The sequence below is a fragment of the Culex pipiens genome, chromosome 1 (genome assembly GCF_016801865.2).
Source record: "Culex pipiens pallens isolate TS chromosome 1, TS_CPP_V2, whole genome shotgun sequence".
Taxonomy (NCBI): domain Eukaryota; kingdom Metazoa; phylum Arthropoda; class Insecta; order Diptera; family Culicidae; genus Culex; species Culex pipiens.
This window is the reverse complement of record NC_068937.1, coordinates 22,381,536-22,500,995: the sequence shown is the minus strand read 5'-3', so window position 1 is coordinate 22,500,995 and position 119,460 is coordinate 22,381,536. Positions and strand designations below refer to the sequence as shown.

The 119,460-nt window shown below is 36.7% G+C and overlaps 10 protein-coding genes across 18 annotated transcripts; 6 read left to right on the top strand and 4 right to left on the bottom strand.

The window, feature by feature from the left end:
- The first annotated feature begins 5,135 nt into the window (after window positions 1-5,135).
- Window positions 5,136-26,332, top strand: LOC120420202 (3-hydroxyacyl-CoA dehydrogenase type-2-like). 2 transcript variants are annotated; one of them, XM_039583190.2, is made up of 3 exons: window positions 5,136-5,277; window positions 25,373-25,537; window positions 25,604-26,330. In XM_039583190.2, exons 1-3 carry the CDS (start codon window positions 5,269-5,271, stop codon window positions 26,195-26,197), a joined length of 768 nt encoding a protein of 255 aa, XP_039439124.1. In that variant the 5' UTR covers window positions 5,136-5,268; the 3' UTR covers window positions 26,198-26,330. The 2 variants fall into 2 exon arrangements, with proteins under 2 accessions (XP_039439124.1, XP_039439123.1); XM_039583189.2 differs by lacking the exon at window positions 5,136-5,277 and adding an exon at window positions 24,183-24,920 and having other exon boundaries at window positions 25,604-26,332.
- On the top strand, window positions 5,271-25,389 carry LOC120420201 (TAR DNA-binding protein 43-like). Of its 2 annotated transcripts, none has more exons than XM_039583188.2 (4): window positions 5,271-5,908; window positions 12,462-14,086; window positions 19,971-20,138; window positions 25,373-25,389. In XM_039583188.2, coding segments are annotated over exons 2-4 (1,734 nt in total). In that variant the 5' UTR covers window positions 5,271-5,908; window positions 12,462-12,522; the 3' UTR covers window positions 25,375-25,389. The 2 variants fall into 2 exon arrangements, with proteins under 2 accessions (XP_039439122.1, XP_039439120.1); XM_039583186.2 differs by lacking the exon at window positions 25,373-25,389 and adding an exon at window positions 20,235-21,529.
- A 2,072-nt stretch (window positions 26,333-28,404) lies between the features above and the next one.
- On the top strand, window positions 28,405-29,451 carry LOC120420167 (3-hydroxyacyl-CoA dehydrogenase type-2-like). The gene is made up of 2 exons (XM_039583133.2): window positions 28,405-28,570; window positions 28,627-29,451. The coding sequence occupies exons 1-2, from the start codon at window positions 28,562-28,564 to the stop codon at window positions 29,386-29,388; spliced, it is 771 nt and encodes a 256-aa protein (XP_039439067.1). The 5' UTR covers window positions 28,405-28,561; the 3' UTR covers window positions 29,389-29,451.
- Window positions 29,452-31,062, bottom strand: LOC120420166 (uncharacterized). The gene is made up of 3 exons (XM_039583132.2): window positions 30,624-31,062; window positions 30,429-30,562; window positions 29,452-30,373 (listed from the first exon to the last, which is right to left on the bottom strand). Exons 1-3 carry the CDS (start codon window positions 30,774-30,776, stop codon window positions 29,452-29,454), a joined length of 1,209 nt encoding a protein of 402 aa, XP_039439066.1. The 5' UTR covers window positions 30,777-31,062.
- A 2,285-nt stretch (window positions 31,063-33,347) lies between these two features.
- Window positions 33,348-40,725, bottom strand: LOC120420165 (heat shock 70 kDa protein cognate 2). Its single transcript, XM_039583131.2, has 4 exons — window positions 40,577-40,725; window positions 39,854-40,032; window positions 34,896-35,291; window positions 33,348-34,833 (listed from the first exon to the last, which is right to left on the bottom strand). The coding sequence occupies exons 2-4, from the start codon at window positions 40,025-40,027 to the stop codon at window positions 33,481-33,483; spliced, it is 1,923 nt and encodes a 640-aa protein (XP_039439065.1). The 5' UTR covers window positions 40,028-40,032; window positions 40,577-40,725; the 3' UTR covers window positions 33,348-33,480.
- A 6,981-nt stretch (window positions 40,726-47,706) lies between these two features.
- On the top strand, window positions 47,707-49,350 carry LOC120420168 (uncharacterized). The gene has a single exon (XM_039583134.1). It carries the CDS (start codon window positions 47,707-47,709, stop codon window positions 49,348-49,350), a length of 1,644 nt encoding a protein of 547 aa, XP_039439068.1.
- A 592-nt stretch (window positions 49,351-49,942) lies between these two features.
- LOC120420203 (small lysine-rich protein 1) lies at window positions 49,943-50,600 on the bottom strand. Its single transcript, XM_039583191.2, has 2 exons — window positions 50,266-50,600; window positions 49,943-50,209 (listed from the first exon to the last, which is right to left on the bottom strand). Exons 1-2 carry the CDS (start codon window positions 50,515-50,517, stop codon window positions 50,141-50,143), a joined length of 321 nt encoding a protein of 106 aa, XP_039439125.1. The 5' UTR covers window positions 50,518-50,600; the 3' UTR covers window positions 49,943-50,140.
- A 4,601-nt stretch (window positions 50,601-55,201) lies between these two features.
- On the top strand, window positions 55,202-56,548 carry LOC120420175 (carbonic anhydrase 4-like). Its single transcript, XM_039583141.2, has 2 exons — window positions 55,202-55,754; window positions 55,807-56,548. The coding sequence occupies exons 1-2, from the start codon at window positions 55,496-55,498 to the stop codon at window positions 56,454-56,456; spliced, it is 909 nt and encodes a 302-aa protein (XP_039439075.1). The 5' UTR covers window positions 55,202-55,495; the 3' UTR covers window positions 56,457-56,548.
- Window positions 56,549-57,563: 1,015 nt separating this feature from the next.
- LOC120420182 (putative carbonic anhydrase 3) lies at window positions 57,564-68,790 on the bottom strand. The gene is made up of 4 exons (XM_039583157.2): window positions 68,633-68,790; window positions 60,819-60,896; window positions 58,666-58,824; window positions 57,564-58,575 (listed from the first exon to the last, which is right to left on the bottom strand). Exons 1-4 carry the CDS (start codon window positions 68,661-68,663, stop codon window positions 57,923-57,925), a joined length of 921 nt encoding a protein of 306 aa, XP_039439091.1. The 5' UTR covers window positions 68,664-68,790; the 3' UTR covers window positions 57,564-57,922.
- Window positions 68,791-87,270: 18,480 nt separating this feature from the next.
- On the top strand, window positions 87,271-110,037 carry LOC120420176 (fragile X messenger ribonucleoprotein 1 homolog). Of its 7 annotated transcripts, none has more exons than XM_052706840.1 (14): window positions 87,271-87,565; window positions 94,360-94,412; window positions 94,486-94,633; window positions 94,698-94,861; window positions 94,923-95,103; window positions 99,367-99,437; window positions 99,804-99,860; window positions 100,304-100,451; window positions 100,518-100,661; window positions 100,750-100,881; window positions 100,938-101,178; window positions 105,495-105,911; window positions 109,257-109,346; window positions 109,401-110,037. In XM_052706840.1, exons 1-14 carry the CDS (start codon window positions 87,515-87,517, stop codon window positions 109,775-109,777), a joined length of 2,274 nt encoding a protein of 757 aa, XP_052562800.1. In that variant the 5' UTR covers window positions 87,271-87,514; the 3' UTR covers window positions 109,778-110,037. The 7 variants fall into 7 exon arrangements, with proteins under 7 accessions (XP_052562800.1, XP_039439082.1, XP_052562802.1 ...); XM_039583148.2 differs by having other exon boundaries at window positions 87,272-87,565; window positions 100,518-100,667; window positions 109,404-110,037; XM_039583149.2 differs by having other exon boundaries at window positions 87,273-87,565; window positions 100,518-100,667; window positions 109,257-109,343; window positions 109,404-110,037.
- Window positions 110,038-119,460: the final 9,423 nt, after the last annotated feature.

The following is a 119,460-nucleotide window of genomic DNA, read 5'->3' as shown; positions in this document are numbered from 1 at the left end:
TTTTTCTGCATAAATAATCATATTTAGCATGTTTGGGCTGGTTTAAAATTGTTTTGAATTTTTATGAAATTTCTATGTACAGCTCCGCAAAAATGTTATTTTTCGCAAAAAAAAATAAAATGTTCGTCAATACTTGGATTTTTATGGAAACTAATGATGGCAAAACAACTGGATATATAATGCATTTTAAAACACTTTTTCATTGAAAATGTTAAAACCATGGCTCGTAATTTATATTTTTATGCTTTTTTATTTTTATGCCCCCCCCCCCCCCCCCATAAACTTCAAAAAATATTTGCAACGGCCTTATTGAACTTTGTTGATACGACCCTTAGTTGCTGATTTATTGCCATCACGATTGCCATGCAAAGGTTAAAAAACAGGAAAATTGATGTTTTCTAAGTCTCACCCAACTACCAGCAACTAATGCTCCGATTTTCAATGTCAAAATATGAAACATTCGTGAAATTTTCCGATCTTTTTGAAAAAATATTTTCTAAAATTTAAAATCAAGACTAACATTTTAAAAGGGCGTTATATTGAATGTGAGGCCGGCCCGTTGGAAATGTTGAGCAATTTTTGCATTTTTGCATTTTTAGCAATTTTTGCAATTTATGCATTTTTTTTTGCATTTTTTGCAATTTTTGCATTTTTTTTGCAATTTTTGCAATTTTTGAATTTTAGCAATTTTTGCAATTTTTGCAATTTTTGCAATTTTTGCAATTTATTTAAATCAAATTTATTTAAAAAAAAAAACATAGTTACTGGATTTATAAGATTCTTCGAAAAATCTAAGTTTATTTAAAATCATTTTGCAATTTTAATTAAATTTATTTCTAACAATAGTTACTGGACTTAACAGAGCATGAGCATGAGCATGAGCATGGTTGACTGCCAATGAGCTGCTACTCCTTCCAGCATCACGTGATTATTTTTTTTTTGGGTTAGTAGGATAAGGTATTGCCCAGTCACGACGTTCTAGCAGGATTCTAGCAGAGTTCTCACAGAGCTGGATATTCTAACAGCATTCTAGCAAAAATGTTCAACCGTTCTAGCAGGATTCTGGCAGAACCAGCTCTGCTAGAATATTTCGTGACTGGGTGGTTTTTCGATGCCTCCCGAGCTATGACGCTATGGGGAGGACTTTCGGCGAGCCTTCCGAGCAACGGGAAGGTCTTTTTGGTTAGCACACAAAATCACTCACACACACTTAATTTGCTCCACTATTCACTCGACTATCCAAATTGTCAGTGCGTCTTTCGTTCATTATATAGAAATGGTTTTTTCACCGCAAAACCTCGAAAAATTTAAACACAATCCACCCGACGCCGTGCCTTCCGATCAACGATGATATGGAAAGGGCTGAATAATCACGACTTCACGTCCCCACTTCCAGCGCACCAATGATGCTATTATTCGATTACCACAATCACTCACCCCATACAAACAGCGACACAAAAGCACACAAAAAAATAACCTGAATAATCACGACTTCGCGTCCCCACTTCCAGCGCACTAATGATGCTATTATTCAATTACCATAATCACTCATGATGGATCATCATGGATCATGAAACCAGTTGAAACTTGACATTTAAATTAAATTTATTTTAAAAAAAATACTGGATTTATAAGATTCCTGTTAAAATAACAGAATTTATTTAAAATTATATTGACATTTAAGTTAAATTTATTTAAAAACATAGTTGCTTGATTTATAAAAGACCCTGAAAAATTCAGACTTCACTTTAAATTATTTTGACAAATTAATCCAATTTATTTTAAAAAAACATGGTTTCTGGATTTATAAGATTCTTCGAAAAATCTGAATTTATTTAAAATCATTTTGAAATTTTAATTAAATATATTTCTAAAAATAGTTACTGGACTTAACAGATTCCTGGAAAAAATCAGAATTTATTCAAAATCAGAATCTGATGTGTGGCCAAATGGCCAATTGGGACCTGTAATTTTTGCATTTTTTGCGTTTTTTGCAATTTTTTGCAATTTTTGCAATTTTTGCATTTTTTGCAATTTTTGCAATTTTTGCAATTTTTGCAATTTTTGCAATTTTTGCAATTTTTGCATTTTTTGCATTTTTTGCATTTTTTGCATTTTTTGCATTTTTTGCAATTTTTGCAATTTTTTGCATTTTTTGCAATTTTTGCAATTTTTGCAATTTTTGCAATTTTTGCAATTTTTGCAATTTTTGCAATTTTTGCTATTTTTGCAATTTTTGCAATTTTTGCAATTTTTGCAATTTTTGCAATTTTTGCAATTTTTGCAATTTTTGCAATTTTTGCAATTTTTGCAATTTTTGCAATTTTTGCAATTTTTGCAATTTTTTGCAATTTTTGCAATTTTTGCAATTTTTGCAATTTTTGCATTTTTTGCATTTTTTGCATTTTTTGCAATTTTTGCAATTTTTGCAATTTTTGCAATTTTTGCAATTTTTGCAATTTTTTTTTGCAATTTAGCAATTTTTGCAATTTTTACAATTTTTGCAATTTTTGCAATTTTTGCAATTTTTGCATTTTTTGCAATTTTTGCAATTTTTGCAATTTTGCAATTTTAGCAATTTTTGCAATTTTTGCAATTTTTGCAATTTTTGCAATTTTTGCATTTTTTGCATTTTTTTGCATTTTTTGCAATTTTTGCAATTGGGTCCTAAAATGAAGCTTAGATTGCTGATATTATTGTTTACAGCGATAAAGCTCATTTTTCTGAGTACAATGGCCCTTTTTACGACCACAAAGAGTTTAAATGGTTTTTTAAATCAATTTTGAAAAATTAACCTCGCGGTCCTTCTTGACAGAAAAGTTTTTACTTCACAGCTCGTTCCAAGGGGACCATAGTTGATCCATCGAAAAAATGTTGTCTTGTCAAAATTTGTTATTACATTAAAATGAAAAAAAAGCGATCAGAAATGGATTTTAATTGTGTTTTTTTACCGTTGTACGTAAAAATTTACATGGGGCTTTAGCACCCAATTTTTGCAATTTTAACAATTTTTACAAATTTTGGAATTTAAGAATTTAGAAGTAGAATTTTAGAATTTTAGAATTTTAGAATTTTAGAATTTTAGAATTTTAGAGTTTTAGAATTTTAGAATTTTAGAATTTAAGAATTTTAGAATTTTAGAATTTTAGAATTTCAGAATTTTAGAATTTTAGAATTTTAGAATTTGAGAATTTGAGAATTTGAGAATTTGAGAATTTGAGAATTTTAGAATTTTAGAATTTTAGAATTTGAGAATTTGAGACTTTGAGAATTTGAGAATTTTAGAATTCAGTAACAACTTTTCAAAAGGGCGAATCCCTCAGATGTAAACAAACTGAGTTTTTGTCAGAATCATATAAAGCGAACAAAACTGATTCTAAAACACCCTCCATCATCTCAAAATTCCGAAAATACGTAGTTTTACAAGCAAAAAACAAAAGGGCTAATCAACGACATCAATCAAAACAAACCAAATTGAGTTTTCGCCCTTGTGTTTTCACCCAATCACGAGGGGCGAATGTAGTGTTTTCTGCAAGTTCCGACGTATATTTAGAAACACTAGATTTTCATTATAATTTAGTGAATTTTAACCTGACAATCCTCAAAATGGATCAAAATGTATGTTTCTGATGTCTCTGAACACAATTCCACAACAAACACAGATTTGTATGATCCTAAATACATAACTTATTAATTTCAATTATTGTAGTATCGGATCTGGTCTGGTTTCACAATCTAAATATGAAGGTCCATAATTTACCGGTTCTTGGAACATCCGGGGATTCTGGGTCGAGCAGTTGCAGGACAAAAAGTTAGTTTAGGAGGAATGCCGTACAAAATCATCGCCTCCGTAACCATTGAAGCTATGCAAAGATTGAGAAGGCAGGATGGTGTCGCGGGGTGGCCTAGTCGTCAGGTGCCATGTCTCCCACTTCCGGCGGGGACACCCCAAGGAACGTCACTTCAATATAGACCACATCGTCAAACCAACTTGCTACTTACGGTGTATCCTGGCTCAACGAGTCTTGGCCTGAATCGTTCTCCTTATGAAGGCTTTCTAGACCAATTTTTTATCACTGAGGTTGCAAATATCACTGTATTATCACTGAATTTAATGTTTCACAATGATAAAATAGTTGTTTCACCACTTTTTTCTTTAAAAACCCGAAAAATGAACAAAAAACAAAAGGGCGAATCTGTTGTTTACTTCTGCATTGTGGCGTAACCTGACGGGCTAATCCGTTGTTTTGGTTGAGTGGGTGGCGAATACGGTGGGGCGAAAATGTAGGCACGCTCTTTAAAAAGGCGTAATTTCTTTTTCTCAATTTTTAATAGCAAAAACACCTTAATTAATTTCAAATTGCTCTCTATGATGAAATTATTGTTATTTTCTATTACGTTTTGACAAAATTGATGGCTTTCATGCTTTTTTGTGGAAATAGGAATTGATCGAAATTGCAAAAATTTGAATGTTGATTTTCCCGAAACGGCAGGATCGTAGGTTTCGCCCTTTTGAAATGTTGTTACTGAATTTTAGAATTTTTTGAAAAGGTCCAATAAACCAAATTTCCAGTTTTTGCTTTGTCTATGTTTTTGAAACCGCCTTGAGTCAAGGGTATCAAAAAACACCCAAAAAGCAAAAACTGAAAATTTGGTTTATTGGACCTTTTCAAAAAAACTCCAGAGATTTGTTTTATGATGTATTTTAACGTAGCCCCACGTCATCATTACCTGCGTCGCTCTAGTACCTCTTTTCGCCAACCTTCCTACCCCCGCTCCAACTCACAACTGTCAAACTCGACAACATTTTCAGAGCGATTTTCTCACCGCATTTTCATTCATCGTTGAGCAGTCGTCGAGTTCGGTCGTGGTTTGCGCGAGTCGTGTTTGCGAGTTTGTTGAATCGTGGTCGTGGTGTGCGCGCGCGCGTGAGAGAATCCAGTGTTGGAGTGAGAACGAGAGCGAACGCGTGTGTGTGGTGCGCCGTGTGAACGAGAGTGAGAGCACAACAGCCCTTACGTAACGCGCGTCAGAACGAGAGGGACGGAGTTGGTCGTCGGTGGAGGAGCGCTAGTGTTCTTTTTATAAAACACACATCAAAAAACGGTGTTTTAAAAATAGCGCAAGAAAAGTCGAACGAAAACGTTTTTTCGGCCGGAAAAGCCCCGCGTGTTTATTTTTGGGAGCTGCAGCGTCAAGTCGCGGGAGAAAAGTGCACTTTTACTCGAAAGGAAATTTTTCCGAGTGTGACACACACACACGCGCGAGATGCTGAAGGTATTTGCCCCGTGAAAATCACCAGAATTTTGTGAGCGGTTTCTTGAGTGGAAAAGTGCGTGCGTGCGTGCGTGAGCGAGTTGAAAAAGAGTTGTTTTTTTTGGGTAAAATCCAGCAAAAAAAGAAAGATCTGCCTGACCCCCCCTCGAGAGTGCGATAATTTGTTCCTCCATCTTGGTTTTTTCACACTCCGGAAAAAAAGGAGAGCAACCTAAAGAAGAGAAAGAGAGCGATTCCCTCTGTCCCGTTTCTTCGTTCTGCCCAGTCCGTGTCTTCTTCCCCATCTTCTTCACCTTTGGAGTGTGCGAGCGAAAAGGAGAGAGAGAGCGACCGTCGAAAAAAATAAAGTTTGAAAAGAGGTCACACGGCCTACTCTGCCAAATTTTTGTCTCCTGAACAAAACGAAAAAGTATTCCCTTTTTTGGCAAGTGTCACCCAACTGTCATACCAAACTGCGTTGGTAAACAAACACTGTAAACACGATTGTGACAGCAGAAATCCCGTTGGAACGCACACACACACCAAACCTCGCAAAATCGGCAGCTGATAAGGGTGTGTGCGTGAGCACTCGTTGGAGGTAGAAGCGGCGGCCAGGAGCAGATTTTCGGGGCCCGGCAGGAACGAGTTTCGAGTGAGTTGAACCAAAACAGGCTTGCTTTGCTTTATTTTTCTTTTCAGTCTTCTTCAGAATCGAAAAAGTAGTTTGAACGTCGTTCTAAAATTACGAGAAAGCAAACAACAACGAAAAATGGTGGCAAACCCTGCGAAGCGACGAATCCGGACGATAAATTTATATTTATATATTTTGAAGCGTCCCGTCCAACTTGCAGGCGGTGGTGTCGTGACCTGCAACCTAAAAAAGGAATGCAGCGCGCAACGCGAGTTGGTGAATTTGAAGCAAAATAATCGACCGAAAAATTCTTCAAACCAAAACACTGATCGCGAGAACGAAAAATCTAAGGCTTTTAGTAAAGTTGAAGTTAAGGAGAAGTTGCAGAAAAGAAGCCTACAGCAAGTAGAACATAACATAACAAACGAACCTGCTGCGCAATGTGGGACCAAACATTCTTTAAACCCGAATTGTGTAATCACTTATTTGGCGCTGCGAGTGTTCTGCTAAACGAAAATCAGGCAAGCTAGAACGTTTTCCGTAACTTCTGAATATTTGGAGAAGCATCCAAAACCAATCGCCGACAGAGGCAAGGCAATCAGAATCAACGACAGTTTCATTCAGAGGATCTTGCATACTACGTCCGTAATAGAGGTGGTCTAGCAATCCTGAATTAAAATCCATAAAAAGTCTAACAGTTCTGTCAGTCACAACGGGGTCTCTGTACATCCATAACCAGCCAAATAGTATGAATTTTAGGTACTTGAAGTTCACGTCCGTGTTAGGGAAGTCATTCTTGAATATCCTCATCAGGAGTGACTTTTTGGGTCTAGGAGTGAGATTGGGTCATACAAAAATTCTGAAATTTGTATGACCCAATCTCACCCCTAGGCTTTGTGTCCCCCCTTGATAGTAGAGAAGCTGGAGTTATTAGAGAACAAACGTCTCAAACCAAAAGTATCAATCGAAGCACGAGAGAACTGTCTAACGGAGGTATCAATCGAGCAAAAGCTATTACCTTTTGTTCGATTGGTACCTCCGTTTGACAGTTCTCTCGTGCTTCGATTGGTACTTTTGGTTTGAGATGTACGTACTCCAATAACTCCAACTTCTTTATTGAATAGGGCATAAATCATGCCATTCCCATTTTTCTAAACAAAGATAAAACCATCTGGAATCTGACACTTTACTTTATGGCAAGCTTTTGTTGGAGTGGTTCCCAGTATCTTTAAGACATGGAAAAGCATGTAATTCCATCGTGCATCTAATGTTGGCATATAAGCACTTTTTCCTTTAGTTTTAGCTCCCAAAAAGAGTTTTTAACTGAAATCGAGTGATAAATATCTCAGTAGGAAGTGAGCAAGCAAGTTTTTATGAATAGTTTTGTTAAATTGTTGTTCAAATAGTGAAAATCTTCAAATTGGATGCCTGATCCCTTAACCTGCCAAACATATGAAAACATCCCCTAAAACGTGTAGACAAATTTCAAGATTACAGAGCCTTATTAGGAATGTTTTACACCTTAAAATCAGATTTAAGTGGCCAACTGAAGGACATGAACAATTATTAGGAGGAAGAGAACAAGCTAATTTCTATAGACAGCTTTGCAAAATAACTTGTTTTTAATAGTTAAAATTCACAAGTTAAATGAAATTAAGACCAGAATTTTACCCAGCCAAAAAACTAAAACGAGTATTTTCCCAGTTACATTTATAATAATACTGCGCAGATCATTGATCCTTCTTGCCCATAACCCTTTCAAGCGTGATGCTCGATATATTAAGAATAATCTGAACGATTTTTTACTCTAAAATACTCTAAAACATCTGCGAAATACGAGTCTTCAAAACGTCGATTTTTAAAATCGAATGTTCGATTATAGAATCTTCGTTTTAAAATGAAAGTTCTACCCTTCGAATCTTTGAACTTCTAGTCTACGAATCTTCAAATTATTAAATCTAAGAAACTTCGAATTCTTTGAAATTGATGTGAATGAAACTCGATTCTTTGAATCTTCTAATCTTTTAATCTTTAAATCTTCTAATCTCAGAATAATCGTTGCATCTTCTAATCTTTGAATTTTCTAATCTTTGAATCTTCTAATTTTTGAACCTTCTAATCTTTGAATCATCTAATCTTTGAATCTTCTAATCATCGAATATTTGAATCTTAGAAGTTTCGAATCTTTAAATCATCGAATCTCAGAATCTTCAAATCATTAAATCTTTGGATTTTTCTTTTCCCTCCCTTAATTAATTTTGAAAAGGAGACATCAAAATTTGATAGGTAACAGTTAGATGAACTTTATCGAATTATTTTTCTATTCGGCTTTCTGAACTCCGGACCACTTAACGTAAAGACTTCCATAATTGCCATGATTTTTCGTTTTAATATATAAATTTTGCTTCGCTATTAATATTTTGCACAAATTTCTTCATCAAGTTGTTCTGAATAATACCCTACATGTGTTGATAATTTTTGGTAATGATTATCACATTCCTTTTAAAATTATGAAAATCGTCATTAATTTAAGTGATCTGAAATTTCAAACATCTGCGAACGACGATTAAAGACGAATCATCGAATTATAAAATTAAAAAAAAAAATAATCGGATCTTCAAACTTCTCAATCTTTGTATCCTCTAGTCATCGAATCTTTGAAAAATAGAATCTTGGAATGATCGAATCTGCAAATAAAATTTCGAATCTAGGAATCATCGTTTCTTTGAATCTTCGAATCATCAAATCTTCGAATCATCGATCCTCCAAATCATCGAATCTTCTAATCCACGAAACATCGAATTTTTCAGATCTTTTTATTTTAAAAGACTCAAATCTTCGAATAATAGAATTTTCTAATCATATAATTATTGATTCTGGACTTGGAACTTGGAATCTTCGATTCTTTGAATCTTCGAATCATTAAAAAAAACGATTCTTCTAATCTTTAAATCTTCTAGTCTTCGAATCCTCGAATCTTCTATTTGTCAAATCTTTTAATCTTCTAGTCTTCGAATCTTCAAATCATCGAATTTTCGAAACATCAAATCCTCAAAAATTTGAATCTCCTAATTTTTGCAGCTTTTAATCATTTTATTTTGAAATTAACGAATCTGCGAATGAAACTTTGAATCTTCAAATTATCGAATCTGAAACTTCGAATAATTGATTTTTTGAATCTTCTGCCATTATATCCAACACGCAACCTAGACTTCGGTCAAATTTACCGAAATTCTCCGTCTTTTTAACGGAAATTCTCTGATAGAGCGTCTCTATCAGAGAATGCTCCGTCAAAGCTTTATCAGACATTCTCTGATAAAGTTCATGAGGTTCACGCAGGCAGATTTGACAGATGAATTCTTTGATTGGCAAAAGCTTTGTTGCTGAATCTCACCGCTTGGGCAGCGCTAGCGTCGTTCCGGTAAAAATGCACGCACACCACTGCAACAGTGTATTTGTATTAGTAAGGCTGAAATCTTACTTTGGGAGAATGAAAACAGGTGATGAAACAGTTTTAAAGCATTTATTTTCCTAATATTTTACACTGTCAAAGTACACTTTAGTTGATCTGGATCCACCGGCTGAGGATTCGGTTCGGTTGGCCACGAAATGCTGGTTGTTCCTAATTTCCTGGTCATCGTACGGCCATAACCTGCAACAGAGGAAAAATTCAAGTAAAAATCTACCCGTACATGACAAAATACAGAATTACTTTCACTCTGCATTCAAATACACAATTAATTACACTTACTTGTTAGTAACAGCGATAGTTCACACATTTTTTTTTCTTAATTTTCATCACAGAAAATGGAAAAAAACGGCACCGCCACAGCGAACAAAACAGACGCGATATTTGATTCAATTTGTCATGGCTGACATTGGCTGCTACGATGGGGTGTTCAAATACTACGATGACAAAACAAATGATAGGGTCGTTCAAATATTACGTACATAAACAATTGAACAAGAAAATTTAATTTCCGTATGTTTGGCTAAAATGTTAAAATGTTAAAATGTTAAAATGTTAAAATGTTAAAATGTTAAAATGTTAAAATGTTAAAATGTTCAAATGTTAAAATGTTAAAATGTTGAAATGTTAAAATGTTGAAATGTTAAAATGTTAAAATGTTAAAATGTTAAAATGTTAAAATGTTAAAATGTTAAAATGTTAAAATGTTAAAATGTTAAAATGTTAAAATATTAAAATTTTAAAATGTTAAAATTTTAAAATGTTAAAATGTTAAAATGTTAAAATGTTAAAATGTTAAAATGTTAAAATGTTAAAATGTTAAAATGTTAAAATGTTAAAATGTTAAAATGTTAAAATGTTAAAATGTTAAAATGTTAAAATGTTAAAATGTTAAAATGTTAAAATGTTAAAATGTTAAAATGTTAATATGTTAATATGTTAAAATGTTAAAATGTTAATATGTTAAAATGTTAAAATGTTAAATTTTTTTGAAAAGGACCTATACGCTATTGTCTTTCATATGTTTATAGGACCTAATAAAAAAACTAAAGATTTTGACATTTTGTCATATTGTCATATTGTCATATTGTCATATTGTCATATTGTCATATTGTCATATTGTCATATTGTCATATTGTCATATTGTCATATTGTCATATTATCATATTGTCATATTGTCATATTGTCATATTGTCATATTGTCATATTGTCATATTGTCATATTGTCATATTGTCATTTTGTCATTTTGTCATTTTGACATTTTGTCATTTTGTCATTTTGACATTTTGACATTTTGTCATATTGTCATATTGTCATATTGTCATATTGTCATATTGTCATATTGTCATATTGTCATATTGTCATATTGTCATATTGTCATATTGTCATATTGTCATATTGTCATATTGTCATATTGTCATTTTGACATTTTGACATTTTGACATTTTGACATTTTGATATTTTGACATTTTGACATTTTGACATTTTGACATTTTGACATTTTGACATTTTGACATTTTGACATTTTGACATTTTGACATTTTGACATTTTGACATTTTGACATTTAAACAATTAAACAATTAAACAATTAAACAATTAAACAATTAAACAATTAAACAATTAAACAATTAAACAATTAAACAATTAAACAATTAAACAATTAAACAATTAAACAATTAAACAATTAAACAAATAAACAATTAAACAATTAAACAATTAAACAATTAAACAATTAAACAATTAAACAATTAAACAATTAAACAATTAAACAATTAAACAATTAAACAATTGTACAATTAAACATTTAAAAACCAATTTAGCAAAATTTATCAAATATTTGATTGGGTAACGTAATTTTTGAATGCCCCTTTTCACATAATCGCTGAATGCTCCCCGTCTGAGATGACGGCTTATGCCGATATCCGCCACTTGGGGCGCAACGATCTTTGGATGAATTAGGGGTGAATTCTCGTGTACGATACAATGTTGTGCTCATGTGTGCGTTAAAGTTGTTTTCTTGGATGAACTCAAACCAAAAAGTTTATCAGAGAATCTCTGATAGACGATTATCAGAGATCGGTCTGATAAGCGCCAGGTTTGCGTGAAGGGCACTACCGCATTTCTGAACTCGGGACCGCTTTTGAAGGACCAAACCAGCTCAAAAGTAGACCAAAGATGTGCGTGACTAGAACAAACTTCAATTAAACTTGTAGCACAAAACACTGCTTCGAAAAGCTCTGACCTGAAAAAGTATGACAAATAAAATGCTCATTGACTCAGCAAAAACCATCGTCACCGAAAACATGCATTTCCCAATCACAGACGTGATATTCGAGGGCCTCGAGCAATCATCCCGATGCTTCAAGTTGAATATCGTTAGCTGGCACCACCAACTTGATGGTATCGATTTCTTCGTTGATTCTGATTACCCTTGCCTTCAGTTATACATGTCGTTTGAAATTTGTTGTGCTGGCTTTTCTTGTAAAGACGTTCTTCCATCATTTTTCGGCAGAGCACTTGCCGGCAGGCTACAGTACTTCGGTATGAACGATGTGTACTGGTATTATGTACGAACATTCAAAAGCGGTAATCTATATAATCTTTAACGCGAACGCTACTGGATTTGATGTGTTTATACACTGTGGCTTGGTACTCGGTATAAGGTACACGGTTGTGATTTGGATGTATCTAAAAAAAAAACATTTAGAAGTGTGAATTGTTCAAGTTTTGCCGCAGCGCCAAAGAAGTGATTACAATGGGGATTGTAATCGAATGCCACATGGTACAATTGGTTCGTTTGTTATGTTATGTCTTATTTGATGTAGGCTGCTTTTCCACTTCTAATCTAATCATAGACTCACTCAACTTCACCTGACAATTTGTTGTAGTAAACTTAAATCACTTACCTGGTTTGTTCCCAACTCGCTACACTTTACTTACCATTGTAATCCAAATTTTTCACAGCAGTTTCGGTACGATCCACTCGGTGGTACATCAATAATTAGTTTCCCTATCACGGACTTCGCCGGGGTTTGCCACCTCAATTTTCTAAACTCACCTTCACACTTCTAACCAACCCTTTCTCCCCGGAACCCCTTTCCAGAGACACACTGTACGCGAACGATTACGACTACGGTACGGTACCGTACGGCGGCTGCGGCACCATGGACGCGGAACACGGCGTCGGAAGCGACTCGCTAGGGGGGATGCCGGGGGGCGTGCTGGTCGTGGAGGAGGAGGGCGAGGAGGCGGTGGAGCTGCCGCTGGAGGACGACGGCACGCTGTCGCTGTCGACGCTGCAGGCGCAGTTTTACGGGGCGTGCGGGTTGAAGTACCGGAACCCGGAGAACCGGGCGATCCGGGGGGTGCGGTTGAACGACAACAAGTTGCACCCGTTTGCGCCGGAGCAGGGCTGGGGGAGCCACATTTACATTTGTGTGTTTCCGAAGGAGAACAAGCGGAAGAGCGATGACAAGTTGGAGAACTCGACGCCGAAGACGAAGCGGATTGAGAATCGGAACAGGACGACGACGGATTTGATTGTGCTGGGGTTGCCGTGGAAGACGACGGAGGAGGGCTTGAGGGAGTACTTTGACGTGTTTGGCGATTTGCTGGTGGTGCAGATAAAGAAGGACGCGAAGACCGGGCAGAGCAAGGGGTACGGGTTTATCCGGTTTGCGAAGTTTGAGTCGCAGATGAAGGCGCTGTCGAAGCGGCATTTGATTGATGGGCGTTGGTGTGACGTGAAGGTGCCGTCGAGCAAGGATCAGATGCAGCACCAGATGCCGAGCAAGATCTTTTTGGGACGGGTGACGGAGGACATGACGGCGGACGATATCCGGGAGTACTTTAGCAAGTACGGCGAGGTGACGGACGTGTTTATTCCGAAACCTTTCCGGGCGTTTGCGTTTGTGACGTTTATTGACCCGCACGTGGCGCAGAGTTTGTGCGGCGAGGATCACCTGATTAAGGGGGCGTCGGTGTACGTGTCGACGGCTTCGCCGAGGCCGGAACATAACCGGAACCAGCAGAAGAACCAGATGGGTGGAAATTTTTCCAACTACGATGAACGTGGAAGGGGTGGTGGATCTTCCGGGTCGGATTACGGTGGCCAGCAGAGCCACTCGAACATGAACAGCAACTATCACCACGGTGGAGGAGGTGGTGGCGGCGGCGGAGGGTACAACAGTATGCCCCAGCAGAACCAGCCGATCTGGAACTACAACGAGTACTCGCAGCAGAGCCGGCAGAACCAGAACAGCAACATCGACAGCATGCCGAACCTGCAGGCGCTGGGTTTGAACTCGACGGGTCCTGGTCCTAACGGGGGTCAGGGAAACGCCGGGGGCCTCCACGGAGGCCACCATGGATCAGCGCCGGGCGCCGGGATGGGTGGCAATCACCTGAGTGGGGGTGGAGCGGGAGCTGGTGGTAATAGCGGCGGCGCTCCGGGAGTCATCGGAAACCACGGCGGCCCGGGTGCCGGCGGGAACATGAACCTCAACCAGATGCCCATCAATCCGGCCATCATCGCGGCCGCCCTCAGCCAGTGGAGCCTCATCGGCAACCAGATGCACAACAACCCGCAGGGTTCGGGCGGTCCCGGAGGACCGGGCGCCCCTGGCCAGGGCGGTGGCAACGCCCCGGGCGGTCCCGGCAATCCCGCCGGTGGCCCCGGCTCCGGAGGCCCGGGCGCCGGCCAGGAATATCTGCCCTGGAACGGATCAGGTAACGGAAACGCGGCCGCCGGAGGACCGGCCGGACGAGGCGAACAGAACCGACAGTAGAACCCCGTGCGCGCCTCTCCACACGCTTACACACTGAATTTGTAACGCACGCACCCCCTTACACACACACACATGCACACACTAAACACAAAAACGACGGAAAGTTGAGAATTAAGGGACTTTCTTGATTTTTCATTGGCGAAAAAAAAAACGAAAGGGGGCGGAGCTTAAAAATGACCTAAAGTGAAATAAATTGTGTGACGAAACCACGCCCCCTCTAGAAGAAATCGTGTTACTCGTGGTGATTATTGCATTCGATCGTGATATTTCGATCGTAATTTCTAGTCTTACGATCGAGATTTCTCGATTGTAATCGAAAACATCTCGATATGGGTTCGAAGCTCGTTTCCAAATCTTTCTACAAATTCATTCAATTTCAAAAATTAAAAAAAATGAAAAGATTTTAATTTTTTTTTAATTTTTTTGATTTTTTGAGGTTTTTGAAATTTCTGAAATTTTTAGTATTTTTGAAATTTTTAAAACTTTAATTTTTTTTTATTGTTGAGACTTATGAAATTTTTGTGATTTTTAAATCTTTTGAAATCTTTAATTTTTTTAAAAGTTTTAAAAATCTTGAAATTTTCTAAAATTTTGCAATTATTTAAAATTTTGAATTTTAAAATTTTTAAAAATTTTGATGTTTTTAAAAATTTGGAAGATTTTTAAATTTTTTAAACTTGTTGTAATTTTGTTTTTTTGTTTGAAATAAAAAAAAGATTTTTTTTAAATCTTTAAAAAAAATTAAATTTAAAATTTTTGAAATTTTTAATAATTTTAAATTTTTGAAATAAAAAAAAAAAAAAATTTGAAAAAATATTTTAAAATTCTGAAATTTTTGAATTTTTCAAAGAAATAAAAATAAGAAATAAATTTTTAAAATTCTAAAATCTTTGGATTTTTTACTAATTTTGAAATTTAAATTTTTGAATGTATTGAAATTTTTACATTTTTTTTGTAATTTTTTAAATTTTTGAATTTCTTGAATTTTTAAATTTTTTGAAATTTTTATTTTTTTTAAAATTTTGAGATTTCTAGAATTTTTTAAATTTTTGAAATTTTTAAAATTTTTGCAATTTTTGAAATTTTTGAATATTTTGAAATTCTTGAAATTTTTGAAATTTTTAAATTTCATGAAATTTTTAAATGTTTGAAATTTTTAAATTTTTTGAAATATTTAAATGTTTTCAACTTTATGAAATTTATGAAATTTATGAAATGTATGAAACTTGTGAAATGTATGAAATTTATGAAATGTATGAAATTTGTGAAATGTATGAAATTTATGAAATTTATGAAATTTATAAAATTTATAAAAATTTTGAAATTTATGAAATTTATGAAATTTATAAAATTTATGAAATGTATGAAATTTGTGAAATGTATAAAATTTATGAAATTTATGAAATTTATAAAATTTATGAAATTAAAAAAAAATGTTATATTTAATTTTTGATTTTTTTTTAATTTTTTTAAAATTTTTAAAATTTATAATATTATTTAAATTTTTATTTCCCTGGGCATGAGTAGAGATCTCAACGCCGTTAGCAATGTTGGCTTAAAAATAAAATTCATTGGATAATATCACCCTCCCCCCAGCCAACATTTTTGCCATGCGAAGCGGGCCTCTAACACTGTGTCTAGGTAACACCTAGCTAGGAGCGATCAGTGGACAAACACAAGAGGTGATCCCAGGGTCGATTAGGAGTTCATGAAGCAAATTAGTCGTCTCCCACCCCTTTTAAATTGAAAAATGAACTCTGAAACCAGCGTCTACTCACAACAACAGAAACCGAGGCCTCTTCTAGGCATTGTAGGGTCTAAATTACTGTTTGCCATACAATTTTGAAATCAATGTTTAGAGTATTTAGGATAATTATTTTCAACATTACAATATTTATCTGTTTGTTATCTCCACATAACTTTCTATAACAGGTTTTAAAAAAATACTTTCTGTTGTTACCTAAGCCTTTTGCTTGTTCAACAGACAATTTAGAAATGATAGGTGTTAAGCGGAATTAAGCTAGACCATTTAGAAATTTAAAAGTGCATTTAGGATTAGGCACACTTATTTTGCCCATGAGCTTCAGTTTTATTTTTATTATTATTTAGAGAAGATTTGTAGGGTTTATTTCTTCCTAATGAGTTCTTCGTTCCTTAGAAATTAGGAGAAAAAAGATACTGCCGCCACCTTTGCTTAATATTTGCAGGTACCCAGCCTCATCAGCGGAGCTGGTCAAAGGATGACCAAGTCAAACTCGTTACTGACCAATTCCGACATCAACTGGCGAAGGTGATCTAGGACATCTGACGGCGGTTGCGGGGTCGTCCTCTTAAAAGCTAAGTAACAAATCAGTAAGGTAATCGTATTACAGGCCTGCCTATTATGGTCATGTTGAATACGATTAACTACAACACTAACCATTTAAACTTTCAGCAAACAAGACTTATGACGGACGTGACAAGACGAGGGCCTGTTAAGCTGTTAAACATTGTTTTCTGTTGTTTTCTTTGCTTCTGGGAATTAATTGCATAAAAACCATTCTGATTTGTAAAAATTTCCATAGAGTCTCGATCAATCAATAGTGAAATGATATCGGACTAAATTCGTTGATCTGTTGAACTAACGGTTGTCGGATTATGATTGTATCGACCATTGTTGCGAATCGAGGATCTACTGGAATTCTGACGATCAAATGGTCGTCTCTTTTTCAATTCATGACTTGTAAAATATGAACTGTTAATCTATTTTTTTGTTTTTGTTTTTTTTTTAAAGAAGCCAGACAGGTTTTTAAAGAAACGTTCTAGATTTTTTGGCTATTAACTAAAGTTTCGGGGATTTGAGATAAGAGTAGCTTTCGGATAGGTTACTTTAAATCTTGTATTCAATTCAAGTTAGGTAGTTATCCGCAAATGAATATTTGGACTTATATGAATAATTGAACATTTTGGACTTATGAATAACACACAACTGTGCATTTATTCTAGAGTCAGATCCATACAGCGTCAGTGTTTATTTGGTCGAAGTGTACTAATTCATTGGCAGATCTGGTTCTAGTTGTAATGTACGACAAGACTACTGACGGACGTGACAGGACGAGGGCCCAGTTTAGAGGTTTCGACATCAACGATGTGCGGCTGGATCACCCTCCCAAAAAAAAAAAAAAAAAAAAAAAAAAAAAATTTAAAATTTTTAAAATTTATAATATTATTTAAATTTTTATTTTTTTTTAATTTCAGAAATTTTTCAAATTTTTGGTTTTTAATTTTTTTGAATTTTGTGAGGTTTTTTTTAATTGTTTGAAGTTAGAAAGAAATTAATTTAGATTTGTTATTTTTTTACATTAAAAATATTGGACTTAGGTTGTGGCAAATGGGCAGTATTCATGATTGCTGAGAGTCGCAGGACTCTCGCCCTTTGCTATTAGTAAGTATCCAGCAAAGCAAAGGGTATAGCATGCATTTGATACTGTCAACTCCCATTCGGCTGTGTTCTCGTCGCTGTCATGTTGTAAACTGGAGCCGAGGGAGGTCCTGTTGTGAATTCTAGTTGGAGGTGGTCCGAAGATCATTGAAGAAGGTAGAATTCGCCATCACCCAAGACACGAAGGCACGAAGGATAGACCATGTCTTGGAGGGTGAAAGGATGATAGGATTTAGTGATAATACCACAATTTAATATTTGTCTTTCTCTCTTATTTCAGACAAAATGTCTGGTCCGAGTCCAAGGTGTTGCAGAAATCTTCCACTATACAGAATGGGGTTTTCCTTCTATCATTTCCTATATTCTGAAAAAGGTGGTGCCCCGAATGTGGACATATAGTTTATCACATTTACTCCATACGGTGTGAACGTGACATGCTGTATGTTTGCTCTTGGTGCATTGGCTATTTTCAAAAACAAGCTAGATTTTTCCTATTCTTTTAAGACAAAATTTAGTAAAATCTATCCATCTATTTATTTTTCTATTTTTCTATTGCTATAACTTGTCTCTAACCCCATAAACTTTAACTACTCAATTATTCTAACTTGGAATCGCAATACATTATTGTAGAAATGTAACTGCTGAAAATAATTTGGTAAGAAATTTGGGCATAACTGTTAATATGATTAAAGGTACGTTCAAACTGTTTTATTATATATGTTAGCTATTCAAGTTTGTTTGTCTTGTCCCATATTTCACAACTTCAGTTGTTTTCTAGTAAGCTTCTCGTTACAAGTTGGTAGTTCTGAAGGTTTCTTTATTCTTTCTTTCTGTGTTAGTCTGTTATTCAATGTTCGATTTTATTTTACATTGTACTAATCCCATTTTTTCTCTTTGTCTTTTTCATGTACCTTGCGAGCATACGATGACCGAAAAAGTCATTGTATCAGCCAACGGTGTGTATTTCACAGTGAAAAAACAATCATGTCCAAAATTAAAGTAGACAAAGCCGCAAACAAGTATTTTTATAAGTGCGTGAATAACAATCGGTCGTTGAAGCTCAAAAACTGTGAGAACAATACCGCGTCGTGGTTAAGTGATAATAAGGCGAAGAAAGTAGACGACGATTCCGCATGAAGAATATAGAAATGATGTGTTAATTGCACAATGGATGAAGGTTTGAGGTTGACACTATCAAAAGGGAATGGTAAGATGCAATAGTAATATTGCTAGGTTTGATAGTGTCAAAAGGTAAGATCAAGGAATAAGGATTATATGAAACTATATTGTCATAATTATTGTATTCACTGAAATATCTCTCCGCTTTCTACCCCCAATGTGTCCTGCACTGGGGGTGCCTGGGGTAACTTCGAGTTGACCTGGGCCGCCCGAGGAATTATGTCGTAGGTGGTTCGTGTACTTCTCACTCACCTCTCCTCGCGGCAAGGTTTTCCGTAGGTCTACACTCGAACATGCAACATGGGACAGCATGAATCTTCAGCTGAAGCCGGACGAATGTATTCCGAAATTAAAAAAAAAAAAAAAGAATTACAGAATTACAGAATTAAAAATATTGGACTTAGGTTCTTTTTTATATTTCGTTAAAGGGTGCACAGAACACCAAGGTTGTTGTTGTCTTCTTATTCCAAAATTGTCGAACTTACGGACTCAATCCTGCAAAAAATTGACTGTGAAAATAGTCACACTTTATTTTAAATCATTTTGTGTACAGTACTTTAGGGGATGAATACAAAATAACATCTAAAGTTTTCGTAGTTTTCAAAATGCAAAAAAAAATAGTAACAGAAATCTCGGTGCAAAAGCCCTGGTTGATGTGTACCGTTAAATTAAAAAAATATTCAAAAAAGAGGTATTACAAATTTCGATCGTAATTTCTTGATCTATGATCGAGATTTCTCAACAGTAAAATTTCGATCGTAATTTCTCGATGATAGATCGAGATTTGTCGATGGTAAGTCGTAATCCTACCATCGAGAAATCTCGACCGTGAGTCGAGAAATTACGATCGTAATATTACGATCGAATGCAATAATCACCACGACTGACTCCGCCCCCTTTCGCGCGCCTTCAAACCAACAAAAAAAACAAACGATGCCTAGCTTTATTGTCTCCCAAAAAGAGTGGTGAGGGGGCGTGGCTTGAACGCGCAAGCTCCGCCCACCACCATTCAAACACAAACCCGCCCCAGATAATTTTAACCTTATTTTTTTTTGGTTTCGCATAAGTTTTAACCTTTTACCGAACCACAAACGAAGGGCGCGCGCGCGCGAGCGACTATTTAATCGGTATGGTAGATGGAAAGCTCGCGACGTCGGTAAAGAAGATCCCCGTTACCGACGTCGCGAGCTTTCAACTTTTCTGTGTGTGTACGTGTGCGCGCTAGGTCGACGAATGCCCTGCCCGAACGAGTGCTGCAACCCGAAGGTCGGCAAAGTAGACCCCGCAGCGATGAGGAGGCAATACAAGCGGAAGCGTGTGAGCGATGAGGAAGGTGGTGGTGGTGTGCGTGCGGTTGAAAAGCGAGCCGAGCAGGAGGACGTTGTGAGCAAGTGTGAGTGACGACGCGTGCGCGCGTCGGTAAAGTAGACGCCCTGCTTTATACTTTGTTTCTTAGTAATACTAACACTATTTTACCCGTACACAATAGGGAAAGAGAGAGAGCGCAGCCGGTTTGAGAGCGAGTTTTGTGTTTTTTGACGTGTGTTTGCGTTTTAAGTTAGTCGGTAAGGCAGAGGCGTCGGTAAGCGACGGGCAGGAACGGGCGAAGCAAACAGTAGGTGGAAAAAACACAATTAGAAACTGTAAACTAGCGTGGTTCACGTTTCTATGAAAAAGACAAAAGTTGTTATTTTGTCTTGCATCAACCGGAATTTCGTTCTTTTATGTCCCCAGAAGCACTCCTGAAAATTTGAGCCCATTTGGTAAGGTCTAGGAGCTCCAGTTTTAATTTGAAATTTATATGGGATTTTGATTTATTTTCCATGGGAAACTATCTTTTTTTACATTGTATTAGGATTTTTTTTTTATAAATCGATGAAATGACTTGATTCTAATAGTAGGAGATAGGTTTTGAACTGGGGAACAACTTTGTAGAACATACCAATATGCTAGGAAGTGACCCTTTAAAGATACAGATACTTTTAGATGGTGGCCCACACAGTAAAGCCCCTTCAAAAGCCACCATCTAAAAGTATCTGTATCTTTAAAGGGTCACTTCCTAGCATGTTGGTATGTTCTACAAAGTTGTTCCCCAGTTCAAAACCTATCTCCTACTATAAGAATCAAGTCATTTCATCGATTTATAAAAAAAAATCCTAAAACAATGTAAAAAAAGATAGTTTCCCATGGAAAATAAATCAAAATCCCATATAAATTTCAAATTAAAACTGGAGCTCCTAGACCTTACCAAATGGGCTCAAATTTTCAGGAATGCTTCTGGGGACATAAAAGAACGAAATTCCGGTTGATGCAAGACAAAATAACAACTTTTGTCTTTTTCATAGAAACGTGAACCACGCTACTGTAAACCTGTATGCTTTGTCGGATTGATGTGAGTTTCCTGTGTTGTTTTTTGGATTTGTTTGAACTCTACACTTAGTGCAACCAGTTTCCTACTAAATAAAGGTTAGACAAGCAGTAGTTGCAGAGAGCGAGAGAGAGAGAAAGGTAGTGGGTAGAATGTGAGCAGATGTAAGTCGAATTAAATTCATTATTGATTCAAACTATATACTATTATTATATATCAAAATACAAATAAAACTTGAGATGAGAGAAAACAATTACAAAACAAATATATAATACTTAAAAAACACAAAATAACAACAAAACAAAGCAAAAAGTGTGTGGTATGATGTTGTTGCAGCAAACAAATACGCAAAGTAAACAAAAACGCAAAAATATGAATGAGTTTCGCACGTTGTGTACGCAAAAAAAAAAACAAAACCAATAGCAAGATATGTCATAGATTGAGTGTGTAACCCCCCTTTAAACAAAACACATAACCTATATAAGAAAAGTGAAAAATACTACTTAGCGCGAGCGTAAATCTCCCAGTAATTAGCGCGCGAGAGAGAGCAAACAAAAAGAGAGAGAGTGAACATTTTGAGAGCGAGAGCGCAGAACACCTCTGTTAGAGTGCGTAACCTATATCTAGAATAATAATGACGCGATGGTTTGATGATCAAAATACCTATGTAAACACGGAAGATGATGATAATGGCGCGAGAGAGCAGAAAATCTTTGAAAAACATACACGCAAAACTTGTTGTGAAACAGAAATGAGCGCGGAACCGTCTTTTGCGTGCTGCCGCGTTGAGCGAAAGAAAGGGTTCCTTGCTAGTTTGAGTGGCGCGGGAAGTGGGGAAGATTCGTCGAGGTCGAGGAGCTTGGCGGGCGCCGGCAATGGTCAGAACATGATAGTTGTTGAATTCTAGCTAGATTCGCTTGACTAACGATATGATCGATCTTCCTGAAAATAAATATTGTTGATGTCGGTAAAGTAGATGTAGGAAAGGCTTCGTTAATGATCAAAAAGTTAAGTTTACTAAAAAAATAAGCTTTGTTAACAATTTCAGCTAAATTTGCTTTACCAACGATCGATGTTCCTCAAAATAAAAAAAACGGTAAAGTAGATCTGAAAAAAGTGCCGTTAATGGTCACTGATAAAATCAAGCAAAACAATGTAAATGGCCCAATGTTGAAGTATAAACTAAGAGATAGACTCCTGCTCGTTCCTTATTTAAACATCCGTGGTGATTTTTGCACTATTTTTTATTTAAACGAAATACTTAAAAAAAATACTTAGTGCAATTTTTTTTAATTTGAAAAATAACAAAATTCAAAAAAACTGAACTTTTTTGAAAATTAAAAAAAATTGAAGGTTTAAAAAAATTTATTAAATGTTTTTTAAATTAAAAAAAAAATATATTAAAAAAATAAAGAGAAAATCTAGAATTTTTTTTTCAATAAAGATTTAAAATATTTTAAATTTATAAAAAAATGTTTTTATTTTTTTTTACTAACTAGAAATTATGAAAATTGTTGATTTTTTTTATTGTTTTTTTTTTTAAATTTGACGTTTTAAAATCTTGAATTTTTTTTTTTTTAAATAGATTTTAAATATTTTAATAGATTTTAAATATTTTTAAAAATGTTTTTGAAATCAAAAAATATATATTAAAAAAATTATAATGAGAAATTCTTGTTTGTTTTTAATATTTAAGATTAAAAATATTTAGAATTAAAAAAAAATGTTGTAATTTTTTTTTCTAACTAAAAAAAAAATCAATCAAATTATTCGCTCTACAGCATTGCCTTGGCGTTCTCGATTGCGAGATTCCTACTCGAAACTAGGTGTTCAAAGGCTTGATTGTTGAGGCAATTGCAAACCTCTTTTTACACCCTAGCTTCCATCCGCCCCGGGATTCGAACTGACGACATTTGGATTGTTAGTCCAACTGCCTACCAGCGACTCCACCGAGACAGGACCCAGGGAGACGACTCCTACACCTGGACTGAGCTAACGACCTAACCATTAGGTTAGTCCGGGTCCAACATTTACTTCCCTTCCGACGGAAGGCGTGATCAGACAAATCTCGTCTCGAAAAATGCCACCGGGACCGTCTGGGTTCGAACCCAGGCCGACTGGGTGAGAGGCAATCACGCTTACCCCTACACCACGGTTCCGGCATAACTAGAAATTGCGAAAATTGCTGAAATTTTTGAAAAATCTCAACATTGAAACATTTAATGTTCATTAAAATTTAAATATCTTATAATTTTAAAATTTTTAGGAATTAAAAAAATAATTGTTTAAATCTTTTAAATTTTAATTACTTTTTAAGTTTTGGAATTTTGGTAAGTTTTTAAAATAAAGATTTTTTCATGTTTTTTTTAAATTTGACGTTTTAAAATCTTAAAAAATATTTTTTTTTCCAATTTTTAATTTTTCTTTTGATCTTTTTTGTTTTTTATTTTTTAGAAATTTCAAATTTTTCGAGTTTTAAAATTTCTGGAAATTTTTAAAAATAAGCTTCAAAACACATATCGAGATTTACTTGATCGTCAGTCGTAATTTGTCAATGGTAGATCGAGAAATTACGATCGAATGATCGTAGGATAAGGATCGAGAAATCTCGATCGTGAGTCGAAAAATTACGATCAACTGATTTTAGCTGGATAAACTCTTTGTTTACACTTCGACAATAGCCCATTTACATTGTTTTGCTTGAAATTTCGTTGTTGTTCGAACTGAAACATTTCCAGCGCTAAATTTACTCTACCAACGTTTCGATCGATCTTCCTTAAAAGAAATATTGTTGGTACACTCAAACCCCGATGGTTTGACACCAACTGTTGTCAAACGAACGGGGTCACTTTTTAGTTTGACACCCCTTTTACACGGAGTTCACACACACTATTAAACGTTGGTTTTGATAGTGTGCGTGAGCGCCGTGTAAAAAGTGACAGTTCGTCACTTTTTAGTTTGACTTTGACCAACCAGCGGGGTACAAACTAAAAAAGTGTCAAACGAAAAAGTGACCAACCACCGGGGGTTGAGTGTATCGGTAAAGTAGATATAAGAAAGGCGCCGTTATTTGTCAATGCTTAAATGTTGTTTTAATTCGGACTCAAACAATTTTAGCTGGATTTGCTTTGTTAACGACTCGATAGATCTTCCTCAAAAGAAAGATCGTTGATGTCGGTAAAGTAGATCTAAAAAAGGCGCCGTTAATGATCAGAGCTTAAATCCAGAGGTTTTTTTGAAAAGGACCAATAAACTATTGTCTTTCATATGTTTATGAGACCTTTAAAAAAAACTCTAGAAATGTTGTTTTAGTTTGAATTGAAATTATTCTAACCAAATTTGCTTCACCAGCATTCTTCAAAAGAAAGATCGTTGACATCGGTAAAGTAGACCTGACAAAGGCGCCGTTATTGATCAAATTCAACCAAATTCCAAAGCCAACGCCTCGACCAATCTTCCTCACGGGGTGATCTCTCTCCAAAAAAAAAAACGATGAGTTTTCTGTGCTGCCGAGTGAGTACTTGTTGTTGTTTGTCTGTTTTGTTGTGGCGCCGTATACTCTCTTTCGCCCCCTCCTTCCCCCCCTCTCTTTTGGCTGTCGTTGTTTGTGTCTGGTTGTGGATCCGCTCCGCTTTGCGGCGACGACGATCATCGAGCGTTGGAGGAAAGCGATCCGCGAGAGTGAAAACGATGATGACGTTTTGGACGCGAGCATGAGCGATGAGCGCTGAACAAGAGAAGAGATGAGAGCGCATGATGGGATGAGCAATGGATGTGCGTGTTTTTTGGATGGCGAGCGAGCGAGATGTAAGTAACTTGTTTTCCTTTGCGCAACAACACGCCAAAAGCGGCAAAACCAAAGATGTTTAACAAGTTGTTTTTGATTTTTGATTTTTTTTCTTTGATTTACCCTTTTCTTATGAGTTCTTTTTCCTCAAACTTTCTTCTCGTTGCACAATTTTCACCTTCTGCTTTCAAAATTTTACCCTTCTTTTTTTCTCTTTCTCTCACAAAACCTTGGCTGCGCGAACCAGTGTGAGACCCCGGAACGCGATCGCCGCGAGTGTGTGGGTTGTGTTCTGTTTCGTCGTGTTTGGTTGTGTTTGTCTCGTTGCTTGTGTGCTCTTATTTTATGATTTTGTTTGACTCTTCTTGTTTTGGAATGACCGCTTACGAAATCAACCGTTCGAAATTGAGTTCAAACCGTGCCTGGTTTCTTGAAGTATTCTAATCGGTTTCTCTTCTCATCCCTGCGGTAGAACGCGGTAGCTCTGGTGACTGGTGGCGCCTCCGGCCTGGGACGCGCAACGGTGGAGCGGTTCGCCCGGACTGGAAGTAAGGTCGTGCTTGCGGATCTGCCCACGTCCAAGGGTGCCGATGTGGCGAAGGAGCTCGGCGACAACGTCGTCTTCGTGCCGGTTGATGTAGGTTACTCAGCGTGTACGCTGTAGATCTTGTGTTCATGACTTCCCTCTTTCCCATCTCACTAGGTTCTCTCCGAGAAGGACGTAACCGGGGCGCTCGAGCTGGCCAAGTCCCAGTTTGGCCGGCTGGACGTGGCCGTCAACTGTGCCGGCATCGCCGTGGCCGTCAAGACGTACAACTTCAACAAGAAGGTCGCCCACAAGCTCGAGGACTTCCAGCGCGTGCTGCTGGTCAACACGGCCGGCTCGTTCAACGTGATCCGCCTCTCCGCTGGACTCATGGGCGAGAACGAGCCGAACGCCGACGGTCAGCGAGGCGTGATCGTCAACACGGCCTCGGTGGCGGCCTTCGACGGCCAGATTGGCCAGGCTGCGTACGCCGCATCCAAAGCCGCGGTCGTCGGAATGACGCTGCCAATCGCGCGCGACCTGAGCACCCAAGGAATTCGCATCTGCACCATCGCGCCCGGCCTGTTCAACACCCCGATGCTGCAAGCCCTGCCGGACAAGGTGCGCGCCTTCCTCGCCAAAACGGTTCCGTTCCCGCAGCGCCTCGGCGAACCGGCCGAGTACGCCCAGCTGGTGCAGTCGATCGTGGAGAACCCGATGCTCAACGGGGAGGTCATCCGGCTGGACGGAGCGCTGCGCATGATGCCCTAGAGAGAGTGTCCACAGTGTGTTGGAACCTTCCCCTTCCCGTCTGCGATACGGATGCATTTATTAGTCTTCTAAGCGGGTCGTCAAACGATCCGAGAGAGCGAGAGTTGCCAGTTGCCTTATAGAGATATAAAGAATAAAGTTTTTTGGTTTTCATAAAGGTTTGCATAATAAAAAAATGTTGAAAGTCTACAATTACTGATATCCGAAATTCCTTGTTTTACTTCAGATGACATTGCACCCCGGGATCGTTGGAAATCTTCAAGTTCAGACGGAGGAACGGTTGAGCGAAACCCGGCCGAAAGGTAGGTGACTTAAGTTTGGTGTGTGATTGGTGACAGCTTCGATGAGTGCTTTGACATCATGAACGAAGAGCTGGTAGGATTCACGGACTGGTTGAAATGGAAGAAGCTGCAGCTGAACATTGCGAAGACGAAGTGCATGGTGGTGACGACACGGCAAACCAACGACTGCAGAGCGGGTTGAGACGATGAAGTACCTCGGAGTCGTGTTGGACGAAAAGTTGAACTTCAACGAACATACTATTCGGAAGGCTACTTGACGGTAGAGATGAAAGTTCAGGTGTACAATTCGCTCATCGTTCCACACTTTGACTGTTGTTCATCGATCTTGTTTTTGGGAACACAACGACAACTGAAAAGGATGCAGGTACTACACTCAAACCCCGATGGTTTGACACCAACTGTTGTCAAACGAACGGGGTCACTTTTTAGTTTGACACCCCTTTTACACGGAGTTCACACACACTATTAAACGTTGGTTTTGATAGTGTGCGTGAGCGCCGTGTAAAAAGTGACAGTTCGTCACTTTTTAGTTTGACTTTGACCAACCAGCGGGGTACAAACTAAAAAAGTGTCAAACGAAAAAGTGACCAACCACCGGGGGTTGAGTGTACAAAGCAAAATAATGCGGCTGATACTGAAGTGTGATCGACTGACGCCTCGATGGAGCATGTTTGCAATGGATGTCGGTGAAGCAACGAATCGAGTACAATACCTTCGTGTTTGTTTATCCTCCCTTAGGCAAATTTATAAAATGCAAAGTTTCTCTTGGGCCCTTCTGAGGGCGCCAAATTGTTTAGGGAGGGCGACATTTTGTGTAAAGAACTTGTTAGTCGACGACTAACCTACAGCTCAGCCCTGGTTTATCGTATGAAAAAAGGATGGCGCCACAATACTTGACGAAAGCCATGGTATGCGGAAGGTTTATCCATGGGAGCATGGCACTGACGATCTCAGATTGCAGAACTGGCAAAAGACATGCACGCAGAACTCGCTGTTTTACAAAGGATTTCAACTTAACAGCCAGCTTAAAGAGAATGCAAAGACGACAAGCAACATCAACGAGTTTAAATGAAACTGCAAGGAGTTGGTACGGACACACACACACCGCCTTAAAGACGCAAGCAAGACAAATTGGATTGGCCATGAATACGACGAAAACAAAGTACATGAGAGGGAGGGGCTAAAAGGACGTTGATCCCCCACGTTTCACTCCTTTAGCTGTGGATGGCGATGTGCTGGAGGAGGTGAGCGAATTCGTGTACTTCACTGGTAACGGCCGACAACGACACCAGCTTAGAGATCCGGACTCGTATCCACTCTGCGAATCGCGCCTACTTTGGATTACGGAAAACCTTGACATCTGATCGAGTGCAACGCGCCACGAAGCTGACCCTGTACAAGACACTGATTAGACCGGTTGTCCTCTATGGCCATGAGACCTGGACGCTGCGGCAAGTTTTCGAACGGCAGCTGCTGCGAATGGTCTACGGTGGAGTACGTACAGCTTAGAACGAGTGGCGAAGGCGCATGAACCACGAATGGCACGCGCTGCTGGGAGAACCGACCATCGTCACCTTGGCAAGAATCGGGAGGCTCAGGTGGGCCGACCAAACCGCGCGCGACCGGATGGCGGCACAGGCCGAAGAGCAGGAGCACAGCGTGCACGATGGGGAAATCAGATCAAGGCGGCCCTAAGAAAGATCTACAACCTAGGAGACTGGCGAGCTGCAGCCCAGAACCGAGAAACATGGAACAACCTTCTTGATACAGCACGGGCACCGCGTATGGCTGATTGGTATGGTATGTTGACGAGGAAATCCAGATTCCAGCTTTCGTTTCAAGATGTCAGAACTAAAAAACGTCATTCTCAACCACACCACCAACCACCAAGGCCCTACGCCCAAACACAAGAATCTTCAAATCGTACGCAAAGTCACGCCAAGACTCACCGAATAAGCGACGCAAGCAATTTGACAATCGCGCCTCACTTATCTCTGCCTTCAAAGTGATGATAACCATATCTGGAACCGGTTAGTCGCCACCAAAACTCTGCTGACTAAAGATGCTAAAGGTTAGTCGCTTTCTCCCAAATAACAGAACACCGGTCAAAGTTCACCCACCCAACAGAACGCTGTCTGCCTCGTCACCGGAGGTGCCTCCGGCCTCGGTCGCGCCACCGTCGAGCACTTTCTACGCGCCGGCTCGAAGGTCATCCTCGCCGATCTACCCAGCTCCAGCGGCGCTGAACTCGCGAAATCCCTCGCCTCCGACAACGTCGCGTTCGCCCCGGTTGACGTCACCTCCGAGCAGGATGTCTCGCGAGCTCTGGAACAAGCGGTCGCTCGCTTCGGTCGGCTGGACGTGGCCGTCAACTGCGCCGGGATCGCGTTCCCGATGAGAACCTACGACTACCGGCAGGGTAAGGCGCACAGTTTGGGCCTCTTCGAACGAGCGCTGCTCGTCAACACGGTGGGCACGTTCAACGTGGCCCGGTTGGCGGCCGGTGTGATGGGACGTAACGAGCCGGACGGGGACGGGCAGCGCGGGGTCATCGTGAACACGGCCTCGGTGCTGGCGTTTGACGGGCAGGCTGGATTTGCGGCGTACGCCGCGTCCAAGGCGGCGATCGTCGGGATGACGCTGCCGATGGCGCGGGATTTGAGCGGAGTTGGGATTCGGGTTGTGACGGTGGCGCCCGGGTTGTTTGAAACGCAGATGACGCGGGAGCTGCCGGAGCGGGCGGTCCGGGTGATGGTGGGAACGATTCCGTTTCCGAGGAGGCAGGGGCAGCCGGAAGAGTTTGGGCAGCTGGTGGAAGCGATCGTGGCGAATCCGATGCTGAACGGGGAGGTCATCCGGTTGGATGCGGCCGCTAGGTTTAATATGTAAGGGGTTTTCGGAGCAATGAGATGTGTTTTGGGGGTTTGAGAATAAAGGTTTTATTGACCATGATCACTTGTAACCCAGCATGATTTCGGCGTAACCTCGGGCCAGCGTTTCGGAGCGACCGGTGGTGCCGATGTTCATCAGCTTGTGGCAGTAGCGGTTGGTGTAGTATGGGTAGACGACTCGCAGGTGGTACATCATGCCCAGGCTGAAGGCGTACGCTAGCAGGACTACCGGAAGTCGATCGATGATTCGTGCGATTGCAGGTTTCGGGAGGTCGGAACGCATGTAGACAAGCCAGTAAACCTCCATGAGTTCGGTTATTGGGTAGGTGAACAGGAGGTAGTTTGGGAAGAAGTAGTACGAGGTTCCGGCGAAGAAGCCAGCGATTGACGATCGGGTTATGGAGCTGACGTTGGTTGGAAGGCAGCAGTTGAAGATCTCAAACAGGGCTTTGTAGCCGGTGAAGAACCCGATCAAGCCGTAGTCGAAACGTGATGCAATGGCTCGTAGGAAGCTGACGGGACTGCTGAACAGCATGGTGATCCTCGGTAAAGCGTTCTTGATCAGACAGATCGCCAATCCGAAGTAGAACGATCGCTTGACCTGGATTAAGATGTGCTGCCAGCATGGTTTCGTTGGATGGTGAGAACAATAGCGAGTTTTGCAATCTTCTATGTTATTGTTATGAGTGACGCTCTCCTTGTAGACGTTTGCAAACCAGACGCGATCAATCTGCAAGTACTGTAACGCTCCCATCATGGCGGCACTGAAGACACCGAACACGATCGTGCCGATCAGTCGCGAAGTTCGCAACGTTTCAGCCGTTCTACCACGAACTCTTCTGATCAGGAACTCGACGTACATGTTCAGCAGTCCAACTCCCTGGGCTCGTACGATCGGTCGCGGTAGGAACATGCACGTGCAAGCGCCCAAAAACGAAGGAATGAACACGAAGAACGGGGCCGAGAAGCGTCCCAGAAGATTGCTGAAATGGTCATATCTTGAGCAACATCTAAGAATGCCTAGAACGCGCAACTCACTAGAACCCGCAGAAGAAGTGAAAGCTACCGGCGGTCATCGGCAGCCCGGCGACGATGCAACGCGCGTATTGCGCCACAAAGTTCATCCACACGCGCGGGTCGTCCCACTGGTTCATGCGGAACAGCAGCGCGGTCTGCAAGCAAAAAACAGGTCACGCTCGATGACCCTTTTGCTAGGTCGTTTCTTGCACTTACCACCGCACCGGGAAGGTAGTGTCGCATGGCGCCGATCAAGCCCTGCCAAAGGTACACCTGACCGGCCTGCCAGCAGGTGTGACCCGGGTGGAGCATGTCCCGGCAGGTTTTGTCCCGCGTGGCCGCGTAAAAGTGCTTGCTCAGGGTGCCCATCGCACAGGAACGAACTAGTTGATGGTCGGAACTGGACTGATGGTGAGGTTGCCGGTTCGCCGCGAGTTATGACCGAATTTATGACGGAATATTAATCGGCGGCACTCGGTGACGACTCGGCCCGGTTGCACTGTACTTGCAGTGGGGAAAGATCTGTTTGCAACTAGTGGGGTGGTAGCCTACTCGGAACAGGAATTCAACGGAAAGCCGGTATAAGTTTTGTCCAAACGTTAATCGTGAATTTGCACAATTTTGTTTGTTAAAAAAAAACATTCTCCTCTGTTTCTCAGTACCTAGTTACCTTTTTAACGGAATCGACTTTAACACCTTATATATAATGTGGCCCTCTTAAACCTTGTGGTTTCGTCAACGGATCCACAGGCTTGTACCGTTCTTTTTGCGTTTTAAGTTTTCACAAAAAATTACGAGGAGAACTCTTTTCCGGACTGTGCAATAAAATTTCACTAATATTTAATATGATTTTGAACGAAATAAATGTAGGGAAAAAGAAACAATTTGTTTTCTGTCAATTGCACTTCTATTTTCACTAAACATTTCATAAAATTTAGAAAAATATTGTCTTTGTCTATGAAAGCAAGATGATCTGAAAATATCAAATACCTAGAAAGCATTTATTTTTAGCTAAAAGTATCAATAAATTTTTAAAGTTACTGCTATTGTGAAAAATACAAAATATCAATAAAACTTTAAAAAATCCCAAAATGTTTCAGAAAACAAAAACATTTGATAAATTTGCATAAATCTAACTGCAATCTTACTTTCCTTATTTTGGGATCATTTGACGATTTAAGGTTTTTTTGTTGCGTTTTTTTTTCTTCAATTATGTATTCAAAGCATTCATTTCATGTTTTAACAAATTTATTTTAATAATTGAGTTCCTTTCGAATTTTAGATTTCAATTAAAAACTATTGAAATTCACACATAAAACCGTGAAAATTCACTAACCCTAATTATAATATTCAAAAATGAAACATGCTTTAGTAAAAAAATGCAATATGTTAGTAAAAAAATATATAAAACACAAATTTAAGCATTTCAAATTTTATTTAACTTTTTCACAATTCTAAAACTCTTTAATTTTAAATATTGGAATTCAGAACAAAAAAAAATGGTTCTAGGCTGCCGCCACTTTTGCCGCCATCTTTAGTTACAAAAAATTTCTTGATTGGACAAGAAGTTATGACGAGGATTTCGGACAGTAAAGTACAAGCTGTTTTAAACTGTTTTTTAAATTTTGGAGTTTTCGGTTTTATTAGATTTTTTTACATTTTTTTTTTTAAATTTAAATATCTTTGAATTTTATATTTGTAGCACCATCATTTTTTGAATTTTGGTGTCCTGAATTTAAATTTTTAAGACTTTGATTTTTTTTAATTTTTGATTTTTTTTTTAATTTTTAAATTCGTTTTGAAAATTTTGAATTAACGAATTATTTTTTTTTATATTTCATTTTGTTTAAATGTTTGGTACTTTTAGTTTTGAATTTGTAATATCAGGTTTTTTTTTTGTATATTTGTATTCATGCATTTTTTTTATTTCTCATTTTTTTCTTATTTTTTTTTTATTTTCTAAATTTCTGTGTTAAAATTTTTAAAGTTTATGATTTTTTTTTTGAGTTTAGATTTTTCTGCCAGAAAATTTAATGATGATTGTTAGGCTTTTTCCTTCAGATTGATTCATATTGATCAGTTCCTAACTGGACTCGGTCGTTAGAAACAACCGCCGGCCCAACGACCGTCAAAATAGGCGGCGGGGCAAAAAAAAATGACAAAACCTCTCCACCCTCACTTCGTCTCACCATCCAGCTGCAGCTTTGTTGACAAATATTTTTCCGACTGAATAAAAAAATGGCGAGCATGTTCAAACAATTATTCCTGATGTCGGAGATTTGAACCGTAATTTTTCTATGAATTGAATTTTTCACACCATTAATTGTAAAAAAATTGTATTTAAAATCTAGACTTAATTTTTTTAATTATTAAATTGTTAATTTCTTAAATTAATAAATTCTTAAATTTTGAAATTCCTAAATTTTTACATTCCTAAATTCTAGAGTTTTTTGTGATTAGGTCCTATAAACATATGAAAGACAATAGTTTTTTGGTCCTTTAAAAAAAAAAACTCTGGAATTGAATTAATTCTTAATTATCTTTATTTTAAATTACTGAATTTCTTTAATTCTTAATTTTTCATATTGAATCACAAAAAATAGATAATAGAGTCATAGTTTAGGTCATGGATTCAAATTCACCCTTTATCTGTCAACGCAAGGTAAACAAACCCTTTTTGAGGGTTACTTTCACCATTTTTTTCAAGTTTACCGGTGGTAACCCTTTGCAAAAGGGTAACGACGGGTAAACTTAAAAAAAGGGTGGAAGTAACCCTCAAAAAGGGTTTGTTTACCTTGCGTTGACAGATAAAGAATAGATTGCACCCTTTTTGAGGGGTACTTCTGATTTTCACTGTACTGTCAGTGACCGTTCCTTGGTAGTCAAATCTGGAAAATGAGGGTTGTCCGAGCAGTAAAAGTATAAAATCAAAACAAGAAATTTTCTTCAAAATAATTTTATTGCATCAAATGTCAACACCCAATAAACAATAGCATAAATAAACAAACACAAGCACCCCATCGTATTATGGTTTAAATCTTCACCGGCAGCAGAGGATTCACGACCCCTCTTATTAATCAACCTCCTCCACGGTCGGTCCCTTTCCTCCGGTCGCGGCTCCCCCCGCCGTCGCTCCTCCTTCCCCCGCACCTCCTCCCCCCTGGTGCATCTTGGCCATGATCGGTCCGCAAACCCGCTGGCAGTCCTTCAACCGGTGCTCGAACTCGTCCTTCTCGGCCAGCGTGTTCGTGTCGAGCCAGCTCATTTCCTGCGCGCACTTGTCCTGGACCGTCTTCTTGTCCTCGTCGGTCAGCTTGCCGGCCGCGGCGTCCTCCACTGCCTGCTTGCAGTTGAAGATGTAACTCTCGAGGGCGTTCCGCGCCGTGATGCGCTCCCGTTGGCGTTCGTCCTGCTCGCGGTACTTTTCCGCCTCCGACAGCATCCGGTCGATTTCGGCCTTCGAGAGGCGACCCTTGTCGTTCTTGATGGTGATCTTTTCCTGCTTGCCGGTGCTGTTGTCCTTGGCGGAGACGTTCAGGATGCCGTCGGCGTTCAGGTCGAAGGTCACCTCGATTTTGGGGACGCCTCGTGGGGCGGGTGGGATTCCGGTCAGGTTGAACGTTCCGAGCAGGTTGTTGTCCTTGGTCATGGCGCGTTCGCCCTCGAAGACCTGGATCGTTACGGCGTTTTGGTTGTCGCTGTAGGTGGTGAAGGTTTGCTGTTGCTTGCACGGGATGCGCGAGTTGCGTTCGATGATCTTGGTCATGACGCCGCCGGCGGTTTCGATACCGAGGGAGAGGGGGGTTACGTCCACCAGGAGGACGTCCTGGATTTGGGAGCTTCCGTCTCCGCTGAGGATCGCCGCTTGGACGGCTGCTCCGTAAGCGACGGCTTCGTCGGGGTTGATGGACAGGTTGAGGGCTTTTCCGCAGAAGAAGTCCTGCAGCATCTTCTGGATTTTGGGGATTCGGATGGAACCTCCGACGAGGACCACGTCGTGGATCGAGGCCTTGTCCAGCTTGGCATCGCCGAGGGCTCGCTCAACCGGAGCGAGCGTCGATCGGAACAGATCCATGCACAGCTCCTCGAAGCGCGCTCGCGTGATCTTGGAGTAAAAGTCAACGCCCTCGTGGAGGGCGTCAATCTCCAGCGATGCCTCCGTACTGGACGACAGCGTTCGCTTCGCGCGCTCGCAAGCCGTCCTCAAACGACGCAACGCTCGCACGTTTCCGCTCATGTCCTTCTTGTGCTTGCGCTTGAACTCCTCGGCAAAGTGGTTCACCAGACGGTTGTCAAAGTCCTCACCGCCCAGGTGGGTATCTCCGGCCGTGGACTTGACCTCGAACAGCGATCCCTCGTCGATCGTCAGGATCGAAACGTCAAACGTTCCACCGCCCAGATCGAAGATCAGCACGTTCTTCTCGCCCTGTTGAGAGAGAAAGAATTTGATTACCCTGCAGCTTCCAAAAAGATCATGAACTAATCTACCTTAAGATTCTTGTCCAACCCGTACGCGAGCGCCGCCGCCGTCGGCTCGTTGATGATGCGCAGCACGTTCAGCCCGGCGATCGCGCCCGCATCCTTCGTGGCCTGGCGCTGCGAGTCGTTAAAGTACGCCGGCACCGTGATGACGCCGTCCGTGACCTTCCCGCCCAGGTAGACCTCCGCCACCTCGCGCATCTTGGTCAGCACCATCGAGCTGACCTCCTCCGGCGCGAACCGCTTCGTTTCGCCCTGGAACTCGACCTGGATCTTGGGCTTGCCGCCGTCGTTGATCACCTGGAAGGGCCAGTGCCGCATGTCCTCCTGGATCTTCTGGTCGTCGAAGCGGCGCCCGATCAGCCGCTTCGCGTCAAACACCGTGTTCTTCGGGTTCATGGCCACCTGCGAAAAACGACGACGGGATTATTTTTGGAATTTAGGACAGCAGCAGCATGCCATGTGGAAGTCATCAATCCAAGGAACCCGGCGTATTTTTAGTGCGCGCGCGCACACTAATTGGGAACCACCTGAAAAACGAGATTTGCACGAAACTCTCTCGTGTGCGCGCGCCAGTAGGCCATTTATGGCGAGACAATTGATTTAGATAGATGTGTTTCGCTTTCGATTGCTCAAACGGACTTGTTGCTGGTTGCTGGTCGGAGTCGCACGATCCAAGTTGGCCTATTCCCATATCGGGGGAAGTTGTCCAGCTCCCCCCCGAGTGTGCGTTGAAAACAACGACTTTACATCTGTCCAGATTAGCCGTTTGAGGCACGTGATGAGATAATTCAGTTTGCGCGATCAGCTTGGTTCATGAATTGCAAATTGATCGGTTTGGCGCCCCTTTTTAGGGTTGGGAGGGTGGACCATTCAAGATCATACAGAGTGGTGTCATTCACACCCTTAATATTTTTATTAGATTTGAATTAATTCCTAATTGAATTGAGAATTGTGTGTTTGGGATTGAAGTGTTTATTTTCATTGCAATTCTCTATTTATGAGAATACAGGCATTTTTCTTCCTGTTAATTGATTTCATGACTCGTATCATGATCTTTTTGTGCAGAGCGGATTCGTTAATTCGAATTTCGCTACTTCGAATGTCCGCTAATTCGAACGTATTCGAATTAAAAAGCACTCAACCGTCAAAACCAGTTGTCAAACTGATGTTGACGTTTCAACACCATTGTTCGACAATTTCCGAACACGTGGTTTCAAGGTTTTGACAGCTGTCAGTCGTTTCAATTAGCGAATTTGGACTCGCTCATTCGAATGCAGTTCCATTCGAATTAGCGAATCCGAAAAAAAAACGTGGGCTTACCTTCAAATTTGACTTTTAAACTTAAAAATCAGGAAAAACGTCTAATTTCCTACAAGTTTGTCTGTGGACACTTTTTGATACGATGCAACGACTTCGAGATATAGCATTATTTAAATTACGAAATACAAACATATTTGAAACGTTTACGCCCTTCTCAAATGTCATTATTGAGTGAAACTGGCTCCATATACACAAAAATGGCTTATATAAGCGTAGGATAACATGTCTACAAAGTTTCATTGAAATCGGAGAGGGTCGAGAAAAAAGTACATTAACAAATTCCTGTTTTGAGCTGGAATTGCTCTTATTAGAAAGCGTTTGAAAATTACTTAATTATTTTTGAAAATTCTGAATTGCCTTACACAGAAAAAAAAGTAGAATTTTGGAATGTTGAAAATTTGGTAGGTTAAATATTACCTCTTTTTTTTGAGTAATATTACATAAAAAATGTGTAAAAATGTGAACCTGATGAATATTCATCAAAAACTGATGAAAATTCATCATTTTCTGGGGTAAAATTTATCATTTATTTTGCCACAAAATCTGTCATAATTTCCTGATGAATATTACCATCATTTTTTTTCTGTGTATCTTATTGCTGAATCTCAAAACGTAGAACCTTAATATTAAAATAACGGATTTTGTTTTTTGCCCTAAATAAAGTAAAATACAGTCTAGACTCGATTATTCGAAGTTTCGATTATTGGAGGGTTCGTATGCAGCAATTCCATTTGAAAAGAGCGTAAACCGAAAAAAATAATGGACCCGTATTTTTGTGTTTGGCCATTAGTGTGACCTAAATCGTGCTAGGGTGGTTCGAAAAAATGCAATTTTCGTCATTTTTCGCAAATACCACTTTAAAAAATCATATCTCCGCGCCGTTTTATCCGATTTGAGATGTCTCAGACGCAGAAGAAAGGTGATTAGTTCGGCTATTTGGGAAAAATAGTAAGAAGTTTCAAAAATCTAGCTAAACATTTGAAAAAGTCGTTTGAAAACTAAAAATGGCATTTTGACCGTGTCTGGACCAAAGAGCCTATGTCTGAAAATATTTTTATCGGATTCCTCGGAAAATTTCACATAACGTATCAAAAAATTGGCGATGTCGAAAGACGCAACTTTTAAAAAAAGTCAATCAAAAATATGACAAAGACATTTTTTTTTTTCGTGATTCGATTAATCGAAGAGAAATTTTACCAATGCCTTCGAATAATCACGTCTGGACTATGGTAGTAAATCTAGAAATTCTGAAAAAAAAAACAAATGTAAAAAAATAAAAACAATAACAGTAAAATATTAAAATTCTTATTTTTTTTATATTTCTATATACTCAACAATTGAAAAATTCTAAATTTAACACTCAAAAAAAGTTAAATTCGAATATTTTGAACATTGGTCAGTTCTGGACATCAAAAACGCAAATGTTCAATAATGCTACAAGTAAAAATTCTATGAAATCATAAAAAAAAAAAAATCCGATGAATCAATTTAAAAGTTCGAAAATAAAAAAAATCCAAAACTAAGGAGTTTGTTTCTTACCTAAAATATGACTCCAAAATGTCCAATGTCCAAAATGGCGGCATTCAAGAACAATTAACATTTAAAAAATGATAAAATTGAAAAATAAAAAGAAATCAAAATGAAATAATTTATTAATTCAAGAATTAGGGCATTTAAAAATTTAAGAATCTGCGAATTTAAGAATTAAAGAATTGAGGAAATTTAAGAATTCAAAAAATCATGAATTTAAGGATTTTATAACTTAAAGATTGTTGAATTTTGAGATTTAGTTATATTATAAAAAAATGACAAAATTGCGAAATAAAAAGGAATCAAAACGAAATAATTTATTAATTTAAGAATTGAGGCATTTAAAAATTTAGGAATCTGCGAATTTTAGAATTTCAGAATTGAGGAAATTTAAGAATTCTAAAATACATGAATTTAAGGATTTTATAGCTGAAAGATTGTTGAATTTTGAAATTTAAGCATTTTTTAATTTAGAATATTAGGAATTTAAGAATAAAGAAATTGAAGAATTTGAGATTATGAGAATTTGTAAATAAAAAAAGTCTTGCATTTTTTTAAGCTTAAGAGTTATTTTTTTAATTTTTATTGTCGTATTTTTTAAAATTTTGAATTTTATTTTTTCAGTTCTTACATTTTTAATTTAATCATTTTTGCACCCGTCCATGAACCATGAAAAATATATTTTCAAATGGCTGGGAGAATCCTGTCTCCATTTTTGTTTTTAAGTTTGCTAATATGAACTTTGTGTTGCTGAGATAAGGTCTCACAAAGAATGAAAATTACGAAAATAATCTTTTTTCTGTGGTTAAAAAATAAACACTATATTTTATCATATTTTTGAATCTTTTCTGAAATTCAAATCACGGCCAATATTTCAAATGCGCTTATGTTGTAATGCTTAATTTATTTCTTGTGTTTTTTTTTTTCAATGTAGTCATTTTTATTCTTTTAGAAGCTTCTTAAGGGCCATTCATAAACTACTTGACCACTTTTTTTTTGCCAAATTCAAACCAGCCTTTTTTGTATGGAGGGCGAGATGGAGGGTGGATATGAATGGACATTGGTAGGCTATTTTTAAACCCTTTCAGGCCTGATGGGTCATATATGGTCATTTTCTAAAAAAAAATACTAAAAATGAAACAAGAAAAACATAAAACAAGAGAAGTAAAGTTTTTCGTAGAACAAAAGTTGCTCAAAATGACCTCCTGAACACGAGAAAAATAAAGATTTTCGAAAAAAAAATTGGGCAGTAGAGGGTTAAACATCATCATCATCATCGTTTCATGACTCGATCATATAAAATGAAATTTTTCGAAGACTTTGGATAATTGAGTTTGGACTTTAATTATACTTTTAAATACACTACAATATCAAAAAAATGGTGTTAACCATATCGTTAGCCCACGTTGGAAAATTTCAAGATTAACTTGGATTTTTTTTCTGATGAAAAAAATTTACATCAAAAGTATCCCTTTGCGGTCGTACAAAGGATCATTTTATGTACCGTCAGTAGGGGTGAGATTGGGTCATACAAATTTCAGCATTTTTGTATGACCCAATCTCACCCCCCAGACCCAATGTCACCCCTGATGACGGTACAATGGTGAAAACACACAATGTCTGATCATTTTTTTCATTTTAATGCAATAAAATAAAATGACAAGACAACATTTTGCGATGGATCAACTATTGTCCTCTTGGAACGAGCTGTCAAGTAGGATGGTTCTGTCAAGAAGAGCCGAGAAGGTTATTTTTAAAAATTGAATTAAAAATCAATTTTAAATCCTTTGCGGTCGTTCAAAGAGTCATTGTACTCAGAAAAAAAAAAGCTTTTTTGTTGTGAACAATAATATCACTTGAATATTTTTCAGTGTGATTTTTTGTAAGTTTTGTTCCAACCTGAAAAAGATGCGTAATTAAAAAAAATGAGTTTTAAAATAGTGCTTTAGACTTTGGTTTAAAGCAATATTTGCATTGCAATTGTTGATCTAACTATCAGAATTTTAGAAAAAATATGTTTGAATTCACACTTTGAGGTGATTGAAAAATTGTGCACAAAAAAAAGTTAAATATTGATATTTTCAACTAGTTTTGTCTTTCAACTTCCAACTCACCTGATTCTTGGCGGCATCCCCGATCAGCCGTTCGGTGTCGTTGAACGCCACGTAGGACGGCGTCGTCCGGTTGCCCTGGTCGTTGGCGATGATCTCCACCTTGCCGTGCTGCCAAACCCCGACGCACGAGTACGTCGTGCCGAGGTCGATTCCGATGGCCGGCGTTTTGCCCATTTTTGCTGCAAATATGCACGAAATTCCAAACAATCACTTATTTTTCGTTCTATGGTGCCTTAATTAGAGAGGGTGAGTGAGATTTTCTAAAAATAATCTTCGCGGTTCTCCAGCTCCGAAATTCGAACGTGATAAATCTTTCCAAAATTTTCCTCCCCCTCGGGAAATATTAAGCCACCTACGCGGGCCACAATTTTGCGTCTATTTTTATTATTTCGAAAATCGTTCCAAGATGTGCGCGGCCGTTCTCGCACTTCTAAAAAGAAAACAAGATCTTTCTAGAGAGGATCGGAACCGGTGACTGACGTCGAGAGTTCCCACCGACGCTGGCTGTGACTTGTTTCGATTAGTCACCCGTTTGGGTGGTGGTACGAGCCTTAAATGGAAGAGAACCACTTATTGGCATTTAATTAGTGGTGTGAACTAAGTTGAAATCAAATTAGCAGTTTTAATGCTAAGAGTTCAATTAGACTTGTGCAAAATTGTGACACTTTAATTAATTTTGAGAAACACTTTTAAATTTTCCTTTTCTCTCTAAAATTTACTCACTTTTTAATTAAATCTCACAAAACACTAAACTGAATTGATCGTGTGGGCGTTGGCCACTTTCGGCACGGGGGTCACTCTTGATGGGTTAGGAGATTTGCACGGTGCAACGGTTGGACACGGACTGCGATCGGTCGCGCAGCGACCTGCTCGTTTTTATAGATTTTGGTCCAGGTTGAGCCAAGTTTGCTCCGTGCTCTGTGAGATGCTGCTGCGAGCACTGTGAGCGACGCTCCAAACTTTGGGATTGTGGCAAAGTGGTTGGAGATGGGTTCAAAATAGGTGCAAAATTTACGATTTTATCGAGTTAAACATTTTGGTGGAAACCAAATGTTGCATTGTTAATATGGCAATTTTTGGCAATGCAACTCAAATGTCAGGATTTGGTATTATAAAGTTGGAAAATCCTATATCAGATTTGGATCAAATTTCTGTTTGTTTTCTATCTCAGCAACCATTGGTCCAATCTTCAATGATTTTTAGGCAAATTGATTAGAATTTTCCGAACCTTTCAAAAGCTTGCTTATGACTTATACAATTAGGACAATTTTGACAATTTTGACAATTTTGACAATTTTGTCAATTTTGTCAATTTTGTCAGTTTTGTCAATTTTGACAATTTTGAAAATTTCGACAATTTTGACAATTTTGACAAATAAGACAAGTTTGTCAATTTTTACAACTTTGACAATTTTGACAATTTTGTCAATTTTGTCAATTTTGCAAATTTTGACAATTTTGACAATTTTGACAATTTTGACAATTTTGACAATTTTGACAATTTTGACAATTTTGAAAATTTTGTCAATTTTGACAATTTTGACAAATAAGACAAGTTTGTCAATTTTTACAACTTTGACAATTTTGTCAATTTTGTCAATTTTGTCAATTTTGACAATTTTGACAATTTTGACAATTTTGACAATTTTGACAATTTTGACAATTTTGACAATTTTGACAATTTTGACAATTTTGACAATTTTGACAATTTTGACAATTTTGACAATTTTGACAATTTTGACAATTTTGACAATTTTGACAATTTTGACAATTTTGACAATTTTGACAATTTTGGCAATTTTGACAATTTTGACAATTTTGACAATTTTGGCAATTTTGACAATTTTGACAATTTTGTCAATTTTGACAATTTTGAAAATTTCGACAATTTTGACAATTTTGACAAATAAGACAAGTTTGTCAATTTTTACAACTTTGACAATTTTGTCAATTTTGACAATTTTGACAATTTTGACAATTTTGACAATTTTGACAATTTTGACAATTTTGACAATTTTGACAATTTTGTCAATTTTGTCAATTTTGACAATTTTGACAATTTTGACAATTTTGACAATTTTGACAATTTTGGCAATTTTGACAATTTTGACAATTTTGTCAATTTTGACAATTTTGACAAAGTGAAATTTACCGAGGAATCTGACAAAAATATTTTCAGACATAGGCTCTGGTCCAGACACGGCCAAAACGCCATTTTTAGTTTTCATACGACATTTTAGAATGTTTGGCTGTTTTTTTTATCTCAAATTATTTTTCCTTGAAAGGCAAAGTAATCACCTTTCAATTGCGTCGAAGACAACTAAATTTGGTTGATATGGTGCGGAGTTATGATTTTTTGAAAAATGTGGTTTTTGGGAAAATTTACGAAAATGTCCGTTTTTGGGACCTACAGTTGAGGTCACCCAACGACCAAACAAACAAAATACGGGTTTATTTTTTCGGCTAAGGAACCTCTAGAAAAATTTCGGAGATCGGAGAACTTTTTTTTTTATTTAGGCTCTTTTCAAATGGAACTGCTGTATATATAAAATGTAGGAAAAAAATAAATAAATAAAAATTACTTTTTTGCCTTTTCTTTTACTGTTTTTTCTGTTGTTTGTTCGTGTTCAAAAAACTTTATGTAAGGCAATTTTTTAAATAAAATTTCATGTATTTTATAATTTTCAAAAAAATAAAAAAATATAAATATTAAAATAACAAGCCATAGTTTTGCAAAAAAAAAACTTAAACATCGAAAATTTTCAAAAATTCAGAAGTTTTTTAAATCAATCCAAACATGCTGAAAATTATACAATTCAACTGATTGTACTGAAATTTCCATTGAAATTTTCTTAAAAAATATTTTTTTGATCTCTGGGGAGAAACAAAAACTTTAAATAAAATTTGTACCAGCCTTAGTTGAAAAGAATAATATTCAAAAATTAAACTATTCAAAAATTAATAAATTAATCCAAAATTTCAAGAAAATCTAAAATTGAAAAAAAATAAAAAGAGAAGATTAAAATTAAATATGATAACATCAATTAAACAAAAATCACGAACTCTAAAATACAAAAAAAAATATAATGCACTAATTTTTAAAAAAATATTCAATTCAATTCAATTAGTTTTTATTAGTAAATAATCAATTCACAATTTCGTAATTCTTATAACCTAATAGAGTTTTGGAGTACCTTTCAACTATGATTTGTACTATAGTTCATTTTGATGTAATTGGATATTCTAACAATGGATTTTGCAAGAGAAGGAAAAATTAAAAAAAAAACCTTCTAGATTTACTAAGGAAAAGGATAGAAATAGAAAAGCTTAAAACTAGATCACAGTTTGTTTTGTCTTTTGACGTCGAAAAACTTCGCTGCACAAGGCAGCTTATCCGTTGTAGATATACTTCATCATCAGCTCACTAAGAGCTTGGAATTGTTCTGCCTTGTTCCGGCAGGCACGAAAGCGCGTGAGCATCTCTCCAGCAAGAGCGAAAAACTCGGGAAGCGTGAAGAGGTCATCTCCGGTAACGTCTGCTTGTCCCGGTGAAGTACCGCTCCCAGAAGCGGCTACTCTAGCGTACGAACCTCCCCAACCGGGAGGGAACGCTGGGTTGGTCGATGGAACCGCTCCGCCGCCAGCTGCTGCAGCGTTCGTGCTCGAAGTCTTTGGAGGTTGGCGGGACGCTGGCGCTTTCTTCTTCTTGTCCTGCTCCTCGAGGTACTTTTTCCGCGCGGCACAGCCACGGAAATTCGCCGTGTGGTTTCCACCACAGTTCGCGCACTTGACGCGCGCTTTGTGCTGCTGGGCGTTTTCCCCCAGCTGGTCTTTCCGCGGAAGATTGCACCTTTCGGTGAAGTGGGTCTCACCGCACTTTACGCACCGGGGCGGAAGATTACAGTTTCTTGAACCGTGTCCGAATTTTTGACAGCGGTGGCATTGCGCTGCGTCGGTCGGATTCTTCGTGTAGAATCGCCACGTCACGAAGAAGCCGTCCAGTGCTTTGATCCGCCGTAGGTCCTGGATTTTGACGGACCCACGATCGAAGTACAGGAGGTACAATGTGTACGTACCTGTCACCGTTGTCGATTTCGAGAGCACCTTAACCTCTCGAGGCTTAATCTTGATGCCCGACAGGTGTTCTTCCAGGTCGGAGATCGGGCGGTCCGGATATCCCTGAAGGACGATCTTCACTGGGACCTTCTCTGCAGGATCAAATGTGAAGAATTTGAAGTTTCGCAACTTCAACTTCTTCACCACCAAGTCGAAATTCAGCTTCTTGTGTGTAATCACTTGCACTGAAGTTTTACTAATTTTAAGACAATATTGGAGTCCTTCAAGCAACTCGTCAACATCGTCAGCCAACGTATCCAAAACAAAAATTGGAGGTGGTCGTCGTTCCTTCGGAGAGTTACACTTTTTCTGCTTTCCTTGCTTGCGCGCAAGTTCATCATCATCATCGTCGTCGCCAGTACTGCTGCTGTCACTGGCGGTGTTGTTTTCTTCTCCACTCAGCATCTCAAATTCGTTGCTGGTGGGAACGTTGGAAGTGGTTGTTGTCGTAGTGCTGGTGGACTGCTGCTGCTGCTGCTGCTGCTGGCCGGAAGTGCTTCCGGATGCCCGGGTCGATTGTCTCGTCCGTACTGGGGACTCACGTGGACGGTATGACACGTGTAAAAACGATGGATCGGTGACGTCACTGGGCACGCTCCCGTGCGCGATGGTGGTCGATGCGGCGTTAGTGTGTTTACCTTTCTGTTCTGCACTCTGCCGGTAGATGAACTTCGCGGGTTTTTCGAGGCCGCACTCGAACTGCCACGGCCACGGCCGGCCCTTGGCATGCTGGAGCAGCAAACTCGCGGGTAAACACGGTTAATTACGGCGAAAAAATCGAAAAGTTTGAGGAGCTCCGAACAGTTGACTGTTGCTGGCTGGTGTTGCCAGTCCCGATGTAAAAAAAAATATTCTAAAATATGTTCAATCAAATAAAATTCAATTAATCTTAATTTAAAAACAAAAACACAAAACTAAAAACAGTAAGAACAACAACAACAACAGTAAGTATTTAAATTGAATAGAGTTGAATTTTAAAAGAATTTTTGAATTTCAGAAGTTAATAATCTTAAAATTCTCGTCCTATGTACATAGGAAAAGTGACCCGAATTTATTTTTTTTAAATGTTTTGTTGAATTTATATTCTTTATTATTTTAAAATGTTTAAATTCCTAATGTGATTTTTTAATATGCAATTTTATCAATCTTCGATTTTCTGATTTTGGTATTTTTTGAATTTAGGAAAAACGAAGTTGACTTCATAGCTGTTGGCCACCATTGTTAGTACCAACCACTAGTGTCTTCCTTTTTATCTACAAGGACTTCGCCGCCCTGGGCTCCTAAGTGTATGAAAGTATGGCACGGAGCGACGGCGCCGAATACCCATATTTACATATGAATTTAGGAACTGATCTGAATTTTAAGATTTTTTTTTATTTTTTTGTAAGTTTGCATTTGAAAACAAACCATTTGACCAGCAAAGCCGTTTTCGGTCGGTTCTCGACCAATTCACGAATTATTCGCTTCAAATATGCTGAGAAACGACCGAAAACGGCTTTGTTTTCAAATGGTGCTTAGCACCTAATGCAAACGCACTCAAGAAATAAAAAAATGTTCTGAAATTTAATGTTTTCACAGGCTTTCTGGTCATAAAATTACCAATCCATTCAAAGTATGTTTACATGGCAGCTGGCCGTTTGTTTGCATCAGATTTCCTATCTCTTTCCAGCAAAAGTTTTTTTTTGTCTGGCGACTTCTAGCTGGTTTTTTTGACTGACCGCCCGATATGTCAGCCAACATACTTCGCAGGGCTGTGGCAGATACAGCTCGATCATTCCCAGTCACGAAATATTCTAGCAGAGCTGGTTCTGCCAGAATCCTGCTAGAACGGTGGAACATTTCTGCTAGAATGCTGTAAGAATATCCAACTCTGTGAGAACTCTGCTAGAATCCTGCTAGAACGTCGTGACTGGGTTGTTTTCATCCGGACACTGTGACGAAAAGTTCGTCATGTTTGGGTTGAATTATATTTTTTTTTCGCTGGGCCTAAAAAGCCTTATAATAAAGAATATTTATATATATAAACAAATTATAGAATGTTCTTCAAACGCTAACTACTAAATAACAAAATTAAAAGTTTTTTATGGTTTTGTACAGTGGGTCATAACTAGGCTTAGTGATTTTTCACGCTCGAAAATAGCAAATTTCACGGGGACCTCAATTTTTAAACACCGAATTTCACGCAAATTTCGCGGAACGTGAAAAATGTTAAAATAACTCCGAAAATCTTATGTTTAAATCACAGAAACTACTTTTTATGCTTCATTATATATTATTCTTCAATAAACTGACGTGAACGTGACAAAAAAACTCTCCTAATTATCAAAAAAAACCGTCTGGTTTACGGATGGACTCAATTTATATTTTGAAACAAAATTTAAGGCATGTATATTCTCATTTATTGAATTGCTTTTTTAATATTCAACTAAAAAAGGTTAAAAAGTTTTCGCTGATTTGCTTCTGTTTTATCAGTTTAAATTTTGTTGAATTTCATATCAAAGCAAGATTCAACAATCTTGTCCATCCAAAATATGTAAAATAGTTTAAATTTTCTTCAACTTTTAGACCATTCAAAATACTTTTTAAGGTTTTCATCTCTCTTTTTAAAAAAAACTAAATTTAAAATCCATAGGCAAAAATATTTTAAATTGTTATGAAATTGAAATTTTTATTCAAAATAAGAACAGAAAACAAAAAAAAAATTTAACTTTCAAGGGAATTATTCACACAAATAATCAAATATTTTTAAAATAAAACAGGACTCAGAAAAAATCTGAAATGTTTTAAAAAGGTGATTTCAAAGATTAAAAATACTCTTCATGTTATTTTAAATAAAACAAAGCTTGATTCTTTTAATTTATTTTAAAATCATACATTTTGAATAAAATAGCAGTAAAATTTGTACTACAGCGAATTAAAATATTACTAAATTTAGTTAGTTTCTATAGAAACTGAAAATTTTAATAATTCTTCAAATGGTTCATATCAAGCTTATCAAACGAAGACTAATAAAATTTACTTAAATAGTCTTTATGGTTGAAATATTTATTATGAAGTCATTTAAAAAAAAAGGTGATTTGAGAATATTGATAAATTTCAAGAATTTTTCACCCTTCCGCGGAATCGTCAAAATTTACTAACCCTATATAAGTAATTGAACATAAAATTTCACGGGATTTCGCGGAAAAAGTCAAATTTCGCGAATTTCACGCTGTCCGCGAAATCGTAAAATTTCACTAACTCTACTTATGGGAGAACTGTCATTTCTGTCACTCGAATTCGGTGCTCTATTAAACCAGGATATTCACTCGCTTAATTCTACAGTAGTTCATAAGATTATTTTTATTCCTTTTTGAGTTTGATTAATTATTTTGAGAAAAATCGTTACATTTTCACACAAACATAACATTTCACGGGATTTCGCGGAAAAAGCCAAATTTCGCGGATTTCACGCTGTCCGCGAAATCGTGAAATTTCACTAACCCTACCCATAAGTGTTTTTTTTTTAAATGTAGATTAAAAACAAAATAAACTATACGACAAATTGAAAACTTAAAAGCCGTACCTAAATTGAATCTAGGATTTCCGGTTTTTCAACAACTACCTATTCAAGATCTCTAACTCCGAGGTAGATCAGCAAACCTCATATTTGCCTTGCCTATCAATTACAAAAGGTAAAACCGCCGCCAAAAGTTGCATCAATCCAACGCAAAACGTCACCAAGTCAGTTCCAAACCATGAACCGATCAATGATCAGCATCAGCAGCAACCATCGGACCACGTCCCCGCGGATGTCGGACATGCTGGCCCGGATCAACCAGCTGGAGGCCGAAATGAAGTCGGAAATTGCGCAGTGCCGCCGGCAGTTGACCACCACTGTCCCACCGAAGGTGGTTCGGAGTTCATCGGCGAAGTTGACGCGGGCACGATCGCTGGACGGCGTCATCGGGGCGGTGGAGGCAAATGTCAGCGGATTTGCGGCCATTCCGGAGGAGCTGCTGTGGAAGATTTGTCGCGACTTGAACGCGTTTCAGCTGTGCCAAGCCCGGTTGATCTGCCGACGGTGGAATCGGATCATCGGGACGAGCTCGCTGATGGACAAGCTGAAGGTGCGGCTGCCTGGGGGGTGCATTCTGAAGAGTAACTGCGAGGAGCTGGGGGTTTTGGGTGGGTCGAGGTATACGCGGGTTGTGCTGGATCGGTGTATGATCTTGAAGCCGGCTGGGTGGTGGCCATTGGTTTCCGGAGGGCTTCACACGCTGAACTTGATCTACTGCAACGTTTCGACGGAGGAGCTGTTTGAAATGCTGAAGCTGACGCCGAATTTGAGGAACTTGACGATCGGCGTCCATTTTGGTTCCAACGTTCCCGAGGTGAACTTCCAGCTTGTTGCGTTGAAGAAGTTGAACATCCAGAGCATTATCGAGCCGGAGTCGTACGAGATATTCAAGAACGTGTGTCCCGGGCTTAGGACGCTAGCTCTGCCGCACGTCGATAAGGACTCCAGCTTGAAAGTGTTGGAGTTTATTCGATCGGTGGGGAAGACGCTGGAGAACCTCTCGGTGCAAGGTGGAGACGACAAGTTTTGGACGAACTTGCCGGAAGAGTTTGAGAAGGTTCGGTTGAAACGGTTCACCTGCGGGATCAAAGACTCGAAAATGCTTGAAAAGCTGCTTCAAACACAGCCTTCCATCGAAGAACTCATCCTTACCGGGGTGCACGATGCGGATCTTGAACTCGGCAAAACGTTACCAAATTTGAAGCGGCTCGAAATCTTGGTCAGAGATACGCTAGATGGCAAGCCTTTGCTGGAGAACCTGCAGCAGCTGGAACACTTGAAGTTGGAGAGCATCGAGTTCAGCAAACCCGAACTGGTCGTGAACTGGTCCAAAGATTTCCCCAACTTGAACTCCCTAAAACTAAAGTCGTTCGACGTAAAGGATTGGAAAAAGTTCTTCGAGGACTGCCCACGAATCAAGAATCTCAACAGCTTGCAGTTGATCTCGGTAGACGCTACCACCAAAATCACCGACTTCAACCTGCCCAAACAAAACCTCAAAAACTTAAAAATATCCAACTGCAAATTCCAAACTCATTTCGTCAAACAACTGCTCAACCTGTACCCGGATTTGGAAGAAGTCTCCCTCGAGCGCACCGCCGACATCACCGACGCGGTCGTCCAAAAGCTGTGCCAAAACGCGAAACGACTGCGCTCCTTCTCCGTAACGACGTGCAAGATCACGGAAAGCTCCGTCGAGCACCTCATCGACCACTGCGGCGCGCTCGAGAAGGTACGCATTTGGAACTGTGGCACCATTCCGCACAACAGCTGGCAACGGCTGCGGAAGCACCGGAACGTCCAGGTGCAGTACAAAGTCTAGCGGAAACTAGCCTGAAGATGACGTCGAAACGTCGAAGACTACAAACAAATTTGTTGACAGATTGCCACAAACAAGTTTGCGAGTTTGGCAAACTGTCAAACACAAAAAAGTGCGAGTTTGTTTGTTTGCCAAATTCTAATAGCTTCTTAACCTAATTTACTTTTAATCTAAATTGTATTACTGTGCATCTCGAAAATCGAATCGAAATAAAGTCCTCTCTCAATCTCTCGGAGAATGCAAACTTGTGTGTTTATTTGTCCACCTCGCTAGTCTGGCCAATACATTGTGATCTTTCAACGCCTTTTCGGACAGGTCACGGCTAAATGTTTGGATCTCCTCGAGGAGCGCGTGCGTTTGCACGACCACGCTGTGCAATTTTGAGAGAGAGAGTGTTCTAAATTTACGTCTCTCTGTGTGGTCATATTAGTGGTAATTTAGTGACAGTTGACAGTTATTAGCTATTGACAGAAATTGTACTTACCAAGACTGCCGTTGACAGCATCGCGCGAGCCACTTACTTTATTCATTTTTCACATTGCTTCAAACAATCTTGTAGCAGGTACCTTCACATTGAAGTCCGTAATCGAGACGAAAGAAACGTGATGACGACAAGACCTCATCAATCACGACTCAAAACAACTTTAGTTAATGTTATCTTTATTCATTCCTTCTTCACACTGTATTCTATACAAATCAAACCTCACGCTCACCAACACAAACCTGCACATCGACTTGGCCTTTCCAGCGTGAAACGCCTACAGGTATGCAGCACCGACGCGCGTTTGTCGACTTACTTCTTCCCCTTCTTTTTCTTCTTTTGCCCTTCGGGCCAGGCAAAACCGCGCGATTTCAGCACGTCCTAAAAATCATTTCACTGTAATTTTCCAAAATAAAAACACATTTCTGACTCCTCACCTGGATATTATGACAGACGTAGTAGGCGTTCTCCATCGCGGCCTCGCTGAACAGGTCGCCCTGGAACTTGGACGACTTGCCGCCCTTACCCTTGCCCTTCTTGCCCTTGCCCTTTTTGGGCTTCGCCTCGGTCTCCTCTTCGTCGACTTCGTCGCCCTCGCCGGCCGGTGCCGCCCCGGCGCCGCCTCCGTTGTCGTCGTCTTTGCCGCCCTTTCCTCCGGCCGGCTTTTTCTTCGCTTTGCCACCGGGCATTGGATTTTTAGGATTTTGAGGGAAATTTGCGAGATTTGATTGAGATGTGTGAAAATGTGATGAAATTATCGACCAAACATGGTTGGATATGAGACATCAGTTGGGAGGTGAAGTAGGCGTTGCCAAGACCTCACGTGGGTTGCTTGTTTACGGCTCTGTGTTGTGATTGGTTGCTTGGATGCTGTTTTAGGGTTTGTTCATCGGTTTGTTTTGATTCCTGAATTCGTACAAAGAAGCACGTGATTTGGACGAAAACAAAACAATGCTAACGTTTATTTGTAAACAAACCGTGCAGAGAGAATGAAGATTGTCAAATAAGTTTTTGTGGTTGATTTATGTGGAATAAGACGTGTTCTTTGTTAATTGCAAAATATTTGTGTTTTTATTATAAAAGAAAGTCCCCGATCATGACAGTATGTAGACGTGGTCAGAGGACGGTCGGAAGGTTTGGCTACTGCAGCAATCGTGTTGCGTCCGAAACATGGAAGTCCCAACAATAACCTAATTTTTAGCACCCTCGGCAAACGTCAAAACAATACAAACTTGCTGCCAGATCTTTTCCGGAACTCTTCTGAGGATCTCAGAGGAGTCAAAGGAGTTTGCACTTTTTTGAGAACATCTTGATTCGTGTTCGACGAATTATTATAAGTCAGAGTTGTCAAATTTAGTTGTATCAATTATTACAATTTTATTAATTTTAACAAATGTATCAGTCGAACCAATTTTATAAGTTTTATCAATTTTGTCAATATTTTGAATTACGAATTTACTAAATTAACCATATTTGTCAATTTTACCAGATTTGTATTTTTTTACTATCAATATCGTTAATTTAATAAATTTTATTAATTTTATTGGTTCGTATTTTTTATCAATTGTATAAATTTTATCAATTCTTTGAATTTTATCAATCGTACTAATAAATTTATTTTGTTTTTTTTTTCTATTTCATAAATTTTATCAATGTTATCAATTTTGATAATTTTATCAATTTTATAAGTTTTTTCAACAAACGAATTTAACTAATTTTTTTTTATTTTATCAGTTCTATCCATTCACCAGTTTCACTTTATTCGGACTCGGGTTCGACGAATTATTATAAGTCATAGTTTTCAAATTTTAAAATTTCATCAATTTTATCAGTTTTGACAATTGCATCATTTTTGACAATTTTATTAATTTTATCAATTTTATCAATCTAACCAATTTTAAAAGTTTTATCAATTTTGTCAATATTTGGAATCACGAATTTAACTAGTTTTTTTTCAGTTTTTACTCATTTTATAAATTAAAAAAAAATAATAACTTTATAAGCTTTATCAATTTTTCAATCTTGCAAAAGTTATCAGTTTTATAATTTTTATCACTGAAATTAATTTTACCAAATTAACCACATTTGTCAATTTTTCCAGATTTTTTTGTCTACTTCAATTTTCTTAAATTCATCAATGTCATTAATTCAATAAATTTTATTAATTTTATCGGTTTTGTATTTTTTATCAATTTTATCAATTGTGTAAATTAGGTATTTTTTTAAAATTTTCTCAATCTTACTAATTTATTAATTTCATTTTTTTCAATTTAATAAATTTTGTCAGTTTTATCAATTTTATAAATTTTATCAATTTTATAAGTTTAACTATTTTTATTTTATTTTATCAGTTTTATCCATTTATCAATTTCACAAATTTTAGAAACATTATTCTGATTCGGATTAAACGAATTATTATAAGTCAGAGTTGTCAAATTTTCAAATTTCATCAATTTTATCAGTTTTGACAATTGCATAATTTTTGACAATTTTTTTCATTTTATCAATCATACAAATTAAGTTTTATCAATTTTGTCATTATTTGGAATAAAGAATTAAGCTATTTTTTTCTCAGTTTTTGTTCATTTTACAATTTTTTACCAATTTTACCAGATTTTTATTTTTTTCTTCTTTAATTTTATATAATTCTTCAATGTCATTAATTTAATTAATATTATTAATTTTATCAGTTTTTTTTTTAATTTTTAATCAATTTTATCAATTGTATAAATTTGGTCAATTTTATAAATTTTCTCAATCTTACTAATCAATTAATTTTTTATAAATTTTATCGATTTTATCAGTTTTATCAATTATATAACATTTATCAGTTTTTTCAATAACGAATTTAACTAATTTTATATTTTTTTGATTTTATCAGTTCTATCCATTTATCAATTTCACAAATTTTATTAACTTTATTAGCTTCATCAATTTGATCAATCTTACAAATTTTATCAGTTTTATCGTTTTTGTCACTGAAGTTATTTGTACCAAATAAACCCCATTTATCAACTAAACTAGGCCTGCCCAACATCCTGCCCACGACGGCTTTTCAAAATAGTTCTATGACCGGCCCTTAAGGCTGTTCATGAAGTATTAAATAAATAAAATTATTGTCTGAATTAAAAAAAATAAGCTTGAGATCAAATTTTAACATATTATAAGAACATTCTTCATGTTTGAATTTAATTCTTATAATTTTTATATTGATATTTTTTAACTGAAAAATTGTGCAGGAAAACAAAATTATCCACTTTGTAAAATTTTGAAATTTATGAAAAAACTTGGATTGTTGTCTTTAAATTTACAAAAAATGACTAAATGTTATTTCTTTCTGTTTTAACTATTTACTTCAAATTGAAGTTTTTTTTTCTATTTTCTTTTTTTTAATAAATAAGTAAGCAAAACTAATGTATTTTTCCAGAACAACTTTTTAGTGATAAAGTTTTATTTAAAAAAAAGCTTAAAAACTCAAATTATTCATACTGAAAATAGATCGCTGCAAATATTTTAAAAATATTAAAAAATGTATCAAAAACTTCAAAAAATTGCAATTGAATTTTTTTTAAATATATCAAAGTATTTAATTGCAATCGTCAAAAACAATATCTATGCAATTTTAAACAAACAAAAATTAAAATAAGTCATATAAACACATTTTGTGAATGTTGTCTTTGATTTTCATTCTTAAAATCAAGATATATGAATCATCTTTTGAACACAAGTTCTTTTATGTATTTACTTTAAAAGAACCCAATCATAAGAAAATTGAAAAAAAAAATACTTTTTCAACTTTTATCAAATATTAGTTCCGGCCCGCAGGGCCAAAAGGTTGAGCACCCCTGAATTAAACCAATAAATTGTATACATTTAGTCAGTTCTATCAATTTTATTATAAAAATTTCATATTTTATCAAATTAAATCAATCTGTTATCACCAGTTTAATCAATTTTATCTAACTTATTCAATTTAATATATTTTATTAATTTTTCCCTTTTTACAACTTTATTATTTTTTTTTTTCATTCTAACATATTGTATCAAATCCAGAGGTTGTGAGTTCGATCGCACATCGCACCGGGATTTTTTTTATATTTATGAATTTTATCAATTTTCCCTTGTTTTAAATGAACAATTCTGGATTTTTTTTTATTAGGTCCTATACACATATGAAAGACAATAGTTTTTTGGTCCTTTTCAAAAAAACTCTAAAATTATCCTTTCATCAACCTTATGAATTTAACCAATTTTATCAATTCTGTCAGTTTTTTTGGATTTCAATTTCATCTAATTTTTTCAATTTTATCAAAAATAAAAAAATATTTTAAGCTTGATTTTCAAATTTTTAAAGCAAAATGGATTACAAATTGTTTTGAACATTATTTCAATAATGCTTCTGTAAAAAAAAAGCTCAAAATAATAAATTACTGTTTTTATTCATTTCTTCTGTTGGTGTTGTTGTTGTAGTTGAAATCGAGGTTTCAACCCCAAATCCCTGTACTGTACAGAGCGGATTCGCTAATTCAAATGAAACTGCATTCGAATGAGCGAATCCAAATTCGCTAATGGAGCATCGGATTCGGGTGGTAGAAATGACAGTTCTCCCATAGAAAAAAGCAAAAACTACTCGAATGGAAGTGCTCCTTTGGAATGACTGACAGCTGTCAATAGCTTGAAACCACGTGTTCGGAAATTGTCGACCAATGGAGTTGAAACGTCGACATCAGTTTGACAACTGGTTTTGACGGTTGAGTGCTTTTAAATTCGAATGCGTTCGCATTAGCGAGCATTCAAAGTAGCCAAATTCGAATTAACGAATCCGGTCTGTATCAGTTTTTCGCATCGAATAGAAAGGGACAAAGTAATTATCATGGTTCAGGTACTAATTTATGGAACCTTTACGTTTCGATTGCCATGTCTTTGAGTGTGTGTCATAAAACTGATAAAAAGCTGGAACGTATCCGGAACCGGCTTTTGCGTTCAATTTGCACATCCGGAGCCCACCAGCCGTAATATGCATGCAATTCCGCGTGGTTTTACAATTTGCCGAACCACTCAAAGCGATAAGCAACAACAAAAAAAAGGTGGTCTCAACATCCCGATAACCGCTGATTGACATCAATTCAACGGATCTTATCACTCCGCATTGGACGCCCATCCGATCTCGGTCCAAAGTCCAAGACCAATTTACAGTTAGTATTGTTATCTTATATCGAATTTTGGTCCACGCATCGCTGCGCTGACCAGGCTAATATTAAAACAATCCGGAATTCAATCTAGAAGGCGTTGCGCGCGACCTCTTCGATTCAGGTGTCACCGCAGAGCAGCGCAAAAGGATGCTAATCAATCACGGCCAACTTGGACCAAAACAACCCCGCAAAACAATGGGATTTTTCGCGAATTATCGACCATCTGTCAAAGTTGGCGCATGGCGCATGTGATCGCATCGGGGCTCCGCCCCGCTCGAATGTTTATCACAATACGCCCCCTTATCAGTGACATCTGTAATCCCCGAACAACCTTTTCAATTATGATGGATTACTGCAAACAAAGCTGCAACAAAAAATGGTCACGCAAGCAGAAGTCTATAAATCAGGGACCTGCGCCGGGCCCAAGTTCAATACCCATTGAACCACTCCTGGTTGAAGTTTCCGCAGATGATTGATGATGTCGGTCGCAACCGCACTGCTTCTGCTGTCAGCCGTCGGCACGCTTGCCGCGGACTGGCGCTACCCGACCCCGGGACCGGACGGCTCGGTCGGATCTCCGGAGAACTGGGGCGGTAGCTGCGACCAAGGTCGCCGTCAGTCACCCATCGACATCGCGTACGCCGCGTCCGTGCGCGGCTCCTACCCGGAGTTTATCTTTGACAGCTACGACAGCCTGCCGGACAGCGCTTACATCGTCAACAACGGACACACCGGTAAGTAGACGGAACAAGGGGTTATCCAGCGTCCTTAACCCTCGCCTTGTAGTTCAGATCAACCTGGACAGCAGCGCTTCGAGCAGCGTGTACGGTGGAGGCTTCCGTAGCAAGTACGTCCTGGAGCAGCTGCACTTCCACTGGAGCTCGGAGCACACGATCGAGGATCGTCGGTACGCGCTCGAGATGCACCTGGTCCATCGGCAGTCCCGCTACGCTTCGGTCGAGCAAGCGTCCTCGCACAAAGCCGGCATCGCCGTGCTGGCGGTACTGTTCCACGTGGACGAACACCCCAACGAAGCCATCCAGCTCATCCTGAACTCGACCAGCCCGATCAAGGCCAAGGTGGACGATAAACAGCCGCTTCGTGGCTCACTTCACCTCAAAGATCTTCTACCCAAAGATCGCACGGTGTACTTCCGGTACGAGGGAAGTCTTACCACTCCGGTGTGCGCGGAGTCCGTCGTGTGGACAGTGTTCCCGGAGTCGCTGCCCATCTCGCTGGGCCAGGTGCAGGACTTTATGACGATCCACGACGCCGACAACCGGGAGCTGGTGGTCAACTATCGACCCGTGCAGCCGCTCAATACCAGGGTGCTGGTGTTGGTTTCGGATACGGAAGTGGAGGCGAGCGGAGCTCGCAGGATCGCGTCGGGAATGTTCGCAGCGGTTCTTCTATCGCTGGCGATAAGTTTGTTTTAAAAGTAGACTGTAGATAGCGCACGGTAGCCGGTAAATGCCAAAAATAGACTGATAAAATTAAGGTTAGTAAAAATAAAGAATGTCAAGACGAAGATTACCGGAGTACTTTCGATTGGGGGCCACGCGTCTGGCTATCGGGACCGACTTTATGACCGTCGCGAGGAAAGTGCCCGTAAGTGCGGCCTGAAGATTGTCTAGTCTCGATGAGACGGTAGGCGTAAGCAATCGATTCTTCGGGACCGCGGGTTATCAGACTCTGACGTAGGTGGTGGAGTGTTTGTGGGTGTCATAAAACGTCAAAAATAAGATTTGAGTTGCAGTTGGTTGTAAATAGAGCAGCTGATAACGCTTCCATTCATTCAAGCGGTGGAAAAATACATCACAGGAATCCTTGACTTCCGGTTGAGTTGGGTTTGTTTGTTTACATCAGAATAACCTCTAATTTTGATGAAAATTGACGTTTTTAATGTAACCCCTCTCCTCACAAATGTCAAACTGTAAAAAAATGTTACCGAATCTTTGCCGGAAGAGATCCGGCAGCAATGTGTGCGGATTTGACGCATTTACGCTCAATATAAACATTTACTTGAGTCAGCGGGATAAACTTTTGTTTACATCCGAAGCCCTCGTCTTTCAAATTAAAGTAAACAATATAAATATATTGACCGGGTAATAATAACCCGAAACAGACTATTCCTTACTGAAGCGTGTACTCGGTTTTTGACAGCTAATGAAAAGAGGCGCGTGTTTATGTTTACGCTGTGGACAGTTGAGTGAGAGTGAACGTTTGGCGCGGAAGTGTGAGTGTAATTGAATTGTGCTGGAACCGGTTGGTGGAATCCGGAACAGGACACGACGGAAGCGGACATGAAGTCAGTGGGTGGTTGGGAGGTTAATAATTGGCAGGAATGTCGTGTCTCAAGGAGTCCCGGTTGCGACTCTTCACATTCATGGTTACGTCTTTTTGAAATGTTTGTTTTGATCTGTCCGATATTGATTTTTTTGGGAAATGTGATATGAATTTTTTGTTTACTTTTGTAAGCTTTTAACTTTATTCATAACTTTCCGCTTTGCTATACATTGGTTTGAGTCGACATAAAATTATAATAATATATTATAACTTTTACTATCACAACTTAAAAACTATGTTTTTGGACAGCGTCTTAACAATTATGTAAACACTCTTTTCTCTAAACTACTCGTAAATATTTCTATAAAAGCGAAATGCATCTAAATCCACAACAATGGCTTCCTGTAATGAAAATACAATCGATTTGGCTAACTACCGGCGCTAGCTTGGCTACTCCGAACAACTATCACAACACAAATTTGACAGACCCGCGCTTTGTTTACATTTGCATCCTCAACTGTCAACATTGTCGGCAAATGTAAACACAGAATCCTCTCTACAAAAACAACAATGTCAAGGCTTCGTAACGAAGATTGGTTACGAACTCAGAGAGCCTCTACCACAACCTCCCAGCGGTCACCAGCGCCACCGCGGCCAGCACGAGCGCCGTAACGGGCGCCAACGCGGCACCACTTCCGCCCATGGTCATATCGGTGGTGTAAACCAGTGCCCTCGCATTCAACGGCTGCAGCGACCGGTAGTTGTTGACCAGCTCGTGGCCCGCTCCGTCGTGGATGGTTTTGAACAGCTCGACCTGGTCCAGCGAGACGGGCAGGCTCTCGGTGAACACCGTCCAGATGACCGACTCGGCGCACGTTGGGGTCGTCAGCGATCCCTCGTACCGGAAGAAGGCGGTCCGGTTGCGGGGGAGCAGGTTGTGAGGGGAGAGGCGACCCTTGAGGGGGGCGCTCTTGCCGGCGACGTCCCGGATGTCGTCGGAAGTTTCGAGCACCACGTCCAGGTGCGCGTTGTCCTGGTTGGCGACGTGGAACAGGACGCCGAGCACGGCAACGGCGTTCTTGACGGCGGCCGCTTCCGCGAGGGTCTTGTAGCGGGCATCGTGGTGCACCATGTGCAGCTCCAGCCCGTACCGGACCCCGTTGACGGTGTGTTCCGAGCCCCAGTGGAAGTGCATCTGGTCGAGCACGAACTTGCCGGGCAGGCCGCCCCCGTACAGCGTTACCGAGGGGTCGCTGTTGTCGATTTGGACTGGAATGAGAGAAGATGAATTACTCTGGCAACACTTCTCCGGGTGACAGCTGTCAGTTTGCATAGACTGGTATTCAAGACCAAACGTACCCGAATGTCCGGTGTTGGCCAGCTGGGCGTTCCGGATCGGGTTCATGTAGTTGCTGAACAGGAACGGCGAAAAGTCACCGCGGACGGCGGCCTTGTGGGTGAGGTCGATCGGCGACTGGCGCCGGCCGGTGTCGCACTGGCCGCCCCAGTGCTCGGGATCTGTCGGGGAAAGAACAGAGATTGTGAAAAGAGATCGTATTGTACAGAACAGATTCGGTAATTCGAATCAAATTTTCTAATTAAAAAGCACTCAAACGTCAAAATTGAGTTGTAAAACTAATGTTTACATTTCAACTCCTTTGTGCGTCGCTTTTGTGATTTTGACAGCTGTCAGTCGTTCCAATTAGCGAACTCGGATTCGCTGATTCGAATGCAAATCCATTCGAATTGACGAATCCGCGCTGTAATAGATTGTTTTAAGGGGAGATTGACAGTCGTTAAAGGGATGTGGGACATCTGCGATGTCGTGTAGTTCAGAAATTTCGCAAATTCATTATCCAAACAATTCTTCAAACAATGCCCGCAGATGTCACAGGTGACGCCGGGAATGTGTCGTGCATGGTCGTCTTTCGTCCGAGTATAAATAGCTGGTCAAAACTTTGATGGACATTTCGCAAAGCAAACCAAAAGTATCATCGGTGCGTCATGGTTGACGCCGGCTTGACGACAAGTTGTAATGGTCAAGTTATGTTTGGTTTTGCAAAAAAAAGTGTGTGCAAAATGGATTATGCAATTTCGTTCTCTATTTGCGGAGCAAATCTGTCACTGACAGATGAGTTCAGAATTCAATTGTCAAACGTCATAATTTCACACGACAATAAAACATCTGTTCATCTGTGCGCTACTGTTTGTAAACAAAGCTCAATTCAGAACGTGGGAAGCCTACTGCGATCTGGAGCCGGAAAGTACCGGTAATTTGTCTCAAATTCTGCCACTATCACACACACACTCTCCAGAAGCAGTGATCCAAGTCGCGTGTTGACAAGCGGATCACGGCACGGTAAACAAAACAAACCAGCGATTGCTTGGATGACTTACTGGGCTTGTAATGTCACTCTCGCAGCTCTGTTGGGTTAGGTGGCGCTCTGGTTAGTGACTGATAAGGCCCCGAGAACTTGCACTTACTTTCTCGTCTGCCAGTGGGTTATCAATTTTATTATTTACCAATCAATTTATTATTTAATTACAAGCGCCGTTGCCGTTGATTGCGGTAATGAGGAAGTGTCTACCCCCTCGGATTGAAGGTAGCCACTTTTGGGCAAATATTGGCCGTCTACCGGAAGGTATCGGTGGTCGTTCGTTGAACCTGCAAGCTATTCTTGTTCGACAATCAATAGAGGAAACGGGCCGTTACAGAATGCCGTTCAGGCCTATCTCTCAAGAGCTGATTGCTGCAAGTACTCGACAGTTATTAGCATGTCAATTTAGCACTGTCAATAATCGTCGGGTTGCTATTTTTATCAACCTTTCCTAGGGCAAACAGTTTAGCAGGCCTTGGTCGACTTCTTTGTTTTCAACTTGGTTTCAGCGTGTACTTTTGACAGCTTGCTGTCGAGCGACGTCGGTCCGACATCCAACTGTCAAATCCCTGCTATAAATAACTCCTCTTGCAGCTGCAGAGTGGACCTATTTTGAGTGGCGCTAATCAATGGGTAATAAATGACCACGCGATAAACCAGATCGGTAATCTACGCCGAGAAGTGCGACATATTTACGACGGGTCAGCCCCAGAAAACCAGGCGCTCGTGTCAGCATTGTTTTGGGGCTTATGTTTGACGTGTATTGCTTGTTGAGCTAATTCCTTCCGAGATATCAACGGGGTGCGCGCAAGCTTTACGACTCGATTTCCGCAACAGTTTCGGTTTGATAAGCCTCACTCGACCCTCAAAGACCTCGACGCGACGCTCTCAATGACGGAGAAATGTCTTCACTCTATCTCTCACAGCATGCAATCCGTGCCGGAATGCAAATTGTGTCGTCTAGATTCAATTCTGCAACCACCCGCGTGTAGCGCAAACATATAATGACCGTGAAACTTATATATCCGCCATTTATCTCATTGCAGAACGATTTAGTAGAGTTTTGCGCGCAGTAGTTTGCCGAACGCACCGCCAGGGGCGCGCGCCACAAACGAACTGTCAAAAAAAGCTTACCTTTAATTACACCATTTGACTCGGGCGTCGGGTAGTGCCACTCGTCGGCGCTGGAGACCGCCAATAGGCCGAAAATAGCTGCAATGATAGTACAAAGAGGGTTTGGATTAGACTTCTCCAGAACATGTGACAGAAATAACTTCACCAGATTTGCCTTAATTGGATCAAATCAGCCCCGCTTCTGTCCCATTTTTGCGCAGATTTTTTTGGACGAGTTCAAGTGATTTATTGTGTGGTGTCATTCCCCTCACCCCTCAAAAAAAGGTAGCCGTGAACTTGTCAAACCGAGCACGTGGTCGTAAACATGTCAATGTTTTGGATGTTGTTTATGCTTTTTAAATGCAACCCGCAGACAACCCCTCAAATTTGGTCTGATTGTCTATGGCAGGAGGGAATCAGTGCTAACCCCTGACCTGGTCATGACCTACTAGGACCGGGCGGTGCGATGCTGAATAGATCAAAGGTTGGCAAACTAATTAGGAGAGCAAACATGGTGGTGCAGATTTGTGTCACTGCTACTGTGACGAGTTATGTTTTGAAAGGTGGGATGCAGATTCTGCACGTGTGCCACACGTGAGCGGAACGAGGTTGTTAGCACTGGCACGTTCTTCGCGGAAAGTAGACTGGGTGGGGTCTGACTAGTGAGTCAATGAAAAAAAAAAATTAAAATTTTAGAATTTTAGAATTTTAGAATTTTAGAATTTTAGAATGTTAGAATGTTAGAATTTTAGAATTTTAGAATTTTAGAATTTTAGAATTTTAGAATTTTAGAATTTTAGAATTTTAGAATTTTAGAATTTTAGAATTTTAGAATTTTAGAATTTTAGAATTTTAGAATTTTAGAATTTTAGAATTTTAGAATTTTAGAATTTTAGAATTTTAGAATTTTAGAATTTTAGAATTTTAGAATTTTAGAATTTTAGAATTTTAGAATTTTAGAATTTTAGAATTTTAGAATTTTAGAATGTTAGAATTTTAGAATTTTAGAATTTTAGAATTTTAGAATTTTAGAATTTTAGAATTTTAGAATTTTAGAATTTTAGAATTTTAGAATTTTAGAATTTTAGAATTTTAGAATTTTAGAATTTTAGAATTTTAGAATTTTAGAATTTTAGAATTTTAGAATTTTAGAATTTTAGAATTTTAGAATTTTAGAATTTTAGAATTTTAGAATTTTAGAATTTTAGAATTTTAGAATTTTAGAATTTTAGAATTTTAGAATTTTAGAATTTTAGAATTTTAGAATTTTAGAATTTTAGAATTTTAGAATTTTAGAATTTTAGAATTTTAGAATTTTAGAATTTTAGAGTTTTAGAATTTTAGAATTTTAGAATTTTAGAATTTTAGAATTTTAGAATTTTAGAATTTTGGAATTTTAGAATTTTAGAATTTTAGAATTTTAGAATTTTAGAATTTTAGAATTTTAGAATTTTAGAATTTTAGAATTTTAGAATTTTAGAATTTTAGAATTTTAGAATTTTAGAATTTTAGAATTTTAGAATTTTAGAATTTTAGAATTTTAGAATTTTAGAATTTTAGAATTTTAGAATTTTAGAATTTTAGAATTTTAGAATTTTAGAATTTTAGAATTTTAGAATTTTAGAATTTTAGAATTTTAGAATTTTAGAATTTTAGAATTTTAGAATTTTAGAATTTTAGAATTTTAGAATTTTAGAATTTTAGAATTTTAGAATTTTAGAATTTTAGGATTTTAGAATTTTTTGAATTTTAGAATTTTAGAATTTTAGAATTTTAGAATTTTAGAATTTTAGAATTTTAGAATTTTAGAATTTTAGAATTTTAGAATTTTAGAATTTTAAAATTTTAGAATTTTAGAATTTTAGAATTTTAGAATTTTAGAATTTTAGAATTTTAGAATTTTAGAATTTTAGAATTTTAGAATTTTAGAATTTTAGAATTTTAGAATTTTAGAATTTTAGAATTTTAGAATTTTAGAATTTTAGAATTTTAGAATTTTAGAATTTTAGAATTTTAGAATTTTAGAATTTTAGAATTTTAGAATTTTAGAATTTTAGAATTTTAGAATTTTAGAATTTTAGAATTTTAGAATTTTAGAATTTTAGAATTTTAGAATTTTAGAATTTTAGAATTTTAGAATTTTTGAATTTTTGAATTTTTGAATTTTTGAATTTTAGAATTTTAGAATTTTAGAATTTTAGAATTTTAGAATTTTAGAATTTTAGAATTTTAGAATTTTAGAATTTTAGAATTTTAGAATTTTAGAATTTTAGAATTTTAGAATTTTAGAATTTTAGAATTTTAGAATTTTAGAATTTTAGAATTTTAGAATTTTAGAATTTTAGAATTTTAGAATTTTAGAATTTTAGAATTTTAGAATTTTAGAATTTTAGAATTTTAGAATTTTAGAATTTTAGAATTTTAGAATTTTAGAATCTTTTAAGTTTCTGAATTATTAGGTTTAGTTAAATTAAATTATAATTTTTGCTCCAATTGAAATCTGGTTCAAACCAGTTTTGAACAGGAAGAAACCAATAAAAATACCTATTCTCCAGTTCGAGATAAGGAATCCGCATTTTTCTCACGGATTGTTTAATCTTGTGGTGGTACGATTTCATTTGTCAATCAAAAATTTGATTGGCCAAAACAATGAAATCTTCCGTAATATGATACGCAGAGATGACTTCGGATGGAAAATTCCTGAGATATTGAAAAAAGAACAACAAAAAAACAGATTTGCCAAACAATCAAACTGATATCCTTCGACGCAATTAGCAGTTATCAATTGTTTGATTTTTGAAGGATTTATGATAAGAGTCATGCGACAATAAAAAAAGCAACAAATCATGAAAACGATTGGTTTTTTCCATAACTTTTTACAACATCGACTATCGCAAGTCGCACGTCAGTTCAATAAAATCATTACTTTGCAAAATCATAACCTGCGTGCTTTTATTGATTAACTGTCTTGGTCAAGCTGATTGCGCGATTGGTACTGAATTGGAATGACCAACGAAAGAAAAAAGAACGGAAAAGACTTTTCCAGGCGCAATCCTTGACAATGAAAATAAAGGTTTAAAAAAAGTGCAGCTTGATTAGATAGTAATTGCAACTTGATGGTCATAAAAGTCGACGGTTTATCTTGCTTTAATTCCCAACAATTGGTCAACCGCTATTATTGGCGCGATTCTTCTGGACAAAAGTGACGCGTCAGGTGATTGGAGAGTGATGCAAACTCTGAGAGCACGAGGGCATTTATGGCAGGCAATTGTTTGAAACATTTTGGTTTTGTTGATATCGGAAAGGTTGTAAATTTATTTTTAAATTTGAGTTTTTAGTGGGTTTAGTGCACTTAAGGGTGCACAGCAACCAAGGTAGTTGTTTTCTTCTTCTTCCAAAATTGCCTCACTTACGGACCCAATCCCGAAACAGTCAAGCTTTGTTGTAAATAACTTTGTAAATATACTAAATTGTCTTGTACATAAACATAAACTAAGTCTTCGTGCAAAAGCTCTGATTAATGTGCACCGTTAATGAAAGCCACCTTTCATCTTTTTGATCCTCTTTTTCATTTTTTTTGACACACAAACAAACAAACTCGCAAACAATCAATTTTTTTGACAGTTTGGCAGTTTGCCTGCTTTGTTTGTTCGCCTGCCTTTGTTTGCAGAAACGTCAGCCTGCCTGAAACGTCAGACAGTTTGCCTGTTTGGCAAACTGTCAAACACAAAAAAATGCGAGATGGTTGTTTGTTTGCCATAGTCTAATACAGTCGACTCTCTGGCTGTCGATCTTCTCGATATCAATAATTCTCCAGCTGTCAATATTTTTTTCAGTCCCTTCAAGAAGCATGCTTTGATTTTTCGTTCTATAATTTGATAACTCCCGCTCTCGACGGTCCCTTCAATATTGACAACGAGAGAGTCCACTGTAGCTCCTTTTTCAATTAGCTTAAAAGCTTTAAAATTTTGTTTTTGGTCATTTAGTAATTTTAAATAACATAAAATTTTTAAGATTTATTTGTTGTAACTTTTGCTCCATTGTTTTGCTTTCAGACATAAACAATAAAAGTTTATGTCCATGTCACGTGAGCGATCTTGTAAACTTGTATTTACTAAACTTCTTCAGTATAGCTTGGTTTATTCGATAGGGCTTCAGTACTGCAAGTATCTCGAGTCAAGTACAGAGCAATAAAAAAAACGTCTAGCCACGATAGTACTGCAGCACGTTTCAGTCTTTGGGGTAGTTTTGAAACCGTTAGAAGTGTTATTTTAGTTTCATTGGGGATTTTGACATATGAATTTAAAATAAAACACATGAAAAAATATCAATGGAGTTTAACATTTATTTTAATAGAAACAATAATATAGTCAGTTGCTTTTTTTTATCTTTTCGAACAATAAAAAAATCTAGACTAACAATAAGAAATAGTCTTTAATTTAATATAAGGTTCTTTGCTAAACGTTAGTCGCTTTTAAAAATATGTTTCGTTTTTAAAGCTTATAAGTAAAGCTTATCTATAGAAAATTTCGCGGAAGTTTTATCTTACAACATTGAAAATCGTTCATGTTTCCATGCTAATTTAGCTATTTTTCAGATCGAACGATTTTGAGAAAAAATCTATTTTTTTTTAATTTTTGAATCAACTGAAAAAAATTCTGATCCATTCGAAAAAATATTTTGAAAATTATATAATCAAAAATAACAGTTTAAAAAAGCCTAGAATTCACTATAAGACCATTTTGAAATATTTATCATGATTTTAAATCGGTGATAAAAAAAAAACAAAGTCTAACTAGGCAACACTGGAAAAAATTTCCATATAAATTTAAAAAAATGTATTCTCATATGTTTGATTTTTTTTAATGGGAAAACTTAAAGTTTCTTAAAGTTAGTCTAAAAATGGCCAAAACTTGAAAACGGTACCTCTTGTTTTTGAAACATCACTATTTTTTCAATGTAATTATTACTCTTGGATAAAAGTGTTTGTCTATTCTTGAATTTTCTGAAAAGATGGCATTTTATGTCTCCTTAAGGCCAATGCAAATATTTTTCAAAGCTTTTGTCCCTCGGCACTGGCCGGGGTCGAGGGGGGGAGGCTAAAAAATAAAAAAATATAAATATTGAAATAACAAGCCATAGTTTCAACATTTGCATGGAAAAAGTGTTTTAAAATTCATTTTACACTAGTTCAGTTGTTTTGCAATCATTAGTTTTCAAAAAATGCGAATTTTAGCGAAAAAAAAAAACATCTTGCGATAATAAACATCGAAAATTTTCAAAGATTCAAAAGTTTTTAAATCAACCCAAACATTCTAAATGTGATTCTAAACGTAGAGGAATGCATTTTAAATTGATTTTAGCTGATTGCAGTTCAATTTCCATTGAAATTTTGATTTTTTTTTTTAATTTTACGAGCCTAAACATTTAAAAAAAAATTAAATGGTTTTTAATTGGAAATAAGTATTAAGTGGCAATAAGTGATTTAAAATATCAGCATTATTTATTTTTTCGTGTGGTCTACAGACCAGAATAAAGACGTAAAACATCAGATAAAAAAATATTTTTATAAATTTATTGTATGTTGCTAATTTTCGTTCTCATACCATAAAAAGAGTTCTCTAGAGCTTCGCAATATTTTTTTTAATCTTTGATTTATAATGGTCCAAAAAAAGCCATTTTGAATCAGGTTTCTCCATACAAATTTGGAAGCTATCTTTAGAACAGTTCTATGCAAATATTCGAAAATCTTTACCTTGAGAAGGGATTTTCTGATCGATTTGACGTCTTCGCTAAAGTTGTAGGTTATGGTTAGGTCTGTTTGGAATCAATAGATACACGGAAAAAAATGCCAAATTTTAAATTAACTTTTTATTTCAAATCTCGATTGTGACAAAACTAACCGCCTCCCTTTTATTTGTTTTCTGATAAGTTTTGGTGAACAAATGTGCCAAATTTTGTCTTCGTGTTAGTTTTCTTTAGTTATGATGTTTGTTTTAAATAGCGATTTTGGGAATATATCCTAAATTTAACTCATTTAAAAAAAATCGATGAGAAATTCAAGCTACTTTAAAAAAGTACTTTCAAAATGAATCCATAATTAAATTTATTAAAACAAATATTTATTTTTTTTTTCTAACAAATAGTGTCAATCCTTATCAATCTCTGAAAAATATATATTTGAAAAGCTGAGGAAATTCTCTACAATATTATTTTTAAAAAATTGTTGATTCGAACTTTGGTTGCTGAGATACGGTCTTGCAAAGAATTAAAATTACGAAAATGACTTTTCCTAAGTGCTACAAATTTTTCAGTCGATGTTATCTTGGAAACTATTGATTTTTTTTTATTAAAAAAAATTAACTCGTGTAAAATTTACCATGTTTGGGCTCTGTTTCCAGATCCACCATTGACAGTCCTTGCATTAAAAAACGAATGCACGAATGCAACACTGAGAATCAGTATTATACATATTACTATGGTTCAACGAAGTGTGTTATCCAGGTTGAACTCAAAAGTCCCATGCAAATGTGTAAAAGCAAACTGGAAAATGTGTAATGCCAATTCTCAGTGTACGGGCAGTGCGCCCAGAAAACGGGTCGACCAAAAGAAAAAAAGCAAAAAAGATAAACAGAAAAATCACTTTTTTCGATATGAATTTTTTGCCAATATTGGGATGGAATTTACAAGAATATGATAGAATTTGCCATCAGCCACACAATTCACGTGTTTATTCAGGAATTTATCGTTTAAATTGCGGAAAATTTGAAAATCAAAAACCCAAACAATGATTTGTTATGGGCTACCATTTGACAGCTAGTGCTTTTGTTGTGGACTCTCATTTGACAACCGTGCTACTGTCGACTATTGTCAGTTTGCTTTGGTCGGAATAGGGTTGCCATCCCTCCGGTGCTGATGCATAAGGCATTTTACAACCGTTGTTTCTTTGAAATGTTAGTATTTTGGCCTGTTATTTAAGTCTTCATACTTTTATTTTATTTTTTACCCCCTTAGCGATGCTTTTTGCTTAAAAAATTTAGCAATTAGGCTTGAAGTTTGAAATTTTGTTCTATTTTATATAATTTTGAATCCTGCTTTTCAGACGTGAAAAAATACCCCAAAAATAATGCTATTAATGATCTGAGGCTCAATTCAAGATCAAGCTCAAAAATAAAAAAAAATGTTTTTTTCATGATTCGATTCTTCGATATTTTTTTGTATTTACTGTACTGTACTATATTTTTTGCATTGTTATCCTAAAAATCATTTATAAAAGATAAAATAAAACTCGATAACCAGGATTATTAGGAGAAATACGATTCCAAATTTAAAAAAAAATTAAGCTTGTAGAACTATGTAAGGATATCAAAGATAAGAGACAAATAAAATAAAAGTAAAGAAAATTTCGCAACACCACAGATTAATCAGTATTCCAAATAATCAATTGAAGTGGCCATCAACGTCACACTTGAAATTTTTTACTACGATTCCAACCCAAACATCGCACTAATCGATCACAATTATTTGAAAGTTTCACAATCTCGATTCACCAATAAATCACCATCAATTATCACGAGAAACAAACACGCCTCTTCCTACTACACATTTTTCCTGCATTGTCGCGTAAATCCCCAAAATTGGCCCGATGACCAATTACGCAAAACGAGACCACATTGCCAACGGTCATTCCCGCAAAGGTATTCCACCGGGGCCTCGCGTCCCATCAATCAAAATCGACCACCGACGGTGATAAGCTTGCCCGAACATTTAATTGAACATTTGTTAACAATTAGCACACACACATTTTTGAACTTTTCGATGAAACTCAAACTCACCCACTAAGCTAACGAGCCGGTTGATGGTCATTTTCCTTGATTTTACTTAAACTTTTTTTTCTTCTAAAACTTCACAGATTCACACGCACTTCTTATCCAAATTTGTGAACAACCTCCTGCAGGATCGAGTTCCGGACGCGGACTGCCTCTGGCCCCGTTGCGACAGGTGCCTTTTTATATAGTGGAGTGGAGCAGGACGACCCGTTCGAACGCGTTCTGACGACAGTTCTGCAGCAACCGATGAGACGCCCAAAGAAAAGATAGTCCGGGAATACGCGGCGAGCGAGTGAGGGTGGCTTAGTTTGAAGAAAAACGTCAGGAATACCAGATTAGTCCGTCGCAGAGAGGGAGAATCTCAAGCTGATTATGCTCTGGCGTGCTCTTCCTTCTAGTGTGCGAAGAGGGGGAGACTCTGGCTCTTATCAGCCACTATCACATGTGTGTGGAGGTATAGGTTAGACTGTGGAGAGAGCGGATTCAGTATCTCTTTGAAGTTTGTACTTAGCTCAGAAATTGCAAGCTTCCTAGCTTCGCTCACTAGCTCTGCGGAGAATGAAGCAATATGATTGATAAGGGAGAATGCAGAAGCAAATGCACAAGAAGGGTTGCACCGAAGTGGACTTTGAAGAGATGAACGAACCGTGCGGGAGCATAATCAGGACGACAACCAGGAAGGGACAGGTGTGCACCACTTGAGAGAGGGATTACCAACTTACTAAAAGGTGAAGTGAGCACTTGAACTATATTTCCCCCCTGAGCTACCTGTGCGAATTGACTAGTAGTTGGGATGGTAAACAGAATTAAGCCAGCACAGGACAGCAAGAGTGCACTTTAACAGGGCCATCAACTTCTGTGGAGAATGATGTTTGCTGTTTCTTTCGCCTCCTTAAAGATTAGAATTTCAATCATTCTTCCTTCTCGATACTCTCTTGATTTTGAAAACTTGAAAGTGCACAAGCAACCCTTGAGCAACCTACTCAAAATAATCCACGCCACGTGTTATTCCGTTAAATGGAGACGCGTGGTTACTCCTTTTCTGTGGCAGCGCGCGCGCTTTTTTCCTTACGCGCCCTCTCTCTTTGCGTGAAACTCTCTCACTCTCACCCGTCTTCACGCATCACAAAGAGAGAGCGAGCTTTTATGCTGTCTCGAAGACAGCTCGTTGTGAAGCTTGCTTGGATGGCCTGAGGTGGTTCTGAGTGAAACGTTTTGCTTTTTAAAATCTTTTTATTTTTTTAAAACTTTTAAATTATTATTTATTATTTTATGTGAGCAATTCTCACGCAATTCTAGATATGGATTTTATTTGGCTTTTGATAAAGTGCGAGTTTCAAGATACGATCACGTAATGTTACTGATAAATTGCAGTTTTTTCTATTTTTACGACGGTTCTAATTTCTGAAATTATTTTTTTATAAAGTTCAGAAAATGTGTCGCATGTGATCTTTAGGGGTAAGTGAATTTTCACGATTTCGCAAACAGCGTGAAATTCCAAATTTTCCGTGAATTCGCGTGAAATTCAAGGAATTTAGGAAATCAGTACATAAAAATAATAAATTTAGCAAATATTTTATCCACAATCTAACATTGTGTAAATTTGATGAATTATGCGAAAAATATACATTTTCATGATTTTTTTTGTAAACATTGTATTTTGTTTATTATTCCGTTTTAAATTGTGATGGCACATTTAGGATTTTTTACATTATGAGTTTTGTAAACAAAGATTATAAAAATATAAATTTTCATGAAAAATATAAATTTTCATGAAAAAAATTAGTACAATCAGTTGTAAACATTGTATTTGGTTTATTTTCCCGTTTTAAATTGTGATGGCACATTTAGGATTTTTTACATTAAGGAAAATACACTCCGGGAATTTGTTAAGGCTTTATTGATAACATGCATTTTTTCACAGAAGCATGTTACTATTAAAATGTATTAGGCATTATTGAATACTTAAAAAAAATACTTTTTACCTAAAATAAAAAAAAAATGCTTCAAATAATCTTTTAATTTTCGAGGACAAAAACAGTATTTTTTCAAAATACTTTGAAATGTTTAGTAAAAGTGCAAATAACTGAATACTAATTTTCCCACATTTATTATTACATTTAGCACAATTGGGTTCGTTTCAAATCATTTGAATATTAGTGGAATTTCCATTTACAGTTTGGCAAAGAGTTCCACCATTTTTTGTGAAAACTCATTTTTGCTATAAACGAATGATCATGTTTAATGTGCTAGGTAAATTTCATGTAGTAACTATTAGACTAAAATTTTATTATACATTTCCCTTCAAAATGCCTATACATGATGATTACGGTGCACTTTATCAAAAAAAGGTGTACAGTGAGGTGAGCAGTCATTTTCGATTGCAATCGATTTCTGAATGTTGTTGGACAAAACTTTTGATTGTTTTCAGAAATCAATTTTTATCTTTTTTTTATTTGAAAATACTTTTTTTTTTTGAATTCCACCTTAATGGATAAAAAGTCAACAAAATTTGAAATTTCTTTTCCTTGAACATATTTTTTTTTAGAAAAGCTTCACAACTTTGCCGAAGACTCCAAATCGAGCATAAAGTCAATTTTCAAGAAATAGATTTTTGTATATTTACATGCACTTTTGAATGACCAGCCCGCAAAATTCTATGGAGCTTTGTACCGAAAAACTAATAAAGCAAAATGGCATGGTGCAGCGACCTCAAATTTAAATCATTAAATTTGTCCATTTTTCGAACCTCACCACAGTTCTGACCATGCGCGCTTACGCAAGCATAAATAATTTTACCCGTCGACTCGCGTTGCGCGACAAATAATTAAGCTTATGTACAGGTGTGGATCATGAGTCATCCTCACCTGAAAAGCCCTTTATTAAATTTCGCCAATTGTTAGGCAATCAAAATGGTTAAGCTTTCAATTATGAATGTGCGATGTTATTACACAGGGGAAATTGAGGGTGTGGCTTAACCAAATTCATTGACATGTTTGTTCAATGGAGAATTTGACCTTCTCATTATAGACCAACATTTTTGAGAATGTTTTAGGAACATAATTTTGATATTCCAATAACATAATTTAAAGTTTCACGACAATGGTTCGAACCCATGACTTCCGATTTTGAGGTGTACTTACTACACCATACGGAAAGTCATGAAGAATTGCAGAGGTCTGCATAATTTAATTCATGAGGTTCATCGATGCTTCTCATCGAAACGGACCACTTTTAGTAGAACAAAATTAAGTAGAGTTTTCGGGGACTGACTATAAAAACCCCAAAATTCTTGAGGAGGGCAATCAGTTCCAGTCAATTAGTTCCAGTTAGTTCCAGTTAGTTCCAGTTAGTTCCAGTCAGTTCCAGCCAGTTCAAGCCCAGTCCAGTTCCAGATCCTGAAGAAGCCCCAGACCAGCCGGACCCGCCAGCAGCCACCAGTAGCAGAGGCCCCAGTCCAGCCGGACTTAGCGGTGGAGGCCGCAGTCCGCCGGGACTTAGCCGCTGTGAAGAGTCCGCCGGGACTTAGCCGCCGTCAAGAGTCCACCTGGGACTTAGAAGTTCGGGTCTGGCATGGCTCGGCGAAGAGGTCTGGAGGACAAGTCTGGCTTCAACGTAGAGAATTGGCTCGACGAAGGTCTTAATGAAATTAGCAACAAAAAGTTGAGTGATGTGATCGTGCGCGTAAAAGTTGAGAGTGTTACCGCAAAAATGTAATCTTTAAAAAGTGTAATATACAAATAAGTGAAGTTTACTGATCTGTTTTGACTCTACAAGTAAATATCACAAAAATCCTGAAAGCCTAAACCGCTCGGGCCGTTCAGGTGGTGACTAGCGGAAAGCAACGCTGTGTGTGTTTGGACACGCCATTATGATTGGACAAAATCGAGAGTTGAAAATGTGACTATGTGTGAAAATTAATGAACAAAATGATTTCGCGAAGTAACAAACAGTTAAAATAGTGTAAAAAAAAAACGTTAAATTGAAGAAAATGTTATGTGAGGAGTTCTAAGATGGAAGCAAATGTGCAGCAGTACGAGATGGAACCAAAACGGGCTCGACCAATGGCAGAAGCATCGAAAATTTCGAAACCGGCCAACGATGGACAGCATTAGGGATTCAACAATGACGAGATCATCTGGACCAACTGGAGACGAAAATCAGCCACATCGGACACCCAAGAAGACGACCATGGAAATCTGGCAGTTTAGGGTGAGTAAACAAAAGTTATACCGAAATTTGATGTAAATAGTTAAAAACACGCTTAAAAGGGTGCACAGCAACCAAGGAAGTTGTTGTCTTCTTATGCCAAAATTGACAAACTTACGGACCCAATCCTGCACAAATCTGATTGTAAAAACAGGCAAATTTTGTTGTAAATCACTTAGTAGACAGTACTTTAGGGGATGAATAAAACATTATATCGATAGTTCCCGTAGTTTCGAAAATACTAAAATATCTGTAACAAAAATCTTGGTGCAAAAGCTCTTGTTGATGTGCACCGTTAAAGATGGCGACTTTGGAGATGAAGGATTTAATCCAGCTTATTCCAGAATTTAATGGGTCATTAGACTCACTGGAGCAATTTTTAATATTAATAGATTATTATGCTGATCAAATTCCTGAAGGCGAAGATCAGAGTAAATTTTTAAATATTGTTTTTATGAAACTAAAATTTAAAGCAGCAGCACGTATTAACCGAATTTATGCAAGCACTTGGGAAGAAACCAAGGCAAATTTAATAAGAGAGTTTGGTATCAAAACTACTTTTGGTAGTATAATTGAACAAATTGAAACTCTGAAACAAGGACGGGATGAATCATTTAAATCATATGCAGGAAGAGTTCTTGACATAAAATACGAAATCATAAAAATTGATCAAAGTTACAACGAAAATTCATTTACAGCTTTTAGCTTAAAAAGCCACTTTATAGTTGGAATTATAAATAATGAAATCAAAGAAATTGCCACGAATAACCGTCATATGAAGTTGGAAAATTTACTAGAATTTTTAGAAAATGAACGAATTGACAGAGAGTCTTTAAGAACTCTCGAACAAAGGTTACTTGCTAGTACTGAAAATTCAAACCTTAATTTTGACAGAAAATTTAGAAATTTCAGATACAATCAAAATACAAATTTTTATCAAAGAAATAATTATCAAGCTAACAAATTGTATGAATGTTATAAAACGAATACTGCAAAGAGCACTTTAAAACGAACTTATACAAATAGTCGACGCAATAAAAATCAAATTCCAAATAATTTTAAAATGCAATTTAACGAATACATTCCACCACATGAAACATTAAAAATCAATTTCAATAATGATTCAATATTTTATGCAAATATTGCTACCTTGGCAAGGCCAACAAAATTTCACAAATTTATAATTGACTCCGCATCATGTAACAATTTTGTAAGATGGGATGTGGTTAGTAATATGCGTTTAACTAACATTGATTTCAACGATAGAATTTCCATTAGAGGGGTTCATGGAATAGCAGAAGATACAGTAGGATCTGTAAATATGATTTTAATTATAGGAAATTCAAAATACGAGGAAAAGTTCTACATTTTGAAGCATTTTGCTGATGATGCAATTCTTGGAGCACATTTTCTAAAGAAATACACCTTATATATTAGTCAAAGTTTCGACAACATAGTTTTACGAACGCCTGACACAAATAATATGCAATATAATAATCATGAAATGACCAATTTATTTAGAATCAATGACATTGAAAATATAAACAAAGTAAATATAGCAGGTATTGAAGCAAATAGTTATGACAATTTTAATACAAATTATGATGAAAATAATAGAAATAATTATGATAATGACAATGGCTGCAATGGCAGAATCCAACCGTGCATTGAAGAGTATTATGACGATCAAATTGAAATTAATGATGATAACCAAGATTACTCAAAAGAGATGAATTTAGAAAACGATCGGGATTATGATGTGATTGAAAACATGAAGCATGAGAAACTTACAGGCAACGAAAGAATGAGAAAAATTTATGAATTGGTTAAAACAGACCACTTGAAAGGTAATATCAATCAAGAAATTAATAATATTTTGAATGATTTTAATGAAATATTTTATTTAGAGGGTGACGAGTTGACTTATACCAATTTAACCATGCACGATATAGAGACAACAACTGAAATTCCAATTAACAAAAGACAATATAGATTTCCTGAAGCCACCAAGAAACACGTAGAAGAACAAGTGGAAGAAATGCTAAAATTAGGGATAATACGCCCAAGTAAAAGTCCGTGGAATGCACCGGTATTATGCATCCCAAAGAAAGACTTAGACGCCGAAGGCAACAAACGCTACAGAATTGTAGTGGATTTTCGAGACCTAAATACAATTACTAAACCATTTGTGTATCCTATACCGCTTATTAGCGAAATTTTGGACAGTATTGGAGAAGCTCGATATTTCTCAACTATTGACTTGAAATCAGGATTTTATCAAATCCCAATCAACCCAAAGGATGCTGCGAAAACCGCTTTTTCAACATTTCTAGGACATTATGAATTTTTAAGAATGCCAATGGGACTGAAAAGTAGTCCATCAACATTTCAAAAAATTACATTCACACTTATTTATGAAATACAACCAGTTAATGCGTTTGTATATTTGGATGATATTATTGTATTCGGTAGAACTATCGAAGAACACAATGAAAATGTATATAAAGTTTTGAATGCATTACATGAACATAATTTAAAAGTTGAACCATCAAAATGTAAAATTTTACACAAAGAAGTCAGATATTTAGGTCATATTATTAGTGAAGAAGGGATTCGACCAACTAGTGAAAATATTGATACAATCAAAAACATGAAAAGGCCGCAGACGATTAAAAATGTGAGATCATTTTTGGGAACTGTTAATTTTTATGGAAAATTTATTCCAAACATTGCAGATAAACGTAAGCCACTTAATGCATTATTAAAGAAAAATGTGAAATTTATTTGGACAGAAGAATGTGAAAATGCTTTTGAAGAATTAAAGAACTATTTAATTTCAGAACCAGCTTTAGTTAGACCGAACTATAACGACAAATTTGTTTTGACAACTGATGCTAGCGATTATGCTATCGGAGCAGTTCTTACTAATGAGAAGTCAAATGATCACCCCATCGCTTACGCAAGTCGTGCGCTTATCGGGGCTGAAAGAAACTATTTTACTATTGAGAAGGAACTACTTGCTATTGTTTGGGCAGTAGACCACTTCAAACATTTTATTTATAACCAAGATTTTATCGTTTACACAGATCATAGGCCGTTGGTAGCTCTATGGCATTTGAAGGAAACTTCACCAACGTTGACAAAGCTTCGTTTGAAAATCCAAGGCATTGGATGTGAAATTCGTTACAAGCAAGGAAAGGAAAATGTGGTTGCAGATTTTCTCTCACGTTTAAATAATGATGAAGATCATGCAGATGATAAACAAGCATCAAAATTAGTAGCAATTACAACTCGTCAACAAGCAAAACAAAATAGACAAAATATTTCAGATAATCAAAACTCAACAAATACTCCAAACAGACAGAATTCATCTAGAAACAATACTAATTGGAAAAATAATATGAATGGACTTCAACAAATTGACATAAATTTAGATAATGACGATAATAGCAACGATAAAACATTTACCTACAAGGATTTCCAAGACACAGATATAGATTTTAACGTTTTAAAATTTTCTAAAAAGATTATACCATTTGAACAAGCCGAAGCTACATTTATGATATTAAACAGTGTTACGGTACACAAAGAATTGAGTAAATACATTGACCTTCCACATGGTATTAAGGATTACACCAAGGAAAATATATTTGTATTCCCGCAAAAGAAAATTTGGGGTTTAATTTTGAATGGAACATATCGTTCAGCAGTTAAGAATGAAGAATTTTTCGATGGTTTATTTAAAAGCTTTAATGATTACCCTGATTTTGCTAAAGATGCATCAGTTATACAAATTATTTCTCATAGAATATTTAAAACAGAGTTGGAACTAAACTTATTACGATTTTTTGCAATGAAACTTTCAAAGTCATTTACACTATATGCAACAGAAAATGAACGAATTTATGTAAAGCCAGAAGACAGAGATCAAGTGCTTAAAGAATTTCACGACGCACCGTTGGGTGGTCATGTCGGAGGTAAACGAATGATTAAAAGAATGAGTCCTCTATTTACATGGGAAAATATGCGAAGAGATGTTTTGAATTATGTAAAGCAATGTGATTCTTGTCAAAAGAATAAAATATGGCCAGCAAATAAGATGCCAATGAAAATTACAACAACATCGTATGAACCCTTTGATAAAATTTATATGGATGTGGTTATGTTACCAATTTCTAATAATGGAAACAATTGTGGACTTGTGATACAAGATGATTTAACAAGATTTTTGATTGTAGCTCCCATGGAAAACCAAGAAAGTGCAACAGTTGCTAGAACTTTTGTTGAAAACTTTGTTTGTAAATTTGGTGCTCCTAAAGAAGTTGTAACCGATCGAGGTACAAACTTTGTAAGCAAATTATTGCAACATACATGCAAAATATTACACATTGAAAAGATCGTTACAAGTGCATATCATCCTCAAGCTAATTTAGTAGAGAGATCAAATAGAGAGTTGAAAGTTTATTTACGAAATTTTATTGGCAAAGATCCACAATGTTGGGATGAATTAATACCATATTTTATGTTTGAATACAACACTACAGAAAATTCATCAACTGGATATTCTCCCTATGAACTTTTGTATGGAAGAAAAGCTACTATACCAAGCACAATTTATAAAATCAATGATTCAGATTTAAATTATGACGACTATATTTGTTCAATGAAAGATATATTCAAGGATGCTCATGAAACTGCTAGAAACAACTTAATATTGTCAAAAGAAAAAAGGAAGGAAATTTATGACAAAAAGACAAATGATTGGGTATCAATGTGGGGAGATAGAGTTTTGGTACAAATGGTACAAACAGGAATTGGTCAAAAGTTACAAAATAAATGGCGAGGCCCTTACGATATCGTTAAATTTAACAGCGATCAAACAACCACTATTAAAAATGGCAACAAATTTGAAGATGTACATAATAATAGACTTAGAAAATATAATGATTAACATAACACTAAATTATAGTTCAGAATATACCCGTATGAAAATATATTTGACATTTTTTTTAAACAATACATATTAAAAATACATTAAAATTAAATGCTCCAATACAAGATAAAATATTTTAAAATTACAATTACATTAAAATTAAATGGAATATAGATAAAATGACGATGAATGAAATGAATTACATAGTATCATATAAACAATTATTAACAAAAGACTGTATGAATCAAAATATATGTTATAAACACGGGATTATTTATGTATATTGAAAAAAAAAATTATATGAAAAAAAAATATATTGAATTTATATGATTGATGAATAAGTAAAAAGAACGATGATTATCAAGAGAATTTAATGAATCAAAATATGTGTTACAGAAACCGGATTTTTTAAAGATATATAGAAAAATAAACATGAAAAATATATGATTTATAGGTTGATGAACTAGTTGAAATAAATAAATAAGAAGAGATTATTATCAAAGAAATGCGCAAACAAGATAAATGTTTTGAATTGGGGATGAAAGATATTTTTATAAATGAGTGAATTGATGGGGTTTAATCAAGGAATAGATTCTGAAAAGTACGAGTACTGAGTTTAATTTTTTTCAGATGAAGCGATTATGATCAAATATAAACATAATAATGAAGCAGTGATGAAACACGTTAAAACAATTAAGAAGCTGTTGGGTTGCATTTTTTTTGGGAACATACTAAAATTGAGCTGAAATGGGTTAACAGGGTATAAAAAGAACAATGACGCATTTTTATCTGAGAAAAAAAATATATCATGACTAAACAATAATGAAATTGCAACGACAACTTAATGAAAAAAGTATGATTATTAAATGTTTCAAAAACAACATGTATGCAAGTAAGAGTGTGTGTGAGAATAATTGGACAAGGGAGGTGCACCCCAGAATGAATGTTGAGTGTAAATATGTGTTTTATAATTTACTTAACAAAGTATTAAGAATTTATTTTCAGAATGTTATATGCTTATACGAAGGATTTACAGGAAACCAATGGAAGACGATCAAGTAGACAACAAATTTCAACAAGGACGAATATGGAATTCAGCTCAAGGAAAGGTAAAATTTGTGAGTATATCGTGGGGAATCTAAAAAGATCGAAAAGGACGGTAAAAGTTCCGATCTAGGGATACATAAACTGATAAAGCAACACCAAAGGGATTAAAAAGTAGACAATTGTACTCTATGGGGAGAGCTTTCATGTCGAATTTAGCTTCAAAACAGTTGTAATCCATGGGGGGATTCAATATGTTAATAACATTTCAAAACATTTGCACTTTACGGGGATAGTCAAATGATAATTAAAGGGAATGGATAAATAATGCTTCAAGGGAAAATCAAGGGATAAAATAATGCTTCAAGGGAAAAACACCTTTAAACTGATAAAATTCAGAGGAAAAAAAAATCAGAACGATATCATTAGAATGTTAATTGAACCAACTAATTATCTTGCAAATTCAGCATTTTATTGCGAATTGCTCAAATAAACAAATTTATTAAATGGGTTTGACAAATTTGAAAACACAAAGTGACAGACAAGTTTCATAAAAAGTTAACAGAAAGGATATTCTAACATGCGCAGTATTGCAATGACAAGATGATAGGATGTATAGATCAATGAAAAACTTTATAGAGTAATTTTTTTATTCAAGTATAAAAATAATAGTCAATTAGAAATGATTTTTTTTAGTATTAAAAATAATAGAACTGATTTCATATAAAAATATCAACAAGATTTATAAGATTGTAAGTAAATTTGAATTTCAATTTTGCACAGAAATTAAATGATAGATTCCTGAAAATTATAAAATATTGTTCATGCGAAGAAAACAAGTAAGAAATTTTTGTGGGAGAAACAAAACTAAAAACTGAAGTAATATATGGCAGAGACGGGAGACGAAACACAAGGATGATCGACGCGTTCGTATGCTGAGAAGTTCTACGCGTTCGTATGCAGAAGTTTGTGATGGCAAGATGGTGAGTGGCAAAGTCAAGCGAGATGTTGGACAGGTAACGGTGTTGATGTTGTTGTAAAAGGTCATATCAATGAGGATCAAGTCGAATTAAAACGCAATTTTAGTAACGAGACATTCACGTAAAACAAATTACTAAATCGAAATGTGGAATTAAGCGAAGTAAAGATGATTGAAATGCGAAACATCAATTATGGAACAAAAATGCAAGTTGAGATCATACTGCACGTCTGAAACTATTGAAAAGGAGAAGATCATGATAAACAAATGATAACATCATCCGATGTCATTAATTTACAAAAGCTAAAGTTGCAAATTACACGAAAAGACAATTTTGGACAAACAACTTTTCCTAAACATTTGAAAAAAGAATTACATCAACCGATATCAATAATTTGAGAAAGCCAAAGATGCAAATCAACTGGAAAAGTCAATTTTGGACAAAAATACTGGATTTACGAACAATTCACAATACTCAGCAAGTGAGAAGTCAATGCACTCTCAAAATTGACCACAGTCAACTCACAGTTGAGTTATGAAGCATAATTCATGATGGAAACGACAATTGCACTAATCGACGAAATTCAACACCTTAGCCTCGAAAACTGACCAATTGACCAAGTCACTGTGGAATGAATAGCCTCACGATAAAGACGATTTTTAATGGAAGACGACAACGATAACAACCAGCCGATCAACACAGTTCTACAACAGATTTTGCTTACAGTGGGAAAAATGCAATGATTTTTTTTAGGAGAGATAATGAAAATTAATTTCAAATGCAAGTTTATTTAAATCAGTTTCAACGAAAATATTTTTACAAGCGAAGTTCGAAACTGCAATTCAAGTAATTTAACAGGACAGAAGATCAAAAGAGTAATGAAAATAATTTTACAGTAGAAAAATGAAAAGAGCAATTATAATTATAAAGCAATTTACGAGAAAGCACAAGAAGATCAAATTGTAAACCGCACGATCACTACACCCGACAATATTCTTTCCAGAGATGATCATTTCTTTCAGACGATCATCTAGCTGATAAGTGTGGGGGAGATTAACCGAACCAATTTTTTTTAAATCAGTTTTTTATAGCCAGCCATTTATATTTTTTATGATTTTTTGCAAAGTATTTTTTTCACAAATCAAATTATTAATTTTGGGAATATTCTTCCAACCTACAAATAACTTTCGATAGATGTTCTTAATGCTTTTCAAGAATACAAACATCTAGCTGGTAAGTGTGGGGGAATGCAGCGACCTCAAATTTAAATCATTAAATTTGTCCATTTTTCGAACCTCACCACAGTTCTGACCATGCGCGCTTACGCAAGCATAAATAATTTTACCCGTCGACTCGCGTTGCGCGACAAATAATTAAGCTTATGTACAGGTGTGGATCATGAGTCATCCTCACCTGAAAAGCCCTTTATTAAATTTCGCCAATTGTTAGGCAATCAAAATGGTTAAGCTTTCAATTATGAATGTGCGATGTTATTACACAGGGGAAATTGAGGGTGTGGCTTAACCAAATTCATTGACATGTTTGTTCAATGGAGAATTTGACCTTCTCATTATAGACCAACATTTTTGAGAATGTTTTAGGAACATAATTTTGATATTCCAATAACATAATTTAAAGTTTCACGACAATGGTTCGAACCCATGACTTCCGATTTTGAGGTGTACTTACTACACCATACGGAAAGTCATGAAGAATTGCAGAGGTCTGCATAATTTAATTCATGAGGTTCATCGATGCTTCTCATCGAAACGGACCACTTTTAGTAGAACAAAATTAAGTAGAGTTTTCGGGGACTGACTATAAAAACCCCAAAATTCTTGAGGAGGGCAATCAGTTCCAGTCAATTAGTTCCAGTTAGTTCCAGTTAGTTCCAGTTAGTTCCAGTCAGTTCCAGCCAGTTCAAGCCCAGTCCAGTTCCAGATCCTGAAGAAGCCCCAGACCAGCCGGACCCGCCAGCAGCCACCAGTAGCAGAGGCCCCAGTCCAGCCGGACTTAGCGGTGGAGGCCGCAGTCCGCCGGGACTTAGCCGCTGTGAAGAGTCCGCCGGGACTTAGCCGCCGTCAAGAGTCCACCTGGGACTTAGAAGTTCGGGTCTGGCATGGCTCGGCGAAGAGGTCTGGAGGACAAGTCTGGCTTCAACGTAGAGAATTGGCTCGACGAAGGTCTTAATGAAATTAGCAACAAAAAGTTGAGTGATGTGATCGTGCGCGTAAAAGTTGAGAGTGTTACCGCAAAAATGTAATCTTTAAAAAGTGTAATATACAAATAAGTGAAGTTTACTGATCTGTTTTGACTCTACAAGTAAATATCACAAAAATCCTGAAAGCCTAAACCGCTCGGGCCGTTCAATGGTATGGCAATTTTGACAAAAAAAAAAACAAAATTAAAAATCTCGAAAAAAATTGCGCAATTGTAGAGAATTACACAGTAAACCTGCAATTCGGGAGTTTTTTTTAAAGGTCCAATAAACAATGTTTTATTTTTAGGCTTTTTGATTGTTTTTTTTAGAAACCCCTAAGGCTGATTCAAAAACAATCAGAAAGCACAACATGAAAATTTTGTTTACCGGATCTTGAAAAGAAAAACTCCTGAATTTACTAATTATTCACTTCTGATAGATTGTTCATATGCACGTCCTTTAAATACTCATTATTGTAAAATCAATGAAAGTCAAAATAAAGTTTAACGTAAGGAACTTTGGTACCCAAAATGGTTCTACAGTCCTATATAAATGTAAAGATCAGTGGTCACCAAACTTGGGCCCGCTAAGGTCTTTTGTGCGGCCCGTGGGCTGATTGGGAACAACGATGCTTATATGCCGTTTATATAAGAAAAAATCCAACAATTCTTAATACCAGATTGGATTCTGTGGACCACCTTAAATCATTTTGCAAATTTTCAAATTGGGTACTAAAATGCCGTTTTACGGCGATATGATGTATACGCCATTGAGGTGATTTTGCTGTAGACACGATTTTCTGTTTTTGTTCATTTTTTCAATTTAAAATTACTAATTTAAGTTCTGCTCTGTAGAAACTGTTGAAAAGTACAATAAAAATGTGGCCCCTACAAAATTTCTTGATTTTTCCTATTCTCTACGATTTTAAACCACAAACATCATTTGGCCGAAAAAACAGCAATACAAAATCACTACTTTTCCTTCCCAGTGATGTATGTACATTGCTCGATCAAAGCAGGCAATATTTTTTGTGCCAGCTATTTTGACAGCTGAGCGGATCCCTTAATGCATTGTTAATGTGGATACTTTAGGGGGGGGGGGGGGGGGGTATTAATAGGGAGCGTTCTTTTATTACGTAACGCAGTTGGTAGGGAGGGGGAATTGGAGGTCGGGGTTCGCTCCATACATTTTTTTTTTGAAATTTGTATGGAAATTTTGTTACGAGGGGGGGGGGGTCTGAAATGCGATTTTTTTGCGTTGCGTAATAAAAGAACGCTCCCTTAGCGATAGTCTACGCTCCATAAACACATTTTTGCATGGAACAATTGTCCGCAAGGGAGGTAGGTGTGTCTAGAATTTTCAAAAAAGTGTCTACGTGGATGTGGATAAGGTGTCATCCATTAAGTACGTCACATTAAAATCAGCCAAAATTTACTCCACCCCCCTTTGTCACGATTTACCTATGCTTTCAACACGCAATGTCACGCTTGCTCAAAAACCCCTCTTCACTAAGAACGTGACGTACTTTATGGTTGACGCCTAATGGACGTCCCCTTAAAAATTAAATAGAAATAATGTAATAAAATATTGCCCAGTCTTGATTTGGTCCCAAATCAACATTCAAACATTATTGAATTTGACTGCTATCAATTCTCAATGTATACATACATCATGATGAGTAAAATTGGCGTATACATCATTGTTTGTTTGCTTAATAAAATGGGCCCCAGAGCAGTTTTTTGAAAAATTCTTTCGTCAGGAGGTAGCTTTTGAGATTCTTTATCAGACTGTACAATAAAATTGAAAATGTCCAAAATGGCGTATACATCATATCGCCGTAAAACGGCAGTAAAGCCCTATGTCAATTTTTATGTACAACGGTAAAAAACACGATTAAAAACCATTTCTGATTATTTTTTTTTCATTTTAATGCAAATTTTTTTTTACAAGACAGCATTTTTTCGATGGATCAACTATGGTCCCCTTGGAACGAGCTGTCAAGTAGGAGCTTTTCTGTCAAGAAGGACCGCGAGGTTAATTTTTCAAAATTGATTTAAAAATCCATTTTAAACTCTTTGTGGTCGTACAAAGCGTCATTGTACTCAGAAAAATAAGTTTTATCGCTGTAAACAATAATATCAGCAATCTAAGCATCATTTTAGGACCCAATTGGGTCCTAAAATTAAGCTTAAATTGCTTATATTATTGTTCACAACGATAAAGCTTATTTACAATGACCCTTTTTACGACCACAAAGGATTTAATTCAAATTCAAATTCGGTTTTATTGGTGAATAATCAGATACAATAAGTTCTTTTAAGGTACAAAACAGAGTTTTGGAGTTCCTTTCAGCTGTGTGTTACATCATAATCCATTTTGGAACAATTGTTGCTTGTAGTTAAGGGGTTACCGAAAGTAAGAAAAAGTTAAGAAAAAAAAACTTACTAAAATTGCAAGGGAAAGGGGATAGAAATAGAAAAAGCTTAAAACTAGATCACAGTTTTTTATCCTTTATAGATGTGCTTAATCATCAGCTCCCCGAGGGCCAGAAATTGCTCCGCCTTGTTACGGCAGGTCCGAAACCGCGTCATCATCTCCCCCGCGAGAGCAAAGAACTCCGGCAGGGTAAAGAGATCTTCCCCGGTGACTCCTTGCTGGGCCGCATCGCCGCTACCGGCAGCGACCACGCTTGCAAACGACCGCCCCCATCCAGGAGGGAACGCTGGGTTGTCCGCTGGAACCGTACACTGGCCAGCTGCAGGAACGGCTGCGCTCGTACTTCGTTGAGAAGGGTGGGATGCTGCTGCTTTCTTCTTCCTCTTTTCCTGCTCCTCGAGGTAGGACTTTCGCGCGACGCATCCGCGGTAATTACCGGTATGGTTACCGCCACAGTTCGCGCACTTTACGCGCGGCTTGGTTTGTTCTGCGTTTTCCCCCAAGTCCGCCTTTCGTGGCAGTGCGCACACCTCCGAGAGGTGTGACTCACCGCACTTCACGCAGCGGGGCTGGAGGTTGCAGTTCCGCGAGCCGTGGCCGAATTTCTGGCAACGGTGGCATTGCGCTGCGTCCGTCGGATTTTTGGAGTAAAACCGCCAGTTTACCCAAAAACCGTCCAACGCCTTAGTCCGCCGCAGGTCTTGAATTTTGACGGTGCCGCGGTCGAAGTACAACAGGTACAGTGTGTGTGTACCTGTGACGGTTGTCTTCCGCGAGAGGACTTTTATGTCTCGCGGCGTTATTCCGACACCCGAGAGGTGCTCCTTGAGGACGGAGATCGGGCGGTCTTGATACCCCTGCAAGACGACCTTAACAGCGGTCTTCTGCACGGGGTCGAATGTGTAGAACTTGAAGTTTTTACGCTTCAATTTCTCCACAACCAGGTCGAAGTTCTTTTGGTCAAACGTGAACACTTGCACTGACGATTTACCTATTTTGAGGCAGTACACGAGGCCTTCCAGCTGCTCGTCAACATCGTCCGCCAACGTGTCCAAAACGAAAATTGGTGGTGGTCGTCGTTCCTTCGGAGTAATTACTTTTTTTGGCGAAATCACTTTCTTCCGTGCACGATCATCGTCGTCGTCGTCGTCGGTAGTGCTACCGTCGGTGTTGTTGTTGTTGCTTTCCTCGTCACTCAGTCTCGCGAACTTGTTACTGGTGGGAATGTTGGCGGATGTTGAAGCGCCATCGGTCGACGGATTGCCGGAAGTAGCTGAACGGAGCCTTATAGGGCTGCGGCCCTGGACACGGTAATTAGGGTGTAATAACTTGGGGTCGAATCCTTTGGCGCACACACTCCCCGGCGCGATGGCGGTCGACGCGGCGTTGGTTTGTTTACCTTTTTGCACACGGCCGGTAGACGAACTTCGCGGGTTTTTCGAGGCCGCACTCGAACTGCCACGGCCACGGCCGGCCCTTGGCATGCTGTTGGAGCAAACTCGCGGCTAATCACGGTAAATTACGGCGAAAAATTTCGAAAAAACGATGGAGCACTGAGCACTTGACTGCTGCTTGCACTCGTGCGTACACGGAGGTGGAAAGGATTTAAAATGGATCTTTTAGTCAATATTTAAAAATTGACTTCGCGGCCCTTCTGGACAGAATGCATCCTACTTGACAATTCGTTCCAAGGGTTAGTTGAATGTTGTCTTGTTCAAAATAAGAATAAAAAGAGTGATCAGAAATGGTTTTTAATCACGTTTTAGTAGTGTTTTTTAACGTTGGACATACAAATTGGCATAGGGCTTTAGGACCTTATTACCAGTTCTAAATTGTAAAGTAATAAAAATGATGATTAAATTATATTTTATTCCTACTTTAATTCAATTCCTGTATTCCTTTTAAATAAGGTACAAAAAAATCTTCTATTGAAATAACTTCAGCCCGATGGTGATGATTTAGAAAAAATGTATTCCATATATCACATGTTTAACAATCAAATGCTCATTTTTCGAAGTACTAGTTCATTGTTGTTTAGCAAAAATTGAATTTATAGGATGTTATTTTTAAAAGACTTGAAAACAATGTGCTTGAGAAAGATCATATCCTGAAAGTGCTCGTTTCAAAATTAATTCAAATTAAAAAAAAAAATGGAAGATTATCAAAATGTGTCAAGCTAGAACAAAAGTTCAATCCAAGTATATTCGTGAAACTAAGCAAACATTACTTTCCAAACATTGGCTAGAGCCATTCAATTTTAGTTTTCTGATCTTTTTTTTGTATTATAAAGACAACAAAATAAATTGAAATGTCGACATTTAGCAAAATACTTTCTTTCATTTCTTGACTTTTTTTTGATAAGGTCCTATAAACAAATGTAAACATTGAGTGTATCCCGCTTACTCCGATGGACTTTGACATAAGGTGTGAAAGGGATAAACTCAATGTTTACATTTGTTTATAGGACCTTATCAAAAAAAAGTCAAGATTTAGAATCCTTTTTTTTGCAATTTTAAAAATTCTAGCAGCCTGGTAAATATTTTTATTTCATTTTCTTTCCGTGTTTGCCACTTCTTCACACTGACATTTCAGACGCCTTCAACTTTTTCGCATGCACGCAACTCCCGTTTGACAGCTCGGACGACTGGAAAATCGCATCGTTTTTTTTTCTGCACATCGCGTTCGTCAACCTGGCTGGTGCGTTGCATCGTCGCCGCGGCTCTCTCATTTCCTTTCTGAGTTTTTCTTGTGTTATTCAAAGTGCGATTTCGAGTCGAGTTCCGAGTGTCGATTTTTTTTGGCAAATTTAGTGGGTTTTTTTTTTTTTTTTTTTCATAAAAAAATTTAGTGGGTTTGAAACGGTGAAAGATTCCGCAAAAGAAAAGTCACCGGCAGAGACAAAGGAGCGGTGCAGAAAAAGTCGTCTGTCATTAGTGCACACGGCAAAGGTGTGCGTGCACACACCAACACACGCAAGAGGGGGCCGACGAACGACAGGACAAAACGTCAAACGCGCGAGAAGAACCCGAAGAGAAGGAGAACCGTCTTCGCCGCCGCAGCGCCTGGCAGAAATTCACAAATCCAAAATGGACGAACTCTTGGTGGAAGTATGCGGCGAAAACGGAGCCAACTACAAGGTGAATATCGACGAAAGTACCGCCGGTGGGTCGGTCCGCGGGTGGGCCAGCTGTTCGCGGATCCGGGCCGCGCCGAGTGTGGCCCCGGGAGTGCCTTCGGGGCCGGGGAGCGTGATTTTTCCGCGAGCTGGGTGGAGCGCGCAGAAGGAGCGAAAAAAAAGGCTGACGACTGGGAGAAAAAGAAGAAAAGTTGGAACTACTCGTTTTTTTTTTGCGAAAAAGTTTGCGTGTGAACCTGCGGGCCGCCGGCCGCACGGGCCAAGGAACACGGGGGAGAGTGTGGCGACGGCCGGAAGTGGACCTCGTGGAGTTTGAAAGCTGGAATCGAAGCAAGCTGTGACAGATTTTTGGATCTAGACTTGTTTGGGCGGTCCCGGCTCGGGGAATGGGTTCCTTGGATGGTTCCAAAAATCGGTGGAGAAGAAGCAACGAAATTGTTACGAATCGTCGCCAGGAGAAACCTCAAACCAAGTTCCTCCAAAATGTTGCAAAGTTCGAAAAACGCCTGGTCGTCAAGTGGTTGCGTGTGCTCCTTCACCCTCCAGGAAGGGTGTGGGTGGGCGACAGCGACTGTCCAATATCGTGTGTGAGGGGGAGGGAGGTCATGGAAAACTAGATCGGTGCCGTTTTTGTGGGGGTGAGAAAGAGGAACGTTCCTGCCGGAACCGGCCTTGGTTACTTTGATTTTGAAGTGGTTTGTTTTTGGGGGAAGCTATTGTCACTGAGCAATAAAAGGGTAAACAGTGATTTATTGCACTTCTGGGCAGGTGAAGGGTTCTTTCTAGGACGATCATTTCTCCAGAATTCTACGGTGATAAATGTAGTAAATGTTTTATTATTTCCTGAATTTCGCTATTATGTTAGTTGTCAATTGAAAATCGAAGAGGCAGTTATGCCGCGACATAACCGGAATGGCGTTGAATAACGTAGTTCATGTTAGTTTAGTTCATCCAGAGGTACTAGAAATTCAATGATGGGCTTTGAAAGCGCTTGACATTCTTCAACATTTCAAAACATTCTATGTACTTGAAGTTCACATCCGTGTTAGGGAAGCGCTTTTGGTGTGGTGGCCAATTTAATGCATTTAAAGGCACAAGACCATTCCTTCAGTGTTAAACACAGGGTGGCCACTCATGTCGGGAATTCGCCAAAGTCCACTAAAAATCGGGAAAAAGTCTGAAATTTGTGATTTTTTGTCAAAAAGTCGTGAATTCCAAGCATATTCGTTTTAAATTTATTTTCTAACTCTTGAATAATTTTGTCATATTTTGTACAATTTTCAAATTAAATTCACTCAATTTTTCTTCAGTAACTTACTTAAAGTTTAAGGTTCCTTTCACAATTTCAATCTATTTCAGAATGAAAAGGCCATTTAAGACATTGAAAATCCTGATAAATATTGAATGCATTTGTCACAGATTTTCATAATGTTTTTTATGAATCAACAGATTTTTTACTAATTTGTGTTTATCAAACAAAATCTATTTATAAAAAAAACAAAAAAGTCATTTCAAATATTTTTTACAAATGTTTATCTTGTACTTTTTTGTGAGTATAGGTAAATTACCATAAATTAAGCTAGATTTTCAGTTTTCTTAAAACTTAAATTTCGTATAAAATCCAATCGTTGTTCGTTCTAAATGAAAAAAAGAAAAACTTTATTGTGTTTTGTCAAAATCAAAAAACTAAATAAAAGAAATTTTGATTTAAGTTTATACAAATATGTTTAAAGAATTTGTCTCTTCGAACATTTTGCATAAAATTAGTTGTAAAACATGGAATCTTATCAATCTGAATTTTTCATTGAAAAAATATTAAAATAGTTAAATACTAACAACTGACATCAGCATTGATTAAAAAAATCAATATCAAAATTTAAAAAAATCAGATGCGAACATAATTTTTTTAAGTGATTTCCTAGATATTTTTCTGAATTTTTTAAAATCATGTTTAAAGCGCTCTTTGATTTTAAATAAATTCAAATTAAAAAAAAAAAATGTTATATTCCGTTATATTAAACTTTTTACCATTTACAGTTGAAATGAAGCATCAAAAACTATTAGTTTGCCAGTTTTATAAATTAACATTAAAGTTATAAGTATTTTTAAGTTTTCGGTTGTTTTTTAAAGACTATTATTTGTTTACGTTACTGTTCTGAAGCAAAATAATGAGTGCTACCATTTTGAAAGTATGTTTTAGGAGTTTGTTGTTGTGTGTCTTTTCTTACGAAAATTTCAAATAGCTTGATTTTTTTTTTAAAAAAAAACCTCTTTTACGCAAATGGACCGACGTTTTACTTCCCGATCCTATAGAAGGCCAGGAGGATAAGGCGGGAATCGAACCCGCGCCCCGTAGCAACTTAGGGATCGGCATCCGAAGCCGCTAACCACCGCGCCACGAGGCCCTCCTCCAACTTTTTTTTTATTTAAAATCATTATTTAGATAAAAAATGTCTATTTTTTGAGCTTATGGAAAAGTCGGAAAAAAGTCTGGAATTTGAAAATGGGATTAGAGGCGTCACCCTGACAAATAATAAAGCTGTTAAAAATCTAACGAAAAAAAAAAAATTACAAAATAGATTCAAGGCGTTTTTTAAGACGTTACAAACATTTTTCTACGAATTTCCTTCGCGTTGAATTAAGAAAGTGCCGAAAACGGGAAAAAACCCATTTTTATTAACTAAAGTAGGTATTAGACTATGGTAAACATACACACTCGCACTTTTTTGTGTGAAACAGTTTGCCAAACACAAGCCAAATGTATGCAGGCTGAAATTCCTGCAAACAAACAAAGCAGGCAAAGTGCCAAAAAAATTGTTTGTTTTTTTTCGTCATAGTCTAATACGTAATTAAAACTGAGATAAAAGAGGTAATGACAAACAAACACTAACACTTTTTGACAGTTTGACTGTCTTGTTTGTTTGCTGAAATGTCAGAGTGCACACATTTTTGCTTTATTTGCGAGTTCGCCTCAAACAAATTTGCGAGTTTGGCAAACTGTCAAACACAAAAAATGCGTCTTTCTGTTTTTTTTTTTTGTCGTAGTCTAATACCTCCTTTATCGCAGTTTTAGTGACTGGTTTTCCAGTTTTCGGCATTTTGTCGTTTCGAGAAACCCAGTTTTTATTTTCAAAAAATCATGTCTAAGAATCCTGTTTATAGTTATCCACTATTTTTGGATATGTTACGGAAAACATCCTAAAAAATCATAGAAAAGTAGTTTATGCAACAAGGCACAAAAAGACGATTTTTCAGCACGATTCGTACATGATTTAATGACAAAAAAAATGGTTCAGCTGTTCCGGAGGTATATATATTATTGAAAAATGTATTTTTTGCATAGCTCATTCAAATACGCCATTTTTTTAAACCACCCATTTTCGGATATGACCACCCTAATCGCAAAAAAAAATACTGGTCTAATTATTTTGCCAACTTCCATGCTAAATTTGAGCCAAATCAGAGCACTTTTGATCTGGATTCTGCTACAGTAGTTGTTCGGTAACTGGGCGTTGTTTAACTGGGCGCTCGATAACTGGGCTGTAGCCCAGTTAAAAAGCAGACAAACGTCAAAAAACCAAAACAAACCGAAATGACCGAGGGGATGCCAAAAGCCTGTTCAATAAAGAAAAAAAAACTTTTTTCAAACTTTTATTTAATTTCAAGTCACAATTAAAGAAATATGAAAAGTAAGCATTGTAAATAAATTTGAGTAACTTTTATTTTTATATTTCATCAGGAAAATATTATGCATCGACGGTCCCCTCATTATTTTTCGTTCAGCCCAGTTAGCGAGCAGCATTCGGTGACTGGGCTACGATCTCAGCCCAGTTATCGAACAAGTACTGTAGTTCGACGTGGAATCGCTTCTTGAAAAAATAAGAATTAAAGCTCAAGTTTAGGTATTTTTAAACTTTTTCCATTCTTTACAATAAGAATTGCGAACTTTTCCATTATTTTTCCATTCTTTACTATAATTTTATGTCTGGCATTTTTTTAAAAGAAACCATGACATAAAAATTAGCATTTTTTTTTAATGTTTGTTTTCTCTTTGAATCAAAATCATTGTGAAGTTTCTATTTTTACTTAAATTGTCAATAGCTTGTCATTCAAAAAAAAGTTAAAAATAAACCAGGAATGGTGTTTAATGATGAACACTCTGGAAGTTGGGCTTTTGATTAATCTAATATAATCTAACACTAACGCAGACAGATTAGGTTACGCCCGAAGCACTTTTTTGTCAGTATTAATAATTGCGGTACATCCGAGAACACCCAAAAATGTAACACAAAAATTAAAGCGGCCAGCCCTACTGCGTTGTGTTTACCGCAGAGAGGATTCTGTGAACGAATCATAATCAGAATTAACAGAGGAGGAAGGATTCGTGGACATACCATAATTTTTATTTTCCCCATATTCAGGAGGTCATTTTAAGCGTCTTTTGTTCTACGAAAAACTTTACCTTTCTTGTATTATGTTTTTTTTTTTCATTTTTAGTATTTTAATTTTCATTTATCTTGTTTATTATATGTTTGTTTTTGGTAGTATTTGGCCTATTTTACCACCTCCTATCATTAAATTTTGCCCATCTAATTTTTTCATGTTTTTACAGTCACTTTTCATTTTTTTGCTTGTTTTTCACATTTTCTGCTATGAAATGGCAGCATTATCAATTAAATTGTAAAAAATGCATTGAGGCATAATGTGGGACACTAGAAAAATTACTGAATACTTCTTTTTACTTAAAATATGGGAAATTTTAGTAAAAAAACACAGCCAAAGTTGACCCCTAAAAATTGGCAAAGTCACATAAAACAAGTTTAACTTCCAACCCTAAAATTTTCTAAAATGTTTATCTTTCCAATGCTTTTTAAAGATCAAAAATTGGTTGAAAATGGATTTTTGGCGATTTTTTAAATCGAAGCCCGTCTAAGGGCGGGATTGGGTCGTAGAGGGTTAATCAAAATGAGGAACATTATAAGAATAGCAAGACATTTTTAAATGCAATTGAAATATTTTCTGGAAACCGCATAGCTCAACTTTAACAATCAGCAGCAGTAGATAAAGTCAACAGCTGCTTTGCCTTGGGACAGTTTCATCACTTAATGATTATTTTGTTCAGTGGTCTTTGAAAGGGTTCGTCATGCACCCATATTGAAACTTGTTCACAAAAAAAAAACTAATTTTGACACTTTCTCCACACACAACTATTTCACAGCTCACATTTAACAAAAATTGGATTGTACAGCCCTGGGTGCTGAAAAGACAGAATGCGTAACGTGATTTTCGAAAGCTCCCCACAGCTCCCCACTAATACAACAGCACTACAGCTGTAAACATAAACAAAGTAGAAGGCTATGTTCAAGCTCAAGCGTGACATATTTTTTGCTGCTGAAGTGAATTGATTTGAAACATTTTGGATCTGTTGATGTTGATGTTTTCAATGAAAAATTAAGTGCATCCCACTTTTTTCTTCGTACACTAAACGATGGGCGGCCAAAAGAGGCATTTTTTGTTTTCCACGTGATGAAATATTGTGTCAAAAGTGGGTGGAATTTCGTGAACCAGAGAGCAACCGAATGGAAGTTACAAGATTATTTATCTTTGATGTGTAGTGATAATATCGGAGTAAGATTATCCAATATTATTTGGCAGGTACCATTCATAGTTATTGATAATTCGTTAATAATTGATAAACATAGGTTTTGCGTGAGACATAGCGATTTTGAAATGTTAGCAACGAATCATGCCAATCTCGATTTCAACCCTCTTCTTAAGATGTTTTGATTTCGAATACCTTAATAGCTCGACGCCATCGACTTTTTTAATTCCTGACAAAATAAATAATAGATCAATCACAATACTTGCCTCTTCTTGGTATTATTTTGCGAACAGTAATTTGGTTCCGCTTTGACAGTTCTAAATTGAGGCCGCTTTGCGGACAACTATTCTGCACCCAGGTACAGCCTATTCAAATATCATCAATAATTTAATTTCACTTAATTTTTGACAATTCAAACTAAAGAAAAACAATCCCTGCAGAAATTACAAGTTCTGAAAGATGGGCTTTTGATTAAAAAAAATAAAAAAAATAAATAAATAAATTTTATGCATAGGACCAAATAGCCTTTACAGTACTTGTTCGGTAACTGGGCTGAGCACGTAGCCTAGCTACCGAATTCTGCTTGCTAACTGGGATGAACGAAAATTGCCGAGGGGACCACCGATGCATAATTCTACTTAATACAATATAAGTTACTCAAATGTGTTCCCAAAGCAAAACTATTTAAGTTTCTTTTAATTGTTACTTGAAATTTCATAAAAACTGTAAAACATATTTTTTATATATTACACTAGATTTTTGCATCCACTGACCCATTGGTAAGTTTGGTTTGTTTATGTTTTTTGACGTTTGTCTGCTTTTTAAGTGGGCTACAGCCCAATTATCGAGCGCCCAGTTGAACAACGCCCAGTTACCGAAAAAGTAGTGCAGCTTATTTTTTTCAAATGATTCTTCAGTTTTTTTTTTGAATTATAAACAGGGACGGGAAGGTATAAACAAAAAAATAAAACACCTTAGGCGGTTCACACAACACTTTCTATTTTGGCTCCACGCGTCAACAGCAATCATAAATCAAACCTAACCCTAGCACGAAACGGAACACCAGCAAAATATGAGTTGCATCAATATTCGATCCCACCCAGAGCGTTTGACCCCCGACATCTAGAGACTAACCCTCTCTTTCTATCGTTCTCGTTTCTTTCCATGAAAATCTATTTCTGCCAACCTGCCAGGGAGTTGTCACTGACGTCTACGAGGACGGAGTTCGGGTCTCGTTCGAGAATGAGTAAGTAGAACCGGCCAACATTGAAGTTATTTCGAACTTTTTAACTAAAATGAGTTTTTTTTGCCGTTTGCAGCTGGCAGGAGGAGTCCAAGTTTCTGTTCAGCCAGGTGCGGCTTCCGCCGGCGGACGTCGTGACCACGTTCAGCGAGATGATGGAGGTCGAGGTGTTTTCCCGGTCGAACGAGAACGAAGCGTGCGGCTGGTGGCGGGCCGTCATCAAGGTATTGAGGTGGTCTCAGCGTGAGGTTGCCCAACTTGCTAACAAAAACCGGTAATTGCTTCCAGATGATGAAGGGCGACTTCTTCGTGGTCGAGTACCTCGGCTGGGACAACAGCTACACGGAGATCGTGTCCGCGGACCGGCTGCGCGTGAAAAACACCAACCCGCCGATCAACGAGAAGACCTTCTTCCGGTTCGAGATCGAGGTCCCGGAGGACATTCGGGAATAGTGAGTTGTTCTAAAACGAGTTTCTTCCCTCAAGTTGACATTTTTTTCTTCTTCTCTCAAGCTCCCTGCTGAACAGTGCCAAAATCGACGGCGTCCACCGGGAGTTCCAGAAGGCGATCGGGGCGGCCGAGTGCCGGTACGTGCCGGAGCGGGGCACGCTGCTGGTGATATCGCGGAGCGAGTCGACCCAGCGGCGCGCCAACATGATCCAGGAGATGTGCTTTCGCAACCTGAGCCAAAAGGTGAGTGAAGCGAAGATGAAACCCGGAATGGCAGAGAACCTGGCCGCCTAATTTCGAGATCATTGGATATTGTCCGGTCCGCCTTAATATTGAGCAAGAACCAGACGGGTTGACGACCTATCTTTAAACTTCCAATCCTATACGGCAAAACGGAGGTCGGGTCGTATTTAATTTTCAACAAAAGTTTGTAAATGTGGCAGGATCAGTTTGGTTTGATCTCACCCATTAACAAAATTTTCAAAATTAAAAATTGAAAACTTTTCCAATCATATAAAAAGTACAAAAATTATAAACAACAAACAAATTTTCAAAATTTCTAATTTTAGAATAACAAAAGTACAAAAAATATAAACTTATTAAATAAAAAAATCCAATTACAAAATTAAATGTTTTTTTTTTTTTTTTAAATAAATAACCAAACCATAATAAATAATCATAATCACCACATACCAAATAACAAAATTAATAAATTTAAAGTTTTAAGATTGCAAAATTATTTCAAATAAAGACTTAAGAAATTACAAATTTATTAAATGCCAAGATCACAATACAAAATTACAAAATATTAAAGATTACAAAAAAATAAAAATTAAAATTTGAGCAAAAAAAAAAATACAAAAATTACAAAGTGGCAAAGTTTTTAAATTACAAAGTTTTAAAACTTTTATTTTATACAATTTTACAATTTGATAAAATGACAAAACACGAGATTAAAAACCATAAAATTACAAAATAAACAAATTACCTAATCAAAAAAATCTAAATTTTGAATTTTAAAAATATAAAATATAAACATTTACAAAATTACAAAAAAAACTTGCAAAATTAAAAAAAAAAAGCAAAATTCAAAACATAGAAAATAACAAAATTCACATATTTATAAAATGATTAAATTAACAAATTACCAATTAAAAATTTCAACATTTTAAACTTTAAAATCATCAAATAACGAAAATTGTTAAGTCTCTGAAATCTGAACTTACAATATTACAAAAAATAACAAAATTACAAAAATGACAAAATAACAAAAAATATAAAATTACAAAAATTAAAAAAAAAATCTTACAAAATTACAAAAAAGCAACTGACCAATACGACAAAATTACAAAATGACTAAAATTCAAAACAAAAACCATAGAAAATTATAAAAATGTCAACATTTCAAACAAAAACTTCAAAATTGACAAAATTACAAAAAATATTAAGTTACAACATTACAAAAAAAAAAAATTAAATCTAACAAAAAAAAAATGCAAATGATCAAAACAACAAAATTACGGAATGACTAAAATTCAAAACAAAAAAGAAAATAAACAAAAATTCGAAGCGAAAAAATTTTAGAATTACAAAAAATCGAAACTTACAAAATTACAAAAAAACAAAAGCTTGCAAAATTACAAAAATTACTAAGTTCATACGCATACCATAGAAAATTATAAAAATTACAAATTTATAAAATGACTAAATTAACAAATTACAAAATAAAAAATTTCAGCGGTTCAACATTAAAATTTCCAAAAAATCAAAAAATTAAAAAAAAATCTGAAAGTTACAAAAATGATAAAAATTGCAAAAAAGGTAAAATAATAAAATTACAAAATTACAAAAACAAATCTTACAAAATTACAAAAAATACAACTGACCGAAACGACAAAATTACTAAATGACTTAAATCCAAAAAAAAAATCTAAGCTGCAGAATTTTAAAATAACAAAAATTTAAAACATACAAATTACAAAAAAAACTTGCAAAACTACAAAATAAAAAAAAAAAATTTTATTAAATGACTAAATTTACAAATTACCAATTAAAAACTTTCATCATTTTAAACATTAAAATAACCAATTAACAAAAATTGTTTAGTTTCAAAAATGACAAAATTACAAAAAATATAAAATAACAAACATGACAAAATTACAGATAAAAAAATACAAATGACCAAAACGACAACATTACGGAATGACTAAAATTCAAAACAAAAAAAAACATAAAAAAATTATAAGTTGGCAAAATTTTAAAATTACAAAACAAAAATTACAAAATAACAAAAAATATAAAAAAATTACTTACAAAATTTTCAAAAATTACAGCTTTATAAAATGACAAAATTACAATTATACGAAATTAAAAACCATAAAATAACAAAATTAACAAAATTACAAAATTAAAACAAAGTTTAAAAATTTACAAAATAAAAAAAAAATAGCTTAGAAAATAAATAAAAACCTGCAAAATTACAAAAATTGCATAATTCAATGCAAAGAAAATTACAAAAATTACAAATTTATAAAACGGCAAAATTAAAAAATTACAAATTTTTAAAATGGCAAAATTAAAAAATTACCAATTTAAAAATTTCAACTTTTCAAACTTCAATGTTACCCAATAAAAAAATTACAAATATTGTAAAATTAAAAATAAAATTATAAACTCACAAAATTATAAAATAACAAAAGTTACAAAATTAACAAAAAAAAAAAAAAAAATCAAATCTTACAAAATTTCAAAAGCAGGCGGCAACATTTTAGTCAATTTTTAATGTATAGTACCGCAAAAGGTTTGTTTTCGCTGATAAATTTTTTTTTTTTTTTTCATAAAATTATTTTTATTAGGTCCTTTTCGGTACTTGGACCTGGTTAGGACCGAGTCGGCTTTTGTAATTACATTTGACTTAATAATTACAGAGGATCTTGTGTGTAAATGTTAGTGGGAGGGGAGCCGATTACCCGCGGCCTACTCGGGGTTAGTAGGGAAGGGATTGATGTTAACGACAAGGCATGGGAAGGGAAGGGGGATTGTGTAGGGGTCTTGGTTGGCTCTGCTGGCCTTTGCGTTTTGTCCTCAGCCGCAACTCGGTGTCCAGCTGCTGGGGCGTTCTTGCTTTGCTTCCGGTGCAACCAGAAACGACGGCTTTGTGTGAAGGCGAGTTATACTAACTGAAGGAAAACTAACTGAAGGAAAACTAACTGGAAGAAAAACTAAATAGATATATTGGAATCTAAGAGGAACTGCTGATAAAAATATTGTCTTTAAATCTTCCATTTTTTTTTTTTGAAACAAATAATTGCATACCAACAATTTTTTCATTGAAATGTTAAATTTAGATTTTTTTTTGCCTCAAAAACACAAAAACTAATGACAAATATTTGCATTGGTCTTACAAAATTTAATAACTCAAAAATTTTAAGTTATTTATTTAAAGTGTTCAAAATTTCATAAATTCCTAAATTTAGAAAAAAAAACAATAAAACAAGTGTCCACGTGGGTTATGGATCGCCCGTAATCGGGGATTTGGAAAATCGTGTTCGGATCGTGTAATATTTTTTTTATAGCTCTGAATGAATTTTCTAGTTTTTAAATTTAAGAATTTTTTTTTTATATTTTTGAATGTTTTTACATAAGAATTTATGAATTGAAAAAACAATATTTTTTCAATTCTTGATTTTTTAAATTTTGAAGTTTCTCAATTTTAGGACAACTTTATAGATCTTCAGAATTTTTATATTTCAGATTTTTTTTAATTTTTAAACTCTTTGAATTTATGTGTTTCAGATGTGTTTTGATTTTTTTTTTCAATTTTTGAATTTGGATGAATTTGAATTTCTTAATAAATAATGTTTTAATCAATGAATTTAAGAATTTTTGATTTTTTCATTTGTTTGGTCACACAAAAATGCATTCGCTTCAACCGAACTTTCAATTTCGAGCTTCGTACCCTGCTGTTGTATTTTGCAAGCTGGAAGGGAGCGTTCTTTTATTACGTATCGCAACGCAGTTGTGATTTTTTACCACGCTGGGAGACGTAATAAAATTTCCGTCATGTTATTTTTTTTTAGAGAGAAACAAAAGATTGAAGATCTGACAACTCTATCAAAATTAATAAGCACTTAAGTGTTATTTATACACTTTTTTGAAACCGGGTCTCAGATATTGTGATGAAAAAAAAAAGACCTTGACCGGAGAGCTAGAAAGATTAAAAATCTGAAATCCCTATCAAAAGAAATGTGTAATGAAGCTAAAAGGAGGTATTAGACTACGGCAAACAAACAAACCAACGTGCACTTTTTCGTGTATCACACAAACAAGGAAAAATGTATGTAGGCTGACGTTTTTGCAAACAAACAAAGCAGGCAAACTGTCAAAATGTGCCAATATTGTTTGTTTGTCATAGTCTAATACCTCCTTAAGTTGTTAATCATGTGGAGGGGGAATGATGCTATTTTGACTGTGAGTAAAATGTGTTAAATTCTTTCCCTTTTTCAGGTGATGCTACTGAAACGAACTGAAGAAGCTGCCAGACAACTAGAATCGACAAAGCTACACAATTCGGGAGGGTAAGTGGGACAAGCTTTTTTTCTCTTCTTTCCCATTGTTCATCCGGTTTCTCAGGTTTTGTCACACCAACACAGATTAGTCGTAACACCAACACCAACAAAATCCATTTACCCTTTTCACCGTCATCATCCACGACCATGTTTTCTCAGTTTTTTAGTTTTCGCTTGCTAACAAACTAAATTAGCACATTCAAAGTTAGTGAGTCGAGCCCTGTTTTGTTGCACCCTGTCCCGTATAAAATTACATAACAAACAGTGTAAATTTACCAGCACACAAGATTCAAGTCTAATATCAAATCAAAATCTTTCCTTTTCTCTACCTTTTCTCTTCTCTCTATTACCACGGTCTTGTTTCGTTTCTTCCAGAAATTTTACTAACAATCAGAGAATTTCCGCTTTTATTGGACAATCACTGAATGAGAGGTAATCCATCCCTTCCAGCGTGTCACGTAAAAAAACTATTACTAGCAAAATTGTGTAACTTTCCGTTAAATTGTGACTATCTCGTCTACTAACTTTAGTTTTTTTGTCTTTCTATTTTGGTAACTAACTTTTTTGTTGTAGTTTTTTTGAAAGATATTTGAAAATTTCTTCTGATATTTTGATTAAATTTCTTTTTATTTTCATGTTTTAAAAAAATGGTTACACCTTTACATGTTCACAGTAGATTCTTCCTCCTTGGTTGTATTAGTACGTTTGCTCTAACCTCCTTCTTTCCAATTTCGAATCATTTTCATCTATTCACTTTGTGTTGAGTTGTCTTTCGTCAGTTCAAGTCTTCGAAGTCTCCTTTCATTTTTCTGCATGTTGAAAGTGAAAGTAAGCTTAAAATTAATGCAACTTTACTTTTTACTTCCAAACTTAAGGTTCACGGACGAGTTCAAGGTACGAGAGGATCTGATGGGGCTGGCGATCGGCGCGCACGGCGCCAACATCCAGACGGCCCGCAAGCTGGACGGCGTGCTGAACATCGAGCTCGAGGAGAACACCTGCACGTTCAAGATCTCCGGCGAGGTTGGCGCCCTCCAGTCTAGTTGCAAAAGTGCTTGGATTTTGACGATCTTTTTTTATGCTTCGCAGACTGACGACGCGGTCAAGAAGGCCCGGGCGATGCTCGAGTACAGCGAGGAGTCGCTGCAGGTGCCGCGGAACCTGGTCGGCAAGGTGATCGGCAAGAACGGCCGGATCATCCAGGAGATTGTCGACAAGAGTGGCGTCGTTCGTGTAAAGGTTTATCGACGTGCTCGAATCTCGCAAGGGCGGGTCGCCGTAATGCTAACGCTCTTGTTTCTTTCTTCTTCTTCTTCTGTAGATCGAAGGGGACAACGAGCCGGAACCGAGCATCCCACGGGAGGAGGGCCAGGTCCCGTTCGTGTTTGTCGGCACCGTCGAGAGCATCGCGAACGCCAAAGTGCTGCTCGAGTATCATCTAGTGCATTTAAAGGTGATCTCTGAACGAGAATCCGACTGTAACGGAATCTAACGAATACTCTCTCTCAGGAAGTGGAACAGCTGCGGCAGGAAAAGCTCGAGATTGACCAGCAGCTGCGGGCCATCCAGGGTGCGACGATGGGCTCGATGCAGAACTTTTCGATGAATCGGCGGGGCGATCACCACCGGGACCGGGCGTACAGCAGCGACGTGGAGGGGGGCGGTGGCGGCGGGTCGCGGTCCGGCCGGGGTGGTATGCGCGGAGGACGCGGAGGCCGCGGTGGACGGGGCAGCAATCCGCGGTACACGGGTAAGGAGGCGTTCGGTTTTTGGCACTAATCGACGAGAATTTCTGGCGATCAAGACCGTTTCTTCAACTATTACATCTTCAACGTACATTGCCCACACGAGAAAACATCCGATGACGGGAAGGAAGCGTTCTACGCGAAACTGGAGCAGAATTTTGACACCTAATCTTGGCTCGGTGAAGCGAAGGAGATCAGGCAGCTTAAGAACAACAGTGCCGTTGGCAAAGATCGGTTACCCGGTGGGCTCTTCAAATATGGAAGAAATCAGTTGACTAGGGAGATCCACTTGGTGATTTCCAAGATCTGGAAGGAGGAAAAACTACCGGACGAGTGAACCGATTCAAAGCAGCATACGATACAGTCGACCGCAAACAGCTATGGCAGATTATGCACGAGAACGGATACCCTGAAAAAAAAACTGTCAAACGCTCTTGTAGGCGGGACAAGAGAGCCTGGACAGATTCCCTTGGCGAAGAGTGATCGAAAGCTGCCAGAAAATGGTTACATGCGCCTCCTCTATGACATCTCATGACACTTGTGTCCTGTTTAACAGTGTTACCGAAAACACGAATTCCGGTGAAGGACATGAGTGGTTAGCTATTTACCGATCCGGCTGACAACCTGAAACGACGGTTCGAGGATTTTGAACAGTTGCTACAAATCTCGCATCCCCAGTACCAACCACCTAATATTAAGCAGATCAACCGGGTGCACTGTAGTTCCACTAAGCTAAAAGAGATTGAAGAAGCCGTGGTGTGAATGAAGTCCTAAATAAGTCCAGTGATAGATCAGATCTCCGCAGAAATGCTCAAAGCTGACGCTCAGTTGTCGGTTCGGATGCTGCATCGACTGTTCAGCTAATTCGGGACACAGCAACATTCCTAGTCGACTGGATGCAAAGTATTTTGGTGAAGGTCCCAAAGAAGGGATACTGGCGTGATATCATGCTGCTGTGCATAACTATTTGTAAGGTGATCTTGTACTGGTTCACATCAAAGATAGACGATTTTCTACAACGGCAGCAAGCAGCGTTCCGGAGTGGTCGATCGGGCGTGAATCTCATAGTAACCCTTCGTGTGATCCTCGAACAGGTCTACGAATTCCAGGATTCCCTCCTCGGCGGCGGATTTAAAAGTCAATGTCTCCAAGTCCTCCAAGTCCAATGTCATTAAATAACGACACGAAACTACGGATCTTTAGCTCACACGTAGAGTCAGTGTTTCTCTACGAGAATGAGACTAGGTTTCAAATGCGGAGTCAACAGAGGCCCATACATATCGAGATTCGGGAGCGCAAGTGGTGATGGATTGGCAATAGGCTTCGAAAGGATGCGCACAAGATCTGCCGGGAAGCACTGGACTAAAACCCACAAGTATAACGCAGCTGGGACAGACTAAGAGGCAGATGACGGGGAATCCTCCACCAAGAAACCAGTGTTGTTGACCCGACGTTAAGCTGGCGCCAATCAAGTCGGCTCTGTACTCGCACCAGACGTGGCTTTGTGCTCCGCGATAGAAACAGAAATAATAAACGCGTTGTGGAATACTCTAAAATGAGGGATGCCCGTAAAAAAAGGCTCGTAGTGGACTTCAGCGTCCTACCAGAGCACCTCAAGCTGAACATGGTGCAGCGGTTTGTGGAAAAAAGTTTGGGACCCACACAAACTAAGAAGCATCCAGCTGCACAACAACCGCCCTTGTGTACGCATTCAGATGGCGAATCAAGCAGCCGCCGTCGAAACAGCAGCGAAGCATCACCTCAAGATGACTGTTCATAGCCCGTTGTGTAGTGTGGTGTTGACTTGGGACACTGTCGAACGTAAAATCCTCCTGAAAAAGATTCCAGCCAGAGTCGAAACGTCGAGATATTTTGGAATCACGGTGTTTTATTTATCGCTGACTGTCACAGCCAACATTAAGCCACATCACCTCAAGCACGCCTTCCGGATCAACCCGACGAAGAAAATCGCGATTCCCGTCTACATCGACGACGATACCGTCGACGTTCGGGTTCATAATCTACGGCCGGACATGCCCAACATGCTGATCGCCGAAGCCATGCTGCAATCCGGCGAATTTTCGACGATTAGGGACGAGGTGTGGAGAGCCATTTTCGCCGGCGTACCTAATGGCGTGCCGGTGCTTAAAATGAAGCTTTCAAAGCTAATTCCATCTTACGTCAAAATCTGGAGCTAAACCACACCGCAGCCGTTCCAACAGTAGTTGAATCTCAAATCATTGCTCCTCACACTGAGAAAAATGGTAAAGACTGTTGTGAAGTAAAGCAAATCTTAAAGGCGATTAGAGGAAAAAACGTACCCGAAGAGAAAAGATCGTGCCTAGACGATGACGACGATGAACCATCTACACCCGATGATGACCTTTGCTACGGCAATCCATGGAACAACCGATAGTAACTCCGAAGAGAAGACTGTGGTAGCCTACAGTTTGACGTAGGACTTTTTTCAATTTAATCAAATCGTCAAAGGACAAATGAGTAATTAAGGAGGATGAAACACCTCAATCTGCAGCTGATGATGGAACCAGTGGCCCTCGGGCCCGTGCCACCACTCGTATCTACGCTGCAAACCGTGCCGTTAGATTACGGAAAACATTGCCGTCTGACCAATTGCAACGCACTCAATATGCTTGAAGTTTTTGAACGCAAGGTGCTACGCACGATCTACGGTGGAGTACGTTCAGTTCAGAACGTGAGCTATGATTGGAGAACTGACTGACCCCAGTGAGAGCCCGGTGGTAATTCGAAGTTTCTGCTGGCAGGAGGCGTGACGATCGACGGAGACGAGTTCGAGGTTGTCGAGGAGTTTGTGTAGTTGGTGACGTCGGACAACGACTGTAGCAGGGAAATTCTGAGGTGCATCATCACCGGTAGTCGTGCTTACTATGGACTCCAAAAGACCTTAAGGTTCATGTACGATACGCTGATAAGACCGATCGTTCATTACAGGCACGAGACGTGGACGATGCTCGAGGAGAACCTACAAGCGCTTTAAGTTTTCGAACGGCGAGTGCTTAAGACGATCATTGGCGGCGTACGTGAGAACAATGTATGTAGGAGAAGGATGATCCACGAGCTGGCGCAACTCTACGGCAAGCCAAGTATTCGGGAGGTTAGCAAGAATGCCGGACGCGCTTGATGCGAAGATCTGGAAAGTGTGGGAGTTCCGCAGCGGAATTGGAGAGTAGCAGCCCTGGACCGAGTCCAGTGGCAGTGCATCTGAAGACAGCTCATGACCCGGAAATTGTATGAGCAGCAAAAGTAAAAAGTAAGCAAGCGTGCGTCAAGTGCGCAAACCGTGGTGGAAACTACACGGCAAATTTCCGTGGCTGTGCTGGGTGGAAAAAGTACCTCGAGGAGCACCGCGAGGAGCGGAGCGGTTCTGTCAGCGATCCCTCCCGGCTGGAGAGGTTCGTACGCTAGAGTGGCCGCTTCTGGGAGCGGTACTCCATCGGGACAAGCAGACGTTACCGGTGATCAGTGTTGCAAATGAGTGATAGAAAAGCTATCAATTGATTATCTCTGCACCAAAAACATCCGAGAGTATAGCAGCCGTCACTATAGCTTTTGAGATCTCTTCTTGTGTCTCGTGATTCCCAGCGATGTCATTCTCTCTCTATCACTCCTCCCCTTTTCCTCGACTATGCTCTCTCACCGCCGAGTCTCTCAATCTCTACGAAAACTCCAATGAGAGAACGCGAGATGGCGATTATGAGCCGACCACGCATGACGTCCCGTTAAACTGCGTTTGCGAAATTGGTTTTGTGGCGGCTTTTGTGGTTAAACGCTGTGACGGTAGGATGATCGTGGAAGCGGGAATGAGAGAGAAAAGGAAAATGTCAATCGCGAGTGTGTAAACACGAAAACGTGTTCGGCTATGTTCGGCGCTGAGAGTTTCAATAAGGAGAGAAGAGGTGTTGTATTTGAGGCATGAATATTCAGGCGGGATAATTGTAGTTGCTGAGAGCTGATATTTTGATATTTTAACAACCCTGCCGGTGATGATCTCTTCATGCATTCCGAGTCTTTCTCTCTTGCTGGAGAGATGCTTACGCGCTTTCGTCCCTGCCGAAACAAGGCAGAACAATTCCAAGCTCTCAGTGATGATGAAGCCTTGTGTAGCGTAGTTTTTCGTCGTCAAATAACAACAAACTTTAAGTTTTGAGCTGTTTCTATTTCCTTCCTTCGAAATTCTAACCTAAATCAGCATTACGAAATTGTGAACTGATTATCTACTTATAAAATTAATTTAATTAAAATTGAATTCATTGATCAATCTCTTTTCCATCTACCCTTCCAGGTCGCCGGGAAAACAACATCGGCGAGGAAGAGTACACCCCTCGCGGAGGTGGCGGCGGCGGCGACCGGTCCGACCGCGGTGACCACTCATCATCACACCAAGCATCGCGAGGAGACAACCAGCGCAGCAGCAACAACTACTCCTCCGAGGGTGGTGGTGGCGGCGGCGGCGGAAGTGGCCGCGGAGGAAACCGACGAGGCTACAGCGAAAAGCGAGGCACGAGCAGCAGCAACAAGCGCGGTGGCGATCGGAACAAGTCGCAGGGTGGCCCGGCGGCAGCGGCGGCCGGATCCAGTCAAGGTGGTCCGGGTCAGGTGTTTGAAGATCAGTGGGCGAATAGTGTTGAGGATCCGCCGCAGCAGCCGTCGCAACAGCCGGCGAGGGAGAACAACCGCGAGTTGAACAGCGTTGATCGGGGTAAGTAAGACAGATGTCCTAAATTTGTGCTTTGGCCTTTTTTTAATGTCAGGCATAAATTTTAAATTTTGAAGTTGCACAATATTTAAAATTTTCAACATTAAAAATCGAAGCTATAAAAAAATAGTTTCGAAGCAATAAATCTAGTGATTGCCTGAAATTTAGAAAAGCTAATCGGTCAGCTTTCATCATCGATTCGATCGTTGATTGCTGATTGAGCGCACCTGTCTTGATCGTCATTAGGTACGAAGACACCGTCAGTGAACGCACACGAAGTTGAAACGAACGAAATCGGTCGCTGCACTCCAGCAATTTTGATAAATAAAATAATTGAAATAGATAGAATCACTTTCAAGTTATAAAGAAAAATATTATCAGGCATTAGGGGAATTGTTTTTCGTTGGGTGGAAGAACGTCGATTTTTAAGAGTTTTAGTTTTAGTTTTTTTCGATTTTTTTTTCGAAAATGTTTGTATGTATATTCTTGATAGGAGACATCAAAATAATATGCAAGAAGATATTTTTTTTTAAATTTGTTGTTAGCGATTTCTTAAATTAATTTATTACTACACTCAACTATTTTTTTAAATCTCCTACCGGCTCTATATTTCAAACTTTTCCCGAAGATATTAGAATGTAACAAAAAAAAAATTATTGGGGCTTGTTTCGGTGGGCATACTGTGCTCAAATCCCAAGTATGAGCTTGATTGGGCGTAACTGGAGCTGGCTCTCCGCCTTTGAATTTTAGGTGGTATTTAACCAATAGAAAGATTTTTTTTTTCTAAATTTAAACATTATTGGGGAAAAAATAAGATTAAAACATTCAATAATAAAAGCTCCAACATTCAAAATTCGATGTTTCATAAATTTAAAAAAATCAAACCTATTTTTGTTTTTTTATATTTTTTAAAGCCGAAAATAAAAAAAAACAGTTCTTGAAAGATTTAAAAATAAAAAATCGAAAATTCACCTAAAAATTTAGAATTCAAAAAAACTCCAAAAATGTTGGAATTCAAATATTAAAAAAAATAATTAAAGAGTTTGAAAATTAAAAAAAAGTCAAAATTCAAAAAAATTAAGACAATCAAGAGAACAAAAAATTTAAAATCTGAAAAGCTCAAATTCTGAAATTCTTAAATTCCATAATTCCTAAATTCCTATTGATCTTTTCAAATATGAATAAGTGCAGATGTCTTAAATTCTTAAATGCTACCATTTTTGTCACCATCTTAGATTACCGTGGAGATTATTGCATTCGATCGTAATGGGAGCATCCATAAACCACGTGGCCACCCCCCCCCCCCCCCCTTTCCCTCAAAGTGTCCACGTGGTTTATAGTGGTCCCAATATTACGATCGTAATTTCTCGATAGTAAGATTACGACTTCCATCGGCAAATCTCGATCTATCATCGAGAAATTACGATCGTAATTTTAAAACCATTGTTTGAATATTTTTTATTTCAATTTCAAAAATTTCAAAAATTTCAGAAATTTTTTAAATTAAAAAAAAATAGAAATATCAAAATTTCACAATTTTTAAAATTTTAAAAAATTCAAAAATTACAAAAAAAATCAAAGATTTCAAAAACTTTCAAAAATTTCAAAAATATAAAAAAAATGCTGTGCTGTGCATTGGAATTTCATAAAAATTCAAAATATGTTTAATCCAGCCCAAACATGCTAAATATGATTATCAATGCAGAAAAATGCATTTTAGATTGTTTTCAGTTGATTTGACTTCTATTTTCATTAAAATTTTGAAGTTTTTTGAAAAAAAAATTTGCCCCCTGATTTTTCGGACCAATTTTGAAGGGGAGGACAATTTTTACAATTTTGTCTATTTTGACAATTTTGACAATTTTTGACAACTTTAACAATTTTGACAATTTTAACAATTTTGACAATTTTGACATTTTTTGCAATTTTGAAATTTTTTGCAATTTTGACATTTTTTACAATTTTGACAATTTTGTCAATTTTGACAAATTTTGACATTTTTTACAATTTGTACAATTTTGACAATTTTAACAATTTTAACAATTTTAACAATTTTAACAATTTTAACAATTTTAACAATTTTGAAAATTTTGTCAATTTTTACAATTTTGACAATTTTACCAATTTTGACAATTTTGAAATTTTTTTACAATTTTGATAATTTTTGACAATTTTTTACAATTTTGACAATTTTTTACAATTTTGATAATTTTGCCAATTTTGCAAATTTTGCTTTTTTTTACCAATTTTGACAATTTTGCCAATTTTAACAATTTTGACAATATTGACAATTTTTGACAATTTTGACAATTTTTGTCAATTTTGACATAAATTTTGAAAAATATTTGCAGCGGCCTTGGAGTGGAGCCCTTAAACATAAAACGAGTTAAATTTTTGTTATCAAATTTTTTCGCCCTTCCTTTGTTTTTCTTTCGCGTGCGGTGCAGCGTGGTGACAACAATCGTTTGAATGCAGTCATGGGGAAGATTATAAGGAATTTCGATAGAACGTCGTCAAACGACCGTGCAGGCTCTGCGCGAATGAGAGAGGCGGTGAGAGTGTGTCAAATGACTGAGCGACTTTGCGTTGCGCTTATTCGTTCGTGTGTTTGAACAAACGAAAGCAAAATTTCAAGATCAGGTTTAAATTTTGAGTGTTTTGAAGCCGTAATTCGCAATACTTCAAATTGTACTCTTTTCTGATAATGCTATAAAATAAAATGTTTGAGATTTTAATATTTTTTTTTATCAATTATCCACTTTTGCTAGTTTCAACTGCAAACGTCAATCCATAAAAATTTGCAACGAATTTATATGGTTTGACGTTTCAGGGGAGAATTAAAAAAATGCCAGCAAATCACTTCGCTATGGCAATAGGCAATAGAAAATCAAAAATATTGTCACTGAAAACGAACGAAGTTGACTTTATAGCTGTCGGCCACCATTGCTAGTACCAACCACTAGTGTCTTCCTTTTTATCTACAAGGACTTCGCCGCCCTGGGCTCCTAAGTGTATGAAAGTATGGCACGGAGCGACGGCGCCGAATACCCATATTTACACAAAGAATTTTAGAGCGCCCGCCGCGGGATTCGAACCAGCGACCTCTGGATTGTGAGTCCAGTGCGCGGTCCGATTGATCCACACGGGCGGGACAAGTCACTGTCACTGAAAACACAATCAGAAAATACAGGTGGATTAAACAACTTTTTTTTACATCGACGTGCCAAGACCAAGTTGGAATGATGTGGGTTGTGCTAGAAAAATCTCTTAAACTTTTAAATTCAGATAGACTTTTAACAAAGAACGAAAGTTTTTTTTTTATTTATTCTCATCATCTTCCTTCCACAGACAGCCACTCATCGAACGAAGGCATCCACAACCGAAGCCGGCGAAGATCCAAGAACCCCGGCGGCGGCGGCCACTCGAACAACAAAAGTAGTAAGAGTTCAAAGAGTTCGCGAACCGCTGATTTCAAGCTTGCTTTTCCCGCAGCAGCCAACGGCAACGTCCAAACGCTAAACAACAAGCCGGCGGCCACCAACAGCAGCTCACAGCCGCAATCCGGAACGGCAGACGGCGGCCATGACAGCAGCGCGCCCCCCGTTGTCAACAACGGCACCGGCAAGTCGGCGCCGTTGGCGCAGAACAATCACAGCGCGGCCGGCAGCAACAGCTCGGGGCCACCCAAGGGCCAGCGGGACCAGAACCGGAACCGGGGAGGTCGTGGAGGTGGTGGTGGTGGCGGAGCCGGTGGCAAGCACAAGAACCAGGCCGCCGCTGGCGGCGCCCTGAACAGCAGCAACAGTGTTGTTGCGGCGCCCGGTGAGCAGCAGCAGGGCAAGGAAACGCTCGTCAATGGTTCCTCTTAGAATCTGCTGGAGGGCGGCCGCCGCCGCCGGGAGCACCGTCCCAGGGCGACGGCGGCGGGAGCATGAACTAATGATACTTGAAACTACTACTTGGAAGATTTTGAAGGAGGAGGAGGAAACAAATACACACACACAATACTACTACTTGTAGAGATACTTGAAAACAATGGTATAACTAAACATGAGAAAACAAGCAAAATACAAAAAAAGAAAAACCCACATTTAACGAGAAGTAAACTTACTGCAAAGAAAGAGAGAGAGAAAGAAAATCAAGAAACAAGCAAACCTTACTCGATTCTCGACTAATTACGAAAATTACGGAAATATTCTAATGCGTGTGAAAATAACAAAAAAAAATGCATCATAAAATTGAAAGGTAGAAAACAGAACGCTGAACGATTGAACAAATAAAAGTAGAGTAAAAAAGGCACACACTGAGAAAAAAAAGGTAGCGGATAATGAAAAGAAAAAGAAGCAAAAAAAAGCTTGTGTAAAAGTACTACATTACTACACTCTTATAAAGAATGAAACAAAAAACTACTACAACTACAACTAAAGAAGGGGGAAAAGAAAGCTAGCAGCTAACAAGCAGGCAGAAGAAAACAATAAAAAGAAACAGTCAAAATACAGCTGAAAAAAATATGTCCCCCTACAAGCAAAACTGAACAAATGAGAACATAGGAAAGAAGACGGCGTTTAAGTGAACTAGAATGCAGTATTTAAAACCAACAAAAAAAATCTTCTTTACATCTTTTGCACACCAAAAAAATACACACACAAACTTACACGAAATTCACGGAAAATTTCAAAAATTCTGCACACATCTAAAGAAACATACACAAACACATTTGTCCCATTTTCTTTCGTTCCGTGACAATTCTTTTGAAATGGTTTAGAAACATTCTCCTTCCACAGACAAGCGGGCGCGTATTTGGATGTGCGATCGTCGATCTAAATATTTAAATCGACGGTCTCCTACTTAAAATTTTCTAATAATTATAAAAATTCAAAATTCTAATTTCTTCAAATTTTTAAGTCTAAAATTCGAAAATTATTTCAACCTTTAAATCCTAAATTCTAACATACTCAAAGTCCTTAATTAATAGAAAAAAAAAATTTTAAATTCTGGAATTCTTTAATTCCAAAGTTCCATAAATCCAAAATTCTTCAATTGTAGAATTAAAAACTGTAAAAATCCGGAGGTGTTAAAATTGTCAATAAAATAAATCGAAAATGATTTTATTTTAAAATCATTAAATCTCAAAAGTTTCTAAATAACAAAAAATACTCAAATTTATACATTCTACAGTTTTTTTTTCAATTACAAGGTCCTTAAATTAAAGACGATAAATAAAAAAAAATCTATAACTGTAAAATTAAAGATTCTAAATTTTCAAAATTTAAAAGTATACATTCAAAAAATCTAAAATTCGTTAAATTATAAAATTCTAAAAATTGAAAATAATTCAATTTTAAAATATTTCATTCTAAAATTCTTAAATTCTCTGGTTCTTAGTTCTTAAATCAAAAATTAATAACTCCAAAATTCTACAATTGTAAAATTTAAAACTCCCAAATTATGAAATTATAAAATGTAAAAATGTAATTTCAAAAAGTCCGGAAGCTTAAACAAATATCAAATTCTGAAGTTCTTTTATTTTAAAACTCTAAAATTCTACAAATTTTAATTTTAAAATATCGGAATCTCTTTAATTCAAATTAATGAAATCAGAAATTGCTGAATTTCAAAATATAAAAATCCTGTGTTTTAAAAATTCAGAACTTTTTTTTATGTTCTGATTTAATAACATTCCTAATTTATTTGATTCTAAAACTCTAAAGTTCTAGATAAAAAAAACTTCAGTTCTGAAACTTATAAATTCCTGAATTGTGAAATTAAAAAAAGATCTTAATTTCCCGAATAGAATTTTTTTTTATTTTGTATATTTGAATTCCTAAAATTATTGAGTTCTTCGTACAATTTTATGAATTTTCTATAAAAATCAAATTTATGATTTATACTGTCTGACCTCTAATCTTAATATTGAAACGATGTTATTGTGTAAAACTGAGATATTTTAAAATTTAGGATTTCTGAAATTTATGAAATTCCAAAACAGTAAAATTTTTAAAGTGTAAAAATCTAAATGTTTAGAAATTAAAAAAAACAGTTTTTTCAATTCTGAAATTAAAAAAAGGTAAATTCTAACACTGAAATTTTTCAAGTGAAAGATTCTTATATTCTTGTTTTAAAATTCTTAATCAGATAATTTAAAATCTATGTTTTTTTTAATTTTTAAAACTCCAAAACTCTAAAATTGTAAAAAAAAAACATTTAAATCAATCTTAAATTCAGAAATTAAAAAAAAATCCAAGCCATTCAATTTGGAATTCCTATAAAAAAAATAATTCGGGAATTTCTAAATTCTAATTTTTTTTATTTTTTTGCATTCGCATTCGCATGGAGCTGGCGATCATAGCGGGTTGCAGGCTGGATTTAGTCATATATCTTTGATGATTGTCCAGCCCAGGTTGCTTAGTTATTGATTAATGGGAATTAAAACCAATTCTACCAGAACAGAGCAGGCAGCACCATGAAAGCCATCTATTGCTGGCCGCTTCCATCTTCACCTTCGGATTCTAACATTTTTATATTTTCTATGTAAAATTCTGAAATTCTTGTTTAAAAATTCATAATTAAAAAATCCAAAATTTTAATTTTTTGATATTCTAAATTCTTACATTTTAAAATAATTAAATTCTAAAATTGATATTTTTTTAATTCAGAATTTCTAAAATTACTAAAAAAATCTCTAATTATAAGAGTATAAAATTCAAAAAGCTATTTGGAAATTGAAAAAAATTTTTTTTTTAATATAGTAACAATAAGGAAATAAACAAATTCTTAAATTCCAAAGTTTTAGTATTGTTTAATAATTACAAATTTGCAAAATTTTCAATTTTCGAGATTTAAAATTCTCAAATTCTTAAATAATAAAAACGCAAAATTTTCAAATTTAAGATTTCTAAAAATTTTAAACTCTAACATTGTAAAAGTGTAATATTCTAAAAGTCTTATACAGGAAATCAAAAAATCCTAGATTTTTGAATTCTGAAACCCAATGAAAAAGTGGTCGGTAATTTAAAAGTTTTAACATTTTGATATTGTTTATGATAATTTCTTGTGATAAAATAAAATAAAATATTTAAATTCAAAGATTGTTGAAGTGTAAAATTATAATATCTGAATTAAAAAAAATCAAGATTCCTTAAATACTTGTGAAAGTGTAAACATTTTTAATTTGAAATTATTAAAATTGAAAAAAGAGATTCATATGGCCTAAGAATCAAAAAGATTTCGAACTAATTTTGAGAAATATTGCGTCTGCTTGTCTGTTTCATTTACTATCTAAAAGTGGTTGTGAACAACGCATCCCAAACACACACCCACACACATTCACAAAAACATCTAGAAAACTACACTGAATGAAAATAACGCTTTAAATTGGCACATTATTTTATAAACAAAAAAAAACGCAAGCAAAGAAAACACTGAGCAAAACAGGCACGCAGAGAAAAATAAACTCGATCCTAAAGTACTCAGAAATGAGTTATTTCACTCAGTCTGAGCGAATATCATTCAAATGTAAAGTGGAAATAACTCAAAAATGAGTTATGTTGGATGAGCGTGCAAAAAAAAGAAGAATTAAACAAGTTAAACCCACTAAAAAGAGTGACTCCCAAAATCTGTCGTCAGGAAACTATCCCTTTTTAATGTAATTCAAAGTGGTAGACATTTTTAAGTGCGATAATTTAATGTACTTTCCTTGAGCGAACTGACGAGAGAGATGAAGGCGAAAAAGGTTTAAGCAACACAAACAATCAAATATCACTCTACTACTCCCCCGCAAAAAAAAACTTCTTCCCGTCTCAACAATGTCAACATCAACAACAACAACGCCGCGTCATTTCCAGAGTTTTTTTTGAAAAGGTCCTATAACCTATTGTCTTTCATATGTTTATAGGACCTAATCAAAAAAAAGTCGAGATTTAATGCTTTTTTGTTTGTCCCCTAGGTTTTTTTTTTTGTAAAACTGCTCTGTGTAGGTTCTACTGATATTTTTTTTATTTATTATAATATAGTTCAACTATTTCTGTGAGAATATTGTACTTTAGTTCGAAAAATTACAATTTTGGCGTTTGATTTCTGCTGCGAACTGAAAAAGAACTTTCTTTTGTTGACTTCTCCCCCTGTTTCGTTGTGTTCATCATATGAAAGTGGTTTGATGATTTTTTTCAGTGTAACCCAAGGTTTTTTCATTGAGTTTGTCAAATCAAAATTATCCAGAAAGCAAAAACCCAATAATCTAAAATTTTACAAAATTTGAGTAATTTTGATTGTGCGTTCAATTTGACAGATACACGCTCATAAGAAATTGATAATTGTTTAGAGCAAATCTTTACACGCACATCTAAATTCACTCAGAAGTGGTAAAACCGAACCCCACTCAGAAATGAGTCGAAAGACAAATGTAAGATTTGGGCTTATTCAATCAAATTTTGGTTGAAATTCAAACAGTTTTCAGTTCAACAGACATTCTTCTCGCGTTAAACAATACAAACCTATTTTCTTTGATTTTTTTTAATTTCGAAATGCTGAAATTTTAATTTTATCCAGCGTGTGCAGATGACAGTTTTGTTCCACAGATATTTATTCAAAATTCATATAGTTAATTTTTTTTTAATCTTGATTTTTTTTATTTGTGAAGTTTTCTTTTTTAGATTTGAAGATTTTTTTTAATTAAGAAAAATAATCAAAAAAAAATATTTTTTTAATTTGTAAATTTTTTTTCTTTTAGAAATTTTTGTTTTTTAGATTTTTGATCAATTTGAAATGTATCAAACCTTCAATATTATTTTTAAATTTTTGATGTCTTGAATTTAAAATATTTAAAACCTCGAACATTTTTAATTTTGGATTTATTTTAGATTTCATCAATCTTGAATTTAAAATTTTTGAAGCCTTGATTTTTTTTTAATTTTTTGTGTTTTTTTTAGGTTTTTAAAGCCCTGATTTTTTTTTCAAATAATTAAATTTATTAATTTTTATCATGATTTTTTTTGTGGAATTTATAATTTTTGTTTTTTTTTTTGAAAGTTTCGATTTTTGATACCTTGAATTCATAATTTTTAAAGAATTGATTATTTTTAATTTTAGATTTTTTCGAGATTTGTGATGCCTTGAATTTAAATTTTCGAACCCATTTAAATAAATGAATTTCATTATTAAAAAAAAACACAAAATTCAAAGCATCAAAAAACTAAAAAAAATATAAAAAAATTCTAGGTTTCAAAAATTTAAATTCAAGGCTTAGTGCTTGAAATTTGGAATTAAAAAAAAATGTTTCAAAATTTTTTAAATTTTTGAAACTTTTAGTGTGTTTTTTTTTTGTGAAGAATTTTTGCAAATTAATTTCATTAAATTTTTGATGCCTTGAATTTAAAACCTTGATTTTTTTTATTTTAGATTTTTGATGCCTTGAATTTAAAATTTTTGAAGCCTTGATTTTTTTTTTAATTTTTGATTTTTTTAGATTTTGAAAGCAAGGGTCCTGATTGCTCAAAATCAACCACTCCATTCGCGAGCACAAATAGCAGGCGACGCGATACTGCCCTGATGAATTCCTATCGTTTGTCACTTTCAAACCATTCACTCCCGAACACTCTCTCTTCTACTCTCCTTCTCTCTCTGATCGGCTCAGTCTCCGAACGGCTCAGGCAGGCCGAACGTCGCCGATCACTCTGAACTGAACACATTTTTTTCTCTGATGCGCTGTGTTATACTCATTGCAGGCCAAGGATTGATACCTAAGAGCATGCAATGGCACTGACCTTGTTGCGTGCTCTTCGGTTGACGTCCACGTAAGGAACATCCTGGAAGGAGCGTAACTAACTACATCCGTAGTTCTGTTAGATCATCCGAATTATCTTGATCAGAACAGTATAGCTCTGGTTCCTTGCGAGTGTCCTATTTTCTTACCTCCACGTTGGCTTGGTTTTCATGATGACCTAGCTGGTGGCCTGTGGAAACGGATCGTAAACCTTTGACCACCGCGGGTCAGAGTCGAGACGGCTAGAAGAAAGGGGCGCAACAATGTGGGAAAGGGAAGTAATTTGTGATTGTAGACGGTATTGTTTTGATTCGCAGTATGTTGAGTCAACTGCTGTGGATGTACCTGAAACATCGCACAACGGGGTTTCTCTTCTCTTCATTCTCAGCTACCACCTATCTCCTATTTTTATTTTGCTCTACTGATTCTCAATTCTTTACTGATTCTTCAATTTAATATCCATCATTTGATTTTGATTTTACTAACTTTTGATTGTCTTATCTCTCAAAGCTTTTCCACTCTTTTTTACCAATTGATACTGCTGTAACCTTAAAAATATACTTTTCCTTAATGTACTAATAATATCAGGTCTATTTATCATTTGCCTAATCTTTTTTTGATTTTATTGCGAATTTATTTATTTGAGTAATTCTTTATTTGTCCTAAAATTATCATTACTATAATCTAAGCTTGTTTTGTATCTCTATTTATTAACTATTGTCTTATTTTACATCTAATACATCCAGCTTCTCATTTTTATTCTTAAAAATACGCTCATCATTCTCTTACTATTGATTCTTGATTTTTATAAAATATATTCTCATTTACTGTCTATTGTTTTCAATCTTCACCCTTTTTCAAACAAGTATGGTTCGAGCCCTTACTCAATTTATGGAAATATTAAAGGATTAACACAAATATTACTATTGTACTTTTGAAAAACTTTTCTAAAATGCTTAGGACCAAAATATTGTAACAAAACACCGCGACAAAAGAAATAGCAACAGATTAACACGACTCAACAATAGGGAAGATTTCAGGAGAAAACAATATACAGTAAAATAACAATTAGTTTTTGAATTCAAACTAAAAATAAAACAGTTTTTGCTTTAATGAAAGTTGATAGGCACACTATAAATGGTTAGGCGCTTATACTTACATCAAACCCTACGTAATGTACCACCCCCGGCCGAGTTAAAATGCGTAACCGGAAAAGAAGGTGTGCATGCCTGGCACGAACACTCAAAGCGTGTTCTAGCGTGCTGCTCGTACTGACTCAGAGCAAGGGTGAGATGTAGGTGTAAGGGCAGTGCGTGTTCGTCGGGAACCTGGTGCATAAGATCGGTCAAGGCCCGTTCTTACACTGAAAATTGCGAATTGCGAAAATTGCGAATTGCGATGCGCTGTGTTATACTCATTGATTTGGGTTGCCTAAAATCAATGTTATCAATTAAATTGTGCATTTATTTTGATTTCATAACATTATAGACACCATTCAAAGAAACTTCCACCAAAAAAAAAAAAAAAACAAATTGATGGCAAACTTAGGGCGTGAAGACAAAAAGACTGCCGCGCTGGTATTTTGTGAGAATGGCTCTTCGCTGAGCATATTAGTGTGTGAGTGTCGTCGAGCGACTGAGCAGGCAATTATTTTCACGATGTATTTGTTCGCTGAGTGAACAGTTCGGGCCACTCGCTGGCTGCTTGCGTGTCTCATTCGCTCATGAATGCTAGCGGGTTGAAATAGGCGACGAATGGATAGGTGATGAGTGAGTGGTTTCTATTCATTGAGCCGAAAATCAGGACCCTTGTTTGAAAGCCCTGATTTTTTTTTAATAATAAAGTTCATTTATTTTAATCTTGAACATTTGATTTTTTTTAATCGGAAATTTTGTTCTATTTTTGAAATTTTTAAATTTTGTTACCTTGAATTTAAATTTTTTGAAACAGTGATTTTTTTAATTTTAGATTTTTTAAAGATTTTTGATGCCTTGAATTTAGATTTTCAAACCGAAAAATTTAATAAGTTTTTCAAAAAAATTCATTAGTTTAAAAAAAAATAAAAAAAATCATAGCAGCAAAACACTAAAAAAGATCAAAAAAAAAGTCTCAAAAATTTAAATTCAAGACATTTAATGCTTAAAATTTATAGCTTTTCAATTTTTTTGATCATTATAAAAAATTTAAAATTTTTGAAACCTTTTTTATTTTAAAATTTTCAAACCTGATTTTTTTTCTAATTTTCAAAATTAAAAAATAGATCATTAAATTTTAAAACTATTGAGCAGTTCTCTACGGAATCGGTCTTTTTTCTTTAATTTTAATTTTTGTATTTTTTAATCCGGCTGAAACTTTTTTGGTGCCTTCGGTATGCCCAAAGAAGCCATTTTGCATCATTAGTTTGTCCATATAATTTTCCATACAAAATTGGCAGCTCTCCATACAAAAATGATATGTGAAAATTCAAAATTCTGTATCTTTTGATGGAATTTTCTGATCGATTTGGTGTCTTCGGCAAAGTTGTAGGTATGGATATGGACTACACTGAAAAAAATGATACACGGTAAAAAATTTTTTGGTGATTTTTAATTTTAAGTTTTGTCACTAAAACTTGATTTGCAAAAAAACACTATTTTTATTTTTTTTTATTTTTTGATATGTTTTAGAGGACATAAAATGCCAACTTTTCAGAAATTTCCAGAATGGGCAAAAAATCTTTGACCGAGTTATGATTTTTTGAATCAATACAGATTTTTTCAAAAAATCGAAATATCGGTCGCAAAAATTTTTCAACTTCATTTTTCGATGTAAAATCGAATTTGCAATCAAAAAGTACTTTAGTGAATTTTTTGTAAAGTGCACCGTTTTCAAGTTATAACAATTTTTGGGTAACATTTTTGGAAACAGTCACAGTTTTTCATTTTTTTAAAATAGTGCCCATGTTTGCCCACTATTGAATAAAATATTTTTGAAAAGCTGAGAAAATTCTCTATATTTTGCTTTTTCGGACTTTGTTGATACGACCCTCAGTTGCTGAGATATTGCCATGCAAAGGTTAAAAAACAGGAAAATTGATGTTTTCAAAGTCTCACCGAATTAAACCACCATTTTCTAATGTCGATATCTCAGCAACTATAGGTCCGATATACAATGTTAAAATATGAAACATCCGTGAAATTTTCCGATCTTTTCGAAAAAAATATTTTCAAAAATTTAAAATCAAGACTAACATTACAAACGGGCCAAACATTCAATATTAAGCCCATTTAAAATGTTAGTCCTGATTTTAAATTTTTGAAAATATTTTTTTCGAAAAGATCGGAAAATTTCACGGATGTTTCATATTTTAACATTGTATATCGGACCTATAGTTGCTGAGATATCGACATTAGAAAATGGTGGTTTAATTCGGTGAGACTTAGAAAACATCAATTTTCCTGTTTTTTAACCTTTGCATGGCAATATCTCAGCAACTAAGGGTCGTATCAACAAAGTTCAAAAAAGCAAAATGTAGAGAATTTTCTCAGCTCTTCAAAAATATTTTTTTCAAAGGTGGGCAAACATGGGCACCAATTTTAAAAAATGATAAACTGCGACTATTTTCAAAAAAGTTACCAAAAAATGGCTATAACTTGAAAACGGTGCACTTTATCAAAAATTCACTAAAGTACTTTTTGATTGCAAATTCGATTTTACATCGAAAAATGAAGTTGAAAAATTTTTGCGACCGATATTTCGATTTTTTGAAAAAAATCTGTATTGATTAAAAAAATCATAACTCGGTCAAAGATT

What these genes read in the sequence shown, in the direction of transcription:
- LOC120420166 (XM_039583132.2), bottom strand. Translation starts at nt 30,776, where the DNA reads ATGGGCACCCTGAGCAAGCACTTTTACGCGGCCACGCGGGACAAAACC. An exon ending in ACTACCTTCCCGGTGCGGTG is followed by an intron (nt 30,563 to 30,623) that starts GTAAGTGCAAGA and finishes TTTTGCTTGCAG; the next exon opens with ACCGCGCTGCTGTTCCGCAT. An exon ending in CACTTCTTCTGCGGGTTCTA is followed by an intron (nt 30,374 to 30,428) that starts GTGAGTTGCGCG and finishes TGACCATTTCAG; the next exon opens with CAATCTTCTGGGACGCTTCT.
- LOC120420176 (XM_039583145.2), top strand. Translation starts at nt 87,515, where the DNA reads ATGGACGAACTCTTGGTGGAAGTATGCGGCGAAAACGGAGCCAACTAC. An exon ending in GTGGCGTCGTTCGTGTAAAG is followed by an intron (nt 100,668 to 100,749) that starts GTTTATCGACGT and finishes CTTCTTCTGTAG; the next exon opens with ATCGAAGGGGACAACGAGCC. An exon ending in CAGCAATCCGCGGTACACGG is followed by an intron (nt 101,179 to 105,494) that starts GTAAGGAGGCGT and finishes CTACCCTTCCAG; the next exon opens with GTCGCCGGGAAAACAACATC.
- LOC120420202 (XM_039583189.2), top strand. Translation starts at nt 24,882, where the DNA reads ATGGATGTGCGTGTTTTTTGGATGGCGAGCGAGCGAGAT. An exon ending in GGATGGCGAGCGAGCGAGAT is followed by an intron (nt 24,921 to 25,372) that starts GTAAGTAACTTG and finishes TCCCTGCGGTAG; the next exon opens with AACGCGGTAGCTCTGGTGAC. An exon ending in TCGTCTTCGTGCCGGTTGAT is followed by an intron (nt 25,538 to 25,603) that starts GTAGGTTACTCA and finishes CCATCTCACTAG; the next exon opens with GTTCTCTCCGAGAAGGACGT.
- LOC120420203 (XM_039583191.2), bottom strand. Translation starts at nt 50,517, where the DNA reads ATGCCCGGTGGCAAAGCGAAGAAAAAGCCGGCCGGAGGAAAGGGCGGC. An exon ending in ACGTCTGTCATAATATCCAG is followed by an intron (nt 50,210 to 50,265) that starts GTGAGGAGTCAG and finishes AATGATTTTTAG; the next exon opens with GACGTGCTGAAATCGCGCGG.
- LOC120420165 (XM_039583131.2), bottom strand. Translation starts at nt 40,027, where the DNA reads ATGGGCAAAACGCCGGCCATCGGAATCGACCTCGGCACGACGTACTCG. An exon ending in GGGATGCCGCCAAGAATCAG is followed by an intron (nt 35,292 to 39,853) that starts GTGAGTTGGAAG and finishes CGTTTTTCGCAG; the next exon opens with GTGGCCATGAACCCGAAGAA. An exon ending in GGTTGGACAAGAATCTTAAG is followed by an intron (nt 34,834 to 34,895) that starts GTAGATTAGTTC and finishes CTCTCTCAACAG; the next exon opens with GGCGAGAAGAACGTGCTGAT.
- LOC120420201 (XM_039583186.2), top strand. Translation starts at nt 12,523, where the DNA reads ATGGACGCGGAACACGGCGTCGGAAGCGACTCGCTAGGGGGGATGCCG. An exon ending in TCTGCCCTGGAACGGATCAG is followed by an intron (nt 14,087 to 19,970) that starts GTAACGGAAACG and finishes TGTGCGCGCTAG; the next exon opens with GTCGACGAATGCCCTGCCCG. An exon ending in GGAGGACGTTGTGAGCAAGT is followed by an intron (nt 20,139 to 20,234) that starts GTGAGTGACGAC and finishes CGTACACAATAG; the next exon opens with GGAAAGAGAGAGAGCGCAGC.
- LOC120420168 (XM_039583134.1), top strand. Translation starts at nt 47,707, where the DNA reads ATGAACCGATCAATGATCAGCATCAGCAGCAACCATCGGACCACGTCC.
- LOC120420182 (XM_039583157.2), bottom strand. Translation starts at nt 68,663, where the DNA reads ATGACCATCAACCGGCTCGTTAGCTTAGTGG. An exon ending in GTCAAATGGTGTAATTAAAG is followed by an intron (nt 58,825 to 60,818) that starts GTAAGCTTTTTT and finishes TTTCCCCGACAG; the next exon opens with ATCCCGAGCACTGGGGCGGC. An exon ending in GGCCAACACCGGACATTCGG is followed by an intron (nt 58,576 to 58,665) that starts GTACGTTTGGTC and finishes CTCTCATTCCAG; the next exon opens with TCCAAATCGACAACAGCGAC.
- LOC120420175 (XM_039583141.2), top strand. Translation starts at nt 55,496, where the DNA reads ATGATGTCGGTCGCAACCGCACTGCTTCTGCTGTCAGCCGTCGGCACG. An exon ending in CGTCAACAACGGACACACCG is followed by an intron (nt 55,755 to 55,806) that starts GTAAGTAGACGG and finishes CTCGCCTTGTAG; the next exon opens with TTCAGATCAACCTGGACAGC.